The 140,310-nt window shown below is 42.7% G+C and overlaps 3 protein-coding genes and 2 long non-coding RNA genes across 9 annotated transcripts in view; 4 read left to right on the top strand and 1 right to left on the bottom strand.

Annotated features, from left to right (window-relative positions):
- The first annotated feature begins 19,216 nt into the window (after positions 1–19,216).
- LOC123483846 (titin-like) lies at positions 19,217–53,942 on the top strand. The gene is made up of 20 exons (XM_045213802.1): positions 19,217–19,265; positions 19,652–19,909; positions 29,093–29,377; positions 29,717–29,977; positions 30,207–30,491; positions 30,697–30,969; positions 31,163–31,438; positions 31,531–31,839; positions 31,935–32,213; positions 32,380–32,622; positions 32,845–32,970; positions 33,084–33,108; positions 33,197–33,294; positions 33,461–33,511; positions 33,621–33,704; positions 33,834–33,896; positions 34,025–34,099; positions 34,288–34,350; positions 50,186–50,257; positions 53,920–53,942. Exons 1-20 carry the CDS (start codon positions 19,217–19,219, stop codon positions 53,940–53,942), a joined length of 3,198 nt encoding a protein of 1,065 aa, XP_045069737.1.
- On the top strand, positions 45,015–49,856 carry LOC123483864. Its single transcript, XR_006658325.1, has 6 exons — positions 45,015–45,096; positions 47,892–48,019; positions 49,017–49,142; positions 49,369–49,466; positions 49,627–49,677; positions 49,787–49,856. It is a non-coding gene; the product is annotated as an uncharacterized LOC123483864 (long non-coding RNA).
- Positions 53,943–70,503: 16,561 nt separating the features above from the next.
- Positions 70,504–81,481, bottom strand: LOC123483854 (CD209 antigen-like protein E). Its single transcript, XM_045213812.1, has 9 exons — positions 81,387–81,481; positions 76,521–76,607; positions 76,276–76,422; positions 75,984–76,052; positions 75,634–75,696; positions 74,050–74,133; positions 73,560–73,726; positions 72,220–72,353; positions 70,504–70,885 (listed from the first exon to the last, which is right to left on the bottom strand). Exons 1-9 carry the CDS (start codon positions 81,472–81,474, stop codon positions 70,708–70,710), a joined length of 1,017 nt encoding a protein of 338 aa, XP_045069747.1. The 5' UTR covers positions 81,475–81,481; the 3' UTR covers positions 70,504–70,707.
- A 3,500-nt stretch (positions 81,482–84,981) lies between these two features.
- LOC123483870 lies at positions 84,982–98,641 on the top strand. The gene is made up of 3 exons (XR_006658333.1): positions 84,982–85,033; positions 85,123–85,222; positions 98,568–98,641. It is a non-coding gene; the product is annotated as an uncharacterized LOC123483870 (long non-coding RNA).
- A 30,413-nt stretch (positions 98,642–129,054) lies between these two features.
- LOC123483850 (basement membrane-specific heparan sulfate proteoglycan core protein-like) overlaps positions 129,055–140,310 on the top strand; it is a 97,734-nt gene continuing 86,478 nt past the window's right edge. For 3 of the 5 annotated variants that reach the window (XM_045213807.1, XM_045213805.1, XM_045213806.1), the window contains exons 1-3: positions 129,055–129,287; positions 129,673–129,933; positions 130,163–130,447. In XM_045213807.1, coding sequence (XP_045069742.1) covers positions 129,239–129,287; positions 129,673–129,933; positions 130,163–130,447 — 595 coding nt within the window. In that variant the 5' untranslated portion in view covers positions 129,055–129,238. Of the gene's footprint in view, positions 129,288–129,672; positions 129,934–130,162; positions 130,448–130,802; positions 131,088–131,294; positions 131,568–131,754; positions 132,028–132,126; positions 132,436–132,518; positions 132,798–132,963; positions 133,207–133,428; positions 133,555–133,676; positions 133,702–133,794; positions 133,893–134,057; positions 134,109–134,217; positions 134,302–134,429; positions 134,493–134,619; positions 134,679–135,620; positions 135,661–140,310 lie in introns of those variants that run through there. The other 2 variants (XM_045213809.1, XM_045213808.1) reach the window with 2 other exon arrangements.

The raw sequence follows: 140,310 nt of genomic DNA, 5'->3' as shown, positions 1-140,310 counted from the left end.
GGGGTGCGTGTCGTCAGTCCGGCTCCGGCCAGCGGGGCCAGACCGGACCAGGGGTACTTTGGGGAGTTGGAGAGGAAGTGGGGATCGGGCCCAGAGCCGGATCCGCCGCCAAGGCGGAGTGCCCACCCGGTCCCTCCCCTGTGGTATTTAGTTGGCTCGGTCGGAGTCCGCGCCTTTAGGGGGGGGTACTGTCACGCCCTGTCTCTGGGGACACTGTTATGTTGAGCCAGGGTGTGTAGATCTATGTTCCCTATTTCTATGTTGGCCTGAGTGACTCCCAATCAGAGGCAACGAGTGTCAGCTGTTTGCTGGTTGTCTCTGATTGGGAGCCATATTTAAACTGTCGGTTTTTCCTTTGTTTTTGGGGGTTCTTGTTTCAAGTTGGTTGAGTTTGACCGTGAACTGTCACGTTACCGTCTTTGTTGTTTTGATCGTGTTTTCGCTCAATAAAGAGTATGTTTGCCTGCAACGCTGCGCCTTGGTCCTCATCTATTCCCTACGACGATCGTGACACAAGCTCTAACCCCAACAATGCAGTAATCAATAACAATGTAATACTAAAAGTAAGTTAAGGTAGAACAAACACACAAGACAAATGAAAATAAGAAATGAGTCTGTGTGTGTGGCGTGTTTGTATGTGTGTGTTTGTGTGGGTGCATGCACGTACGTGAACGCGTGTGTGTGGCTGAAGTTGTCCAATTTCCTTTGTGGGCAGTTCAACAACTGAGGGTAGCTGGCTAGTCTTGCCACCTGACTATTTAGCAAAGGTTTGAGTTGAGGTCTACAAGCATCCAGTCTATCTATCTATCTATCTATCTATCTATCTATCTATCTATCTATCTATCTATCTATCTATCTATCTATCTATCTATCTATCTATCTATCTATCTATCTATCTATCTATCTATCTATCTATCTATCTATCTACTTATCTTCACTAACATGTGTTCTAATATTTGCAAGTATGGCCCCATTAGTTTCTATATTGTGATCCACTAGAATGTGGAGTAGTTACAGGCCTGTCCCTGAAGGGGGCGGTAAGAAACCCCAGATGTTTACATGGCTATACCCACTAAAGATGATGTCTGACTGCTTTTCTCCTGTAACCTTTCTCTCTCTATTTATTTTTGCACCACATGTTGCACGTGTGTCACACACTCTACACTCTACAAAAATACACCTCCATATATTTAGAGGTAAATTGTTGGAATAAATGTAAAAATGTAAAAATAACATGATTAATTCATCTACCACAACAATGTAATGATGTGAAGCAAAATGGAAACCTAGTTACAGCTTTGAAACGCCTCCCATCTCTGGTCAGTGGTAATGAACTCCCCACAGCCATGCCTCTGACGTCAATAGGAAGCTGTTGAGGGGAGGACGGCTTGTAATAACGGCCAGAATGAAGTGAATTAAATGGTAATAAACACATGGAATCCATGTGTTTGATGTATTTGATACCATTCCATTCATTCCGCTCCAGTACACACACACACACACACACACACACACACACACACACACACAAAGTACCACACACATGCACAAGTACAGTGAAATGACTTTCTTGCAAGCTCTAACCCCAACAATGCAGTAATCAATAACAATGTAATACTAAAAGTAAGATAAGGTAGAACAAACACACAAGACAAATGAAAATAAGAAATGAGTCTGTGTGTGTGGCGTGTTTGTATGTGTGTGTTTGTGTGGGTGCATGCACGTACGGGAACGCGTGTGTGTGGCTGAAGTTGTCCAATTTCCTTTGTGGGCAGTACAACAACTGAGGGTAGCTGGCTAGGCTTGCCACCTGACTATTTAGCAAATGTTTGAGTTGAGGTCTACAAGCATCCAGTCTATCTATCTATCTATCTATCGATCTATCTATCTATCTATCTATCTATCTATCTATCTATCTATCTATCTATCTATCTATCTATCTATCTATCTATCTATCTATCTATCTATCTATCTATCTATCTATCTATCTATCTATCTATCTATCTATCTATCTATCTATCTATCTATCTATCTATCTATCTATCTATCTGTGCATTGTGGGTACAAAAATGAAACAACCATCTGCACATTCTGATATCCAACTACAAGCTCTGATCTCATCTCAGATCTCTATTCTTATTCCATCCTCCTTTTATCCAATAAAGAGGAAGGAACCAGTGTGAGGCCATGTAGCTAATCATAAGAGGTTGATCAGAAAATAAACACGCAAGCAACTGTTACTCTTTTTTCTCACAGTCTTTGTACATTTCTGTAGAATATTTATCTCTCCATTTCTCTGTGTGACGGTAAAGAGGCGTGAACTAATCGGTCTGTCATCTTATAGGAAGTAGAGGGGTTTGTCAGAAGAACTGTAGTTCAGAGATCGTTGGCAGGACAGAATGGAACACACCTTGCTCTGTATGCTACTCTGTAAGTATTGAGTTAGTGTGTTTGTGTATCAACACTAATTACCTGATTTACTAAGGCTTTGATGGAACAAAGGAATAAGACAATCATGTAAATTAAGACAGTTTCAATGCTTTGGATTTTTTGTGTGTTTTATCCCTAATTGATAAAACAGTGCACGTGCTTATTAGTAAATGGCACTAAAGTGGGATTGCAGGACATGGTACGTCAGTGGCCATTTAAAGCTGCAGTCCGTAATTGAAACTACCACAAAATGGTCACCCTGCCACGTTGTGGTATACGGCTGAGGAACGGGTCTAGGGGAATTCATTCATGTATATTGTTTGTTTATACTGACATTTTAAACAAGCATTGTCATAAAATAACAGTAGATTTTGTGTTATGATGGGATATGACAGTTGTACTACCCTTAAGGAAAAATGACATGAAATTCACATGATCACGTGTTTCACAGCTAAAAGTTAAACTGTTCAAGAAGTAATGGTATTATTCATTTAAAAGCGCAAAAATCTATAAATCACAAATGCAATATTTTTTGGATGTGTCGTAGCATAAATGTGTTATTATGGTAAATGGCTGAGAGTTCCTTCGTTACAGTTATAGTAAACTGTGCTAAGAGATTGAGTGTTGTTTTGATGTTTTTGGTCTCTGTACTCTCTCTCGATTGATTCACCGGTGTGTCAATCTAAGTTACATAACAAAAAAATCCCCAGCAAAATCTGTCAATTTAAGCTAGAGATATCTGTGTCATACTTCCGTATCTGCGGTGAAAGGTGGCAGAGCTAGAGCGGTGTTTGTCAGACCATGAGACATCCTGAAAATTGGTATTCTCACATAAACATCGGTAGTGTATGACCACTATGGAAAGGGGAGACTCTCATGAACATGATGGTGTTTTCCGTTTTGGTCTTCGACCCCCACAAGTGCCTTGAGACTCGTCTGAAGTCGGTACCGTCAATGTGCCAACTTCTGTGTGGTAGCGTACGAACCGTTTGGGCTAAAAACTAATGGGACCCCACTGTGGAAAGGGGAGATTCTCTCGAACACGGTGGTGTTCTCCGTTTTGCTCTACGACCTCAACAATTGTCACGGGACTGGGCACTGGGCTTTAGTAGTAAAGGCCAAAATCAATATTTTTGGGATGTGTCGTAGTATAACGTTTTGATTATTGTAAATGGCTGAGAGTTCTTTCGCTACAGTTATAGTAAACTGTGCCAAGAGATTAATGAGTGTTGTTTTGGTGTTTTTTGTCTCTGTACTCTCTCTGTGTGCAGAACATGGGAAGTCAGTGGACATTTACTAAAGCTTCAGTCCGTAATTCAAACTATCACAAAATGGTCACCCTGCCACTTGTTGTGGTATAATGCTGAGGCATGGTGCAAGGGAAATTCATTCATCTATGATGTTTAAAATAATTGTAATAAAATAGCCTTATATTTTGGGTTCTCTTTCAATTATTTATTTCGGTATCTCTAAATGGGAATTGATAGGAACACCTACTCTCAGAAAAACCTCAAGGGTCTGTTGGAGACAGACAGGTGGAGTGGCGAGTGAGGTGAGCCACTCAACTCCATAAAAGGAGCCAATCTCCCTCCCTCTGAGTGTTCTCACTTTTCCTCACGAAGAGTATTACTCTCAAGCTCTTCTCAGTTCGACTGGATCCCTGTTTCCTGCAACCCCCTAGAGTCGATTGACTCACCGGTGTGTCAATCTAAGTTACATAACAAAAATATCCTGATCAAAATCTGTCAATTTAAGCTAGATGTATCCGGGGGTTTTTGCATTGGATGCGTCTCAGTCCATTGCATCCGCCAGTGTCACACTTCCGCATCTGCGGTGAAAGGTGGCAGAGCTAGAGCGGTGTTTGTCAGACCATGAGACATCCCAAAAATTGGTCTTCTAACATAAACATCTGTAGCGTATGATCACTATGGAAATGGGAGATTCTCACGAACATGATGGTGTTCTCCATTTTGCTCTTCGACCCCCACAAGTGCCTTGAGACTCGTCTGAAGTCGGTACCGTCAATGTGCTAACTTCTGTGTGGTAGCGTACGAACCGTTTGGGCTAAAAACGTATGGGACCCCACTGTGGAAAGGGGAGATTCTCACAAACACGGTGGTGTTCTCCATTTTGCTCTACGACCTCAACAATGGTCACGGAACTGGGCACTGGGCTTTAGTAGTAAAGGCCAAAATCAATATTTCATCCCAAAAAAAGTTGTTGACATTTAAATTAAAAATCAAATCGCTAAATGATAAGTGGTATGAGCATCTTAAAACTATTCCATATGTAATTTTAGCACTTAATCCTAATTGCTCTTGTAAGTCGCTCTGGATAAGAGTGTCTGCTAAATGACTAAAATGTTCATGTGTTAATGATATAGAAGCGTGCGTCAATCAACTCTTAAGAATTGACTAGACCGACCATCTCAGCCTCACAGCTCTTTCTTTCGCGTGGAGCACACTATCTGAAGGCTAATTCTGCCCCCACATGGTTTCCTTCAGCCAGCACTGAGCTAGCCGAGCAAGCTACCACCTTCACCACGAGGTAGCTGCTAGCTAGCTAGCTAACGCCCCAGACAAGCTAACCACACCAGCATTACTACCTGCAAGACAGTAATACTGTTAGCTTCCTTCTCTCGTCTAGTTTAACCTACACTTATTTGTGTGTATTTCTATATTGACTGGCTAGCCTCACGGCTCTGCGGTTGTGGGAGAATACCTACCGGAAATCGAACTGCCCCCATGCGGTTCCCTTCAGCTAGCACTATGCCAGCTACAGCCACCGGATGTTGGTGGCACCTTAATTGGGGGAGAATGGGCTCGTGGTAATGACTTGACCTGAATCAGTGGAATGGTATCAAATACATCAAACACATGGTTTCCAGGTGTTTCATTCCATTCCATTTATTATGAGCTGTCCTCCTCTCAGCAGCTTCCACTGGCTACAGTAATACCTAAGCTGCTTACCAGTTTACACGTTACTATGCTCACTAGCTAGCTTATGGTGGAAATCAAGCTAACCACACTAGCATTCCTACCTGCACATACAGTTGCATTAGCATGGCTAGATAAATCGGAAACGAGTTCCCTACCTGCCCAGACGGTATTATTGCTAGCTCCCTTCTCTCGTTTAGTACAACTTACATTCACTTGTTTGTGATGACTAGGCTGACCGGTTTAGCCTCACGCATTACGGTCGTATGAGATTTTGAGTCCGAATTTGAACACTGCACCCATGCTGTTCCCTTCAGCTAACACTGTGCTAGCCATAGCTTATCCTTACTCTCACGAGGTGGCTGATAGCTAGCTAACGCTTACACTAGCCTCCCGGCTATAGCGTTCATAAACACTGCTTACTTCAGCTAGCCATTAGCCACAAGGCATCTAATGAGCTAGCTCATGCCTGTCAAGGCTAATTCACAGCAATGCTGAGAAGCCAGCTACTACTGGCCATCTTGCTCCTCTCATTTAGTACACCTAATGTTTACTCGTTTTCATTGGCTAAACTGACCAGATACACCTAATAGTGCTATGGACAAAAGAGACTCTCAAGACTGAAGAAAACAATGCTATTCATATGGTTGTCTTTGGCTAACGTGGTACTATCTAGCTAGGCTATTAACCAACTAGGTGAACACTAGCAAGCTCACGGCTAAGCGTCGACTTGCACACGCAAAACCCGGCAAAGCAATGTGTTTCCCCCAGAGTTATTATTGGCCACTGTATTGTTTTGCAAGGTTTTACTGATTACCGGCCTTTACTGAGATTTAGCCAGGTTTTACTGATTGCCGGCCTGTGCTGAGATTCAGCCACACTCCAAGTCCTCACGACTAATGCCAGATAGCTAACCACAGTCTGGGTATAACTATCTTAGCTCTTGTATTTAGTTCACCTTGCATTGAGTTGCTTTGTGCCTACTAACTGAACCAGCCCCACTTTGTGGTGATTCGGTCCACGTCAGTTATATAGCTAAAAGTGTCTCTGTTTGATGGCACCTCTTTTACGCCAATACCTCTAGTGAGCACGAGTCACCAGACTTGTGGACAGCACTAACTCACAACGGAGAATAGATGTGCGTGCGCAGTTACTCACTAAATGCTGTCCACTATTATGAGGGCATACAAGCTTCAGTTCGATATGAAATACATTTTCTACTGGATTCTATTTTCAATAGCCAATGGCAACAACCAAAGTCTTGGCAATGCAGCAGAAGTGTGACATTCGCAAGAACAAAGGTGAACCCTTCAACTGCTGCCTGCCCCACAGACCCAGGCCCAATGGCAGCCTTTTTGTTCTTTGTTCCTACATCTCGCCACAGCCTCACAGCTCGGAGGTAGCAAGAAGCTGGCCTTGGGGACTGAGGTCCCGGCGATGCAGAGGTCTGCTAATACTCAGGCTGAACCAGGCCAAACCTGTAGGGAAGCTGTCCTACGCTGCAGCCGCATCAAGGACCAGCCCCTCTAACTCTCCTAAGGGCGGTAAGAAGGGTCGGCCAACCTAGGGCACAGCCCTTGCGGCTGATGAGGATAAAGTGCAGAGCCTACGGCTGTGTGGAGGGCTGCGTTAATCGACATCCATGTCATCGGTGCCCGGGGAGCATTTGTTTTGGGGGTTATCTGCCTTGCTCAAGGGTGGAACGGCAGATTTTTCCACCTTGCCGGCACAGGGATTCAAACAACCAACCTTTCAGTTACTGTCAAAACGCTCTAACCGCTAGGCTACCTGCCGCCCCTCATTTTTCTCATCAGAGGACACTGCTACTCTATACTACAAGGCAGGGGAAATCTAACCATATTGGCTTCCTTGTTCTACAGTTTAACAGGTTTCCAGCGATCACTGTGAAAACCCCTCAGCCCTTTTAAGGATTCTGGGAGATTTTTTTGGCAAAGGCGATTTGACTCTGTTACGGATAACACTCTCCAGCTAGAGATCAGTCAGTATAGTAATTCCTTACTTTACTTTCTGGGTCTTAGGGAAGAAGTGTGGTGGGGGTTTACTTCGCCCTCACTAGACATCAGAGCCCCACACAGCTATCTGTTACTCCCAAGTCCACAAAGCTTCAGCTTTTCCTAGTACATTTTTTACTGTGATTGGTTCACGGAGCCGGGCCACTGCCTGCTTTGCTTCCCCATCTTACAGGAGCGAGCGGCTGAGGAGATCTCTGCACTTGACTACCCTCCTCCATGGAGCAGGGCCAAGACCAGTTACGTAGCTGTCCTACTGCAATTGTTTCCTTCTTCCTCCGGCTATGTTGCCTGACGTCTTAAGTCATGGTACTGGCTGCTCTGTCCCCATAGAGGCCGCTTCCCGCATATATCCAGACTGACTTGCTGCAACCTGGTAGAAGTGACAACCCCATGTGGGTCCTGGGAGACCCCATCCCGAATGCGACAAAATATTTTGCTGTGCGACAAGGAGATTTATTTTGGAAGCACTGTGTGACTAGGAAAACATCTCCCAGATAATAACTTTTGTAATGATAAGGCTTCCCTAGAGTGCGCTAGAGAAACAAGCGAGTGCAGATTTGTCAGCATCATGGTTGCACCATTACTGCAATGAAAACGGCTAGCTTCTTGCCCAACCAGGTCAAAAGATCTGACCCATATTACAGGCCCGACATTTTTATCTTCCAATAGCGGATCACCGGAACCATATTTTATACTCATATATCATGTCATGAGCCGTTCTAAAACTACTCTCCCGTCATTAACGATTTGTTTACACTTTGTTCAGTCACCTGACGTTTTAAAGAGACAGTGTACAATTTTTTATGCAATGCATCTCAATAGGAAAATAGTGACTTTGTAGAAACCTAATATTCCACAAATTACTGTAATTTCAATGACAGGTATTCATATACACATTTTAGCTTTTATAATAAACTAATGTCTTTACAGTGTTACATATTAGTTTCTAGGGCACAACATATGCTTCAAAAGTAGCTAGAATTCATGTAGGCACAATATACGCTGTATCTCAATCAATATAACAAATATTATTTTCTGGTGCTCCTAAATTTTATGTGGTGCTCCTAACATTACATTTTGGAGCAACAGTGTTACCAATGACAAATGTTATTTTAGAGCCCTGCGATAGGTCCTGGCCGCTATCGTCATGCAGGGTTTATACCCTAGCGAACAAAGCAATTGTCTATCCTCACCCGGATGCTTTAGCCCTCGGGGTATAGCCAGGGAGAGAGGGAACAGAAAAGAGAACAGAAAGAAGGGAAAGAGACAGGCCCTTGGATGGAGAGAAATGTCACAGTTGTTAAGGTCCTTTAGTGAAAGACAATGCAACAGTTTATTCTTAACTGTTGTGTTGTCTCTGAGGGGGGCACGTTGCTTACACCCAGTCTTTAAGCCTTTACGTACACACACACAGTCACAGACACACGCGTTCAAGCATGTGTGTGTGTGTATGTGCGGGAGCGTGCATGTGTGTGTGTTTGTTATGTGAGGGGGTGGCTGAAGTTGTTATATGTCCTTTGTGGGCAGTGGAACAACTGAGGATAGCTGGCTAGGCTTGCTACCTGACAACTTAGCAAAGGGCCTACAAGCATCTATTCTATTCTCATTCCATCCTCCTTTCCTCCAATAAAGAGGAAGGAACCAGTTTGAGATCATGCAGTGTTGGGCCATACAGAGAAGTTGGTCAGAAAATAAACATGCCTTTAACCGCTACTATTTTTTCTCACAGTCTTTGTACATGTCTGTAGAATGCTTCTCTCTCTATTTCTCTCTGTGACGGGTAAGAGGCATGAACTAATCGGTCTGTCATCTTATAGGAAGTAGAGGGGTTTGTCAGAAGAACTGTAGTTCAGAGATCGTTGGCAGGACAGAATGGAACACACCTTGCTCTGTGTGCTACTCTGTAAGTACTGAGTTAGTGTGTTTGTGTATCAACACTAATTACCTGATTTACTAAGCCTTTGATGGAAAAAAGGAATGAGACAATCACGTAAATGAAGACAGTTTCAATTATTTAGATTTTTTGTGTGTTTTATCCCTAATTGATAAAACGGTGCACATGCTTATTAGTAAATGGCACTAAAGTATTGCAGCAAATGTGCTGCAGGTCTACAGATGTAGGATCTTAATTTGGTCACTCTTTTGTTGCTGAGAATTTTCCTGCTCCAAAGGAAATGCAGATGAGCTTCGTGATATACATAAATTAACTGAAAACCCACACTAACTTATTAAAGATGCAGTATGCAGAAATCGCTCTGCCATTTTCTGGTTGCTAAAATTCTAGTAGTTCACCTAATTTCAGTTTATGTGACAAAACAAGCAAGTATACTGTAGAGAATCATTGTACCATCTAAACCGCTGTGAAAATATATTTTCCATAAGCAACAATTTTGTGTTTTCAGCTGTTTGAAGCTGGTGTACAAAACCAAAAGTAAAATATTTTTTTAAAAAACATAGAAAAAGTGAACATAGAACTGATCTACCGCTTCTTATATTTGCTTTCAATGAGAATGACAGATCTATAACTCACATTTCTATATTAATTTTGTTGGGTCGCTCAAAAAGTTACATATTGCAGCTTTAACAGTATTGCACTTTTCTTGTAGCCTACTTTTGGCCAACTAATAGCCTAACCACCGATCAAGCAACATTATTGACTAGTTTTTCAAATCATATTGCTGTAGGATTATTTTGCTGTGACAATACAGGTCAAATTAAGATCCTACACCTGCATATGAAGTGAGAGTGAGTGACCGTGCAGACCTGGGTGGTGTGGTGGTGTGGTGTGCATTTAACCAGGTCAGCACTCAGGAACTAAAGAGGAACTGTCAATGACAGTGAATACAAAATGCTATATTTGTTGGATGTGCTATAGTATCAGGATGTGATTATTGTAAATGGTTGAGAGTTCCTTCGCTACTGTTATAGTTAACTGTGCTAAGAGATTGTATGGTTTTTGGTCTCTGTACTTTCTCTATGTCAAGAACAGCAGGTTTACTTTTATTGGGATGAATATTGTGCTGGAGGCAGAGCTGAGCTACCGGTATATTCACTAGATGGGCCAGTTGCAAGACTAACTTGTCTACATATCCCCCCCAAAAAAAGCTTTTTGGTCCGAATTTAGGGTTAGGCATGAGGTTAGAAGTGTGGTAAAAGTTAGGGTTAAGGTTAGGGTTAGGTTTAAAATCCAATTTGATGACTTTGTGGCTGTGCCAGTTTGTGACTACCCTGCAGAGCTGCCTCCAGTACATGAGACATCCTAATAAATGCCAACCTGCTGCAGAACATGTCAATGGCCATTTAAAGCTGCAGTCCGTAATTCACCCTGCCACTTGTTGTGGTATACGGCTGAAGAATGGGGCTAGAGTAATTCATTAATGTACATTGTTTGTTTACACTGACATTGTTAACAAACATTGTCATAAAATAACAGTATATTTTGTGTTATGATGAGATATTTACATTTACATTTTAGTCATTTAGCAGACGCTCTTATCCAGAGCGACTTGAGATATGACAGTTGTACTACCCTTACGGAAAAAACACATGAATTTCACGTGATCGCATGTGATCATGTGATCTTGTGAGAAGTTACTGTGATAACATAATGATTAATAATGATTGGATTTATATAGTGCTTTTCTACCAACTGAGTTACTCAAAGCGCTTTACATAGTAGGGGGAAACTCACCTCATCCACCAGCAATGCGTTCCACCCACCTGGGTGATGCACGGCGACCATTTTTGTGTCAGAACGCTCACCACACATCAGCTATTAGGTGGAGAGGTGAGGAGTGATACAGTGCCTTCAGAAAGTATCCATACCCCTTGACTAATTCCACATTTTGTTGTGTTACAGCCTGAATTCGAAATGGATTAAATTATGTATTTTTCTCAACCATCTACACACAATACCCATAATGACAAAGTGAAAACATGTTTTTAGAAATGTTTGCAAATGTATTGAAAATGAAATACAAAAATATCTCATTTACATAAGTATTCACACCCCTGAGTCATTACTTTATAGAATCACCTTTGTTAGCGATTACAGCTGTGAGTCTTTCTGGGTAAGTCTCTAACAGCTTTCCACACCTGGTCTGTGCAACATTTGCCCATTATTCTTAAAAAAATTATTCAAGCTCTGTCAAATTGTTTGTTGATCATTGCTAGACAACCATTTTCAGGACTTGACATAGATTTTCAAGTAGATTTAATTCAACCACTCAGGAACATTCACTGTCTTCTTGGTAAGCAACTCCATTGTAGATTTGGCCTTGTGTTTAAGGTTATTGTCCTACTGAAAGGTGAATTCATCTCCCAGTGTCTGATGGAAAGCAGACAACCAGATTTTCCTCTAGGATTTTGCCTGTGCTTAACTTCGTTTCTTTTTTATCCTGAAAAACTCCCCAGTCCTTAACGATTACAAGCATACCCATAAACTGATGCAAATCAAATCAAATCAATTCAAAACAAATTGTATTGGCCACATGCGCCGAATACAACAGGTTCAGACATTACAGTGAAATGCTTACTTACAGTCCTTAACAAACAGTGCATTTATTTTTAATAAAAAAAGTAAAATAAAACAACAACAAAAAGTGTTGAGAAAAAAAAGAGCAGAAGTAAAATAAAATAACAGTAGGGAGGCTATATATATAGGGGGGTACCGGTGCAGAGTCAATGTGCGGGGGCACCGGCTAGTTGAGGTAGTTGAAGTAATATGTACATGTGGGTAGAGTTAAAGTGACTGCATAAATAATTAAGAGAGTAGCAGCAGCGTAAAAAGATGAGGTGGGTGGTGGGGGTGGGGGGCAGTGCAAATAGTCCGGGTAGCCATGATTAGCTGTTCAGGAGTCTTATGGCTTGGGGGTAGAAGCTGTTGAGAAGTCTTTTGGACCTAGACTTGGCACTCCGGTACCGCTTGCTGTGCGGTAGCAGAGAGAACAGTCTATGACTAGGGTGGCTGGAGTCTTTGACAATTTTGAGGGCCTTCCTCTGACACCGCCTGGTATAGAGGTCCTGGATGGCAGGAAGCTTGGCCCCAGTGATGTACTGGGCCGTACGCACTACCCTCTGTCGGAGGCCAAGCAATTGCCATACCAGGCGGTGATGCAACCAGTCAGGATGCTCTCGATGGTGCAGCTGTAGAATTTTTTGAGGATCTGAGGACCCATGCCAAATCTTTTCAGTCTCCTGAGGGGGAATAGGCTTTGTTGTGCCCTCTTCACGACTGTCTTGGTGTGTTTGGACCATGATAGTTCGTGGGTGATGTGGACACCAAGGAATTTGAAGCTCTCAACCTGTTCCACTACAGCCCCGTCGATGAGAGTGGGGGCGTGCTCAGTCCTCTTTTTTTTCCTGTAGTCCACAATCATCTCCTTTGTCTTGGTCACGTTGAGGGAGAGGTTGTTATCCTGGCACCACACGGCCAGGTCTCTGACCTCCTCCCTATAGGCTGTCTCATCGTTGTCGGTGATCAGGCCTACCACTGTTGTGTCGTCGGCAAACTTAATGATGGTGGAGTCGTGCCTGGCCATGCAGTCATCGGTGAACAGGGAGTACAGGAGGGGACTGAGCACGCACCCCTGAGGGGCCCCTGTGTTGAGGATCAGTGTGGCAGATGTGTTGTTACCTACCCTTACCACCTGGGGGCGGCCCGTCAGGAAGTCCAGGATCCATTTGCAGAGGGAGGTGTTTAGTCCTAGGATCTTTAGCTCCTTAGCAGTCACCACTTGAAAATATGAAGAGTGGTACTCATCATTAATGTGTTGTATTGGATTTGCTCCAACCATAACACTTTGTATTCAGGACAAAAAGTGTATTGCTTTGCCACATGTTTTGCAGTATTACTTTAGTGCATTGTTGCAAACAGGATGCATGTTTTGGAATATCTGTATTCTGTACAGGCTTCCTTCTTTTCACTCTGTCAATTAGGTTAGTATTGTGGAGTAACCACAATGTTGTTGATCGATCCTCAGTGTTCTCCTATCATAGCTATTCAACTCTGTAACTGTTTTGAAGTCACCATTGGCCTCATGGTGAAATCCCCGAGTGGTTTCCTTCCTCTCCAGCGACTTAGTGAGGAAGGACACCTGTATCTTTGTAGTGACTGGGTGTATTGATACACCATCCAAAATGTAATGAATAACTTCATCATGTTCAAAGGGATATTTAATGTGTGCTCTTTTTATTTTTTACCCATCTACCAATAGGTGCCCTTCTTTGAGAGACATTGGAAAACCTCCCTGGTCTTTGTGGTTGAATCTGTGTTTGAAATTCACTTCTCGACTTAGGGACCTTACAGATAACTGTCTGTGTGCGATACAGAGATGAGGTAGTCATTCAAAAATCATGTTAAACACTTATTGCACACAGAGTGAGTCCATGCAACTTATTATGTGACCTGTTAAGCACAATTCACTCCTGAACTTATTTAGGCTTGCAAAACAAAGGGGTTGAATACTTATTTACTCAAGAAATGAATGCTTTTCATTTTGTATTAATTTGTAAACATTTCAAAAAACATAATTTCACTTTGACATTATTGGGTATTGTGTGTAGGCCAGTGACAAAAAATCTCAATTGAGTCAATTTGAAATTCAGGCTGTAACACAACAAAATGTGGAAAAAGTAAAGGGGTGTGAACACTTTCTGAAGACACTGTATTATGCCAATCAGGAATGAGGGGGATGATTAGGTGGCCATAATGGAATGACGCCTGGTTGGGAATTTTGCCATTACCCCAGGGTTAACACCCCTAGTCTTACAATAAGTGCCATGGGATTTTTTATAACCACAGAGAGTCAGGACAACCATTTAACTTCCTATCTAAAAGACAGCACCCTAAGCAGGGCAATGTCCACTTCATTGCGATCTCCTAAAACCAGAGGGAAGAGTTCCCCCTACTGGCCCTCTAACACCACTTCCAGCAGTATCTGGTCTCCCATCCAGAGACAGACCAGGCCCGACCCTGCTTCATTTCAGAGGCAAGCCAGCAGTGGGATGAAGGGTGGTATGCTGCTGGCATGTGACAACATGTAAAAGCGACATGTGATAATATTAAACTACACATGTGAAAATATTTGAGCACGTGAACAAATTAATGTGACAACATGGGGATTCAAAATTTCAACGCAATACCATGGAACTACACTTGACAACATTTTCACATCTGAAACTGCAAATTCGATTTTCACATGTGAATTTTTTTCACATGTGAAAATGCAATTCTACAGAGAGTTAGGTTTTCCCATGTATATGTTTTTCACACGTGAAAATGAAAATTATATTTTCACGTGAAAGTTTTGCAATTCATATGTTATTTTTCTCACATGTGAAAAGGTGGTGTTAACATGAATTTAATAAATGTGAACATAACATATGGTTTCATGATTGACCTCACGTGTCTCTTGTTTTCACATGTGAAATTTCAGCTCAACATTTGAAAACAGCTATTTCACATGTAAAAATGCGATTTTCACATGAAACCGCACATCTCACGTGAGTTTTTTTTTTGTAAGGGATGTAATGAAATGGTATAGGGGTTTTAAGGTAATTGATGTGCTGTACATTTGACATGATCACTTAGTGCTAACTTTAAATATGACCCCACCTGGGATTTGAAATTCACAACCTCTGGATTTGAGGTACACTGATCTTTCTGCTACGCTACAAAGTCTGTAGCATTCTCAGAAGTCCCCTACAGTTGAATTACCTATATATCTCCGCACTTTGCAAAATAATGCCATCTGCATTGCTATTTTAGTTATCAGTTAATCTGACTATTCTCTCATCATTGATTTCATTTATTGGATTCAGCAATTTGAGGGTTTTCTGTATAATTGTCTAATGTTGATGTGGCATATTACTCTTATCAATGTTACTCCTGAATCACTACGATAAATATAATAGGTTTTATTGAGTGTATTTTAAACAAAGCTGAGATTGACTTTGAAGTTCAAAGTGTAGGAATACAGGTGAAATCAGTTATTGACACAGATATGGTGGCGTGGCAGGATGATCGGAATGTCGTGAACCAAAAGGTTGGTTCAAAATCCCAGGTGAGGACATGTTGAATTTAGTCACATGCAGAGGGTCTCAGATATAATTGCAGTGTACAGCGAAATACTTAAGCTCTGAGGTCCAACAGTTCAGGTGTGAATGATACAATAATCAAATATACATATTTACAACTGTGACAATGATAAATACAAATGTCCATTGGGGTGTGGGCAGGGTAATTGTCGGTATCAGGCTGTGATGCAGTTTGACAGTATGCTCTTGATGGTGCTCCTGTAGAATACTGTGAGGGCCTCCTGAGGTTAAAGAGTCGCTGTCGTGCCTTCCTCACAACGGTTTCCGTGTGGTTTGACCATTTCAGCTCCTCTGAGATGTGTACGCTGAGTAACTTTACGTTTTTGACCATCTCCACGGCGACCCCATTGATGAGGATGGGGGCGTGCCCAGCCTGGTTCTTCCTGAAGTCCGCAATCATCTCCTTTGTTTTGCTTAAGGTGAGGGAGAAGTTGTTTACTTGGCACCGTCAGAGTGCCTACCTCCTCCCTGTAGGCCGTCTCGTCATTGTTGGTAATCAATCCTACCACTGTCGTGTCGTCAGTGAACTAGATGATGGAGTTGGAACTGTGTGAGGCCACGCAGTTGTGGGTATACAGGGAGTACAGGAAGGGACTCAGGAAGCACCGTTGTGGGGCCCCCATGTTGAGAATCCATGTTGAGGAGGTAATGTTGCCTACCTTCACCACCTGGGGGCTGCCTGTCAGGAAGTCCAGGACCCAGTTGCTTTGGGAGGAGTTCAGTCCCAGTGCTGTGAGATCGCTGGTGAGCTTAGAGGGCACTTTGGTATTGACGGCCGAGCTGTAGTCAATGAATAGCATCCCCACATATGCATTCCTCTTGTCCAGGTTGGTAAGGGCAGCATGCAGTTCAATGGCGATTGTGTCGTCCATGGATCTGTTGGGGTGGTAGGGGAATTGGAGAGGGTCGAGTGTGTCGGGGAGGGAAGAGGTGGTGTAGTCTTTGACAAGTTTCTCGAAGCACTTCATAATGACGGAAGTTAGTGCTACGGGTCAGTAGTCATTCAGTTCAGTTACTTTCCCTTTCTTGGTCAAGGGGATGATAATGGACACCTTGAATAATAATTTCAGTATAAATAAACAAACACAATGTAATAATTTATGTCAAAGTGTTCAAAATATGAAAGTTGAAAACAGTGAGACTGCGTGACATTCCGGGTATATCCTAACGACAAATTTTAGTCTGCAGTGCATCACCTGTGAAATGTAATGTGAAAAATATCCACATCAGAAATTTCATATGAAATACCATCACATGTGAAGTGTTCCAAAACCACATGGTTTTACATGATTTCACATGTGAAAGGTTATTTCATCACATGTGAAGATCCACGTGAAACTTCATGTGAAATATCATCACGTTAAGTGTTCCAAAACGTGATTTCCTACATGTGGAATCATGTGTTTTTTCCATAATGGTAAGCTAATGAGGTTATTAAAAGTTATGCTCTTTTAGAATTAATTGCTATTATTCATTTAAAAGTGCAAAATCTATGTAGAAATCACAGATTGCTCCTTTAAAATATAGGTCAGGAACTATTTGTTAATCAGTAACATGAATATGGCATGTTGTTATTTATTGCAAGCTAATATTGGTGCAATGTTACTTTCTTTGTTGTAGTGCTGAGTACACTCATCAACTCTGGACACTCTGAAGATGATGATGGTAGATATTTGTTCACTTCATCAAGCCTCCATCTCTTAATGCTTCATTCTATTTCTTTATTTGTGATTTTTAAAGCTGCTTTTGGCTGCATTTATTTTGTGTTTGTAGTGTCACAAATAACATGTGTAAGGCAATTGTTTCATTCTGGTTTGATTTTGAGCAGGAGTGGCAAAGGCTGTTCTGACCATACACCCCAACAGCTCCCAGTTACAGTAGCTACTCATGTATCCAGTTTAGGTAATATGTCTAATCTGTGATATGTTTTCACAGCTCTGCCCAAAGCTACACTGACTGTAAAGCCAAACCCTGCATACCCTGGAGAGACAGTTACTCTGACGTGTTCAGTAGGGTCTGACAGTATCTGGAGCTATCAGTGGTACAAAGACAGGAATGATAATGTAGTATCCCAGTCTGGCAGACACACTATAACAGGAGACACCTTCACCATCAGTAGAGCTGCTGAGTCTGACCAGGGTCAGTACTGGTGTCAGGGAGAGAACCGGTCCAAATCCATATCATCAATCATCAGTGATCCTTTCACCATCACTGTGAATGGTGAGTTACTTTGTTGTCTGTTTTGTTGTCATAGAGATGGACACTATTTATGTCATATTATATAGACACAGTGTACAAAACATTAGGAACACCTACCTAATATTGAGTTGCACCCCCTTTTGCCCTCAGAACAGCCTCAATTCATCAGGGCATTGACTCTACAAGGTTTCGAAAGCGTTCCACAGGGATGCTGGCCCATATTGACTCCAATGCGTCCCACAGTTGTGTCAAGTTGGCTGGATGTCCTTTGGGTGGTGCACCATTGTTGATGCACACAGGAAATTGTTGAGTGTGAAAAACCCAGCAGTGTTGCAGTTCTTGATACACTCAAACTGGTGCACCTGGAACCTACTACCATACCCCGTTGAAATGCACTTAAATCTTGTTTTGCCCATTCACCCTCTGAATGGCAAACATACAAAATCCATGTCTCAAAGTTTAAAAATCCTTCTTTAACCTGTCTCCTCCCCTTCATCTACACTGATTGAAGTGGATTTAACAAGTGACATAAATAAGGGATAATAGCATTCACCTGGTCAGTCTAATCCTGGAAAGAGCAGGTGTTCCTAATATTTTGTACACATGGTCTGTGTGCAATGTTCCTTCAATTTCTTTCAGCACTGAGCCAATTTCAAGTCTGCTGAGCGCAAACTTGAACATTGTGAAAATTCTGTGCAACCTCCGGAGCGCGTTTAATGTGAACACTGAGACTGTACCCACTTTAAGTTACAGTATTAACAGTGGCCACATAGACTACTGTGGGTATTTGATCATAATGTAGGCCTACCAGAGTGGCCTACCATCAAAAATAATGGAGAAAAAAACATCCCATAACATTTTACCATGGAAATAGCTGTTCTATTATTCAGCCTACAGTAGCAGCCAATGTGTGGGGTTCAATGTAGACCTACATTCCATTAAACTTTGAGAACAAAAAAACATACAGGGCTTGACATTAACCTGTTTATCCACTTGTCCTTCAGACCAGGAGGTGACTGAAAATGTCAAGAAAGCACTTTACAAAATAAAATGCATCATTATTCCCATGCCATTATTAGCAAATCAAACAAATTATGCTATGCTCTGCCAATTGGCAAGTTAGCTTATTCAGGCCGTCTCAAAACACAACACAGCCCCATTAAGGCATAACAAAGGCTCTTTACCTGACTCCCTTTTCAAAGATGGCTAAAAATGCACACATTTTGTGCTCTTGTAGGAAGCAACCACTCCCCCATTGTTGACTAGAAATTAGCTATAACTGGGCTAATAACTCACTAACCAGCAAATAATATGAACAAATGTGCAGACTTTGCTACATGCAGCTCTCACTTTGAGCTCAAAACAAGCTCATCTACTTGCGACTACTCATACAGTCCAGTTCAAAGTGAATTGCACAGATCCATATATGGCAATGGATATTTGCATAATAGGCCTACTACAGCTCTGATTGGTTATGGTGCACCGGTCTGTGTAGAGGGCCTAAGTCGGGAAGTCAGTGTAATGGAATCCTACGCCAGTGCGCTCTGTTTACAGGAAGATATATTGCACAGTTAGTTTTGCATACTAAGTCTTGCATAGTTTGTTTTGTTTCGGTATGTTACATTGAAAGTGGCTAATATTGCGTTGATTTGATCACAATCCACACAGTAGAGTGCAACGTTGATAGTGTTAACTAAATGGGAAAATCAATCTCGTTCTTCTCTGCTCGCGTTTGTATTTTTTGTGCCCATGGAAGTTCCCCGATCCCGCGTACGCGCAGTTTAGAGGGGACATTGCCGGTGTGTATGTAAATCCAAAAATAAAAGTTACCATATTACCTACTAAAGTAAGGTAATATTGGTACTCAATGTTGCGCTCTACTGTGTGGATTGTGATCAAATCAACGCAATATTAGCCACTCTGCATTTGTCTTCATATTTAACTGTGTTTCCACAGCTCTGCCCACGGCTTCAGTGAAGATAGTCACTCCTCAGGGTCTCCTCTACCCTGGAGATACAGTCACTCTGCAGTGTGACATATCAGACTACACAGACTGGACGTACCACTGGTTCAGAGACAACCAAGAGCTTCCCATTCAGAACAGAAACACCATCTCACTCCCTCACCAGGCTGGTCAGTACAGGTGTTTTGGGACAAGGAGCGGTCGGCCCCAGAATTCATATGGCAGCTCAGATCTCCACATCATCATCACTGGTGAGCTCACTGTTTGTCTTCAATATAGACTTTCTAAATTCAGAGCCACTGAGGGTTAATATAAATGTATACACTGTATACACACTTAATATAAATATACTGTCAAAGTCGCGTTAATTCAAATCTGGTATCAGGAACAAAAGAGGTCAACACGACTTCTAAGGTATACTAGTTATTTTAATTAATGCAAAAACCTTCAATGGTAAATATGATGTTTCGTATATACGGGCTCTCTGAGATGTCTCGCAGAACACCCCAGACAACTAACACATTGTTCCAGAAACAATACCCAAATACTCTGACAGAGGGAATTTCCCACTTCTCTGCTGGCCAATTAGAGTAAAGACTTGAGCGTGGTTTAAACTTTCTCAGCCAATCCGTTGGTTCAGGGGTTGCTCTCATCTCCTCGGCGCCATTTGTTGCACACTTCAGCCAGGCACAAGATTATCATAACAACCTATCATAGTGAGAAGAGCCAGCTCTCTTAGACATCATTCCTACGTCAAAGGAAGGCTCACAGATCACAAATAACAATTATAGTCTAGCATTTGAAGACACAATCCTTATCTTATTTTAACCCCTAAAACAGCTCTTCACATCAATCACAGCCTTGCCAGGTGTCACAGCCTACATTAGCCCAGTCAAGACTGCATTCTTTCTAAGTTAGTCATCCCATCAATTTAGGAGAATAATAAATCCCCAATAGTCCCCCTTTTCACACCTAATAAGGTGTGATTCAAAAAATAAGAAAACACAGATTGTCATTACTTATAATACAATACAAACAAAAAATCACACTTTTATTAATAGGCCATAATGATACTAAAACATTAAAACCCTCAGTCCATCTACACCCCACTTGCAAATTGTTATCAGTCACCAAGGAACTTCAAACCATCACATAAGGAAAGACAAACATTCACATGATTAACTTGATTAATAAAGCATAAAACACAGGATTAATAGAACACAAAACATAATACTATTAGAACATAAAACACAAACAGAGAAGTATATTTTGGCCCCCTTTAGACACCCTCTAGTGTCACTCCACCAAGCCTGGTAGGTCATATCCTCAATTCCTTAGGTCGGAGTCCAGGATTGGGCCATATCTCACCATCTTTTGGGAAATCACCTTCTCCATCTCCTTTCTCACCAAACCTCAGACACAGGAAATAAGACAACATCCACAAAGAACAAGTATACCCATAGAAGCTATAACTTCACCCAGAATAGTTACAACAATAGTTTTCCATTTATCAAATATGTTATCAAACCAACCTTTTATGGAGCTCTCAATACCAGAGTTCTCAGCCAGTTTGTTCGTCAGTGTAGTTACTCCCCTGAAGCTCTTTTGTCACTGACCCGTCCGGTGCTATATTGTTTGAGGATGAAAATACAGCACATAGATCCAAACAGAACACAAACTCCGCCCCTCTCAGCCAAAAGCATATCTAAAGCTATTCTAGTCTGCCTTGTCATTAAGATAGTTGCCGCTGTCTGCTTATCTAATCCCTTTATTGCATCACAAGTGTGGTTTATAAATCTTTGCTGGTTATAGTAAATATAATTTATCCAATCTACGTTTTTATTAATTGTTGACCACCAAAAAATACTTGATTCAAACTCAGCTGCGATCTGATTCCTAGCTTTGAATTGTTCTGAAACCTCTCGAGGTACTCCTATCCCATCACAGGATCCTTTCATCAAAGGATCCCGGGAGGAGGTCCTACTTTCTATTTGACAACTCACCAGTCTCTGACACGTTTGATTGTTTACATATGTAGTTGAGTTCACAATCAGTTATCACCACACAACCATCAGATGTCAGCACGGGCCTGGTTTTAGTTCCTACAATCCTCTGGCTGCAACAAAGAGGAGAGATTAGTCATGGTCTCTTTCAGTTGTGATATTCTCTGTGTAGGAGCAGAGCTAAGATGCCCTACTCTGTATCCTATTTTACTAGTCCTAGAATAACAATTAGAATCCCCTGAGACTTCAAACGTAGGCAACCAAGGTCGGAATGACTTTGTTATCGGGGGATACTGATAGTTCAAGTTACTACAAGACTCTTTCACCACATTCCCAGGTGGCTTGTATGGAGGATAAACCTGACAGAGAGTCAAAGCCTGTCAAGGGGAACGGAGTAGTTGTTAACCTTGGTTTGGCTGTCCCACAGGCATAACAGTCCTCTTTAGACATAGTTCTTGCCGTATACTAAATCCAATCCAACCACCGGTCAAGATTCCTACACCCCGTCTCCACCTGTCCTACTTTCTTCAGGTCTATAGGTTGCACTGTCTCACTACCTCCCTCAGAGAGGTTTACTCTATAGGGTGCCCCAGTTGAAGAGGATATCTCACTTGTCAGGTCTGTAACCTGTTTTTGCGTACTTCAGACTTTCAGACAGTACCTACCCTTCTATGGGTCGCACTGCCATTTCTGGTAATTCCCTACCCTCACAACACTACACCTGTCCCCAAACTGTGTATGGAGATTTACATATCCCCCACGCTCTCGACATGAGCAACTACATAGTCCCAGGATGTACACGGCGACACACATACAGTGATGTCCTCCCCTAAAGTCCCTAATCTTCCCCTTTCCCTACGTCTAGCTGTCTCCTATGCCTTCATAGACTGTGCTCAGGTATTATTTTATCAACTTGTTTTAGGTTAACTACTACTTTTGGCTGATCAGAAGGGTTTGAGTGTGTTAGGAATATGGCCCCCCACAATCAGACAGCTACCTACCGTCAGGAGACCTGTGAATCCCCACCCTTGCCCTGAGAACATGTCATACGCCAACCCATTACTTCACCTTCTACCAAACTCACACAGGGATGATCAGACAGGGTAAGGGAATCTTCGTTAAGGAGCCAACCCCGAGCCCTAATGGTGATCGGATCTTTCTCCTAACGCTGTGTTTGTTCATCAGGTGTAACTGGGTTTACCTTTTTGCAGTGTGTGACATGCACCCAGATGGATCTAATAGGACTTGATAGGGCCCTTCCCAACAGGCCTGCTTCCAGTTTTTCTTCTTTTAGGGACTGGATCCACACCCAGTCTCCTGGTGTGATAGAGTGGGTCACCTTCTCCTTTAGTTCACCTGTGGGGCACAAAACCTCTGACATACGGGTGTGGTTAATAAACTATCTTCACACATACATGTTCAGCTCTCAATTTCTATTGTTGTTTTTTAATTTTATTTAATCCTATCATTATTATTTAATCCTATCACTCCCCCTTTTTGACACATGATTTGCCCATGTGTCAATATTACCACCTTTCTAAACCATTCCTTATGTAATTTATCATCCAATTGCCATGCCTTTCATTTTGGGATTATCTTTTGCTTCTTTATTGCTCCTCCCACTTCCTTTGTATTTTATGGCAGCTAAATTCAACTTTCATCCAGTTCAGAATCAATTAGTAATCCAATCAATCAATCTCTTATCTTGTAAAAACACTTATGTTTAGTTCAAACTCTGTTCTACCCAGGCTCTCCCGGGCTTGACCTGAAGACTAATTGTTGGACATGACAAGTCTATTTTTTAGGTCACCTAAGTCTTCTGTCTAGCAACAAAGAATAAAAATCTTTATGTTCATGATTAACCCAGTTATATCTAATAGCCCACCAAAAAACCTCATCATCTTTAAATCACTACCAATGTCATATCCCTCGTAACTCTCTACCATTTGGATAACATCCCTGATGTATGTATTCCTCCTTAGAGTTCCAAATTACTTTACCATGGGCTACCATTGCCTTCCCATAGATAAGATCACTTAATTTACCCGTATGCAGTACATAATGGAGTACGCAAACTTTACAGCACTTTATCATTACCAATAAGCTCATCATTTGTTTTTTGTTTTAACGGTTTTGGCGCTTCAAATATAGCAGTTTTCCTGGATGAGTTTAACATTCGCCCCTCCTGTGTTATAGTGTCCTAGGTAAATGACCTCGCTCTACCAAAGTTGAAGTTTCTTTTTGCTCACTTTGTGTCCCTGTTCTGCCAGGAAGGTTAACAATTGGATTGTATCTCTCTTACATCCCTCCTGAGTGGTATTAGCCAATAGAATATCATCTACATAAACTAACATTTGCGTCCTTCCCTATGTTCAAACTTTCCCAAATTCTTAGTTATAGCCTGGGCTAAGATTGTAAGACTTTCCGAGTAGCCTTGAGGCATCCTAGCCTAAGTCCATTTCCTTCCCTGAAAAGTAAAGCCAAACCACCCCTGACTATCCGGATGAACTTGGATACTAAAGAAAGCATTAGCTAAATCTATCACTGTAAAATAGGAGTTCTCTGGTTTCAATTGGTTCAGCAATGTAATTATATTTCTATTAAACTAACTGTAAGTCCGTGACCATCCTCCAGTCGGCGCTAGGTGCCTCCTTTCTAACAGGAAATATTGGAGAGTTGCATTGTACCACATTTCCAGGAATTATCACCCCTCCCTTAAGTAAATGCTCAAATGTAGGTGTTATCCCTTTTATTGCTTCTGGTTTCATAGTATATTGCTTTTGGTATGGTCTATTATCGAATCGAGGAATCACTTGTACTGGAGCTACCCCCTTAATTAGTCCTACATCTGCTGTCCTTGTGACCATAATTTGAATGGAATTGCTTCTAACTCAGCCTCCTGTTCCTGAGTTAAGAAAATCTATTCCTGTCATCCGTTAAAATTTATCTCCAGATGGACACTGGGCTGGGTTTTTGCTCTCCAATTTAACTTTCTCCTATATCTCCCAGTGGAGTGGCCATACTGATCCCCATTTGGTGTATTCTGCCAGTCAGTAATGTTTTTCCCTTGTTTTATCCATTTACCTAGTGATAACCATTCCTCTGAATGTTCTTTCACTAGGGCAACATGGGGGCTCCACCTTTCTCTGTACAGCCTCTGGCTCTGTGAACCCATTTTAACCAAATTTGAAAAAACAACAATCACAAATAGCCAGGCCTCACTCAATTTGATAGCTCACTTTTATGACCTAAATACTGCCTAACTGAGATGAGCTAATCTCTTTCTCCTAGTTATAATCTAAAGATGGTAGTACACACAAAACATGATAGATATTCCCAGTCTTAACCCATCAATAATTGTTTGTATCATTCTAATTCTTCATATCTAATCCATTAAACCACTCAAAATTCCTCGAGTATACAATGATTATTTAATTGATTACCCTAACTCTGCTACATGTGATCTCATCTCAAATGATACATTTATCAATTATGTGTTCAACGCCCTAGGAAAATCTGTCTCCCCTTCTATTGTTCCTGTCCTCCCTGTAAATGTCATATTTGAGTTTTTAGCCAATACAATCACGGTTACATAAAATGTTCCCTCATTTAATGGTATTTTCTTCCTAATATAACTTCCCTAAATGAGATTAAATCCCCTGCCTTCCTCTACTATCCTTATATCATTACTGGATCAATGATAATAACTGTAATAACTATCAATAATACTTGTAATAACTATTTCACATTAAATTGTGTCTTTTTTCTGATAATGTTATAATTGTAGCCTATTCCATCACTTTAATTTAAAATATAAGTTTATGTAACAAATCCATAACCCACCACAGGCTGGCGCTATTCCCCAGCAAAACAGCCAATGCATACTTTCATCCTAACCAAAATAAATTATCGTTTTAAAATCGTCCAATTATTCTGTACTTTTCCCGCTAACCCATTTCAGTTCGCTATTCAATTTATTTAACTGTTCTCTCTGATTAGGCCCTAATTAATAAAACAAATACTTGCTATCGTTTATCAGCATACGTTTAATGATGTTCCTACCATCTGAACTATACTGTCTCTCACCCTCCCCTTGCGCCTTCGGGGAGAGCGCATGGTAACCTTATAACATATTTTCATAGACTTTTCTAGAATACTTCTATTTAAGCTATCTAATTCAATCTTTCACATTTCTCAATCCACATAGTAATCTAGGTATATAGCCCCACAGCGAAAGCTTTGTCTACTGTCCCTACCTGTGTTCGAACCAGGGACATCGCCAGTCACTCCACACCATCTGTGATGCTCTCAAAGTAACTACTCCCAGCTCATAGAGCAAGTGACGTCACCAAATGAAAATCCCAGTAGCTTTCACCTCAGCAAAAAACTCTCTCTCCTTTTGATTCCCTATTGTATGATTTAGTTTTTCAATTTAACCCATAAACACGCTACAAATAGTCCATTCAACATTACCAAACCACATACTCCATCGTACCCATTCAATCAACACATCAGCCGTGGAATTTACACTCATAAATGCAGATTGTTACTCCATGCCTTGAAATGATAAATAGATTTCCACCAATAGTACTATTAATGATTTCATCTTACCCTCTGACACAAAATGAAGTTCCCTCACTGTACTATGTTAGCTCTGCCATGATAATTAGTTCGATTTAACCCTCTATTTGTTTTGTACTATATTATACATTACGTCTAAAACAACATTACTTATGGTCAGTTTATTCCGCCATCATATTATCCAACAACGCCACAATCTTAAACTCATATGGGGCGGCTGGCAGTTTAGTGACCAATAGCGCCGCGCCAACAACCGAGAGGTCGCCGGTTCCAATCCCCGAGCCGACCAGGCGAAAAATCTGCCGATGTGCTCTCGAGCAAGGCACTCAACCCCAATTGCTCCCATAAATCGCTCTAGACAAGAGCGTCTGCCAAATTACCAAAAACGCAAATGTAAATATTCTCTACTTTCTCACCCAACGCACGTCTACGCTCGGTGAGCAAGTTTAGAACACTCTCTCGTCAGATACCCACATGCGTTCCCAGCCAACTGCCAGTCTTTTCTGGCTCCAAAAGCCACACTTTCGCTCTCTCCAGCCCCTCCCCTCGCAACTCTACCTTTTTGAGGAGCTGTGAGGAGCTGCTTCTCGTCCCAGCGCGCCTCCAATATTCCGCCGTTACTCAAAGTACTCCAGTCCATTTATTTAAATCAAATAATTCCCACCTAATTAGTTAAAGTTGGTGCACGTTTATAAACCGAATTATTTCGGTCTAATTGTTTAACCAGTATTTTGCACGGTCAAACATCAAACGTCAAATCAAATACTAAACCGAATTGCTTCGACACAACTATTCAAAAGCAGTATTATGCTATGTCAAACACCAAATGTTATATTTCAAATATATCAATTCAAACGTTCTAATTCAGTCACACTCATTCATCACTTTTCATTTCATGTTTTCGATTGTTACTGACGGGTTATATGGTTTGAGTAACCACAAATCCAACATTTATTCCCAAATTATACCGTTTGGACAGCCACAGACGTCTTATGATTCCCAATTTGTTTTCTATCAAGGTATACAGGTTTATCATTCACACTTTCATGCATACGACAACACTCGCACTGTTTAACTTTTTATAGTACCTCCTATGGGTGTCTTTTGTTAACGTTTGCACAATTTAAACCTTATTTCCTATTTGTAATTCTCATTATTTACTGTTTTAAAATATTATTTGTATTCACAGCCAAAAATGGTACACAGTTAAGCGTAGTATACAGTTATCACACAGCAAAAATAGTGCACAGTTATCGCCCTCACTCACAATACACAGTCATAATCCTATCATACAGTCAAATATGTCACACAGTCATCAATTACACCCATGTTCCACACACAATCTATTTGGGCACACAGCCTCTTCTACTATCTTTAAAAAATACTCTGCTGAACCTAGCCATATCCTTGGAGTTATGGACCTTGCCAGTCGCTAGTATTTATCTAAAATTGTCCGAACCTAGCCGTATCTCAGTTACGGACCTTGCCGGTGTAATTCTCCGAACCTTAGTCGTACTGTCGTAGTTACGAACCTTGCCGATAGCAATTACTTAAATCAATTATTCCCTATATCTAAAATTTCCCGAACCTTAGCCGTATCCTCGTAGTTAAGGACCTTGCCGGTGTAATTCTTCGAACCTAGTCGTACTGTCGTAGTTACGAACCTTGCCGATAGCAATTACTTAAACCAATTATTCCAAATATCTTCCGAACCTTAGCCGTATGTCGCAATTACGGACCTTGCCGGTAGATGTCAGCATTGTCTCCTGAACCTAGCCGTCTCTTAGCGGACCTTGCCGGTAGAATCAACACTCTCTGGTACCATGGTTTTTTAAACATCACATTTAGCAAAGGTTTGCATGTCACAATATTGTGCTTGTCTACTCATAATAGTTTCATAATTTAGTTCACTTACATCAGACAGGTGTTTCACAAAATTAATTTGGATAAAGCCAATGTGCAGATCTTTGGTTATTTAACAACAGGTATCTGCTTACCTTTTTAGAAGCCCGGGCAGTTTGTGAAACACACGGTTCGATTAAAGAGTTGACCAAATGGGCCGGACAGTATCCAGCGAAGTCCCTTCTACCAGACCGCGTCGGGGTCACCAATTGTCAAAGTCGCGTTAATTCAAATCTGGTATCAGGAACAAAAGAGGTCAACACGACTTCTAAGGTATACTAGTTATTTTAATTAATGCAAAAACCTTCAATGGTAAATATGATGTTTCGTATATACGGGCTCTCTGAGATGTCTCACAGAACACCCCAGACAACTAACACATTGTTCCAGAAACAATACCCAAATACTCTGACAGAGGGAATTTCCCACTTCTCTGCTGGCCAATTAGAGTAAAGACTTGAGCGTGGTTTAAACTTTCTCAGCCAATCCGTTGGTTCAGGGGTTGCTCTCATCTCCTCGGCGCCATTTGTTGCACACTTCAGCCAGGCACAAGATTATCATAACAACCTATCATAGTGAGAAGAGCCAGCTCTCTTAGACATCATTCCTACGTCAAAGGAAGGCTCACAGATCACAAATAACTATTATAGTCTAGCATTTGAAGACACAATCCTTATCTTATTTTAACCCCAAAAACAGCTCTTCACATCAATCACAGCCTTGCCAGGTGTCACAGCCTACATTAGCCGAGTCAAGACTGCATTCTTTCTAAGTTAGTCATCCCATCAATTTAGGAGAATAATAAATCCCCAATAATACTGTAAACACTGTCAATTCTAACTGAATGGAGTCAACATACCATATGTAAAATAGACTTTAATCACAACGTTACAGAAACAGCTGAATTACCAGCCATGTATTAAGATGTTTTGTGCTCTGTTTCCTCAGCTCTTCCCAAAGCCACACTGACTGGAAAACCCAACCCTGTGTTCCCTGGAGAGACAGTTACTCTGACGTGTTCAGTAGGGTCTGACAGTAGCTGGAGCTATCAGTGGTACAAAGACAGGAATGATAATGTAGTATCCCAGTCTGGCAGACACACTATAACAGGAGACACCCTCACCATCAGTAGTGTTGCTGAGTCTGACCAGGATCTCTACTGGTGTCAGGGAGAGATCCAGTCCAGATCCATATCATCAATCATCAGTGATCCTGTCAGAGTCACCCTGAATGGTAAAAAAAAAAAAGAAGAACAGTAGGGAGGCTATATACAGGGGGTACCGGTACAGAGTCAATGTGCAGGGTTACAGTTATATGTAACTGTTTGGCCATTCAACTGCCAATATTTGTCTATGGAGATTCTATTGCTGTGTGCTCGATTTTACACACCTGTCAGCAACGGGTTTGGCTGAAATAGCCAAATCTACTCATTTGAAGGGATGTCCACATACCTTTGTATATATTGTGTATATGTCTAAAATAATAGTTACCGTACTACTTACTGAAGTCAGATCATACTTTGAAAAGATTGGTGCTCTGACTGCATTTGTCTTCATATAACTGTTTCCACAGCTCTGCCCACGGCCTCAGTGAAGATAGTCACTCCTCAGGGTCTCCTCTACTCTGGAGAGACAGTCACTCTGCAGTGTGACATATCAGACTACACAGGCTGGACGTACAGCTGGTTCAGAGACAACCAAGAGCTTCCCATTCAGACCAGAAAAAACTCCATCTCTCTCCCTGACCAGGCTGGTCAGTACAAGTGTTTTGGGACAAGGAGAGGTCGGCCCCAGAAGTCATATCTCAGCTCAGCTCTCCCCATCATCATCACTGGTGAGTTCACTGTTTGTCTTCAATCTAGACTTTCTAAATTCAGAGCCACTGAGGGTTACCATAAATGTATACACCGTAGACACACTTAATATAAATATACTGTATACACTGTAAATTCTAACTGAATGGAGTCAACATACCATATGTAAAATAGACTTGAATCACAACGTTACAGAAACAGCTGAATTACCAGGCATGTATTAAGATGTTTTGTGCTCTGTTTCCTCAGCTCTTCCCAAAGCTACACTGACTGTAAAACCCAACCCTGTGTTCCCTGGAGAGACAGTTACTCTGACGTGTTCAACACGGTCTGACAGTAGCTGGAGCTATCAGTGGTACAAAGACAGGAATGATAATGTAGTATCCCAGTCTGTCAGACAAACTGTAACAGGAGACACCCTCATCATCAGTAGAGCTGGTGTGTCTGACCAGGGTCAGTACTGGTGTGAAGGGAACAGAGTGTCTAGACCCACATCTTCACTAACAAGTGATCCTGTCACTCTCACTGTAAAAGGTACATTACTTTGTTCTGTTCTCTCTTGTCATACAGATAGATAGACACTGTTGTTGTTGAGTCAATCATGTATACATTTTCTGTGTGCCTGTAGACTATTCTGCCTCACTGAGTTTTGAACCTTTACCCATCAAGAGGACATATCATGCAGCAGATCAGATCCATGTTTTCCAGATGCATCACACATATTTCTTGATTCCAACAGATAGTCGTCCGACGGCTACACTGAGTTTAGACCAAGCGAACGTATTCACAGGAGACAGTGTGACACTGACCTGTACAGTAGAGTCTTATGGATGGAAGTTTTACTGGTACAGACACAGACCAGACTCTACACCAGTAACCACAACCTCTAGATACTCCTACACACTCAGCAGGGTCAGTGTCTCTGATGGAGGACAGTACTGGTGCAGAGCTGGGAGAGGAGACCCAGTCTACTATACCCTGTACAGTGACCCAGTCCAGATAAATGTTCCTGGTGAGTCTAAAACAGTTTTATGATAAATGGCTGATATTCTATATGGATATAAAGTAAACTAGGGTAAAATATTTTGTCTGCTTACTGTATCATAACACTTGTAGCTAACATGAAGTTATAGTCATGAGTAGAAAATAAATAAATACATTCATAACTGTATATTCAGTTAGTTGTCTGTGTTGTGTCTGTGCAGAGAGACCTGTTGCTGTTCTGACCCTCCAACCCAACTGGACACAGATATTCATTAGAGAGACTGTCACTATGAGATGTGACATACAGGGAGGAGGAGACACTGAATGGCAGTATGAGTGGTATAAGAATGGTTATTCAGTCTACCAGTACTCTATTACAAAGTCTGAGTACAGAATCAGTCCTGTCTACGTGTCTAAAAGTGGTTCATATACCTGTAAGGGTGTAAAGGGAAACAAGTTCTCCAAGACCAGTGATGCTGTACAACTGACTGTGTCTGGTGAGTCTATCTAATCATGTAAACATCTCCATGGATAACAAGAATCATTGATAAGACTGAAAGTTTCAAACCTGTCCTCTGCCTGATCACAGATCAACCCAAGGCTGTCCTGAGTATCTCTCCTCAGTGGCTGAACCCTGGAGACTCAGTAACTCTGAGATGTGAAGTTGACAAGACGTCTACAGGCTGGAGGTTCTCCTGGTACAGGACTGTTCCAAATTTAAAAGAGCAGTCCTACTCTTTTCAGCGTCTACCAGAAGCAGGCAATGGGACTACTGAAGACTCCTACACTCTGATCCCTGCTGGTCCTACTCCCACAGGAGGATATGTGTGTAGAGCTGGGAGAGGAGACCCAGTCTATGACACACTCTACAGTGAACCTCTGTTTCTCTGGTCAGGAGGTAACTAACTGCATTGAAATTGTATTGAATCATATTTAAGTTACCCTCATGTGTGTATATAACTATAGGTTTGACTCTGTCTCTCTTTGTTTCAGATCTGCAGCCTTCAGTGTCTCTTACAGTAAATCCCAACTCAACTCAGCATTTTAGAAGGACATCTCTCTCACTGAGCTGTGAGCTGAAGGGGAACTCTACTGGATGGAGACTGAAGAGATATACAGAGACAGCATGGTCGTCAGAGTGTCCATCTACCTGGAGATCAATAACAGAATCCACCTGCACCATCAAATCATTGAACACATTGTCCAGTGGAGTGTTCTGGTGTGAGTCTGGATCAGGAGAGTACAGTAATGCTGTCAACATCACAGTAAATGGTACATCTATTGTACAACCCTCACTAACATTTCTACATATATATGATAGGATGTTCAATTCTCTAACTGAATGATTGCATCTCATAAATACAAGCTCATAAGATGTTGATGTATTGTGAGGGATGACTCCAGATTTACAGTATTATTTATATATTATGTTACACAGATGGTGATGTGATCCTGGAGAGCTCTGTCCATCCCGTGACTGAAGGAGACTCTCTGACTCTGAGCTGTAAATACCGGAAAGTCAGCTCAAACTTCAAAGCTGATTTCTACAAAGATGGAGTACTCATCAAGAATGAGACCACAGGAGAGATGACCATCCCTACAGTATCCAAGTCAGATGAAGGATTCTATAAGTGTAAATCTGGTCAAGGGGAATCACCAGAGAGCTGGGTGACAGTGAGAGGTGAGAAAACATTTATGATCACAAGTTAGTTACCTTTTTATTATCTGTGTGAAAAACATGTGATTTAAGTGTTGATGTTAATATAGTTTTGGATTTGCACTCCCCTAGAAAATATGATCTCTCAAATAAATTGTCAAAAGATGGGCCAGCCTACTTTCTTTTCATGCTCTATACTCTAAACCTATATAACCTCTATCAGAGTCTGTGTTGTTCTCTCTCAAGTCTCTCCAGTCGTAGCTCCTGGATCCTCTACATCAGTCCTAGTAGGAGTGGTTGTGGGTCTGGTTGTTGCTGGTGTTCTACTGGTCATTCTCCTGGTCCTGCTGTGGAGATATCAAAACAGCAAAGGTGAGACTTTTACTATTTCTCATTTAATGGAAAATGTATTATTACTTATCATGTATTATTCCGAAATAGGAGAAGAAAGTTCAGTACATAACACAATGTGTTTGTCATTACAGGTTCCTACTTCAACAGAATATTCTGGTGAGTACACCTGTCTCTCAACTATATTGATACGTACAGTATAACATCTTCTCTGTGCTTCCTATGCTGAGTATCTCTCTCCCTGTAGGCCCCCTCAGCCCCAGAGCACCAACCAGGACCCCCAACAGGACCAAGGATCTACCCAGGGCCAGGCTCCTGATACTGGGTATACACATCTGCAGCATGGTCAGTCTCTCAGCCCAGACCTCTACCACTCTCCTCTCTCTGTAACCTCATACACTGGCTTATCAACATCCACTTTGTTTACAACATGTTATCATACTATATGTTCATAAGCAAACTGAGGAATAACCAAACTAACTAAGATGTATCTCTCTTTTTCGACCAACAGGTGACGCTAACATCTACGATACGATCAATCCCTCAGACAACAATGATAATGGTAGTGTAATGTAATGTTTTCAGTATGAATGTGTAGTAGCCTGCTTCTCTTCATTTAATTTGACATGTAGAGTTTGACTAAGTGGAGGTGTTTGTGTATTATGTCTCAGATGCTGCTGGTGCTTCTGCTGCTGGACCAAGTCATGTGACTTACGCCCAGATTCAACTGAACAAGTTGGACAAGAAAAAGAAAGGTGACTCTCAACTTTGACATATATTGAGAAACAAATGTAGCAGTGTATCTAAGATGAGTTAAAATGTGTACATATATAAATATATATAAATATATTAATACATTCTCTGTACTTCTTCCTCCTCCTAAGTAAAGAGAGATTATCCAAAAGAAAATCCTGTCTACTCTGAGGTGAAGACAGGGAAAGCCACAGGTAAGAACCATTCTACAGGTTGGCAGTCATTAAAACCTTAATTCACAATTTCAGAGTTTGGGACTAAGAGGTAGAATAATGTATTTAGCTAATTCCTTCATTTGTTGACTGTAAATGTCCATTGTCAGCAGCAGCTGGACCTGTTGATGTGACCTATGCTGAGGTTGACCTCCAAAAGAAGGTCAAAACCAAGAAGAAGAGAGGTAAGACTAGACATCCCTCCCTCCATATTCCCCCTATCAGAACCTCACTCCTCTTTGACCCATATTAAAAGCTGTATTCTCTATGTAAGGGATCATCATAACCTCACACCTCTAACTCTGTATTGTATAACTGTATATTATACTGTATAACTGTAACATAATGCTGATGTTTTATCCTCCCCCTATAGAAACAGCAACCCCACCTGAAGCAGAACCTGTCTATTCTGTAGTGAAGCCATACACAGCCCCCGGTAAGACTATATCAACAATCTATTGAAAGGGTATGAAACTATATCTAAGTATGACCTAAGAAACTGGTGAGAAAATGTTTATGATCACGTTACCTTTTTATCATCAGTGTGATGAACTATGGATTATAGTGTTGATGTTAACATACGTTTGGATTTGCACTCCCATAGCAAATTATCTCATAAATATTGTCAAAACATTCAGGCCGGCCTATTGGAATCTCTAATTTTCACTATTTTATTTATATTCTCGCTACACCAGAATACTCCTGCAGAAAAAGGAAATGTGAATTATTGTGTGTATTATAATGCATGGAAATGTTTGTAGGGCTTCATACATTTGTAGTTAGGGAAAATACAGTCTGAAATTCTAAAGTGGAAATTAAAAACTTTAGAAGCCTCTTTTGAACCTTGAATACGCTTCACATTTGCATTTCCTGCTGGCAAGAAATGTCCTGCAACAACAGGGTTATCAAATTAAGATGCTACAACTGTATTATACTTATGGAACTAATGCACTGTTATCAAAGTATACTGTACCTGTTTAAATTATACCTCTAAGAAACGTTGTGTGGTGACCTGTTACAGGTCCTTGAAGGAGATGGAGGGATACATAACTTTGTGTGGTGATATGTTGCAGGTCCCTGAGGGAGATGGAGGGATAAATAACTATATGTGGTGATATGTTACAGGTCATTGAGGGAGATGGAGGGATATATCACTTTGTGTGGTGATATGTTACAGGTCCTTGAGGGAGATGGAGGGATAAATAACTTTGTGTGGTGATATGTTACAGGTCCTTGAGGGAGATGGAGGGATAAATAACTTTGTGTGGTGATATGTTACAGGTCCTTGAGGGAGCTGGAGGGATAAATAACTTTGTGTGGTGATATGTTACAGGTCCTTGAGGGAGATGGAGGGACACACCATCAGAGGAGGAGCAGGAGAAACTCTGAACATGGATTATGCACACACAAACACATAAAAACACACACACACACACACACGAGAACACACACACAATAACTCATTGTACATGAAGGATTTTTATCTAGTTTTTTTTATAAAAACACATTATTATTTAATTGTGTATTACTGTAACAGCTTTTTAAACAATGATATGGTGTACTGATGATGGATCTTATCTGCATCAATTGTATCTGCTTTGTATTGTGTATTGAATTGTATATTTTTTTCGTTAGTTTTTTAGTTTTGACATTTTAGTAATTTAGCAGACGCTCTAATCCAGAGTGATTTATAGGAGCAATTAGGGTTAAGTGCCTTGCTCAAAGGCACAGTCCGATTTTTCATTTAATCGGTTCAAGGATTCGAACCAGCAACCTTTTGGTTGCTCCTAAACACTTGGCTACCTGTTGTCCTAGTTTAGTTGATTTGTTTTGCATAAATGGCAGCTTAAAGCTGAATTTCTCATAGATGATCAAACAGAAAAAATATTCTGTTTTCCCCTTTCCACTCAGACCACTCCCAGACATTCCTAGCTAAATTGTTGCTTGACAAATTGCACTTTGCTTAGAACAATTTTTTTGGGGGGCAACATTTTTATTTGAAAACAATCACAGGAAGATACTTAATTGTTACCCAGAAATGATTTGATATTGAGATAAAAATGGCTGCATTGGATCCTTAAAAACAACTAAATAGGATTAAAAATACAAAAACTGTATGGGATCGATCATCCATGGCTTCCATAGCGGCACCATCATGGCAATTTTTTAAAAATTGTTTATGTTGTCAATGTCTGAAATGTATTATCTTTGATTCATTTCTGTCATTCGATGATAGATTAACATATTTCTTTATGAATTTTACAGAATATTATCAGTATTATACATGTTTTTTCTATTCAACTGTACTTTATGAATATCTATGCATTGTGCTTTTTTAATAAACTTTAGTTTTTTATCCACGAGATGGCATTAGTGCTTTCTTACAGTAAATGGATGTTGTCACTTCACTTCACTTCACTACTATCTTCGTCGTCGGGTGAGGTTGTGTCTCTCTGGCGGGAGGTAAGCTTGGCTTATATTGCTTATATACATAGTTTAAGCTTTGTCGAGTAAAGCTTAAACTATGTATTTAGATTGTAGTTAGGTATTGTAGGTAGTTATCGTGGGTTGTTGTATGTAATTATTGTAGGTAAGTATTGTAATCGGCTGAGCCCGGTGAAGCACGAAGCTAGCTAACCCACTACCTGGACTAGCTGGCGGGTAGCTACTGGTAACTATTAGCAACTGTGGATAGTTGTTTCACGCCTGAGAGTACCTGTAATTACGCCAGCTAGCTGCCTACAATAATTACATACAATAATGCCTACCATTCAGCTGTTTTTCTAACCACATTGTCTGAAGCGTTAACGTTAGGTAGTAAGTAGCTACTGTGCTCGAAATGTAGCTAGCTTGTTGCTACCTGGATAGCTACTAAACAATAGCTGGAACGACCTAGCGAACAGACGTGAACTGGCTGAGTCAATTCAGTGGCTAGCTTTGCACTTGGCTAGCTAACAGTAGCTGCTAGGGGTAAGTTATAACCTACATTTGTGTTTTGTTTTTACATACTGGTAGCTAGAGTCGTTCAAAGGAATTTGGAACATGGGTGACTAGTTAACGTTAGCTTGGCTCTCTCTGTGTGTTCGTGCCGTGGGAGGACGGGTTTCTTCGTTGGCCAACAAGGCAGAGTTCATCTCAGCCTATGATTACCACTGAATACACTGCTACTCCTACTGCTCTCTCCTCGTCTGACCATGTGTTCTCGCATACCCAAAGAGCATCTGGTCAGCGGGGTGGTGGCACAGGAATCCTCATCTCTCCCAAGTGGACATTCTCTCTTTTTCCCCTGACCCATCTGTCTATCTCCTCATTTGAATTCCATGCTGTCACAGTCACTAGCCCATTCAAGCTTAACATCCTTGTCATTTATCGCCCTCCAGGTTCCCTTGGAGAGTTCATCAATGCGCTTGACGCCTTGATAAGTTCCTTTCCTGAGGATGGCTCACCCCTCACAGTTCTGGGTGACTTCAACCTCCCTACGTCTACCTTTGACTCATTTCTCTCTGCCTCCTTCTTTCCACTCCTCTCCTCTTTTGACTTCACCCTCTCACCGTCCCCCCCTACTCACAAGGCAGGCAATACGCTTGACCTCATCTTTACTAGATGCTGTTCTTCTACTAATCTCACTGCAACTCCCCTCCATGTCTCCGACCACTACTTTGTATCCTTTTCTCTCTCGCTCTCCTCCAACACCACTCACTCTGCCCCTACACAGATGGTAATGCGACGTCGCAACCTTCGCTCTCTCTCTCCCGATACTCTCTCCTCTTCCATCCTATCATCTCTACCCTCTGCTCAATTCTTCTCCCTCCAATCTCCTGATTCTGCCTCCTCAACCCTCCTCTCCTCCCTTTCTGCATCCTTTGACTCTCTATGTCCCCTATCCTCCCGGCCGGCTCGGTCCTCCCCTCCAGCTCCGTGTTTTGACGACTCATTGCGAGCTCACAGAACAGGGCTCCGGGCAGCCGAGCGGAAATTGAGGAAAACTAGACTCCCTGCGGACCTGGCATCATTTCACTCCCACATCTCTACATTTTCTTCATCTGTTTCTGCTGCTAAAGCCACTTTCTACCACTCTAAATTCCAAGCATCTGCCTCTAACCCTAGGAAACTCTTTGCCACCTTCTCCTCCCTGCTGAATCCCCCCCCCCCCTCCCTCTCTGTGGATGACTTCGTCAACCATTTTGAAAAGAAGGTTGACGACATCCAATCCTCGTTTGTTAAGTCAAATGACACTGCTGGTCCTGCTCACACTGCCCTACCCTATGCTTTGACTTCTTTCTCCCCTCTCTCTCCAGATGAAATCTTGCGACTTGTGACGGCCGGCCGCCCAACAACCTGCCCGCTTGACCCTATCCCCTCCTCTCTTCTCGAGACCATCTCCGGTGACCTTCTCCCTTACCTCACCTCGCTCATCAACTCATCCTTGACCGCTGGCTATGTCCCTTCCGTCTTCAAGAGAGCGAGAGTTGCACCCCTTCTCAAAAAACCAACACTCGATCCCTCTGATGTCAACAACTACAGACCAGTATCCCTTCTTTCTTTTCTCTCCAAAACTCTTGAGCGTGCCGTCTTTAGCCAACTCTCTTGCTATCTCTCTCAGAATGATCTTCTTGATCCAAACCAGTCAGGTTTCAAGACTGGTCATTCAACTGAGACTGCTCTTCTCTGTGTCACGGAGGCTCTCTGCACTGCTAAAGCTAACTCTCTCTCCTCTGCTCTTGTCCTTCTAGACCTGTCTGCAGCCTTTGATACTGTGAACCATCATATCCTCCTCTCCAACCTCTCAGAGTTGGGCATCTCCGGCGCGGCTCACTCTTGGATTGCGTCCTACCTGACCAAGTGGCGTGGCGAGAATCTGTCTCCGCACCACGTGCTCTCACCACTGCTGTCCCCCAGGGCTCAGTTCTAGGCCCTCTCCTATTCTCGCTATACACCAAGTCACTTGGCTCTGTCATATCCTCACATGGCCTCTCCTATCATTGCTATGCAGACGACACACAACTAATCTTCTCCTTTCCCCCTTCTGATAACCAGGTGGCGAATCGCATCTCTGCATGTCTGGCAGACATATCAGTGTGGATGATGGATCACCACCTCAAGCTGAACCTCGGCAAGACGGAGCTGCTCTTCCTCCCGGGGAAAAACTGCCCGTTCCATGATCTCGCCATCACGGTTGACAACTCCGTTGGGTCCTCCTCCCAGAGTGCGAAGAGCCTTGGCATGACCCTGGACAACACCCTGTCGTTCTCCGCTAACATCAAGGCGGTGACCCGATCCTGTAGGTTCATGCTCTACAACATTCGGAGAGCACGACCCTGCCTTACACAGGAAGCGGCACAGGTCCTAATCCAGGCACTTGTCATCTCACGTCTGGATTACTGCAACTCGCTGTTGGCTGGGCCCCCTGCCTGTGCCATTAAACCCCTACAACTCATCCAGAATGCCGCAGCCCGTCTGGTGTTCAACCTTCCCAAGTTCTCTCACGTCACCCCGCTCCTCCGCACACTCCACTGGCTTCCAGTTGAAGCTCGCATCTGCTACAAGACCATGGTGCTTGCCTACGGGGCTGTGAGGGGAACAGCACCTCCGTACCTTCAGGCTCTGATCAGTCCCTACACCCAAACGAGGACATTGCGTTCATCCACCTCTGGCCTGCTGGCCCCCCTACCTCTGCGGAAGCACAGTTCCCGCTCAGCCCTGTCAAAACTGTTCGCTGCTCTGGCACCCCAATGGTGGAACAAGCTCCCTCACGACGCCAGGACAGCAGAGTCACTCACCACCTTCCGGAGACACTTGAAACCCCACCTCTTTAAGGAATACCTGGGATAGGATAAAGTAATCCTTCTACCCCCCCCCTTACCCCACCCCAAAGAAAGAAAGAAAAAAAAAATAGAAAAAATAACATATTGTAAAGTGGTTATTCCACTGGCTATAAGGTGAATGCACCAATTTGTAAGTCACTCTGGATAAGAGCGTCTGCTAAATGACGTAAATGTAATGTAAAATGTCATCATTGTCAACTCTTTCATACAACCTGCTTTGACCAGCCCTCCCTTCAGCCTAATAAAGTTATTGGGCTCGTCAATGTGTGAGTTAAATCTGTGATCGGTACATCCATTTTGGGACTTTAAAATTAAAGACATTCTCCGGAACTGTGGAAACTACAAAGTACACTACATGACCAAAAGTATGTGGAAACCTGCTAGTTGAACATCAAATTCCAAAATCATGGGCATTAATTGTCACGCCCTGGCTCTGGGGACTCTTAAATGTTGAGCCAGGGTGTGGACTTGTTATGTTTAGTTTTCTATGTTTGTTTTCTAGATCGTTTATATCTATGTTGGCCAGGGTGGTTCCCAATCAGAGACAGCTGTAGCTCATTGTCTCTGATTGGGGACCATACTTAGGCAGCCTGTGTGCGTGCACTAGTTTATGGTGGGATCTTGTTCCGAAAGGTTTGTGTTATTTAACCTAGGACTTCACGTATCGTTTGTTGTTTTTGTTCGTGAGTGTACTTAATAAAGTATGTACGCCTTTCACGCTGCACCTTGGTCCGCTTCATCTCATAACGATCGTGACAGAAGATCCCACCAAGAGAGGACCAAGCAGCATGCCAAATTGGAGAAGTTGGCGATGTCCCAGGTGGGGGAATGGTGGTCTTGGGAGGACATGTTCGCGGGCAGAGGGCCATGGGCAAAAGTTAATGCCCTGGCAAGAGAGGAGAAACGGCACCAACCGTGCCGACGTCGGACAGGCGAGAGGCAACCCCAATACATTTTTTGGGGGGGGCACACGGCGTGGACGACAGGGCTGCTGGAGGCAGCTACAGGGCGCACCGGCGATCTAGGAGAGGAGGCCACCAGGTTTGGGGGGCTTGAAGGGTGGTTGGCGGAGCCTAGAGGTAGAGCAGAGCCAACTCCCCGTACTCAGGCTAGGCAGCGTGAGACTGGGCAGGTTCCGAGTTATGCGGAGCTACGTACTGTGCCGCGAGTGTTCCGTGCTAAGGTGGGCATGCAGCCAGGACGGAGTGTGCCGGCTCAACGCTCGTGGCCTCCAGTACCCCTCCTCGGTCCCGGATTCCTGCGGCAGTGCCACGTGCTGTAGTGCCAGTACGAGTGCACAGCCCTGTACGTCCTGTGCTGATGCCTCACACAGAGTGTGTGGAAATAGGCATTCAGCCAGGACGGGTTGTGTCAGCTCTTCGCTCCAGACGTCCAGTCCGTCTCCACAGTCCAGCCCGGCCTGTTCCTGTCCCTCGCACCAAGCCTGTGGTGCGCCTCACCAGCCCGGTCCGGCCTGTTCCTGTCCCTCACACCAAGCCTGTGGTGCGCGTCGCCAGCCCGGTCCGGCCTGTTCCTGTCCCCCGCACCAAGCCTGTGGTGCGCGTCGCCAGCCCGGTCTGTTCCTGTCCCCCGCACCAAGCCTATGGTGCGCGTCGCCAGCCCGGTCCGGCCTGTTCCTGCTCCCTGCACCAAGCCAATGGTGCGCGTCGCCAGCCCGGTCCGGCCTGTTCCTGGCCCTCGCACCAAGCCTGTGGTGCGCGTCGCCAGCCCGGTCCGGCCTGTTCCTGGCCCTCGCACCAAGCCTGTGGTGCGCGTCGCCAGCCCAGTCCGGCCTGTTCCTGTCCCCCGCACCAAGCCTGTGGTGCGCGTCGCCAGCCCGGTCCGGCCTGTTCCTGTCCCCCGCACCAAGCCTGTGGTGCGCGTCGCCAGCCCGGTCCGGCCTGTTCCTGTTACCCGCACCAAGCCTGTGGTGCGCGTCGCCAGCACGGTCCGGCCTGTTCCTGCTCCCCGCACCAAGCCAGTGGTGCGCGTCGTCAGCCCTGTCCGGCCCGTTCCTGCTCCCCGCACCAAGCCAGTGGTGCGCGTCGTCAGCCCGGTCCGGCCTGTTCCTGCTCCCCGCACCAAGCAAGTGGTGCGCGTCGTCAGCCCGGTCCGGCCCGTTCCTGCTCCCCGCACCAAGCCAGTGGTGCGCGTCGTCAGCCCGGTCTGGCCCATTCCTGCTCCCCGCACCAAGCCAGTGGTGCACGTCGTCAGTCCGGCACGGCCCGTGCCTGTTCCACCGGTGTCCAGCCCAGCTCCGGCCAGCGGGGCCAGACCAGACCAGGGGCGCTTCGGGGGGGTAGAAAGAGAGTGGTGGTCACGCCCGGAGCCGGATCCGCCTCCGAGGCGGAATGCCCACCCGGCCCCTCCCCTGTTGTGTTTGGTTGGCGCGGTCGCAGTCCGCGCCTTTGGGGGGGGGTTTCTGTCACGCCCTGGTTCTGGGGACTCTTAAATGTTGAGCCAGGGTGTGGAGTTTTCTACGTTTGTTTTCTAGATCGTGTATATCTATGTTGGCCAGGGTGGTTCCCAATCAGAGACAGCTGTAGCTCATTGTCTCTGATTGGGGACAATACTTAGGCAGCCTGTGTGCACTAGTTTATTGTGGGATCTTGTTCCGAAAGGTTTGTGTTATTTAACCTAGGACTTCACGTATCGTTAGTTGATTTTGTTTGTGAGTGTACTTAATAAAGTATGTACGCCTATCACGCTGCGCCTTGGTCCGTTTCATCTCAGGCTGTAGGCTGTTATTGTAAATAAGAATTTGTTCTTTTCTGACTTGCCTGGTTAAATATCTATTTTTAAATTCTTCCACACCAATTTCGACAAACCATTTCTGTATAGACCTCGCTTTGTGCGGGGGGGCATTGTCATGCTGAAACAGGAAAGGGCATTCTCCAAACTTTTGCCACAAAGTTGGAAGCACAGAATCATCAAGAATGTCATTGTACGCTGTAGCGTTAAGATTTCCCTGACTTGTTGGAAAGGTGGCATCCTTGACAGTGACATGTTGAAAGTCACTCAGCTCTTCAGTATGGCCATTCTACTTTCAATGTTTGTCTGTGGAGATTGCATGGCTGTGCGCTCGATTTTATACACCTGTCAGCAATGGGTGTGGCTGAAATAGCAGAATCCACTAATTTGAAGGGATGTCCACATACTTTTGTGTATATGTACAGTAGTGTATTATGTAGTATGAGCAGAATTACTGTCTTACCTTAATTACTCAGGAAGTCCCTATTTTGACAGCGACTGTTTTTCTGGAAGCTGTGTTGCGCCATTTTCCCTACATTTCCCCCAAGTGGGCCAGCCCCCTAGCAATTTGAGTTCAACCAATGAGCTTCAGCACCTCGCCATGTGAGTGACAGCTAGCAAGAGGCACATCATGCACCCACAGCAGAGTGAGAGAGAGAGCAATCTGCACATATGTGATGTAGTATGCAATTTTCAAGGACCACTTTTGGCTTGTGAGCGATACTTTCACAACTACTGGCTAAAAAGTGTACAAAAGTACCAATTCATCTCTATAATGATATATACCCATTGAATCTTGAAGAATATAACTTATAAATGCCTCATGAGCTTAGTTCAACTGCTGTATCCCATCAGCTGAAGACCCATTGAGATTTTCATAATGACTTTTTAGGGAAGGGTGTGCTTGAAAAGGACAGTTTTCTAATGTCATATCCTCTCTGCAGCAGTTCTGAGGAGCTGGTCAGTACTGGTACTGTGTATCACTTCCTCTTTAACAAACCAGGAAAAGTGCTGGGGTGGCAACATTTCAGAGTTTTAACATCATTACTGATAACAAAACTCTATAATTGAATGTCTGGCATTTGATTGGAAAGTCCTGGTAATAAAACAGAATAGAATGTTATAGACTATTATAGAAGAGAAGAGAAGAGAAGAGAAGAGAAGAGAAGAGAAGAGAAGAGAAGAGAAGAGAAGAGAAGAGAAGAGAAGAGAAGAGAAGAGAAGAGAAGAGAAGAGAAGAGAAGAGAAGAGAAGAGAAATGTCAAAAGAGAACTCTCCAAACTAGTACTTTATGTTGATCAGTTATGGTTTAGTTGCAACATCAGGAAATACTAACAGAAATACATATCAAGAACTTGAGACACGTGACGTCCTTTCTCTGATAGTGATGTGCAACATTTTATAACCACCCCCTCATCTAAGAAAGCAAGGACCTCTCACTATACTTTAACATTAACCTACTGTAGTTCTACAACCAACACACACAAATGTCTTGTATGTTTTTAAAACTGAAAAGCGATTGCAAAGAGGTCGTTCAAGTAAGCATACATTTTCATACTTTTTCGTACTGGTCCCCGGAGGGAATCGAACCCACAACCCTATTCCATTACTGTGCTACATTCCACGTGTAACTACCTGACCAGGTCTTGCTCATATTCTCACCATCCTACAGACAAGGTCTTAATGATTAATGACATCACTGTTCCAGTTGGGGGGTTTCTGTGTCTGTGTTAATATCTATGTGGTCAGACAGACAGACAGAAAGACTGACTGACTGACTGACTGACTGACTGACTGACTGACTGACTGTCTGTCTGTCTGTCTGTCTGTCTGTCTGTCTGTCTGTCTGTCTGTCTGTCTGTCTGTCTGTCTGTCTGTCTGTCTGTCTGTCTGTCTGCCTGCCTGCCTGCCTGCCTGCCTGCCTGCCTGCCTGCCTGCCTGCCTGCCTGCCTGCCTGCCTGCCTGCCTGCCTGCCTGTCTGTCTGTCTGTCTGTCTGTCTGTCTGTCTGTCTGTCTGTCTGTCTGTCTGTCTGTCTGTCTGTCTGTCTGTGTCTGTGTCACGGAGACCACCAGACAGGAAGTGACACAAGATGTTACATGAAACGTAGAAGGGGGCCTTTGTCAGTAAGCTAGGACCCACTTCCTCACAAAAAACACACTGAACAATGAGCATGCAGGATAACTCATGCAAACCCTTCTGCAGGCATACGATGCCTACATGAAAATACACACACACACAGTTCTGATACCATCAGCCTGATCACCACAGTAACAGACCCCAAACACACACTCCTCATGGTCCTACTCTCAAGCTGAGTGAAGGGGTATTTTCAGAGAACGACTATAGATTGTGACTTCCTTTCCAACTAGTCATTTTTTAGAACAGCAGCCCTCATCAAAATAAGTCTCTTCTCTCTCTTCTCTACTCTCTCTCTTTCTCCTCTGTGTGTTTTGGTGAGTCTAGCTAGCTACCAGTCAGTCACAGAGAGATAGGGAGGACGTACAGCCAGAGGAAACAGACACACAACACCTAACAGAGATGTCTGGTGGTCCCCTCTCCTGCTTCTCCAAACAGGGAATACTCCTACTCTCTATCCTCCACTATGGTTAGTATTGTATGGATTTGAACAGTGAGAGACAGAATAACAAAAAAAAAAAAAAAAACGCATGTCAAAAATGTTATAAATTGATTTGCATTTTAATGAGGGAAATAAGTATTTGACCCCTCTGCAAAACATGACTTAGTACTTGGTGGCAAAACCCTTGTTGGCAATCACAGAGGTCAGACGTTTCTCGTAGTTGGCCACCAGGTTTGCACCCATCTCAGGAGGGATTTTGTTCCACTCCTCTTTGCAGATCTTCTCCAAGTCATTAACGTTTCGAGGCTGATGTTTGGCAACTCGAACCTTCAGCTCCCTCCACAGATTTTCTATGGGATTAAGGTCTGGAGACGGGCTAGGCCACTCCAGGACCTTAATGTGCTTCTTCTTGAGCCACTCCTTTGTTGCCTTGGCCGTGTGTTTTGGGTCATTGTCATGCTGGAATACCCATCCACGACCCATTTTCAATGCCCTGGCTGAGGGAAGGAGGTTCTCACCCAAGATTTGACGGCACATGGCCCCGTCCATCGTCCCTTTGATGCGGTGAAGATGTCCTGTCCCCTTAGCAGAAAAACACCCCCAAAGAATAATGTTTCCACCTCCATGTTTGACGGTGGGGATGGTGTTCTTGGTGTCATAGGCAGCATTCCTCCTCCTCCAAACACGGCGAGTTGAGTTGATGCCAAATAGCTCGATTTCGGTCTCATCTGACCACAACACTTTCACCCAGTTATCCTCTGAATCATTCAGATGTTCATTGGCAAACTTCAGACGGGCCTGTATATGTGCTTTCTTGAGCAGGGGGACCTTGCAGGCGCTGCAGGATTTCAGTCCTGCACGGCGTATTGTGTTACCAATAGTTTTTTTGGTGACTATGGTCCCAGCTGCCTTGAGATCATTGACAAGATCCTCCCGTGTAGTTCTGGGCTGATTCCTCACCGTTCTCATGATCATTGCAACTCCACGAGGTGAGATCTTGCATGGAGCCCCAGGCTGAGGGAGATTGACAGTTCTTTTGTGATTCTTCCATTTGCGAATAATCGCACCAACTGTTGTCACCTTCTCACCAAGCTGCTTGGCGATGGTCTTGTAGCCCAATCCAGCCTTGTGTAGGTCTACAATCTTGTCCCTGACATCCTTGGAGAGCTCTTTGGTCTTGGCCATGGTGGAGAGTTTGGAATCTGATTGATTAATTGCTTCTGTGGACAGGTGTCTTTTATCCAGGTAACAAGCTGAGATTAGGAGCACTCCCTTTAAGAGTGTGCTCCTAATCTCAGCTCGTTACCTGTATAAAATACACCTGGGAGCCGGAAATCTTTCTGATTGAGAGGGGGTCAAATACTTATTTCCCTCATTAAAATGCAAATCAATTTAAAACATTTTTGACATGCGTTTTTCTGGATTATTTTGTTGATATTCTGTCTCTCACTGTTCAAATAAACTTACCATTAAAATGATAGACTGATCATTTCTTTGTCAGTGGGCAAACGTACAAAATCAGCAGGGGATCAAATACTTTTTTCCCTCACTGTATGTATTGGCAGTAGCTTGAGTGGGGGAGCCAGGGAGAAATTTCAGTCAGGGCAGGTGCTCTTCTTCAGGCACTTTGTCGACTACGATGTTCAGCTCCTTTCTATAGGTAGGCTGGAGTTTTTTTTAAATCCCGAAAGTGTAGTACCGACCTGGTTGATGCTTTGACGCCTGTAAAAACACCAAAAAATACCAACAAACCTTGGTATAGACATTTGATGTACATACCCACGGGTCAAACAGTCAAACACTGGTTGAATCAACATTGTTTCCACGTAATTTCAACCAAAACAATCTATGTAAGGAGATTGAAGCAACGTGGAAAAGTGATTGGATTTGAAAAAAATCTGTAATGTAAAGGCGTTCCAGATTTTTTTCACCAATCTTAGACCTAAATCCAATGACGTATTGATTTTTTGGGGTTGATTTCACATTGAATTCACATTAGTTGACAACTCAACCAAACGTAAATCAAAACTGGACGTTGAGCTGTTTGATGTCTGTGCAAAGGAGGAAGTTGTTTCTAAAGTAAAGCTGCTTACTTGTTGAACCTGATTGATAACCAGGTGGCGAATCGCATCTCTGCATGTCTGGCAGACATATCAGTGTTGATGACAGATCACCACCTCAAGCTGAACCTCGGCAAGACAGAGCTGCTCTTCCTCCCGGGGAAGGACTGCCCACTCCATGATCTCGCCATCACGGTTGACAACTCCGTTGTGTCCTCCTCCCAGAGTGCAAAGAACCTTGGCGTGACCCCCAGTCAAAACTGTTCGCTGCTCTGGCACCCCAATGGTGGAACAAGCTCCCTCACGACGCCAGGACAGCGGAGTCACTCACCACCTTCCGGAGACACTTGAAACCCCACCTCTTTAAGGAATACCTGGGATAGGATAAAAGTAATCCTTCTACCCTCCCCCTACCCCACCCCCCAAAAAAGTGATATATTGTAAAGTGGTTGTTCCACTGGCTATCATAAGGTGAATGCACCAATTTGTAAGTCGCTCTGGATAAGAGCGTCTGCTAAATGACGAAAATGTAAATGTAAATGCATGTGAAGGACTCTATGACAAACATAAAACAAGGCAGTCAGTGATATCTTCTATTTTGCACCTAGCAAACAAAATATAGGTTGTAACACGTCTTCATTTCAGCTAGAACTTAAATTAAGGGAGCGTTTATTGATACACAAGACACTGTGAAATTTGATAGAAATGAAAATTTGTTGTAATTTTTAACTCCCACTCACCTCTGAAAATATATGTTAAAAGACATCCAAACAGAAATCCTAAGAGCAACATTACGATCCCAGGGACGCGGGTCTCCCCCTCCACCACCACGTCAGGCTTGGGCTGTTCATCTGAGGACATAGGAGAGAACAAAAGAGTGTGGTAACAAGGTAAGAACACAAATAATGCCTCACTTTGTTCACAAATTCAACCGCAAGCTTCACCAGCATCTACAATAATTCCTCCCTGTCTTACTGCATAGCTGGCTGGCCTAAGAATTCCCTGCCCAAAGGTTCATGAATACACCCGTTTTTCCTGGTCAGGTCATGTGTTACAGAAATAAATCCTGGCCCTAGAAATGACTGTACCTTGGCATGTCTCCCTCACAACCCTAGAGGCGTTAGTGAGCCCATTGCTGGCAATACAGATGAAGGTGACATTTCTGTTGGGGCTGTAAGACGACCAGACAACAGATATGTTGGCGTTGGGACTCCCCCTCCAGAAGGAGCCGTCAAACAAAGCCTCTGGCTCCCAAGAAAAGCTGGTGTCCTTCACTGTAGAGGAGCACTGAAGAGCCATCACACGGTGGCCATCCTTCAAAACGCTGAAGATCTTACAAACACTAGGCTCAACGAGACGCTCTGGACATTTGAACAGAAACAAAGGAAGGTCTTGTGAATAGATAACACATTTTACAAAAACAAAACGTTCAATGAAATTTGAATAATGTAGAGATAAAAATTAGCAACATTTTGAAATGATTAGAAAGAACAGTTTTGCCTATAATAAATAGGCTATCAAACTAGTGAAATGTACAAAATGTGAAATTCCCAAACTTTTACTTCTGGGTGTGGAGGGTCACTTATGTCCAATGATTGCATTTTGTCTCACTTGCGCCCCTAGAGGCAAATCTAGCATAAATCCTACAGAGTGCACATTTAAAACAGGGCACGATTGTGATTGAGACCCTTACCTGTCACAGTGAGCCGTTCCTTATTGATCAGCTGCTCTCCCTGACCGTGTGTGAGGAGAACAGAGTAAAACATTTCATCCCTCTCTTAACATCTCTGATCTCCAAGTCATCAGACTCAGATACATACAGGAATTAAACTACTTTATTTATTTTCTATCTCAGAGTCTGATTGTGTTGTGCTGTTCTCTCTCCAGTCTCTCCAGTCATAGCTCCTGGATCCTCTACATCAGTCCTAGTAGGAGTGGTTGTGGGTCTGGTTGTTGCTGGTGTTCTACTGGTCATTCTCCTGGTCCTGCTGTGGAGATATCAAAACAGCAAAGGTGATACTTTTACTATTTCTCATTTAATTCAAAACATTCAATTACATGTTTAGGAGAGAAATGTCTAAATATATAATATAAATATTTGAAGAAAGTTTAGTACATAACACAATGTTTCTAGTTCAACAAAATATTCTGGTGAGTACACCTGTCTCTCAACTATATTGATACGTACAGTATAACATATTCTCTGTGCTTCCTATGCTGAGTATCTCTCTCCCTGTAGGCCCCCTCAGCCCCAGAGCACCAGCCAGGACCCCCAACAGGACCAAGGATCTACCCAGGGCCAGGCTCCTGATACTGGGTATACACATCAGCAGCATGGTCAGTCTCTCAGCCCAGACCTCTACCACTCTCCTCTCTCTGTAACCTCATACACTGACTCATCAACATCCACTTTGTATACAACATGTTATCATACTATATGTTCATAGGCAAGCTGAGGAATAACCAAACTAAGATTTCTCTCTTTTTCGACCGACAGGTGATGCTAACATCTACGATACGATAAATCCCTCAGACAACAATGATAATGGTAGTGTAATGTAATGTTTTCAGTATGAATGTGTAGTAGCCTGCTTCTCTTCATTTAATATGACATGTAGAGTTTGACTAAGTGGAGGTGTTTGTGTATTATGTCTCAGATGCTGCTGGTGCTTCTGCTGCTGGACCAAGTCATGTGACTTACATCCAGATTCAACTGAACAAGTTGGACAAGAAAGGATACTCTCAACTGTGACATATATTGAGAAAGAAAAGTAGCAGTGGATCTAAGATGAGTTACAATGTGTACATATATATATATATAAATATATTTATAAGTTCTCTGCTCCTCTTCCTCCTCCTCAGTAAAGAGAGATTATCCAAAAGAAAATCCAGTCTACTCTGAGGTGAAGACAGGGGAAGCCACAGAAAATGCCCATTCTACAGGTTGGCAGTCATTAAAACCTTAATTCGTAAATTTCTGAGTTTGTGATGAAGAGGTAGAATATGCATTAAGCTAATTCCTTCATTTGTTGACTGGAAATGTCCATTGTCAGCAGCAGCTGGACCTGTTGATGTGACCTATGCTGAGGTTGACCTCCAAAAGAAGGTCAAAGCCAAGAAGAAGAGAGGTATGACTAGACATCCCTCCCTCCATATTCCCCCTATCAGAACCTCACTCCTCTTTGACCCAATATTGAATAGCTATATATTATTCTGGATATTATTCTGGATATAAGTATCATATTATGCTGATGTTCGTCCTCCTACAGAAACAGCAACCCCACCAGCGGCAGATTCAGTCTTTTCTCAAGTTAAGCCACACACAGCCCCAGGTAAGGCTAATAGCCATATGCTATTGACACTAATACAGGTGAAGGATCTTAATTTCACCAGTTTCTCAAAGAAAGAAAATAATCCTGCAGCAAAAGGAAATTTGAAGTATTGTATGTATTATAAATAATGGACATTTTTGTAGGGCTTGATACATTTGTAGTCAGGGAAAATCAAGTCTGAAATTCTAGTGGAAATTACAAACTTTAGAAGCCTCTTTTAGATCTTGAATACACTACGAGTTTGCATTTAAATTTCCTGCAACAGCAGAGTGATCAAATTAAGATGCTGCACCTGTATTATACTTATGAAAATAATGCTTATTTACAATGACGGCCTACACCGGCCAAACCCGGGCCAATTGTGCGCCGCCCTATGGGACTCCCAATCACGGCCGGTTGTGATACAGCCTGGAATCGAACCAGGGGTTCGATTCCAGTGACGCCTCAAGCACTGAGATGCAGTGCCTTAGACCGCTGCGCCACTCGGGAGCCCAAAGTATATCAAAGTATACTCTACCTGTTTAAATTATACCAATAAAAAACATTGTGTGGTGATATGTTACAGGTCCTTGAGGGAGATGGAGGGATAAATAACTTTGTGTGGTGATATGTTACAGGTCCTTGAGGGAGATGCAGGGATAAATAACTTTGTGTGGTGATATGTTACAGGTCCTTGAGGGAGATGGAGGGACACACCATCAGAGGAGGAGCAGGAGAAACCTGGGGACATGGATTATGCACACACACACACAGCCATGCACAAACATACACGCACACACATACATGCAAACAAAAACACACACATACATGCATGCACTTACAAACACACACACACAAAATAGCACATTGTACATGAAGGATTTTTCTCGTTTTATTAAAACAAATATATTTAATTGAATCATGGTTTAATTGTGTATTATTGTAACAGCTTTTTAAACAATTATATGGTGTAATGATGATGGATCTTATCTGCAGCTACAGCAATTGAATCTGCTTTGTATTGTGTATTGAATTGTATTGTTTGTTGGTTAGTTTTTTAGTTTTTACATTTTAGTGGGTGGATTATAACCCAGTGAACTACTCTCTCTCTCTACACAAAGGCTGTGTTTAGACAGACAGACCAATTTTGATATTTTTTTCACTAATTGGTCTTTTGACCAATCACATCAGATCTTTTCACATCACATATTTTCAGAGCTGATCTGCTTGGTCAAAATACCAATTAGTGAAACAAAAGATCAGAATTAGGCTGCCTGTGTAAACACAGCCTTTGTGTAAAAGATTCTGACTGAAAAACACAGGGGAACTTGCATAGCAATTGTTGGAAAATGGACCGTATCAACTGATAGGTACAAAGTAACAAGACAAGGTGAGTAGTTTGCTGTGTGTGTGTGTGTGTTACCTCTCAGGTATTGGTGAGAAGGAGGGGGGAGCTTCAGCATCACCAGTTGGTACCATTGTGGGCAGTGTTATTGGGGTGTTCTTCGTTGGTGTGTTAGTTGTTGTAGGATGGATCATATCTGGCAAACACCTCCATCCACTAAAGAAGAACAACTACTGCAGATATCCTCTCTTTCAATTATTTATCTATGTTTTCATAGGATAAAAAAAGTGATGATTTACATTGTGATTTCTCAACTCCTAACAGGTTGTTGTTCTAGAAGCTGAGAACATAGTGAATGTTCCAGCAGGTGAGAGGCCAGAACCACAGCCCTCTTCCATCTCTGAAGGTGACATCAATCCATGACACTGCAGGGAGACCAGGAGCAGCAGTACCAGCAGTAGCAGGATGAGAAGAAGTCCATCCAGGAGACAAAGAGTACACTTCACCAGAAGAGAGGACAGAATCACAGAGCCCTTCTGAGGCAGAGCCTACATCAGTCTTCTATAGTCTTCTACAGCACCGTACAGAAACCAGATGCAGAACAGCGTCACCCAGTGGACAAAGACTGGAATAATTTCAACAAACCAGACACAGTGTACTGGACAACAGGAGATACATTACCCCTCCATCCCTCTCCATAGCTAGGTTTCCATTAATTTGTCCATTGATCTTTTGTTAACATTTAACAAGTTTGCATAGAAAATAGATGTGACAATAGAGGAGGTCCATAAAGATGGTGGCCTCCATGCACTTACCACACATTCTTTGTTTGGCTAAGTTTGGCATATTTTACATTGCTCTCCGTTAATATTTCTTTGTATTTTCATTAGCACAATATACAAAATGATTAGCACCCTGGAGCTGGTACTTGGTTGCAGAGCTTTTGGCCAAGATAACTCCGACAAATGCTTCCTGTAGCCCTCAATGAACTTTCTGAACCTTTCTACTGGCAATTTTAGCTTCAAGACGGCAGCAATTTGAAAAAGTAGATTGTGCTTCATTGGCACATTGAACCATGTCTTGCGGCGCAATTTAAAAACTCTGTGGATAATGCTAAAACAATGATGTCATATCTGAATTCTGCCATATTTATGCACGTGCGCCATTACCTGCTACGGTGCATTTCCATTGAACTGACTTGAGAAGTCATTGATTGAATTGGACTTTCAGTTTACTTCCTGAATTGGACCCAATCAATCAATCAACCATTCCAGCAACCAACCAACCAGTCAGTCATCTGAGTTTATCATTATTTTTCTAATATATACTGTATGTCTAATTATTAATTAGATTAGGCATATAAAAAAATCTACATTTCAGTAACTTCTGTCACATCCAGCTGGTTGTATGGAGACCTACAATTAAGACAGTCAATTATAGCTAAAAGCAACATAATGTAGGAATAATGTCAACAAACCAAACAGTGTACTGCACAATAGGAGATAAACTACCCTACTAAACTACCCTTCCATCCCTGTCAGAGACCTCCTACTAAACTACCCCTCCATCCCTCTCAGAGACCCCTACTAAACTACCCTCCATCCCTCTCAGAGACCTCCTACTAAACTACCCTCCATCCCTCTCAGAGACCCCTACTAAACTACCCTCCATCCCTCTCAGAGACCCCCTACTAAACTACCCTCCATCCCTCTCAGAGACCCCCTACTAAACTACCCTCCAGCCCTCTCAGAGACCTCCTACTAAACTACCCTCCATCCCTCTCAGAGACCCCCTACTAAACTACCCTCCATCCCTCTCAGAGACCCCCTACTAAACTACCCTCCATCCCTCTCAGAGACACCCTACTAAACTACCCTCCATCCCTCTCAGAGACCCCCTACTAAACTACCCTACATCCTGTAGTGTCGAGATAACGATGCTGAGATGCTGTGATGACAAGAAATCCGCTGACTATAATAGTTTATTACATCAAAGATTTCAGCGTCAATTTACAGACTCCTGCAGACATCTGGAGAACAACTGATCCAATCTCTAATATGTTGTTCCTCCCCATCCTTTGTTTCAACCATGGTATTTATAATCTGTAACCTGATATGGGTGGTTTTCCCTACAGGCCAATCCCTGGCCTCCACATAACAGACTTCCTCTAACACACCATTTGCAAACATCAGCAAAGTCATAAACTGTTTAGACACTACATATTTCCCCCCTTCGAGACTAATTAAGTCTCGAAAACAAAAATAATAGGATTATGACAAATAACAATTGTTCTTATTGAGTAACTTTAGCAATAAACCAAAAACACATTTTTCTATGGAGTGTAAATAAATTCTATGAAATATGAACAAATCTTGTTGTGAGTGTGAGAGCGAAAAACCTGTCTGGCAGCTTTCTTTCCAAATATCCATCAATCAATCAAGACAGTACAATTCTCTCACGGCCCCTCTGCCCCAGGCAACCACCTAAGTACTCCAGATCAATTCATAAATCTTTATCAATGCATTTTAAACTAAGATGCAATTGAATACACATGAAAGCCTCAGAAAACAAAATACAATCAAAAATGTCCACATTCAGGCTGGTCGACCCATCGGACCCTCCTGTGGATTATCTCTGTCCCTGCCTAGACCCAATATCCCTAAGCATCCACTAAATAAACAAAAACATCTGAGGTCCCCACATGTACCCAACAACAGAAAATATAATTCTTCAAAAATTAACACAGAAAGAATATGACACAAATGATGTATTCCACATGCAAATATGTCTATATATCATTGCAGACACTGGAATGTAGTCCACTACACTGCATCTCCTCAGCAGTGTCGACTTTCAATGCAACGTCGATGATGGAATCTGAACATTTCCACACCTTCCTTTTTCCACTTCCTCCAGTCCATTCATATTGTCCATGTTTGAGTCTTTCAATCCCCTCTACACATTCCCCCATATGCTTCTGGAAGAAAAGAAAACACCAACCAGTATCTTTTGCAAAACAACACATGCAAATTAAAACATCAATATCAACAATAATATAAAAATGATATATAAAATAAATCACATTCCATTTCCCCCCCTTGATTCATAAGAAAATACTAAATATCACAATAATATGTAAAAACGTGAAAAATGATCGGATATTCAAAATGGATATCTATCCATCAATACTCCATCCAGTCCCACTTGTTCATCTCCATCTAGATCAGTAACAGTTAACAACGGCATCTGAGTGTTTTCTCCAGGCATCACAATCCAACCCATCTCAATATCATAGCCTTCGCAAAAGTCAATAACAAAGTACAAAAGCAAAACATCACACACAGCGCTATAAGAGCGGCCACTAAAATCTGAACTATCACTTCTGCCACTGGGCCTAACTGATCTTGCAACCAAGCCTTCGCTGACCATCCAGCTCTTTCAGATCTACCAAACGCATCCCTTATATTCTTCAATGCATCTATAACACTAGTGATATTATCGGAACTATCGGTGATCAAAGTATAACAATCATCCCCCGTCAAGTTCATAGCCAAACATAAGCCACCTTGTTTTGCTAAAATATAGTCAAGAGCCATGTCATGTTTCAACAGCGTCAGTCTGTGACTTCTTTGAGTATTTGACAGAAGGTTAAACCCTCTTATCGTTTCATTTGCAAAACCCTGCAAAGTATAGGTAATATTATCAATATGATCTGCCAAAAATGTTACACCATACCATGGAAAAAGTCGAAGTCCCCACTTCTCTCCTAGACTTATCCTCCAATGGTAGGCTTCCAGACTATGAAATTGCTCCATTTCCCTTTTCACCCTATTTCCAGACCTAGAATCAGATTTATCTGTGTCAGGTGCTTCCCCTCTTTTAATGGTAAAAACCTCATATGGAAGCTTCAACGTCGACATGTAACAACATCCTGTCCATCCATAGTGTAAGAATATATATGCTTTATCACCACAAACCCACCAAATATCTCTTAAATTCCCAATAGTCACATTGCCAGGCAAAAGCTGATCATTCACCATCAAAGTCCTGCTCTTCTTACTAAATGGAACATAAAAAGTTACTTTATATTTCTCATTACTAACCTTACGTTCATGCTTACCCAAAGTCATCATATAATCATCACAATCTGATATTCCCATAAACATACCCTGTCCATCATATGTTTTATTTGAACAAAAACAGCTTTTAGCCCTCACGGGTTTCACCTCCAATGCTTCAGGAATCGCTGTCAACTGATTTTCCTTCCGATCTAAACAAATTCACATAGGGTAATTCATTTCACCAAGAACACTTAAACCTAGGCCTAAACAAATGCTTCGACAACGACATCATTATATCTGTTAATGATTGTTGCTGATACAACAGCCATGCTAAAGCATAAGATTGACACGTACTTGATAGAGGTTGAGCCACCGTCTCTAAGATTGAACCCCATGTGCCTGGTGCTGGAATTCTCAACAGACATGGACCCTCAAGATTCCTCACTGATCTGACAGAATGAGTTAACTGCTGGAACCATAGATTCCTACCTGCCCATCCATCTTTAATTTGCAAGAAGAAGAGTCAAATCCATATGCCTTCCATTTAGTTTCTCTCTTCCCTAACGAGCGGTATTGATCAGATATATCTTCTGGTCTTCCATCAAAATTAAAGAACTCATCCTTTACCTCCAGGATAGTATTCTGCACTATTTCAGATGAATCTACATCATTCTCTACTACCATCTGCTCTCCTATTTCAACACTATCCGTACTACCATTCACAGCACTCTCCATCCTTATCATAAACTTCTGAGTCACTTTTACTACATCCTTTAGTTTCAGAAAAGTTTTTGTTGGTGTCTGTGTCACATTTCCGAAATTTTTTATTGCCGTCGTAACATTAATCTCTTTCAAAGTTACTGTTAAAATAGTTGCTTTAGTTGATATATTAACACTCTTAATTATTTCCAGTGGCAAAGTGACAGATGTCCTCTGTGTATTATTTACTGTTGGAGTGGCTACTGTAATAAACTGCTCCTGAACTCCTTTGGTGACTGTTGAAACTTCAACAGACTTTGAATCTTCCATCATATATAAGCGTCATCTTACAAGTTACATAGCCTTTTAACCAATAATTCTTAACCGAAACAAATTTTAACGCTGGCTCTAAATAAGTACACATATATTCTCCCTGATCTTCCCATGTAACATTATGCAAAATAAGTGAGCAATCACTCATAACCCTCTTCCACTTCATATCGTTGTACAAAATATACTTCCTTTGACTAGATGAAACAGCTTCTACTTCTGGTCCTGATAACAACACTTATTCTCCATAATTATCTCTCCACGTGGGAGGACTGTCACCACCCCCACTCCTTCTCTCACATCTACAAGGAAGATGAGCTGTACCACCCATCTTAACCCTAATGACAGTCTTTTCTTCTAAAATTGGTGTTGGAGTGATTTTCTGAAGAGCCATTGTAATCAAATGTGATACATTTATAGCTTTAATAACTGTCAATGTTGAAAGAGTTGAATTGCTTCTCACTGTTGTTGTATCAGGCTGAAGTGTTGATGTCATTGTTGGAAATACAAGTAAAGAGCTCCAAGCTGTAGGGAAAATAGATGAATCAAGATTTACATTTACATTTACGTCATTTAGCAGACGCTCTTATCCAGAGCGACTTACAGTTAGTGAATATATATGTATTCACTAACTGTAAGTCGCTCTGGATAAGAGCGTCTGCTAAATGACGTAAATGTAAATGTAAATGTTGATTCATCTATTTTCCCTACAGCTTGGAGCTCTTTACTTGTATTTCCATCTATCACCACTAGTCTCACTACATTAACTCTCAGTCCCAACTCTAATCCCTCACTTTCAAACTGTGGATTATAAAAAAAACATTTATAATCACCTTGATCCTCCTGCTGGGAATTGTACACATAGAGACTGCAATCACCCTCAATCTTCAGTCTTCTCTTATCATTCAGCAACGCATACATTCTCAATGCAACTGCTCCTAACAGATCTAAACTCCTGCCATATCTATCTTCCCACTTAACTCTACATTTCCCTTCACCACTGTTCTCTCTCGTGCACTGGCATTGAAGCTGAGCTGACTTTCCTAGAGTTACTTCAACCCTAGTTTTCGTAAAATGTTGGTCTGACTTTTCTCCTAATTTTTTCAAAAACCATTTCACTGATTTATCCACAAAACTCTCTCCCATAAATTTGAGGATATTTGATCGGGAAGTCCCCACCTGCTTATGACTTCTTTACACAAGAACTTGGTAACCGATCAAGCATATTTTAGCTTAGTTGGACATCTTATGCACCTCTTGGTGTAGGAATGTAACCAAGAATAACAGTCACACCCCTGCGAACATTATTTTTCAGACAGATTGTGCACCTGCCTATGACATAGTCAACATGTTCAAGCAAATATGGTGCCCAAAAACCATACTCCTTTGTGATCTTTCTCCTAACCTCCCCCCTTGCAACATGAGCTAACCCATGTGCTTCCTGAATCATCAGACCTAATAGGTCTAGAGGCGCTACTATCAACCCCTCATGGTTTCTCCAAAGACAACAAAGGATTGTTACTCTGAGGATTTTTTTTACTGTCTTCAAAACACCTGCTTTCGAAAGTCATTCAATTTGTGGTTCAATCCCTTGGATTGCTTCATCTTTCAATGGATACTGATTCTTCCAAGGAGGTCTGGCTCCTGGTCGAAGTTCAACTTTCACCTCAATTGGGCTGATTTCACAAGTCCAATATCGGTACTGTATTGAGACCACAAACATTCTTGAACTTTTTGCAACATCTCCTCTTTCATAGGGTCTTAATCCATCTTCACACTGCAAATAGATTAATGTGTCATCCGTACAGCTTATGGCTCTCCTTGTCCGTGAGACAAAATCATTATTTTGAGAAATCGCTGATCTTCACTCCTCCAAATCCCCAAATAATCTTTCATCGGTACAAAAACAGCTTTCTCTGCTTCTGTCATCATTTCTCCTATTTGCTTCTGCTCATAGCCTTCAGAAACCAACAAGGTTACATGTGGCACACTCTTCTCAATCTCAAATTTTTTCTCCAGATAATCATTTGTGTTTATCTTCACGGCTGCTCCTTGTGGTCCTAAAATTATACAACATGAGCTGAGTTGAACTTTCTTTGGTTGATGACTCAACCATTCCTCTGAGTTCGATTGGGCATCATTCTTGAAATACTTGAGCGTACAATGAAATGGATATTCCGGAAGCCTCGCATCTGGCATATTTTCCCCAATACATTTCTCCCATATCTTAGCCTGCTTCAAAAAATCTTCACTGAGATTTCCAATCCAGAAAACTGTAGAAGAATCCATCTCTTTCATCATCAACAATTGGTAAACCTTTTCCTTTGGCACTTCTACCAGACAGCCGTCTGGTGTACATTTTATTGTACAGTTCAACTTTCACAATGCATATCTTCCCAACAATGCAATAGGTGTATGTTCTGATACCAGTATGGGTATTGTAATTTTCTGATTTTCATAGCAGAGCTCAATTGGTTCCGTAAGAGGAATCAGCTGTTTCACGCCCTCAAATCCCATTGTCATAATTAGTTGATTGGACATAGGGAGATGTGTAGCATCTTCAGGCCGAACACAGATAAAAGCAGCTCCGCTACCCGCCATCACTTCCAATGGTCGGTTGTTTACTTTCACCTCAATTGTTGGATCTTTTTCCGGTCCTGATGCTACCAGCTGACACCCCCTTTTCGGATCTTCTGTCACCCCTAGAATCCTTGCTCCGGGCCCCTATAAGGGTTCACCTGTCCTCCAGGTGATCTTTACTGGCCCCTGTATCTTCCTCTGAAATTCCCTCTGGTGTTTCCTCCTGGCCCATTACACTCACGGGCAAAGTTACCAACCTGTCCACAATTATAACACACTTCTGAAGATTTCTGGAAGTATGGCTTAAATCTTCCTCCTCTTCCTCTTCCTAAGCCTTCTCGTCCTCTTCCTCTCCAATTCTGTGTCTGTCCAGAGACTGGCTGCGGATATGAAACAACTTGTACCACTAGTTGTGGCTGGTACAATTGCATTTGACTTGGTTCAGTTGAAGCTGTGGCAGTGATTGTTGATTTGGTGCACACTGATTCTGCATAACCAAAGCTTGTTTCTTCTCCTTCTTATTCTCCACCAGTTGTATTTGATTGAGTTTTCTGAGAGTTTCTTGGTCCTGTTCTTTCTGGTTGTGTTCCTTTTTCCTATATAGATTTCTTCCATACCTGGAAACCCAAGGAGATTAGCCAAAAGTCTCTTAATGTCTCCTATGGCAGACTGTGTTCCCACCGTAATTTCTTCCAATTTTGAAATCCAAGGATATGCTCCATCTTGAAGAGTAGGCAGCTTCTCAAGTATATCTGACATATCGGTATTCTACAAAGGCTTATACTCCAGGTTCTGTCCTCGAATTATCACTGGCATCATCTTCTTACTTGTGCACTCTTTTCTTGTAGGATAAAATCCTCTTGAACATGAAGCACCTTTAATCTCCAAATCTTCATCGCTTTCTCCATCTTCACTTTCATCAGAGATCGAATCTCTTGTATCCTTCTTCCAACTTCCATCACCCCTTCTTTCCTCTCTGGCCAACCTCCTTCTGATCACAGGGTCATATCCACCCATGATCTCTTCTGAATCACTCTGATCATCATCATCATCATCATCTTCAAGTTCCATCCTCCTGAACCTCACTCCACCCTTAGTTTCCAGACATCTCGTTTTCTTCTACTTTTGGAGTTTTGGATTCATCTTTATGGTCGTTTCTGCTTGTCCTCTCTCTGTTGTTCGTTCATCTTCATCTCTGATGCAATAACCACCCACCTGAATGATCAATTTAGACTATGTAGCTTATGTTTCCCTCCCCCCCCAAAAAATGTTAATTAATTAATTAATCAATTAATTAATCAATTAATTAATTTATCAATATATCTATTTATTTTTATTTTATTTTACAAAATTATAAATTAGTGGCAATCTTACCACATCTGATCAGGAAAAGTAAATGAAAGTAGTCAACTTTAGAGCAATCCAAAAAAGAAAGACCTCTAATCCAGCAACACTACAGCACTCACAAACCAATTGCTTAATAAGCACCCAATTACCTTAATTTTACAGAATAATGTCAGTGCTGGATTTCCAACACAACTCTAATCAAACCAACTCATGCACAAAAAAACTCCAATGTGCAATTCTTAATTACATCAATTGATCAGTCTGTTGCCAAGTCCCTGTCAAATTGTCACAACATGAAATATGCTAGGCACCCACAATATCCTGTATGGGAAGGTAAGTTTTGTGAACAGAACAGTACTGGCTTGATTGGACTGGATCCAGAGCAGCACAGACTGTCGCGTGACGCACTGGTCAGCACCTCCTCTCTCTCCTGTCTCCTCCTTCTCGTCTCTCATATCACAGGAGAACAAAGAACACAGACAATAATTTAGTATTTTATGCATTCACTGGGTTATTTCAACCATACAATACCCTTTTAGACATACCTATGTTCACATTCACGCTAAGAAATAAGCAAACAGCTTAACTCAGGAATATTATAAATAGCTCAATAACATTTTATTTCATTTATTTTTAATCCGTCAACATATCTCTCATTTATAAATTCCATAGATCTCAATCAAATAGTTTCATCGTTAAGCAACAGCCGATTTAACAAACAGAATACTTGATTTGTGTGTAAGTCTCCCCCTCCTTCTCTGTCTGCATGTCACAGCAGCTCAGTGCAGGCAGGGGAGTGGCATATTTGCTCTACGTAACTCTAAACTCATAAAATCCCACACATGCGCAGTTCATTCACCAATGCGATTTCAGAGTGAGAAGAGCTCCCAAGCAGCTCTCTCCAAGCTAAACAACAGAAAGTAGACAGACCAGCTGTCCCTCCGTTATTTCCCCAACACAGACAAACATTAACACTTAACACAACTCACAAACCAACACAGAACATAGAACACAAATCCTACTTCGAAGTTTCTTATCTTTATTTATCCTAATCTGCAGATTTACAGTTATTTTCTTATCCATTACAAAATATCTCTATACACTCTTAAAATCCTCCCTGTAGTCTCACAATCTTTTAACAGTTATTAAACGTTCTGTTTTTATAGAGACTCATAAGAATTTAACCTTAACTTCCATATTTCCTTACAAAAAACTAAAACCCCTGTTGTCATAGCCTTAGTCGACACACAGCAGAGACGTCCCCTTTTTCACACACACGCACAGGCTCTCTCTCTCACACACACACACAAAATTCAAGAGGGATGTATCCGTTCCTACGGTCATCTAAAGCATGCTACCGTCGTTCCTTATTTCTCATTGTTCCTAAATTTCTGCTACCTCGAGTTTGCAGATATTCAATGAGAGGTTACATCGAGAACATATACCTCGTCAACTATAAGTCGAGGGGTAACTTATAACCGAATGTATCTACCACAATCTCCAATTCCCAGAACTGATCTTAAAAATCAACCTAGTGAGTTTTCAGGATTTTCGGCCCATCCTAATGATCGCCTCGTTTGAGGGCATCCGTAGATCAATGACGTCCTAATTAGTATACATTTTCCTTAGTTCCTGGCCTTATTCCTTCATTCTATTCCTTTTTCCTTTAATTTTATTCAAGCCAAATATCCCTGTGCCCAGTGTTATCAATTCGTATAGACACTCCCCCCTGTTTGCGTTGTTTTCAACGCAAACAAATTTAGAAATTTTTAACGGATTCTCATCACACAGCAAATAACAGCAAAGCGCACACGCAAGTTCTTAACGGTGCATTCATTCAACGCACACACACGAACTGACCAGTGCACAAAGTGGTGAGAAAACTCACCCTTATCTGCCGGACTCTGGAGCGAGAGTCAGCTCGGCGCCCATGAAGCAACGTTGAAACAGATGCAACACGTCCAAAATTCCTCATCGCCATTAATGTAGTGTCGAGATAACGATGCTGAGATGCTGTGATGACAAGAAATCCGCTGACACTGTCCTTGATTATAATAGTTTATTACATCAAAGATTTCAGCGTCAATTTACAGACTCCTGCAGACATCTGGAGAACAACTGAACCAATCTCTAATATGTTGTTCCTCCCCGTCCTTTGTTTCAACCATGGTATTTATAATCTGTAACCTGATATGGGTGGTTTTCCCTACCGGCCAATCCCTGGCCTCCACATAACAGACTTCCTCTAACACACCATTTGCAAACGTCAGCAAAGTCATAAACTGTTTAGACACTACAATCCCTCTCAGAGACCTCCTACTAAACTACCCTCCATCCCTCTCAGAGACACCCTACTAAACTACCCTCCATCCCTCTCAGAGACCCCCTACTAAACTACCCTCCATCCCTCTCAGAGACCCACTACTAAACTATCCTCCATCCCTCTCAGAGACCTCCTACTAAACTACCCTCCATCCCTCTCAGAGACCTCCTACTAAACTACCCTCCATCCCTCTCAGAGACCCCCTACTAAACTACCCTCCATCCCTATCAGAGACCCCGTTGTTACAAGACTTGACATAGACTCAGATACCGAACCGCAAATACGGAAAATTGTGAACATGAAACATTTAGATCATGAAATGTTTATTTATTGATTAATTCATGTCTAATTCCATCTATTAGACCTGCACATACAAATCTATAAAAACAGCTGAATCAATGAATCCTATTTTTACAATAAATCCATAAAAACTGCTGAATTAATGAATCCCATTGTTAGAACCCATCTCCAACAAACGAGTTACATTTTCCTGGAAAGAAGGTTGAGATAACAGGCTAAACCATACAGGCTAAACCATACAGGCTAAACCATGCAGGCTAAACCGTGCAGGCTAAACCGTGCATCCTAAACCGTGCATCCTAAACCAGTATTTAACATCTTTACAATAATAATTTCTCTAATACTACTGTATATCTAATTATTTACTAAAATACACTAACTGTAAGTCACTCTGGATAAGAGCGTCTGTTAAATGACTAAAATGTCAAATTTAAAATGTTACATGAGAAAGCATATTTACAAATAAGAATAGAAAAGTTCAATTAAATTTAGTAGGATCTGTCACATCCAGCTGGCTATGTGGAGGAAGTAATCAAAAGGTAACAATGGTGCTCTCCCAGAAGCTTGGCTGGTGTGTAAAACCCACAAATTCAGACAAACAAAAAGCTCTGAAGCTAGTACTCTGCATTAACCCAAATGATACATTATGGGTCGGTTTCCTGGACCCAGATTAAACCTAGTCCTGGACTAAAAACACTAAATGGGGAATCTCCATTGAATATGCTTCATAGTCCAGGACTAGGTTTAATCTGTGTCTAGGCAACTGGTCCTATATACTACCCAACAATGAGGTGTCTTGTGCTGGTTACTCATTCAATACACTACATCTAGCAATACTATGGAGAGGCTGCCTGACTTTCACAGACTGAACGACTCTCACAGATTCTCTTAGATGGTTCGGCACATGGAAAGTCAAACCAACAATTGTTATCTCTGTGACAGTTTTGACCAATTCGGACACAGTTTTCTATTTCACCTTTAGGCCCACCATTATTTGGTTAGCTGGAGTCCCAGTACCTAGAAAAGTGAGAAGGGAAACCATTACTCTATACAGTATGTCACAGCAGAAGGAAAAAATACATATTTAGAAAATAAAGACAAAATGGCATGGACAAAATGAGCTGGTACTTGGTTGCAGACCTTTTGGCCAAGATAACTCCCGACAAATGCTTCCTGTAGCCCTCAATGAACTTTCTGAACCTTTCTACTGGCAATTTGGCCCAATTTTCAGCAGCAAACTGCTCTAATTCTTCAATGTTTGAGGGGTGCCTTCCACCAACTGCTGTTTTCAGCTCTCACCATAGATTATGGATGTGATTCAGATCTAGACTCTTCACTGGCCACAAACAAAACAAAACAATATTTGATCTCTTTGGAAATACAGATCAGCACTGCGTTGACCGATGACCAAATCAAGCATTCAATTAAAAGAACACCATCCCTACAATCAAACATGGGGAGGTTTGATAATGCTGTGGGGTTGCTTTGCTGCCTCTAGTACTGGGGGTCTTGAACGTGTGCAAGACATCATGAAATCAGCAGATTGGAGTCCAGTGTTAAACCCAGTGTCTAAAATCTGTCTCCATTGAGGTTGTGGGTCCTCCAGCAGGACAACAAACCCAAACACACTTTTATTTTATTTGACCTTTATTTAACCAGGTAAGTGAGTTGAGAACAAGTTCTTACAACTGCGACCTGGCCAAGATAAAGCAAAGCAGTGCAATAAAAACAACAGAGTTACATATGGGGTAAAACAAAACACAAAGTCAAAAATACAACATAAAATACATATATACAGTGTGTGCAAATGTAGCAAGTTATGGAGGTAAGGCAATAAATAGGCTATAGTGCAAAATAATTACAATTAGTATTAACGCTGGAATGATAGATGTGCAAGAGATGATGTGCAAATAGAAATACTGGGGTGCAAATGAGCAAAATAAATAACAATATGGGGATGAGGTAGTTGGGTGGGCTAATTTCAGATGGGCTGTGTACAGGTGCAGTGATCGGTAAGGTGCTCTGACAACTGATGCTTAAAGTTAGTGAGGGAGATAAGAGTCTCCAGCTTCAGAGATTTTTGCAATTCGTTCCAGTCATTGGCAGTAGAGAACTGGAAGGAATGGCGGCCAAAGGAGGTGTTGGCTTTGGGGATGACCAGTGAGATATACCTGCTGGAGGTCATACTACGGGTGGGTGTTGCTATGGTGACCAATGAGCTAAGATAAGGCAGGGATTTGCCTAGCAGTGATTTATAGATGGCCTGGAGCCAGTGGGTTTGGCGACGAATATGTAGTGAGGACCAGCCAGCAAGAGCGTACAGGTCACAGTGGTGGGTAGTATATGGGGCTTTGGTGACAAAACGGATGGCACTGTGATAGACTACATCCAATTTGCTGAGTAGAGTGTTGGAGGCTATTTTGTAAATGACATCGCCGAAGTCAAGGATCGGTAGGATAGTCAGTTTTACGAGGGCTTGTTTGGCAGCATGAGTGAAGGAGGCTTTGTTGCGAAATAGGAAGCCGATTCTAGATTTAACTTTGGATTGGAGATTCTTAATGTGAGTCTGGAAGGAGAGTTTACAGTCTAACCTGACACCTAGGTATTTGTAGTTGTCCACATACTCTAGGTCAGACCCGTCAAGAGTAGTGATTCTAGTCGGGTGGGCTGGGGCCAGCAGCATTCGATTGAAGAGCATGCATTTAGTTTTACTAGTGTTTAAGAGCAGTTGGAAGCTACTGAAGGAATGTTGTATGGCATTGAAGCTCGTTTTGAGGTTTGTTAACACAGTGTCCAATGAAGGGCCAGATGTATACAAAATGGTGTCGTCTGTGTAGAGGTGGATCTGAGAGTCACCAGCAGCGAGAGCGACATCATTGATATACATGGAGAAAAGAGTCGGCCCAAGAAATAAACCCTGTGGCACCCCCATAGAGACTGCCATATGTCCAGACAACAGGCCCTCCAATTTGACACATTGAACTCTATCTGAGAAGTAGTTGGTGAACCAGGCGAGGCAGTCATTTGAGAAACCAAGGCTATTTAGTCTGCCAATAAGAATGCGGTGGTTGACAGAGTCAAAAGCCTTGGCCAGGTCGATGAAGACGGCTGCACAGTACTGTCTATTATCGATCTCGGTTATAATATCGTTTAGGACCTTGAGCGTGGCTGAGGTGCACCCATGACCAGCTCGGATACCGGATTTCATAGCGGAGAAGGTACAGTGGGATTTGAAATGGTCGGTGATCTGTTTGTTAACTTGGCTTTCAAAAACTTTCGAAAGGCAGGGCAGGATGGATATAGGTCTGTAACAGTTTGGATCTAGAGTGTCACCCCCTTTGAAGAGGCGGATGACCGCGGCAGCTTTCCAATCTCTGGGGATCTCAGACGTTACGAAAGAGAGGTTGAACAGGCAAGTAATAGGGGTTGCGACAATTTTGGCGGCTAGTTTTAGAAAGAAAGGGTCCAGATTGTCTAGCCCAGACGATTTGTAGGGTTCCAGATTTTGCAGCTCTTTCAGAACAATGATGGTGTTGGAGTCGTGCCTGGCCATGCAGTCATGAGTGAACAGGGAGTACAGGAGGGGACTGAGCACGCACCCCTAAGGGGCCCCCGTGTTGAGGATCAGCATGGCGGATGTGTTGTTACCTACCCTTACCACCTGGGGGCGGCCCGTCAGGATGTCCAGGATCCAGTTGCAGAGGGAGGTGTTTAGTCCCAGGGTCCTTAGCTTAGTGAGAAGCTTTGAGGGAACTATGATGTTGAACGCTGAGCTGTAGTCAATGAATAGCATTCTCACATAGGTGTTCCTTTTGTCCAAGGTGTGAAAGGAAAGTGTGGAGCGCAATAGAGATTGCATCATCTGTGGATCTGTTGGGGTGGTATGCAAATTGGAGTGGGTCTAGGGTTTCTGGGATAATGGTGTTGATGTGAGCCATGACCAGCCTTTCAAAACACTTCATGGCTACCGACGTGAGTGCTACGGGTCGGTAGTCATTTAGGCAGGTTACCTTAGTGTTATTGCGCACAGGGACTATGGTGGTCTGCTTGAAACATGTTGGTATTACAGAATCAGACAGGGAGAGGTTGAAAATGTCAGTGAAGACACTTACCAGTTGGTCAGCGCATGCTCGGAGTACACGTCCTGGTAATCCGTCTGGCCCTGCGGCCTTGTGAATGTTGACCTCTTTAAAGGTCTTAATCACATCGGCTACGGAGAGCGTGATCACACAGTCGTCCGGAACAGCTGATGCTCTCATGCATGTTTCAGTGTTACTTGCCTCGAAGCGAGCATAGAAGTAATTTAGCTCGTCTGGTAGGCTCGTGTCACTGGGCAGCTCGCGGCTGTGCTTCCCTTTGTAGTCTGCAATAGTTTGCAAGCCCTGCCACATCCGACGAGCGTCAGAGCCGGTGTAGTACGATTCGATCTTAGTCCGGTATTGTCTCTGTCACACACCAGAGTCAACATCATCATATTGGTGGTATCCAGAAGATAGCCCTATTTGGTAAAAGACCAAGTCCATATTATGGCAAGAACAGCTCAAATAAGCAAAGAGAAACAATAGTCCATCATTACTTTAAGACATGAAAGTCAGTCAATACAAGAACTTTGAAAGTTTATTCAAGTGCAGCCGCAAAAACCATCAAGCGCTATGATGAAACTGGCTCTCATGAGGACCGCCACAGGAATGGAAGATCCAGAGTTACCTCTGCTGCAGAGGATAAGTTCATTAGAGTTACCAGCCTCAGAAATTGCAGCCCAAATAAATGCATCACCGAGTTGAAGTAACAGACACATCTCAACATCAACTGTTCAGAGGAGACTGTGTGAATCAGGCCTTCATGGTCGAATTGCTGCAAAGAAACCACTACTAAAGGACACCAATAATAACAAGAGACTTGCTTGGGAGATTTTTGGTTCCAACCGCCGTGTCTTTGTGAGACGCGGTGTGGGTGAACGGATGATCTCTGCATGTGTATTTCCCACTGTAAATCATGGAGGAGGAGGTGTTATGGTGTGAGGGTGCTTTGCTGGTGACACTGTCTGTGATTTATTTAGAATTCAAGGCACACTTAACCAGCATGGCTACCACAGCATTCTTCAGCGATATGCCATCCCATCTGGTTTGGGCTTAGTGGGACTATCATTTGTTTTTCAACAGGACAATGATCCAACACACTTCCAGGCTGTGTAAGGGCTATTTGACCAATAAGGAGAGTGATGGAGTGCTGCATCAGATGACCTGGCCTCCACAATCCCCCAATCTCAACCAAATTGAGATTGTTTGATATGAGTTGGACCGCAGAGTGAAGGAAAAGCATCCAACAAGTGCTCAGCATATGTGGGAACTCCTTCAAGACTGTTGGAAAAGCATTCCAGGTGAAGCTGGTTGAGAGAATGCCAAGAGTGTGCAAAGCTGTCATCAAGGCAAAGGGTGGCTATTTGAAGAATCTCAAATATAAATATATTTTGATTTGTTTAACACTTTGTTGGTTACAACATGATTCCATATGTGTTATTTCATCATTTTGATGTCTTCACTATTATTCAACAATGAAGAAAAACACTTGAATGAGTAGTTGTGTCCAAACTTTTGACTGGTACTGTTTGTAAGTCTAATTTACTAGCTTCCACCTTCTGTACATACCTCTATCATAAAAAAAAAATACTTTTGACAAAGTTTTAACATCATTGCAGTTATATTGTTCTCCAGGAATATTTTGAAAAACAATGTGTGTGTGTGTGTGTGTGTGTGTGTGTGTGCAACACCTCCCAGGTATACAGTAGGTATATACAGAAGGATGGGAAAACTTCAGCATCACCAGTTGGCACCATTGTGGGCAGTGTTATTGGTGTGTTCTTCTTCGTTGGTGTGTTCCTTGTTGTAGGATGGATCATATCTGCCAAAACACGGCCATCCCCTAAAGAATAAGAGCTACTGCAGGTACCATCTCTGTCAATCATTTATTTTGCTTAAACAAATGTTATGATCATTTACATGAATTAACATTTACATGTTGTTATGATTTCTCATCTCCTAACAGTCCGTTGTTCCAAAAGTTGACATCCCAATGAGCACTATACCAGGTAGACCAGAACCACAAAACACCCCTGGTTCTGAGTTGACATCTATCTACGTCACTGCAGGGAGACGCGCACCAGCAGAAGCAGCAGTAGAAGAGCACCACCCATTGGACAAAGTGAGCACTTCACCAGAATAGAGGACGGAATCACAGTCGTCGTCCCCCCACACAGGCAGAAGGGCTTTACCGCGCACTGCATCAGCCAGCGGTACAAGATCGCCACCCAATGGGAAAAGTGTGCGCTCCACCAGAAGAGACGCATGTGCATTGCTCTCGGTCACAATTTGTTTGTATGTTCATTAGCACAGTATACATGATCCCAATTTTAGCTTCAAGAATCTATAAAAACAGCTGAATTAAAAACTGTAATCCCATTGTTAGAACAACAAACAAGTTACATTTTCCTGGAAAGAAGGTTGAGATGACAGGATAAGCCATGCAGGCTAAACCATGCAGGCTAAACCATACAGGCTAAACCACGCAGGCTAAACCATACAGGCTAAACCACACAGGCTAAACCACACAGGCTAAACCATATAGGCTAAACCAGTTGATAGCATTTTTACAATCATATTTTTTACAATACTACTGTATTGTTCTTTATATCTAATTATGTGTAAGTCGCTCTGGATAAGAGCATCTGTTAAATGATTAAAACGTCAAATGTAAATGTTACATGAGAAAACATATTTACAAATATCAATAGAAAAGTTATATCCATTTTAGTAGGATCTGTCTCAATCCAGCTGGCTATGTGAAGGAACTACACAGGTATGACAGTCAATTATAGCTAAAAGTGTGGACACAAGCTCAAATGAAGCTAGTACTCTGCATTAATCCAAATTACATTGAATATGCTTAGTCCAGCAATACACTCTTAGAAAAAAAAGGGGCTATCTAGAACCTAAATGGGTTCTTTGGCTGTCCCCATAGGAGAACCCTTTGAAGAAGCCTTTTTGGTTCCAGGTAGAACCCTTTTGGGTTAAATGTAAAACCCTTTCAACAGAGAGATCTACATCTACATGGAGCCAAAAAGGGCTCTACCTGGAACCAAAAAGGGTTCTCCTATGGGGACAGCCGAAGAACCCTTTTGGAACCCTTTTTCTATGAGTGTAGGTTTAATCTGCGTTTGGAAAACTGGTCCTATATACTACCCAACAATGTGGTGCCTTGTGTTGGTTCAATACACTACATTTTTTTATACTATGGCCTGACTTTCACAGACTGAACGACTCTCACAGATTCTCTTAGATGATTCGGCACATGGAAAGTCAAACCAACAATTGTTATCTCTGTGACAGTGTTGACCAATTCTGACACAGTTTTCTATTTCACCTTTAGGCCCACGGTTATTTGGTTCGTTGGAGTCCCAGTACCTAGAAAAGCGAGAAGGGAAACCATTACTCCATACAGTATGTCACAGCAGAAATACATTTTTCAGACCAAATATATTGGCACCATGGCAATTTTCTTAAATAATTCCCTATTTCTTCTAAAGTATGTTGAAATTGAAAAAAACATTTGGTCTCCACACCTTATTGGATGTTCTTGTTATTTGATTTTGTAAACTTAAGTTTACAATTTTAATTTAGGAAATAAAGACAAATGGCATGGACTAAATGATTAGCCCCCTGGAGCTAGTACTTGGTAGCAGAGCTTTTGGCCAAGATAACTCCTGACAAATGCTTCCTGTAGCCCTCAATGATCTGCTGCACCTTTCTACTGGCAATTTGGCCCACTTTTCAGCAGCAAACTGCTCTAATTATTCAATTTGAGGGGTGCCTTCCACCAACTGCTGTTTTCAGCTCTCGCCATAGATTATGGATGTGATTCAGATCTGGACTCTTCACTGGCCACAAACAAAACAAAATTGTATCTCTTTGGAAATACAGATCAGCACTGTGTTTACCGATGACCAAATGAAGCATTCAATTAAAAGAACACCATCCCTACAATCAAACATGGGGAGGTTTGATAATGCTGTGGGGTTGCTTTGCTGCCTCTAGTACTGGGGGTCTTGAACGTGTGCAAGACATCATGAAATCAGCAGATTGGAGTCGAGTGTTAAACCCAGTGTCCAAAAACTGTGTCTCCATTGAAGGTTGTGGGTCCTCCAGCAGGACAACAACCCCAAACACACATCAAAAAGCACCCAGGAATGGTTCAAGAAGAAACGCTGGACTGTTCTGGAGTGCAGTCCAGATCTGAATCACAGCCATAATTAATTGGCGATATTCCCCCCAAAAAATTGTTGGAAGAATTGGAGCGGTTTGCTGCTAAATACTGGGCCAAATCTCCAGTAGAAAGGTGCAGCAAGCTCAATGGTGGCTACTAAAGTATTTGTCTTCAGTTATCTGTAATGGCTGTACAACCAAGTACTAGCTCCGGGGTGCCAATACATTTTCGATGCCATTTGTCTTTATTTTCTAAATTATCATTGTAAACTTACGTTCTGCAATGTTGAAAATCCAATAACAAGTTGTGGAGATGAAAGGTATTTGTTCTATTTCAACGTATTTGAGAAGAAATAGGGAATTATTTAAGAAAAGTGCAAAGGTGCCAACATATTTGTCCGCAACTGTACAAGTCTTACAAAACGATGTATACAATGTTTTGCTTTTGAGTGTACAGCTGAGTTGTGTGTGTGTGTGTGTGTGCGCGTGCCTGTGTGTGTAGATGTGTGTGAATGTATGCCTTAAAACATCCTTACTTGATGTTCTCATTAAGAGTTGTATTGTCCATCCAGACCCACACATTCTCTTGCTTCTCATCTGTCAGTCCTATCCAGGGGCTGTGTTCATAAGGATCAATTCCCAGTGTTACCACTCTCTGTTTTATAAACTCCTATGGAGGAAACCACACGTTAATCAACCAATGGACCAATGGTTCTCATCATGATTAAAGCCTTGATGGCTGAACGTTTATTGAAGTCTGCACTTTATGTGAGAGTGATGTAGCAATTAATTACAATACATGATCAAATGTATGTGGACACCTGATCGTCAAACATCTCATTCCAAAATAATGGGAATTAATGTGGAGTTGGTCCCCCATTTGCTTCTATTACAGCCGCCACTCTTCTGGGAAGGCTTTCCACTAGATGTTGGAACATTGCTGCGGGGACTTGCTTCCATTCAGCCACAAGAGCATTAGTGAGGTCGGGCACTGATGTTTGGAGATTAGGCCTGGCTCGCAGTCGGCGTTCCAATTCATCCCAAAGATGTTCGATGGGGTTGAGGTCAGGGCTCTGTGCAGGCCAGTCAAGTTCTTACACACCGATCTTAACAAACCATTTCTGTATGGACCTCGCTTTGCGCATGGGGGCATTGTCATGCTGAAAGAGGAAATGGCCTTCCCCAAACCGTTGTCACAAAGTTGGAAGCACAGATTCATCTAGGATGTCATTGTACTCTGTAGCTTTAAGGATGTCATTGTACTCTGTAGCTTTAAAGATTTATCTTCACTGGAACTGAGGGGCCTAGCCCAAACCATGAAAAATAGCCCCAGACCATTATTCCTCCTCCACCAAACTTTACAGTTGGCGCAATGCTTTGGGGCAGGTAGCGCTCTGCTGGCATCTGCCAAACGCAGATTCGTCCGCACTGCTACAGGCTTTAGCACTCGGCGGTCCCGTTCTGTGAGCTTGTGTGACCTACCACTTCGCGGCTGAGCCGCTGTTGCTCCTAGACATTTCCACTTCACAATAACAGCACTTACAGTTGACCGAGGCAGCCCTAGCAGGGCAAACATTTGACGAACTGACTTGTTGGAAAGGTGGCATCCTATGCCACGTTGAAAGTCACTGAGCTCTTCAGTACTGACCATTCTACTGCCAATGTTTGTCTATGGAGATTGCATGGCTGTGTAATCGATTTTACACACCTGTCAGCAATGGGTGTGGCTGAAATAGACGAATCGACTAATTTGAAAGGCTGTCATTTACATCAATGTAGAAAATGTAGAAAATAGTAACAAATAAAGAAAACCCCTTGAAAAAGTAGGTGTTCTAAAAGTTTTGACCGGTGTAGTGTACTACACCTCCAACCTTACCTGCTCCTGCTGACTCTCTATGATGACCAGGTGTCCTCCATCGCGGATGCAGGCGTACTGACTCTGTTCCCAGGTCAGTTTGTCTTTAGAGAAGTAGTAACATGATCCATTGTAGAACTCCCAGCCAGGAGAACACGGCTGACTGGTATTACATCTATTCTGACTCCCTGTAAGAGAGAGAGGCGAGACAAGAACACACCAGAAGACAAGGAGACAAGAGACAATGAGATGCAATTTGTATTTGATGACTTACAGTAGTACAGTATATCCTATATTTATATGTGTAGCCAGTATATACAGTATAATAATATAAGTGTACAGTATAATATTCAGTACTATATTATATCCTATATGTATATGTGTATCCTGTATATCCCGTATAATAATATAAGTATACAGTATAATATTCAGTATTACAATATATGGTATATTATAACTGTACATAAGGCATCCACTTTTGTACTCACATGCGTGGGAGGATAGAACTAACCTTGGATGGTTGCCAGGAGATCTTTGACCCTAGTCAGGTTGGCCTTACAGTCTTGAAGCTCTGAGAATAACAGCTCTCTCTGGACTAAGAACAGAAGAGATTGATATCTTATTAGAAGACAGTGTAGTTCTCTTGAATTCGAGCCATAATGTAGGGCATTTGGCAAATGAAAGAGTGACCTACAAAATAACTGTTTATTTATTGTATAAATTGTTTTAGGGAGAAAATCAGCTTTAATGTTGTAGATAGAGTGTGGATTATATCAATGTAATTGTCTGCATCATTTCCAATCCCTCATATTTTTTGTAAATATATATTATTTTGTAAATATATTTTTCTTTATTATAAAATAACTGTTGAATTTAGGCCATAATACAAAGGTATGCATTTGGCGCATAAAACATTTGAAGTACAAAATGACGTTCCAACGCACTTCACCACACTCATATGACTAAGTTTCCATTAGGGCAGGACTTTTCCCTGGTCAAGAAAAACCCCTCTCCTTCCTCATATACAGTGCAATGATAGCATATACAATATTCAAACATGTTTTGGGGAAGCAATACTACTGCAGTGTAAATTTAATCCTAATCTTGATAACATGGAACTTTGTATTGAAATGAGAAGTTTTAGTTAAATTGGGTTCAACTTCCCCTTTACATTAGTATGTCAAATCAAACAAGTATTATTTGTCACGCCGAATACAACTGGTGTAGACTTTACCGTGAAATTCTTGCTTATGAGCCCTTCCCTAAAATGCAGAGTTTAAAATAAAAACAAAATAATAACACAAGAGGAATAAAATAAAATACAAAAGAATGGAGCTATATACAGGGAGTACGAGTATCAGATTAATATGCTGAGGTATTTGAGGTAGATATGTACATGAAGGCAGGGTAAAGTGACTAGGCATCAGGATGGATCATAATAAGAGTAAAATAAAGAACAGAGTAGCAGCAGCAGCAAATTATGAGTATAAAAGTGTGTGTGTGTAATGTGTATGTATGTGTGTTTTTGTTGTGTCGGTCTGCGTGTGTGTGTTATGTTTGTGTGTGTGTGTATGTAGTGTATGTGAATGTGGGTCAGTCGTGGGTGAACAGGGAGTACAGGAGGGGACTAAGCACACACCCCTGAGGGGCCCCCGTGTTGAGGGTCAGCGTGGTGGAGGTGTTGTTGCCTACCCTCACCACCTGGGGCCGGCCTGTCAGGAAGTCCAGGATCCAGTTGCAGAGGGAGGTGTTCAGTCCCAGGGTCCTTAGCTTGGTAATGATATTGGAGGGGACTATGGTGTTGAACGCTGAGCTGTAGTCTATGTACAGCATTCTCACATAGTTATTTCACCTCTTGTCCAGGTGGGAGAGGGCAGTGTGAAGTGCAATTGAGATTGCTTCATCTGTGGATCTGTAGTGCATGTGAATTGGTGTGGGTCTAGGCTGTCTGGGATGATGGTGTTAATGTGTGTCATGACCAGCCTTTAAAAGCACTTCAATAATTACATATATGTAATGACAATATTCTGATATGAATAGGAGAACAGCAGCTAGTCAGTCCCATGTCAGTAGAGTCCTGCTCTAGACTACCTACCTGTTATGTTGTGGCTCTCATTCTGCAGTCTCTTATAGTTGTCTTGCAGTTCATGCAGTTTCCCTGTTATGAAAGAGCAAATAATATGGATGAATAACATTCATTTATTTACATATCTAACAATAAAGTAAGAAAGTAAACCTTGTCCAAGCTAGAATTACCTATTATCTAACCATAGTCCTATTAAAATGAAACAATATGTTATTCATATATTACAGTGAAACGGCAGTATTTGAATCTGAGCCAGTCCCCATTGACAAACTGCACCTTAATGATTTATATGGATTTTCTCAAACATTTATAGAAGGGGTTGATAATGGTAAAGACCTCTGGATCATTGATATTCTCACCTGTTAGATTCTCTTTCATCTGGGCAAAGCGAGCCTCCTCAGCTTGAAGACTAGTCATGTTGGAAGAATCTGGAACAGAGACAAGGAGACAAGATGGAGGGTAATTGTTCTTCTCTTGTGTATCACACTATCGTACCAACCTGAAATGTACTGGTCTGGGGTGGCTTGGATATTTTCTCTGCACATTGTCCTTTTCAGCAGAGTTCCAGGCCAACAACTACAGTGGATGCATAACCAGTTCGGTTCAGTAGTGTAAAAGGGTCAGGGTTCAGTAAAATGGTTCTATACTCACAGAGGACTCCCAGAGTGATAGCCAGACCCAGCAGTAGAACACAGAGACACGCCAGGGTCACCACGGGAACACTCCCAGACCCTCCCTCCGGGATTGCAGCCTTTGACCCCACTGGGGGAGAGGGGTCACTAGTGTCAGGGTCACTTCCTGGAAAAGGAGTGGATGTCAGAGGTTATAAGGTCATAAGGTTAAATAAGGGGTACTTAATGTAACCCTTTGCTAACTGTAACACACACACACCTCACCTTTCCCAGGATCCTCCTGCTCTCTAGCTCTACCTCCTGGTTTTCTGACCTCAGAGTATGTGACATCCTCTTCACGTTCGGCTACTCCTATGGTTACAGAGATATGAAGAAAGAAATTGTTCTTTTTTTCATTTATTTTATATATATTGCACCCCATGCGTGATTATATTATTTCCCTAAAACCAACCTCATGGTGATTACCCCCTATTAGAATTGTACCATTCTAGTTTCTCTCTCACATTCCACTATCGCAACATTCTATTAGTATTGTACCATTCTAATTTCTCTCACACATTCCACTATCTCAACATTCTATTAGAAATGTACCATTCTAGTACCTCTCTAAGAATCCACTATATCAATATTATATTAGCAATGTATCGGTCTACACTGAAAATATATATAAACGCAACATCTAAGGTGTTGGTCCCATGTTTCATGAGCTGAAATAAAAGATCCCAGAAATGTTCCATTTGCACAAAAAGCTTATTGCTCTCAAATTATGTATAAAAATATGTTCACTTCCCTGTTAGTGAGAATTTCTCCTTTGCCAAGATAATCCATCCACCTGACAGGTGTGGGATATCAAGAAGCTGATTAAACAGCATGATCATTACACAGGTGCACCTTGTGCTGGGGACAATAAAGGCCACTCTAAAATGTGCAGTTTTGTCACACAACACAATGCCACAGATACATTTCTCTACCATAAGCCACCTCAAACGTTGTTTTAGAGAATTTGGCAGTCCGTTCAACTGGCCTCACAACCGCAGACCTTGTGTATGGTGTCGTGTGGGTGAGCAGTTTGCTGATGTCAACGTTGTGAACAGAGTGCCCCATGGTGGTGGTGGGGTTATGGTATGGGCAGTCATAAACTACGGACAACGTACACGATTGTATTTTATCGATTTGCAATTTGAATGCACAAAAATTCCGTAACGAGATCTTGAGGTCATTGTAAGGCCCATTTTTTTGTAGGTATCTATGACCAACAGATGCATATCTGTATTCCCAGTCATGTGACATCCGTAGATTAGAGCCTAATTAATTAATTTCAATTGACTGATTTCCTTATATGAACTGTAACTCAGTAAAATCTTTTAAATTGTTGCTTGTGGCATTCATATTTTTGTTCAGTATAGTTTCTCTCTCACAATCAACTGTATCAACATTCTATTAGAAATGTACCATTTTAGTTCCTCTCTCTCACAATCCACTATCTCAACATTCTATTAGAAATGTACCATTCTATTTCCTCTCTCACGATCCACTATCTCAACATTCTATAAGAAATGTCCCATTCTAGTTCCTCTCTTACAATCCACTATCTCAATATTCTTTCCTTTGAGCTCTACTAGGTTAGAGTCCCCTGACTGGAAGGTCCAACATGCAAACCATTTTATTAACTGTTAGGGTAACTAACCAATCTAATATTCTAATTCAGCACATCTGAAGAAAAGCTAACTTATTGTCAAGAGAAATGAGGAAACACTTTTGGCCATGAACCAAATGTTACAGGTTGATGCTGTCTGTCTGTCTGTATGTCTGTCTGGAAGTTGGTTCACAGTATGAAATCCAACAGACATGTCCAGAGTGTGACGAATAACATCTACTTTACATGAAACTGTCATCTTCTCATGCCCTTTACATTGCACTAATACTGTACATATCCTTCAAAACAGGATTCTATATGGAATATATTCAAAAGGAAATGGACAAAAACTTTGCACTTGACATAATAATGCTATAGTACATTCTAAAAGAGATGCCCACTGACTCATACAATACCACGTTAAACATTTAGTACTAATTCATATTTATCCTCAAGTACAGTTACAAACACACTTCAGAAAAGCTCATATTGATCCCAACCAAAATATGTCTTATTTTCCCTCTAGTCCCTGGGTTTACACAGTTTTGGTCTGACCCGTCCTTAAACGAACGTGACAGAAGATCCCACCAAACACGGACCAAGCAGCGTGCCCAGGAGCAAACACCCTGGACACAGGTGGGGAAGATTTGGTCTTGGGAGGAGATATTTGCGGGGAAAGGACCCTGGGCGAAGAAGGAAGCCCAGGCAGGAGAGGAGCAACGGCAACACAGAAGGCGCCGGCCGAGGAGGAAGCCCGAGAGGCAGCCCCAATTCATTTTTTTGGGGGGGCTAAAGGAGTGGTCGGGGAGCGAGAGATAAGAGCCCCGACCACTGCACCTGGTGGGTTTCCAGGTTGAGTCCCTACGACCATGGGGAAGAAGAGTGGGAACAGTTTTATACTGAGGAGTCGGAGAATGACGACGACGACGATGAGTTTCTGTTCCCTAACTCGTGGGGGCTCCCGGAGGAGTCCTCACTGGAGGAGGAGTGCCGAGAGAGAGAGAAGGATCAGATCTGCAGGGTAAGAGAGGAGGCCACCACATTACGGGGGCTGATAGCGAGAATAGAGCGGGAGAGCTCCATTCAAGAGGAGGCACTGCAGGAGGCTCGTAGGGAGAAGGAGGAAGTAGATTCACGGAGAGAGGAGCTGGTTAGGCAACATAAGGAGCGCGGGTTAATAGAGGAACCCAAGTATGCAGAGATACGCACTGTATCGCCAGTGCGCATGCACAGCCCAGTGCGTTCTGTGCCAGCGCCCTGCACGTATCGTGTGAAAGTGGGCAGCCAGCCAGGACGGGTAGTGCCGGCTCAACGCTCCTGGTCTCCAGTGCACCTCACCAGTCCTGTTCGGCCCGTATCTGCTTCTCGCACCAAACCAGTGGTGCGTGTCTCCAGAGTGGCCCGGCCCATTCCTGCTCCCCGCACCAGACCTGTGGTGTGTCTCCCCAGTCCGGCCTGGCCCGTTCCTGTTCCTCGCACCAGGCCAGTGGTGCGTGTTCCCAGTCCGGTACGACCCGTGCCTGCTCCCCCGCACCAAGCCAGTGGTGCGTGTTCCCAGTCCGGCCCGTTCCTGTTCCTCGCACCCAAGCCAGTGGTGCGTGTTCCCAGTCCGGTAAGGCCTGTCCCTGCTCCTCGCACCAAGCCAGTGGTGCGTGTTCCTAGTCCGGTCCGGCCCGTGCCTGCTCCCCGCACCAAGCCAATGGTGCGTGTCCCCAGTCCAGCCCGGCCCGTTCCTGCTCCTCGCACCAGACCTGTGGTGTGTGTCTCCAGTCCAGCCCGGCCCGTTCCTGCTCCTCCCACCAGACCAGTGGTGCGTGTTCCCAGTCCGGCCCGGCCCGTGCCTGCTCCCCGCACCAAGCCAGTGGTGCGTGTCGCCAGTCCGGCCCGGCCCGTGCCTGCTCCTCGCACCAAGCCAGTGGTGCGTGTGTCCAGTCCGGCACGGCCCGTGCCCGTTCCACCGGTGCCGGCACCGGTCAGCTGCTCCACTCCGGAGCCAGAGCAGTCCGCTCCACCAGGATCCAGTCCAGCTCCGGTCAGCAGCTCCACTCCGGAGCCAGAGCAGTGCGCTCCACCGGTGCCCAGTCCAGCTCCGGTCAGCGGCTCCAGTCCGGAGCCAGAGCAGTTCGCTCCACCGGTGCCCAGTCCAACTCCGGTCAGCGGCTCCAGTCCAGACCCAGATGTCAGTCCCTCTCCAGGTTCGGGGTCTCCCACACCAGGGTCCAGACAGGGCTTGGTGCATCGTGGGAGGAAGGAGAGGGGAAGCAGCGTGCCGAGGTCCAGACCAGACCAGGGGCGTAACGGGGAGGCTGAGAGAATGTGGTCGTTACGCCCGGAGCCGGATCCGCCTCCGAGGTGGAATGCCCACCCGGACCCTACCCTGTTATGTAAGGTTTGTGCGGTCGGAGTCTGCACCTTTGGGGGTACTGTCACACCCTGACGTATGGGACTCTAGGATGTTGAGTCAGGGTGTGTAGTTCTATGTTGTATTTTCTATGTTCTCAGTCTAGGTGTTGTATTTCTATGTTTGGCCGGGTGTGATTCCCAATCAGAGACAGCTGTCGCTCGTTGTCTCTGATTGGGGATCATACTTAGGCAGCCTGTTTGCATTCAGTTGTTGTGGGATCTTGTTCCGTGTAGAGGCTTGTGTTGTGTTTAGCCTGTGGACTTCACGTTACGTTGTTTTGTTTGTGTGTTTATCTTTAAAATAAACATGTATGCATTTCACGCTGCGCCTTGGTCTGACCCGTCCTTAAACGAACGTGACAATTAAATAAAAATATTCCTTATGATTTGTTCTTTGACTGTCTTTTTTTTTGCCATTTTGAATGTGTTTTTCAATGTGTTTCTATGGGCTATATTAGTAAAGGCCAAATTCAATATTTTATCAAATTATTATAATACAATTTTTATACATACAGAGGCCTTTCAAGGTGTCGAAAGCATTGCACAGGGATGCTGGCCGATGTTGACTCCAATGCTTCCCACAGTTGTGTCAAGTTGGCTGGATGTCCTTTTGGTGGTGGATCATTATTGTTGATGCACACGAGGAACTGTTGAGTGTAAAAACCCCAGCAGTGTTGCAGTTCTTGACACAAACCGGTGCGCCTGGCAACTACTACCATACCCCGTTCAAATCTTTTGTCTTGCCCATTCACCCTCTGAATGGCACACGTACAAAATCCATGTCTCGATTGTCTCAAGGGGTAAAAATCCTTCTTTAACCCGTCTCCTACAGTGATTTAACATTTGATATCAATAATTGATCACAGCGTTCACCTGGTTTCACTTGGTCAGTGTATGTAATGGAAAGAGCAGGTGTTCTTCATGTTTTACACACTCAGTATATACAGCCTTCTTCTGTTACTAACTCCTTGTTGAATTATGACATTTCAACCCTCGCCCCCCAAGGTGATGAAATGTTGTATTGTAAACGTATGTTTGAAAACTAATATAACGATATAAATGAGAGAGAATAAAGAGGAGGAGAGATTCACCTTTAGAAACTTCACTTTCTGCTCCAGCATCTTGGCTCTGATGCCGAGTGAATGTAACATCGGAGTAGACGATTTCACCAGACATCATCACTACTCTAAGTCCTCTCTCAGAGTGGAGACCAGAAGAGGAAGAAGTCCCTTAACATCACACATGCTCACTCATGAAAATCCCACAAACACTCACACACTCAAGCACACACACACTAGTAGTACACAAACACAACTGTTTCGGAATACACAGAATGTTATGCAAAGAACATGCACACACACACACACGCTTACAGGCACGGACACACGTCCCAGGAGAATGCTGAGTGGGGTGGTGAGTTAAAATACAGAACTCATATTCAGTTCCTATTTTTCGCTGGTCTTTATTTGAATATGTGGTAAACTAGAACTTAATTTAAATATGTTGTAAACTGGCAACCTAGTCAACGTACTGTAGACATACTGATGCCATCTCTAAAGGCAGAGCCAAGACAGTTGACTTGTCATGCTCATTCAAACATGGCCTGTAGAATTTACAGTAGGTAGGATTCTAGCTAGCTGTAATTATATAGAGATATAACATATTATCTGTCAGTTAAGTATCATTCATGATAGATGGTTTGTCACGATCGTTGATGAACGATAAGGACCAAGGCGCAGCGTGATATGCCAACATGTTTATTTAACGAATAAACACAACGACAAAACAATAAACTAACAAGATCCCACCACTAACTAGTGCCAAAAGGCTGCCTAAGTATGGTCCCCAATCAGAGACAACGAGCGACAGCTGCCTCTGATTGGGAACCACACCGGCCAACATAGAAATAGACATACTAGAACATCAACATAGAAATATACAACATAGAACATACACACACTGACTCAACATATACGAGTCCCTTGAGTCAGGGCGTGACATGGTTAAAGAGAGACAGCAGATAATACATTATTTCCATAATCCTAATATAATATATCACATCATATATCATCAAATAATGTTTTATAATAATCATTTCATAATGACAGCTCCTGTCAATTCGACTATTTGTGTGGGCTCTCTTGAAGCACGATACTGACAGCTGTGGAAGCAACTGTTGTTTTCTGTGAATATATTTGTATAACCACTGACACTATGAAAGTGGTACTATTCTCATATTAACATACTGTCTCTGCTGACTGTTGTCCAAGACAGGTAAATTATGTGGTGAGGTGTGTTCAGATTAGGAATTAGTAATTTGGTCCTCTTTCATGGTTTTAAAATGACCAAATATGAACCAATATGAAATACTCAACAACAACAACAACAACAACAACTACTACTACTACTACTACTACTACTACTACTACTACTACTACTGTATCACTATGTCCTACATTACATTTTACAAACATTACTATATCACTGTGTTATTCTAGCAGGACTCAACAAAAAGAGAGATGTGTATCAGTGCACCAATGTCATGGTATTGTTGTCAGATGAAAGAACTCTATAATGTGTTGCATGGAGAAGACATGTTGAGATCCAGAACCATCTTACTGAATGTATAACATTCTCAGTTGTCCACATTACATTCATATGATACTGTGTATACTGTAGTGTACATCCAATACATTCCACTAGGTGTCTCATCAGTCCCATTATTTACAATATTTACATCAACAACAGTGGTAGTAGCAGAGACGTAAGAGCAAGCGAGACATTTCACTTGCTCCTTTTTTGTGCTTCATATACTGTCAGTCAATGAATTAAGCAGATCAGATCCAGCTGCTATCACATTGGTGTCTATGGGAGAGCCACCATAGATTTATTTTTTAATGGTATGCTTTTTGACCATTCAAAACAAAGGCTGGACCACTTAAGTCAGTTGTTTGTGTGTATGCCTCTCAAGACACAAAATACTGTGCACAAAGGCTGAGAAACTTTACACTGGTTGTCATAGTTACCACAAACCAACAACCCTCCTCAACCAGAGATGAGTTGAGTGGTTATGGTTTGATCTCTTCCTCTTTAGCAGTGAGGGTTTGTCTGTGAAGTGGTATTTTTCCATTGTGGGCAGAGAGAGACAAATAGAGAAATGGTTGTTGCTGATGATTAGGCCTATGCATGGGACAAGTGTGTGGGGCTTTTTTGCCAATGTTATTTTAGAATACAGTATACTGTATTTCACTTGTCATATTCATTTCTCAAGCTCATCTACACACAGTTGACCTCCAAATAGCTACAGTGGGGTCCGAAATTATTGACACCCTTGATGAAGATGAGCAATAATGACTGTATAAAATAAATAATTCAAATACTGAGCTATATTGTAAGCAAAAAAAGGGTGAAATTATATAATTTACCACTAATACAATTGCTCAGAGAAATACATTTGTTTAACAAGTAGTCTTTTCTCTCTAAAAGGTAGGGATCAAAATTATGGACACCGCTAAAGATTCTTCTAAATAAAGTAGTCAAAAGTTTAGTGGGGTCCTATATTCCTAGCACGCAATGACTATATCAAGCTTGCGACTCTACAAACTTGTTGGATGCATTAGCAGTTAGTTTGGTTGTGTTTCAGATTATTTTGTGCCAACAGCAATGAATGGTAAATAATATGTTGTGTCATTTTGAAGTCAGTTTGATTATAAATAAGAATATAATATGTTTCTAAACACTTCTATATTAATGTGGCTGCTAACATGATTAAGGATAATCCTGATTGAATTGTGAATAATGATGAGTGAGAAAGTTACAGAGTGTCAAAGATCATACCCCCGAGACATGCTAACCTCTCACAATTACCAAAAACAGGGGAGGTTCTTAATTACAGTAAAAGTGACTCCAAAAATACATTATTTACCATTCATTTCTATTGGGCACAAAATAATCTCAAACACAACCAAAATTAACTGCAAATGCATCCAACAAGTTTGTAGATTCACAAGCTTGATGTAGTTATTGAGTGCTAGGAAAATGGGACCAAATAATACACTTTTGACTGCTTTATTCATAAGAATCTTAGGGGTTTCAATCATTTTGACCCCTACCTTTTTGAGAATTTCTTGTATTACCTGTTAAACAAAATCTCTTTCTCTGAGCAATTGTATAAGTATAAAATAATTTCATTTCCCCATTTTTTGGGGTGCATACATTATAGCTCAGTATTTGAATTATTTATTTGATAAAGTCATTATTGCTCATCTTTATCAAGTGTGTCAATAATTTCAGACCCCACTTTACATCCTGAACAAAATGATAAATGTCACATGTGCCATGAAGTCAAACCTTTGACCCCTCTCCACCTCTCCTAGTGACACTACAGATTCTACTGAAAATGTAAACATGACCGGGTATGGTCAATGCAATATTGACTTTTGCACAAATCTGTTTTTATCCAGTAAAGTCCTTCCTCAGATCTTTCCTTTTTATTATGTATTTTTTTACTGAATATTTAAAACATACAATCTACTTTCAGTGAAGCCGCTCAACATCTACATCACATTAGTCATCTAACAGACTCCCACAGAAGCAACCAGGGTCAACGCCCTGCTCAAGGGCACGTCGACAGATCTCCCATAAGGTCAAAAGTTTTGTTAGTTCTCTCTTCCACCCACATAAAGACCACAATGTTGCTGTGTCCACTCCTTTTACAGAAAGAGGAAGTTGAGTCAAGGTGAACATGACATCAGATGCTCATTTACTCTGTTTTTCTTTAAGGATCTCTAACTTTCTAATTCTGACAAAGCCCAATTTGTGTCACAGCCACAGGAACTGTAGGGGTCCAGTCCGGAGGAAACGCTGGTGTCTTCAGTCCCTTACCAGAGGCTCAGAATGGAGCACACTTCACTTTATATGCTGCTCTGTGAGTATTACATAATGATGAATGTATTTATCTGTATTAATTGATGTTGTTAGCTAACTATTTGTTTCATTTATAGAATATGAAGTATGTCATACATGCACAATAAATGTGGCACCAGATGAAGACGTTGTTTGGTTACACTATGTTTACTGTCAACAGAGGAATGGAGTTGCTGGCCATCGCAGCTTGTAATCAATCAGGTTATAGCATGAGCCCAAGAAACACTAGGAATTTATATAGTGTAATTTTATACCAAAAATATATTTTGATTCAATAACATTTTATAGTTTACCCTTTGCAAGTGATGTCATCCTACGTCATTCTTCCAGTTCCTGTCCCATAATCTTTTGAATGGCTTGATGATTATATCATAAAATTCGTGAAAACAAGATCATATATATCTTTATATATATATATATACATATATATATATATATATATATAAAATCATATTTGTGTTTGTGGATGAATTTACTTCTGCCAGATGCCTTTTACTAAGTTTTGGGCCATTGAATACCATTCACAAAGCTTTCAAACGTTTTAAAACTACAAGGCTACTTCCTGGAAAATTCACCATAACTTTCATAGAGTTTTGCTCTTCTAGCTCAATTACAGTGGGGGAAACAAGTATTTAGTCAGCCACCAATTGTTCAAGTTCTCCCACTTAAAAAGATGAGAGAGGCCTGTAATTTTCATCATAGGTACACGTCAACTATGACAAACAAATTGAGCAAAAAAAATCCCGAAAATCACATTGTAGGATTTTTACTGAATTTATTTGCATATTATGGTGGAAAATAAGTATTTGGTCACCTACAAACAAGCAAGATTTCTGGCTCTCACAGACCTGTAACTTCTTCTTTAAGAGGCTCCTCTGTCCTCCACTCGTTACCTGTATTAATGGCACCTGTTTGAACTTGTTATCAGTATAAAAGACACCTGTCCACAACCTCAAACAGTCACACTCCAAACTCCACTATGGCCAAGACCAAAGAGCTGTCAAAGGACACAAGAAACAAAATTGTAGACCTGCACCAGGCTGGGAAGACTGAATCTGCAATAGGTAAGCAGCTTGGTTTGAAGAAATCAACGGTGGGAGCAATTATTAGGAAATGAAAGACATACAAGACCACTGATAATCTCCCTCGATCTGGGGCTCCACGCAAGATCTCACCCCGTGGGGTCAAAATGATCACAAGAACGGTGAGCAAAAATCCCAGAACCACACGGGGGGACCTAGTGAATGACCTGCAGAGAGCTGGGACCAAAGTTACAAATCCTACCATCAGTAACACACTACGCCGCCAGGGACTCAAATCCTGCAGTGCCAGACGTGTCCCCCTGCTTAAGCCAGTACATGTCCAGGCCCGTCTGAAGTTTGCTAGAGTGCATTTGGATGATCCAGAAGAGGATTGGGAGAATGTCATATGGTCAGATGAAAGCAAAATAGAACTTTTTGGTAAAAACTCAACTCGTCGTGTTTGGAGGACAAAGAATGCTGAGTTGCATCCAAAGAACATCATACCTACTGTGAAGCATGGGGGTGGAAACATCATGCTTTGGGGCTGTTTTTCTGCAAAGGGACCAGGACGACTGATCCGTGTAAAGGAAAGAATGAATGGGGCCATGTAGCGTGAGATTTTGAGTGAAAACCTCCTTCCATCAGCAAGGGCATTGAAGATGAAACGTGGCTGGGTCTTTCAGCATGACAATGATCCCAAACACACCGCCCGGGCAACAAAGGAGTGGCTTCGTAAGAAGCATTTCAAGGTCCTGGAGTGGCCTAGCCAGTCTCCAGATCTCAACCCAATAGAAGATCTTTGGAGGGAGTTGAAAGTCCGTGTTGCCCAGCAACAGCCCCAAAACATCACTGCTCTAGAGGAGATCTGCATGGAGGAATGGGCCAAAATACCAGCAACAGTGTGTGAAAACCTTGTGAAGACTTAAAGAAAACGTTTGACCTGTGTCATTGCCAACAAAGGATATATAACAAAATATTGAGAAACTTTTGTTATTGACCAAATAGTTATTTTCCACCATAATTTGCAAATAAATTCATAAAAAATCCTACAATGTGATTTTCTGGATTTTTTTTCTCATTTTGTCTGTCATAGTTGACGTGTACCTATGATGAAAATTACAGGCCTCTCTCATCTTTTTAAGTGGGAGAACTTGCACAATTGGTGGCTGACTAAATACTTTTTCCCCACTGTATATCCTTTTCAAACTAAGACGTTTTTCAGCCAAATGTACCTTACCGCCATCTTTATTTCTGCCTTTTCCTTATATGTAAAAGGTATTGCCGGTATCAAAGCAGAACGTCTTATTTCCACCTAACGACCTTTTAATAATTTCGGTAAACTTCTGTCTACGGTATAGTATGAAACGTAACCGTAATGCTGAGGCTGCATTGGCACGCTCTATGCTTGCCAATTACTGTGCCTTCAGAAAGTATTCACACTACCTGACTTTTTCCACATTTTGTTGTGTTACAGCCTGAATTTAAAATGGATTAAATTGAGATTGGTTTGTCACTGGCCTACACACAATACCCCATAATGTCAAAGTGGAATTATGTTTTTAGAAAATGAAAAGCTGAACTGTCTTGAGTCAATAAGTATTCATTTACATTTACGTTTACATTTACATAATTTAGCAGACGCTCTTATCCAGAGCGACTTACAAATTGGTGCATTCACCTTATAGCCAATGGCATAACCACTTTACAATTGTTTTCTTTTTTTTTTTTGTGGGGGGATCGTAGAAGGATTACTTTATCCTATCCCAGGTATTCCTTAAAGAGGTGGGGTTTCAAATGTCTCCGGAAGGTGGTGAGTGACTCCGCTGTCCTGGCGTCGTGAGGGAGCTTGTTCCACCATTGGGGTGCCAGAGCAGCGAACAGTTTTGACTGGGCTGAGCGGGAACTATGCTTCCGCAGAGGAAGGGGAGCCAGCAGGCCAGAGGTGGATGAACGCAATGCCCTCGTTTGGGTGTAGGGACTGATCAGAGCCTGAAGGTACGGAGGTGCCGTTCCCCTCACAGCTCCATAGGCAAGCACCATGGTCTTGTAACAGATGCGAGCTTCAACTGGAAGCCAGTGGAGTGTGCGGAGGAGCGGGGTGACGTGAGAGAACTTGGGAAGGTTGAACACCAGACGGGCTGTGGCATTCTGGATGAGTTCTAGGGGTTTAATGGCACAGGCAGGGAGCCCAGCCAACAGCGAGTTGCAGTAATCCAGACGGGAGATGACAAGTGCCTGGATTAGGACCTGTGCCGCTTCCTGTGTAAGGCAGGGTCGTACTCTCCGAATGTTGTAGAGCATGAACCTACAGGATCGGGTCACCATCTTGATGTTAGCGGAGAACGACAGGGTGTTGTCCAGGGTCACGCCAAGGCTCTTCGCACTCTGGGAGGAGGACACAACAGAGTTGTCAACCGTGATGGCGAGATCATGGAACGGGCAGTCCTTCCCCGGGAGGAAGAGCAGCTCCGTCCTGCCAAGGTTCAGCTTGAGGTGGTGATCCGTCATCCATACTGATATGTCTGCCAGACCTGCAGAGATGCGATTCGCCACCTGGTTATCAGAAGGGGGAAAGGAGAAGATTAGTTGTGTATCGTCAGCGTAGCAATGATAGGAGAGGCCATGTGAGGATATGACAGAGCCAAGTGACTTGGTTTATAGCGAGAATAGGACAGGGCCTAGAACTGAGCCCTGGGGGACACCAGTGGTGAGAGCACGTGGTGCGGAGACAGCTTCTCGCCACGCCACTTGGTAGGAGCGACCGGTCAGGTAGGACGCAATCCAAGAGTGAGCCGCGCCGGAGATGCCCAGCTCGGAGAGGGTGGAGAGGAGGATCTGATGGTTCACAGTATCAAAGGCAGCAGACAGGTCTAGAAGGACAAGAGCAGAGGAGAGAGAGTTAGCTTTAGCATTGTGGAGAGCCTCCGTGACACAGAGAAGAGCAGTCTCAGTTGAATGACCAGTCTTGAAACCTGACTGGTTTGGATCAAGAAGGTCATTCTGAGAGAGATAGCAAGAGAGTTGGCTAAAGACGGCACGCTCAATAGTTTTGGAAAGAAAAGAAAGAAGGGATACTGGTCTGTAGTTGTTGACATCAGAGGGATCGAGTGTTGGTTTTTTGAGAAGGGGTGCAACTCTCGCTCTCTTGAAGACGGAAGGGACATAGCCAGTGGTCAAGGATGAGTTGTTCAGCGAGGTGAGGTAGGGGAAAAGGTCACCGGAGATGGTCTGGAGAAGAGAGGAGGGGATAGGGTCAAGCGGGCAGGTTGTTGGGCGGCCTGCAGTCACAAGTCGCAAGATTTTATCTGGAGAGAGAGGGGAGAAAGAAGTCAAAGCATAGGGTAGGGCAGTGTGAGCAGGACCAGCAGTGTTATTTGTCTTAACAAACGAGGATCGGATGTCGTCAACCTTCTTTTCAAAGTGGTTGACGAAGTCATCCACAGAGAGGGAGGAGGGGGGGATTCAGCAGGGAGGAGAATGTGGCAAAGAGCTTCCTAGGTTTAGAGGCAGATGCTTGGAATTTATAGTGGTAGAAAGTGGCCTTAGCAGCAGAAACAGATGAAGAAAATGTAGAGAGGAGGGAGTGAAAAGATGCCAGGTCCGCAGGGAGTCTAGTTTTCTTCCACTTTCGCTCAGCTGCCCGGAGCTCTGTTCTGTGAGCTCGCAATGAGTCATCAAGCCACGGAGCTGGAGGGGAGGACCGAGCCGGCCGGGAGGATAGGGGACATAGAGAGTCAAAGGATGCAGAAAGGGAGGAGAGGAGGGTTGAGGAGGCAGAATCAGGAGATTGGAGGGAGAAGGATTGAGCAGAGGGAAGAGATGATTGGATGGAAGAGGAGAGAGTAGCGGGAGAGAGAGAGCGAAGGTTGCGGCGGCGCATTACCATCTGTGTAGGGGCAGAGTGAGTAGTGTTGGAGGAGATCGAGAGAGAAAAGGATACAAAGTAGTGGTCGGAGACATGGAGGGGAGTTGCAGTGAGATTAGTAGAAGAACAGCATCTAGTAAAGATGAGGTCAAGCGTATTGCCTGCCTTGTGAGTAGGGGGACGGTGAGAGGGGGTGAGGTCAAAAGAGGAGAGGAGTGGAAAGAAGGAGGCAGAGAGAAATGAGTCAAATGTAGACGTAGGGAGGTTGAAATCCCCCAGAACTGTGAGGGGTGAGCCATCCTCAGGAAAGGAACTTATCAAGGCGTCAAGCTCATTGATGAACTCTCCAAGGGAACCTGGAGGGCGATAGATGACAAGGATATTAAGCTTAAATGGGCTAGTGACTGTGACAGCATGGAATTCAAATGAGGAGATAGACAGAAGGGTTAGGGTAAAATTGAGAATGTCCACTTGGGAGAGATGAGGATTCCTGTGCCACCACCCCGCTGACCAGATGCTCTCGGGGTATGCGAGAACACATGGTCAGACGAGGAGAGAGCAGTAGGAGTAGCAGTGTTTTCAGTGGTAATCCATGTTTCCGTAAGCGCCAAGAAGTCGAGGGACTGGAGGGTAGCATAGGCTGGGATGAAGTCTGCCTTGTTGGCAGCAGAACGGCAGTTCCAGAGGCTGCCTGAGACCTGGAACTCCAGGTGGGTGGTGCGTGCAGGGACCACCAGGTTAGAGAGGCAGCAGCCACACAGTGTGAGGCGTTTGTGTAGCCTGTGCGGAGAGGAGAGAACAGGGATAGGCAGAGGCATAGTTGACAGGCTGCAGCAAATGGCTACAATAATGCAGAGGAGATCGGAATGAAATGAACTAAACATCTGGGAAAGGAGAGAGCGGGGCCTCCCTCACCACAACTCCCAAATATAACTCTCCCAACTTCTACCTCAGAAACTATAATTGTTTCACTGAAACACCCGAATATAACTCTCCCAACTTCCACTTTAGAAATTATAATTGTTGTAAACTACAGCGGTTCAATGTTTCTAGGAATAGACTCTAACTTACTTTATTCAGCTAGCTAACTTGGTACAGTATTCTTCCATGAAAAACCGCCCAGGGCACCGTATCCTATGACGCCATAGCTAACTAGCATGCTAGCATCCAATAACACACGGTTTAGCACCAATACTTGGTTACAACAAACTACCAATAGTGTGTTAACACACTAAACAGATAATTTGTGTCCGTGTCTAGTTCCTTTCATAACGCAGCAATAATTAAACATTGGCTAGCTAGCACAAAGTCAGTCATGCTAGCTACACAAGTGGACTACACATCTTGAATGTTCAGAAAGGGAAGCTTTATGTTGCAAAATTCTCATTGACTAAAATTATATTGTATTTAGCTGCTACAGTACTGCTAGCTGGTAGTGTTGGCTAGCTAGCAATGGCTGTGGTGTTGACTTTGTTTGAAAAACAGCGTCGCTGCGAACAAATGTAGCTGGCTAAAATGATTTTGTATTTAGTTGCTACAGTACTGCTAGCTAGCAATGGCTGCTGTGTTGACTTTGTTTGAAAAACGGCGTCGCTGCGAACGAATGTAGCTGGCTAAAATTATATTGTATTTAGTTGCTACAGTACTGCTAGCTGGTAGCGTTGATAGCTAGCAATGGCTGCGGTGTTGACTTTGTTTGAAAACGCAGCGTCGCTGCGAAACGAATGTAGCTGGCTAAAAAGGATATTGTATTTAGTTGCTACAGTACTGCTAGCTGGTAGTGTTGGCTAGCTAGCAATGGCTGCGGTGTTGACTTTGTTTGAAAAACGACGTCGCTGTGAACGAATGTAGCTGGCTAGCTAACCTCGATAGTTTCTCTATACTACACCTTTATCTTTGATACAAATACGACTATGTAGCTAGCTAACATTACACTAATCAAATCGTTCCATTGTAATGTAATGTGTCATATTACCTGCGGAGCGAAGTACAGCATGACTACTCACCTCGCCTCACCTGGTCACAGGTTGTTGATTATCAGCACCCTTCCTCTATATGACACTTGGGACAGAAGCCATGGTTATGTGATGATCCGAAAAACCCACCGGGAGAATGGTAGCGCCCAACAGCCTATTGCTCTGATTCCTGGACAGTACAATCGATCAAGCCGGGCTGCAACCCCTTTGTTATGGCAAGCCTAAATAGGAATCAGGAATAAACATTTGCTTAACAAGTCACATATTGGGCGCTCATAAGAGATCTGAGCGCCCAATCGTTACATGAACGATCAGTTCCTGAAGGAAATTTCTGAACAGCACAAAGTTCTGTACCCAATCTTCAAGGAGAATAGATTAAAAGTGAAACGTGTTGCTCTCGTAGTCGATAAACTGTATATTGATAACCAAATGTTCAGAGACACAAAGACTACTCCATGGTTATTCTAAATATGACAAAGTTCCCATAGAGGAGTCAAATAATGGAACACCCAATACTAGCCATGGTAGGGATTGTAATAAAAAATATATATAGAAAAGCAATAAAATACAACAATTGTTAAATAAATAAATTACAACTAAACTATACCATTGTAGATAGGGAATGTTTGAAAATAATTAGTATTAGACTTTCCATTTATAGTATTTCACAAATTGATAAGACAGCATTAGAAGAAAGGATAATTAGTGAAATAATACATCTTCAAATATAAGGAATTGGAACACAATCAACATAGTGGAGATAAAACACAGCAAACAGAGGACATAGAAGGCACAGTACTAAGTCATGTTTTGCAGAGGGGTTAAAATACTTATTTCCCTCATTAAAATGCAAATAGTATTTGATTTTGTAAGTTTGCCTACTGACAAAGACATGATCAGTCTATAATTTTAATGGTAGGTTTATTTGAAGAGTGAGAGACAGAATAACAACAAAAAAATTCAGAAAAATGCATGTCAAAAATGTTATAAATTGATTTGCATTTTAATGAGGGAAATAAGTATTTGACCCCCTCTCAATCAGAAAGATTTCTGGCTCCCAGGTGTCTTTTATACAGGTAACGAGCTGAGATTAGGAGCACACTCTTAAAGGGAGTGCTCCTAATCTCAGCTTGTTACCTGTATAAAAGACACCTGTCCATAGAAGCAATCAATCAATCAGATTCCAAAAAAAATCCAGAAAATCACATTGTAGGATTTTTAATGAATTTATTTGCAAATTATGGTGGAACATAAGTATTTGGTCACCTACAAACAAGCAAGATGTCTGGCTCTTACAGACCTGTAACTTCTTCTTTAAGAGGCTCCTCTGTCCTCCACTCGTTACCTGTATTAATGGCACCTGTTTGAACTTGTTATCAGTATAAAAGACACCTGTCCACAACCTCAAACAGTCACACTCCAAACTCCACTATGGCCAAGACCAAAGAGCAGTAACACACTACGCCTCAAATCCTGCAGTGCCAGACGTGTCCCCCTGCTTAAGCCAGTACATGTCCATGCCCGTCTGAAGTTTGCTAGAGTGCATATGGATGATCCAGAAGAGGATTGGGAGAATGTCATATGGTCAGATGAAACCAAAATAGAACTTTTTGGTAAAAACTCAACTCGTCGTGTTTGGAGGACAAAGAATGCTGAGTTGCATCCAAAGAACACCATACCTACTGTGAAGCATGGGGGTGGAAACATCATGCTTTGGGGCAGTTTTTCTGCAAAGGGACCAGGACGACTGATCCGTGTAAAGGAAAGAATGAATGGGGCCATGTATCGTGAGATTTTGAGTGAAAACCTCCTTCCATCAGCAAGGGCATTGAAGATGAAACGTGGCTGGGTCTTTCAGCATGACAATGAGTGGCCTAGCCAGTCTCCAGATCTCAACCCCATAGAAAATCTTTGGAGGGAGTTGAAAGTCTGTGTTGCCCAGCGACAGCCCCAAAACATCACTGCTCTAGAGGAGATCTGCATGGAGGAATGGGCCAAAATACCAGCAACAGTGTGTGAAAACCTTGTGAAGACTTACAGAAAACGTTTGACCTGTGTCATTGCCAACAAAGGGTATATAACAAAGTATTGAGAAAAACTTTTGTTATTGACCAAATACTTATTTTCCACCATAATTTGCAAATAAATTCATTAAAAATCCTACAATGTGATAGTTGACGTGTACCTATGATGAAAATTACAGGCCTCTCTCATCTTTTTAAGTGGGAGAACTTGCATAATTGGTGGCTGACTAAATACTTTTTTTCCCCACTGTATAAGCTGGAAGTAGAAGCCAAAGTGTTGTTGATCATTAGTTTACTCCAATTAGGGGAGGTGTGGTAGGGTTAGCGGAAAATAATGAAGGAAAATATATATTTTTTAAATATGTGTGTGTATATATACAGTACCAGTCAAAAGTTTGGACACTGCTACTCATTCAAGGGTTTTTCTTTATTTTTACTATTTTCTACATTGTAGAATAATAGTGAAGACATCAAAACTATATGTAACACATATGGAATCATGTAGTAACCAAAAATGTGTTAAACAAATCAAAATATTTTTTTTATTTGAGATTCTTCAAAGTAGCCACCCTCTGCCTTGATGACAGCTTTGCACACTCATGGCATTCTCACAACCAGCTTCACCTGGAATGCTTTTCCAACAATCTTGAAGGAGTTCCCAAATATGCTGAGCACTTGTTGGCTACTTTTCCTTCACTCTGCAGTCCAACTCATCCCAAACCATCTCAATTGGGCTGAGGTCGGGTGATTGTGGAGACCAGGTCATCTGATGCAGCACTGTTGGGTCATTGTCCTGTTGAAAAACAAATTATAGTCCCACTAAGCACAAACCAGATGGGATGACATATCACTGCAGAATGCTGTGGTAGCCATGCTGGTTAAGTGTGCTTTGAATTCTAAATAAATCACAGACAGTGTCACAAGCAAAGCACCCCGACAGCATCACACCTCCTCCTCCATACTTCATGGTGGGAACCACACATGTGGAGATCATCCATTCACCTACTCTGCGTCTCACGGCGGTTGGAACCAAAAATCTCAAATTTGGACTCATCAGACCAAAGGACAGATATCCACCGGTCTAAAGTCCATTGCTTGTGTTTCTTGGCCCAAGCAAGTCTATTTTTCTTATTGGTGTCCTTTAGTAGTGGTTTATTTGCAGCAATTCGACCATGAAGGCCTGATTCATGCAGTCTGCTCTGAACAGTTGATGTTGAGATGTGTCTGTTACTTGAACTCTATGAAGCATTTATTTGGCCTGCAATTTCTGAAGCTGGTAACTCTAATGAAGTTATCCTCTGCAGCAGAGGTAACTCTGGGACTTCCATTCCTGTGGCGGTCCTCATGAGAGCCAGTTTCATCATAGCGCTTGATGGTTTTTGCGACTGCACTTGAAGAAACTTTCAAAGTTCTTGTATTGACTGACTTTCATGTCTTAAAGTAATGATGGCCTGTCGTTTCTCTTTGCATATTTGAGCTGTTCTTGCCATAATATGGTCTTGGTCTTTTACCAAATAGGGCTATCTTCTGTATACCACCCCTACCTTGTCACAACACAACTGATTGGCTCAAACGCATTAAGAAGGAAAGAAATTCAACAAATTAACTTTTAACAAGGCACACCTGTTGATTGAAATGCATTCCAGGTGACTACCTCATGAAACTGGTTGAGAGAATGCCAAGAGTGTGCAAAGCTGTCATCAAGGCAAAGGGTGGCTTCTTTGAAGAATCTCAAAAATAAAACGTTTTTTTGGTTACTACATGATTCCATGTGTTATTTCATAGTTTTGATATCTTCACTATTATTCTACAATGTAGAAAATAGTAAAAAAAATGAAGAAAAACCCTTGAATGAGTAGGTGTTCTAATACTTTGGACCAGTAGTGTATATTAACAAAAAAATATTTATGGGATTGGAAATGACACAGACAATTACATTGATGGAAGCTACAATCTATCTGCAATATTAAAGCTAATCTACCCCCCTAGAAATGCATGGACATGTAGTTAACATGATTTCTGAATGACTACTTCATCTCTGTAACCCACACATACAATTATCTGGAAGGCCCCTCAGTTGAGCAGTGAATTTCAAACACAGATTCAACCACAAAGACCAGGGAGGTTAATCAATGCCTCGCATTGAAGGGCACCTATTTGTAGATGGGTACAAAAATAAAAAAAAGCTGATATTGAATATCCCTTTGGGCATGGTGAAGTTATTAATAACACTTTGGATGGTGTATCAATACACCTAGTCACAACAGAGATACAGGCGTCCTTCCTATCTCAGTTGCCGGACAGGAAAGAAACCGCTCAGGGATTTCACCATGAGGCCAATGGTGACTTTAAAACAGTTACAGAGTTTAATGGCTTTGAAAGGAGAAAACTGAGGATGGATGAACAACATTGTAGTTACTCCACAATACTAACCTAATTGACAGAGTGAAAAGAAGGACGCCTGTACGGAATACAAATATTCCAAAACATACATCCTCTTTGCTGGAAGGCACTAAAGTAATACTGCAAAACATGTGGCAAAGCAATTTACTTTTTGTCCTGAATACCAAGTGTTATGTTTTGGGCAAATCCAATACAACACATTACTGAGTACCACTCTCCATATTTTCAAGCATAGTGGTTAAGGACTGGGGAGTTTTTCAGGATAAAAAAGAAACGGAATGGAGCTAAGCAAAGGCAGAATCCTAGAGAAAAACCTGGTTGAGTCTACTTTTCACCAGACACTGGGAGATTAATTCACCTTTCAGCAGGACAATAACCTAAAATGTTGCACAATCCAGGTGTGGAAACTCTTAGAGACTTACCTAGAAAGACTCACAGCTGTAATCGCTGCCAACGGTGCTTCTACAAAGTATTTACTCAGGAGTGTGCATACATGTCAATGAGATATTTCTGTATTTCATTTTCAATAACGTTTCAAACATTTCTAAAAACATAAGTTCACTTTGACATTATAGAGCACTGTGTGTAGATGTGTGAGGAAAAAAAAGTCATCCATTTTGAATGTAACACATCAAAATGTGGAATAAGTCAAGGGGTAGGACTACTTTCTGAAGGCACTGTACACCTTTGATGGCTGCTAGACAGCTCCAGGTAACCATCCTCCTGCCAGCTCTAAACTATGCGAGACATGTCACGTCTCCCATCTCTTCACATAGCCTGCCACTAAGCATGCACTGTTTTCTTAACCACAACTGGATGGATCTATAAAGAATTACTGTGAGAATACATAGGAAAACATTGGACTAAAGTAGGCTGATGCAATAGAAGGCATGTATCCAACTGTTGCTTACTGAAACTTCCAAAGTCATCCAATCATTGTAATACATGTGAAGCAATAGCCTACCCGTGTGTGGTCAATTAGATTGGATTGGTTTCTGGCTGGGCAATTAGTGTGGTCATTTCAACACCGTTTTGATTGGGACAGCACCATCGCACTGCTAAATCTATCAATGTCAGATTTTTGTTTTCACTGAATCTCCATTTGGATATTGGTTAGGCTACAATTAAGTTGAGGTGAGAGCTGCCCATGATCATCTTGTCTAGTTGGCTCATTTATTAGAACATTTTGCCAGCATGTTATGTAGCTTAACAAGTGTACCCTACTCCTACTCCCGACCAAAAGCCTGTGACTTCACTGACTTGTCTCAATCAACGTGATTTTGTTTCACTGAATCTCCGTCTGTATGGCTATTTGGTTAATTGGTTTCTGGCTGGACAAATAAGGGAAGGTGGTATAGCTCATCTGTTTGTTTGCTCATCTATCACTGATCAGAAACATTAAGCATGCATGCAAAATATCACTTTTTTATATGACAGCGGTTCCAAATGTTCCTGTGACACAAGTTAAATTTCATTATAATCATACTACAAAATATATGGGTGTTGACTGATCAGGGTAGGTGTGTCTTGTATGCTTAGTGAACAAAATAATGGACCTAACATAATTCAATTCTAAATATGCCATTCTATTGGTTTTAAAATACATTTATTACACCTGTCTAAATGAATTAAGAATACATTTATTATTGATGGTGTATATTCAATGGCTTTATTAAAATAGAAACCCACCCACATCTGCACACCACTACTACCACTCCTCACAGGCATGCCGACATGCGAACGGGGGGTATATAAGGTGTATGAAGTCAAGAATGTGGTAAAAATGGGCCTGTTTTTAAAGGGGCAGATTTATTGTACTGGCAAAATAGATCCTGTGTTAAAGCAGTCTCTCTCTCTCTCTCTCTCTCTCTCTCTCTCTCTCTCTCTCTCTCTCTCTCTCTCTCTCTCTCTCTCTCTCTCTCTCTCTCTCTCTCTCTCTCTCTGTCTCCCCCCCTCTCTCTCTCTCTCTCTCTCTCTATCTCTGTGTTTCTCTCTCTGTTTCTCTCTCTCTCTCTCTCTCTCTCTCTCTCTCTCTCTCTCTCTCTCTCTCTCTCAGTGCTGAGTGCATTATTCATCTGTGGACACACTAAAGGTGAGTAAGTAATCAATACATATTTGTCTGCATTTCATCACTCTAACCCGATACAAACACACTTGGTTCAAATAAACAGTAAGTAAAGCCTGATGTCTTTCCAGGATTCCTCCATTTTGTCATTCTCACTTAATGTAATAATTTAAGAATGATTGAGTATTTGTCTTCATTTAACTGTGTTTCTACAGCTCTGCCCAGAGCCTCAGTGAGTATCTCTCCACAGGGTCTCCTCTACCCTGGAGAGACAGTCACTCTGCAGTGTGTCATACAAGACTACGCATACTGGACGTACCACTGGTTCAAAAACAACAAACAGCTTCCCAATGTGATGAGTAAAGCAATCAAAATAACCATCCCCATCACTCTGACTGGTCTGGCTGGTCCGTATAGATGTGAGGGAAGGTGGGCACGTCGACCCAAGAGGTCACAACCTAGTGACTTCCTCTTCATCACTGTCACTGGTGAGTTCACTATTGATGCTCCATCACTAACTGGATGTTCCATAATTCTTTTTGAATTTTTTAAAATTGATAACCATGTATCCAGTTTAGGTAATATGTCTAATCCGTATTTTCTCATTTCTGCCCAAAGCTACACTGACTGTGAAGCCAAACCCTGCATACACTGGAGAGACAGTTACTCTGACGTGTTCAGTAGGGTCTGACAGTAGCTGGAGCTATCAGTGGTACAAAGACAGGAATGATAATGTAGTATCCCAGTCTGTCAGACACACTATAACAGGAGACACCCTCACCATCAGTAGAGTTGTTGAGTCTGACCAGGGTCTCTACTGGTGTCAGGGAGAGATCCGGTCCAGATCCATATCATCAATCATCAGTGATCCTGTCACCATCACCCTGAATGGTGAGTTACTTTGTCTGTTTTGTTGTCTTAGAGATGGACACTATTTATATCATATTATATAGACACTGAGTGTACAAAACATTAGGAACGCATTCCTAATATTGAGTTGCACCCCCTTTTACCCTCAGAACAGCCTCAATTCATCAGGGCATGGACTCTACAAGGTTTCCAAAGCATTCCACAGGGATTCTGATCCATGTTGACTCCAAAGCTTCCCACAGATGTGTCAAGTTGGATGGATGTCCTTTGGGTGGTGCACCATTGTTGATGCACACAGGAAATTGTTGAGTGTGAAAAACCCAGCAGTGTTGCAGTTCTTGATACACTCAAACTGGTGCACCTGGAACCTACTACCATACCCCGTTGAAATGCACTTAAATCTTGTCTTGCCCATTCACCATCTGAATGGCAAACATACACAATCCATGTCTCAAAGTTTAAAAATCCTTCTTTAACCTGTCTCCTCCCCTTCATCTACACTGATTGAAGTGGATTTAACAAGTGACATAAATAAGGGATAATAGCATTCACCTGGTCAGTCTAATCCTGGAAAGAGCAGGTGTTCCTAATGTTTTGTACACTCAGTGTATGTAGACATGGTCTGTGTGCAATGTTCCTTCAATTTCTTTCAGCACTGAGCCAATTTCAAGTCTGCATAAATAACAACCAGCAGTGTTGCAGTTCTTGACACACTCAAACCGCTGTGCCTGCAACCTACTACCAGACCCCGTTCAAAGGCGCTTAAATATTTGTTCTTGTCCATTCACCCTCTGAATGGCAAACATACACAATCCATGTCTCAAAGTTTAAAAATCCTTCTTTAACCTGTCTCCTCCCCTTCATCTACACTGATTGAAGTGGATTTAACAAGTGACATAAATAAGGGATAATAGCATTCACCTGGTCAGTCTAATCCTGGAAAGAGCAGGTGTTCCTAATGTTTTGTACACTCAGTGTATGTAGACATGGTCTGTGTGCAATGTTCCTTCAATTTCTTTCAGCACTGAGCCAATTTCAAGTCTGCATAAATAACAACCAGCAGTGTTGCAGTTCTTGACACACTCAAACCGCTGTGCCTGCAACCTACTACCAGACCCCGTTCAAAGGCGCTTAAATATTTGTTCTTGTCCTTTCACCCTCTGAATGGCAAACATACACAATACATGTCTCAATTGTCTCAAGGTTTAAAAATCATTCTTTAACCTGTCTCCTCCCCTTAATCTACACGGATTGAAGTGGATTTAACAAGTGACATCAATAAGGGATCATAGCTTTCACCTGGTCAGTCTATGTCATGGAAAGAGCAGGTATTCCTAATGTTTTGTACACTCAGTGTATGTAGACATGGTCTGTGTGCAATGTTCCCTAAAATGTTTTGGGGCACTGAGCAAATTTCATATTTGCTGAGCGCAAACTTGAACATTGTGGAAATTCTGTGCAACTTCCTGGCGCGCGTTACTGTGAACACTGAGACTGTACCCACTTTAAGTTACAGTATTAACAGTGGCCAAGTAGGCTACTGTGGCTAATAATGGAGAAAAATGCATCCCATAACATGTTAATATGGACATATCTGTTCTAGATAGTTTGTGTGTATGTATTGATATGTAGGCTACGTGTGCCTTTAACATTCTTTTGATGTAGTTCTGTCCTTGAGCTGTTCGTGTATATTAATGGTCTGTATTGTGTAATGTTTCATGTTTTGTGTGGACCCCAGGAAGAGATGCTGCTGCTTTTGCAACAGCTAATGGGGATCCTAATAAAATACCAAAAACCTATAATTCAGCCTACAGTAGCAGCCAATATGTGGTGTTCAATGTGAGCCTACATCCCAGTAAATGTTGAGGAAAAAAACATGCAGGGCTTGACATTAACCTGTTTATCCACTTGTCCTTCAGACAAGGAGGTGACTGAAAATGTTGTGTTGTTTAATTCAAGAAACCACTTTACCAAAAAAATGCATTATTATTCCCATACCATTATTAACCAACAAGTTATGGTACGCTCTGCTTATTGGCTACTAAGCTTATTCAAGACTGTCTCAAAATACAACACTGCCCCTTTAAGACCTAAAAAAAAGCTCTTTATCTGACTCCCTTTTCAAAGATGGCTAGAAATGTACACATGTTGTGCTGTTGTAGGAAGCAACCCCTCCCCCATTGTTGACTCGAAATTAGCTGTAACTGGGCTAATAACTCACTAACTAGCAAAGAATATGAACAAATGTGTAGACTTTGCTACATACAGCTCTCTCTTTGAGCTCAAATCAAGCTCATCTACTTGCGACCGCTCATACAGTGCAGTTCAAAGTCTTCTACTACTTCGATGGGGTTCAACAGCTAGAGGTCAGAAGAGCAGTGTGTGTTCAAAAAGTGTAAAGTGGTTTTCCCACTGGCTATAGGGTGAATGCACCAATTTGTAAGTCGCTCTGGATAAGAGCGTCTGCTAAATGACGTAAATGTGCCCTTGAGCAAGGCACTTAACCCTAATTGCTCCTGTAAGTCGCTCTGGATAAGAGCGTCTGCTAAATGACTAAAATGTAAATGTAAATGTAAATGTTCAAGTGTCTTGATGGTAAAACACGTGTTTTGCTAGTCCCTCCAGGTTCCGTTGTCTCCATCTCTCTGCCCAGGCTGCTGTGTGGTCTACTGGTGGTGTCTCCCTTTCTACTGGTGTCCATAGTGATGACGGTGAAATGCTGCAGGGCTCGAGGTGAGAACTTTCTTTCAGTGTATTTACAATCAGTTTATCCAGCTTGATAATCACCTTCTTTATGTAATGCTCTCTGATGGAGTACATGTTATAGATGTGTACAGTTGAAAGAGCAGATGGATCAGTTTAACTCTAATGCTACTTTCCATCCGTTATATTCCTGTAGGTTTGTGTTCAACAGTCAAATCTCCTCAAGACCAGATACGATGTGATGATGTCATCGAACAGAACAAATCATCAGTGTGAACATTACTGTCACGGTTAACTAAGCCAGAACCCAGAAGCAGACCAGGACAAGGTACGTTGAGGCAAAGGTGAGTGTTTATTAATAGATTCCGAGTGAGGCTGAATAATCCAGGGAACAGAGCGGGTGGCGTGGATGGGTTGTTGCGGGTGCAGTGGTTGGTCCGGTACTGGCTCGGCAGCCGCCGACCATCAGGCAGAGGTTGGGTGAAGGTTCCGGGTGAGAGACTGCAGACAGAACAAAAACGGAGGTCAGTACACAGCTAGTCAAAAAGGTGCAAAACAACAAAACTAACACTAATGGCTCAGAGACTGATACGCAGACAAACATACTGTTCATGGCTAACGATCCGGCAGGAACTGGATGTTGGGCCAGAGCCTAAGAAGGGTGATGATCAGGACCAGGTGTGCAGATTGCTGATGGGATGCAGGTGCGGAAAACAAGAGCGCTCCCCGGAGCGTTCCCGAACCCCTCGGGAAACTGGAGATTACGAACAGGAACACTAGTCACCAGACAGGACCCGACTCAGACAGCCGGGATCGTTACAGTACCCCCCCTCCGACGAACGCCACCGGGCGGACTCCCCGGAGCGCCAGGATGGAGGCGGTAGAAGTCACTGATGAGGTCCGCATCTAGGACCTGTCGCCGCGGAATCCAACTCCTCTCTTCAGGACCATACCCCTCCCAGTCCACGAGATACTGGAAACCCCGGCCCCGCCGTCTGGAATCCATGATGCGACGCACCGTGTAGGCAGGACCACCTCCGATCATCCGAGGAGGAGGAGGAGGAGGCGGAGGAGGCAACAGAGGACTGAGGAAGACAGGCTTGAGGCAGGAGACATGAAAGGTGGGATGGACTCTGAGCGTCCTCGGTAGTTTGAGTCGAACTGCCACTGGATTGATCACCTTCTCCACCACAAACGGACCAATGAACTTCGGTAACAACTTCCTAGACTCAGTCCGTAACGGGAAGATCCCGTGTGGCCAACCAAACCCTATCTCCGATGGTATAGGTGGGAGCGGGGATCCGGCGACGATTCGCCTGGAGCTGATACCGGTCCGAAACTCTAAGGAGTGCCTTTCTGGCCCGATGCCAGGTCCGGTGGCAACGACGAATATGGGCCTGAACAGAAGGCACTGAGAGCTCCTTCTCCTGAGAAGGAAACAGGGGAGGTTGGTAGCCATACAGGCACTGGAAGGGAGACATCCCAGTGGCAGATGTAGGAAGAGTATTGTGGGCATACTCAACCCAAGGCAACTGAGAGACCCAGGAGGTGGGGGTTGGAAGAGACCAGACAGCGTAGCGTGGATTCCATCTTCTGGTTGGCTCTCTCCGCCTGACCATTGGATTGGGGGTGAAAACCAGATGTGAGACTGACTGTAGCTCCAATGGCCAAACAGAAGGACTTCCAGACAGCAGAGGTAAACTGAGGGCCACGGTCGGAAACGATATCACTGGGCAAACCGTGGACCCTGAAAACCTCCCTAACCAGGATCTCGGACGTCTCCGAGGCAGAGGGAAGCTTGGCAATAGGCACAAAATGGGCGAACTTGCTGAATCTGTCCACGATAGTCAGAACGACCGTGTTCCCCTCAGAAGCGGGCAACCCAGTGACGAAGTCCAGGGCCAGATGCGACCATGGTCGCCGGGGAATAGGAAGGGGGTGAAGTAGTCCAGAGCTGGGCCGATTGGTACTCTTATTCTGCGCACACACTGGACAGGCAGCAACAAAACCCCCGAGTATCCTCGGCCATGGCAGGCCACCAAAAACGTCTGCGAAGAAACGCCATTGTCCGAGCCACGCCAGGGTGACAAGCCATCTTGCTGGCGTGGGACCATTTGAGGACAGCAGGACGAACCGACTCAGGCACAAACAACCGACCGGGTGGACCGTTACCGGGACCGGGCTGAGTCCGAAGGGCCGCCAGCACCTCCTCCTCAATCTTCCACATAACTGCTCCCACGACGCAGTTCCGGGGGGAGGATTGTCTCGGTCTTGGACCCACTCTCCTCCGTCTTGGAGAACATCCGGGACAAGGCGTCCGCCTTGCCGTTCTTAGATCCAGGTCGGAACGTCAGGGCAAACTTGAATCGTCCGAAAAACAACGCCCACCTGGCCTGACGGGAGTTGAGACGTTTAGCCGATTGCACGTAAGCAAGATTCTTGTGGTCAGTCCAGACAATAAACGGTTGCTCCGCCCCCTCCAACCAGTGGCGCCACTCCTCCAAGGCAAGTTTCACCGCGAGAAGCTCCCGGTTACCCACATCGTAATTCCTCTCCGCAGGCGAAAGGCGACGAGAGTAGTAGGCGCAGGGATGGAGTTTACTGTCCGTGGAGCATCGCTGCGACAGGATGGCGCCAACTCCCACATCAGACGCTGCCCACTTCAACGACGAACTGACGGGCCGTGTCCGGTTGAGAGAGAATCGGTGCGTTGGTGAATCGCCTCTTCAAATCCAGAAACGCTCGATCCGCCTCCGGATTCCACTTGAAGGTCCTGATACTGGAAGTCAAGGCAGTTAACGGAGCGGCCACACGGCTGTAATCCCGGATGAATCTGCGGTAGAAATTCGCAAACCCCAAAAATCTCTGGAGCTGCAATCTCGTACCGGGCTGGGCCCATTCCAGAACCGCTCTAACCTTCTCCTGGTCCATCCTAATCTCTCCCCTGGAGATGATGTACCCGAGAAAGGATGTAGTGTGGGCGTGAAACTCGCACTTCTCGGCCTTCACGAACAGGCGATTCTCCAACAATCGCTGCAGAACCTGCCGGACATGCTGGACGTGGTCGGAAGGTTCCTTCGAGAAGATCAGAATGTCATCCAGGTAAACAAACACAAAGAGACCGATCATATCTCTCAGGACGTCGTTCACCATACTCTGGAATACCGCTGGAGCATTGGTCAGTCCAAACGGCATCACCTGATACTCGAAGTGACCCATCGGTGTATTGAAACCCGTCAACCACTCGTCCCCCTCTCTGATCCGGACCAGGTGATACGCATTGCGTAGGTCTAGCTTGGTGAACACCGTAGCACCCTGTAAGGAGTCGAAGGCAGAACTCATCAAGGGCAGGGGATACTTGTTCTTGACCGTGATGTCATTCAACCCCCGATAATCAATACACGGTCGAAGAGAGCCATCCTTCTTACCCACAAAGAAGAATCCTGCCCCCAGGGGTGATGACGAGGGACGAACGAGACCAGCAGCTAGGGACTCCTTGATGTAGGTCTCCAACGCCTCACGTTCAGGTCGGGAGATACTGTATAACCTTCCCTTGGGGTAGACAGCTCCAGGAACCAGGTTGATGGCACAATCATATGGTCGGTGGGGAGGGAGTGACAGAGCCTTCTGCTTACTGAAAACTTCCCCCAAATCGTGATATGTCTCGGGAACCAGGGACAAATCTGGGGGTTTAGCCTCAATCACCTGACTGGGAACCGAATGGGGGCAGGCAGTCTTGAGACAGTTAGCATGACAATCAAGGCTCCAACTCGTTACCTTGCCCGTCACCCAATCGAACGTGGGATTGTGTTCCTTCAGCCAGGGGTATCCAAGGACCAGAGGAACATGGGAAGACGGCAGAATGAAGAATGAAATCATCTCAGAATGATTCCCCGACAACCGCATCTTAACCGGTTCAGTCCTCATCGTGATACGTGCCAGACTACTGCCGTTCAGAGTGGTCGCTTCAATGGCTTCCGGCAATTGCTCCTTGGAAAGCCCCAGCTGTTCCACCAACTCGGCATCAAGAAAGCTTCCATCGGCACCTGAATCGATAAAAGCGTTAAGCGCTAAGCTCTGATTCCTGTTCACAAGGGTAGCCGGGAAACGGGGTCTGACAGAGGTACTGAGAGGTTGAAACTGGCTCGCTAAAAGTCCTCCCAACTTTAGCGAGCCGGGCAGTTTGACGACCGCCGGGAACAAGTGGAGATGTAATGTCCCGAGCTACCACAGTAGAGGCAGCAGTTGGTCTTACGTCTATGTTGACGCTCCTCCTTGGTTAACCCGTGCCGCCCCCACTTGCATGGGTTCAGAATCGGGAGAGAGGACCTCTCCACTAATCCATTGTGGTGGAGAATGATCGACGTGTTCTGGTCCACCACCCGACCCGACTGGGAACTGAGAAGCTGATCGATTGGACGGACCCCATTGCTTCTCCCTCCCTTCGCTCTCGGACTCGATTATCCACCCGAATAGACAAGGCTACCAAGCTGTCCAGGTCACTAGGCTCCGGATAGGAGATCAACTCATCCTTGAGCTGCTCCGACAGACCCTGGTAAAAGGCCGCTTGCAGAGACTCCTCGTTCCACCCACTCTCCACAGCCAACGTCTTGAACTCGATCACGAAGTCGGCCACGCTGCGAGTTCCTTGGCGAAGCGAAAACAGGCGCCTAGCTGCGTCCCTCCCTCGGACGGAATGGTCGAAGAGCTTCCTCATCTCGGCCGTGAACCCCTGGTATGAAGCCATGCAGGGATCCTGTCGTTCCCAAACGGCTGAAGCCCACTCCAGCGCCGACCACGCAGCAACTCAATCACAAAGGCTATCCTAGCCTTGTCTGTGGCATAAGAGTAGGGCTGTAGATCGAACACTAATCCACACTGCATAAGGAAGGAACGGCATCTTCCCAGCTCCCCCTCATATTTATCCGGCGTCGGAACCTTGGGCTCACGGATGGACACAGCTTCAGAAGCGGCAGGCGAGATGGGTGAAACCGGTAGTGGATCCTCCACCGGACACTTACGTTGGTTCTGGACCTCCGTCAGACCGGTAGAAAGGTTCCGAACTGACAACGCGATCTCCTGTAGTACCGTGCTATGATGGCCCAACATCTTCTCCTGCTGGGTAATAGCATGGCGAACGGAGTCCAGGTCCGCTGGGTTCATTACTGGCCGGATCGTTCTGTCACGGTTAACTAAGCCAGAACCCAGAAGCAGACCAGGACAAGGTACGTTGAGGCAAAGGTGAGTGTTTATTAATAGATTCCGAGTGAGGCTGAATAATCCAGGGAACAGAGCGGGTGGCGTGGATGGGTTGTTGCGGGTGCAGTGGTTGGTCCGGTACTGGCTCGGCAGCCGCCGACCATCAGGCAGAGGTTGGGTGAAGGTTCCGGGTGAGAGACTGCAGACAGAACAAAAACGGAGGTCAGTACACAGCTAGTCAAAAAGGTGCAAAACAACAAAACTAACACTAATGGCTCAGAGACTGATACGCAGACAAACATACTGTTCATGGCTAACGATCCGGCAGGAACTGGATGTTGGGCCAGAGCCTAAGAAGGGTGATGATCAGGACCAGGTGTGCAGATTGCTGATGGGATGCAGGTGCGGAAAACAAGAGCGCTCCCCGGAGCGTTCCCGAACCCTCGGGAAACTGGAGATTACGAACAGGAACACTAGTCACCAGACAGGACCCGACTCAGACAGCCGGGATCGTTACAATTACAGTATGAACTGTAAGCTGAATAACCATTTTTATGATTGTAAAGTTTTTACCATTTATATATGATAGTGTTTACTCAGTTTAATATCATTGAATAGAATTTTCAACTGATTTTGTAAGTTGACGTTTTCAGCTTTTGCTGGCTTGTATGTTTTCCTTTGTTATTGTTGATTGATGTTGATTTTTCTTGAAATATTACACTTACCTGTCTTTATTTCAGTTTGTTAAACAATAATGTAGTGCCTGTTTTGGTGGATATATACAGTATGTGAATCTTTTCCATTTTTAATTCTAATTTAAAATACTAAAGATGTGTTTATACTTTGTTGGCAGACCTACTATAACAGTTAAGATGGAACACATAGCTATAGTTTGTTTAAAAAAATGTATATATACATAATGCAGCTTTAATGCTTATTTTTATATTAAAGGTAGACTCAGAGAAATGACGTTGCCACGAGTAGCACCACAGATATTGAGATGAGTGAGATGTAATACTTCACTCTCACACAGTCCCACACAGTATCTGTGCATATGTACGGGTTCACTTCACTCTGTTCACAGTGTGGTAGCCACAAGACCAAAACAGAGGAGAAGTTGAGCCTCATGCTTCAACACTCTTAGATGTTGTGGAAATTGAACCACTGTGCAGTTTACTTTCTACATCTACGTCATATCGCTGAGTCTACGTTTAAACTCCTTACTTTTTAGTTATATTCATTTTTTCTATACTGTTTAAATTTGACAGCAGATATATATTTTCAACATGTAAGTCTCTTGTAAAATGGTTTCAGTTGTTGTTAAAGGAGCCAGATGAGTGTTCCACCATGAAACTTAAAATGGAGAAGGTGTGTTGTATTTTGTATTAATTCTCATATCAAATAAAAAGTGTTTATTCACCACATAATTGTATTGCTTTGAAATATAACTTGATTTAAGGACATATTCATTTTACTCTCTGTATTTCTGAGTTGAAACAATGCATTTACATCTTGAATGTTTCTATACATTTCTTATTATGTAAAGCAACACTTTCTAACAAAATCTCTATGCACCATAGTGCTGTCAGTCTTCTGTAAATCACATTCAGATTTGACTTCTACTGATATGAACCCATACAGAAGTGTTCCATGTCTGTATTATTATGATGAGATAGAGAGAGGAAGGAATAAGAGGGCAGACCCAGTAGACTGAGGGCTTATGGTGTTGCTATGTGACCAATGACCATATTAGTTTCTATGTTGTGATCCACTAGAATGTGGAGTAGTTACAGGCCTGTCCCTGAAGGGGGCGATAAGAAACCCCAAATGTTTACCAGACTATACCCACAAAAGGTGAAGTCTGACTGCTTTTCCCCTCTAACCTTTCTCTCTCTATTTATGTTTGCTCCTTCACATGTTACACGTGTGTCACAAACTCTACACTGTACAAAAATACACTTTCATATATTTAAAGGTAAATTGTTGGGAAAAAATGGAAAATGCTTAAATATTTAGGTTCATTCACCCAGGTACATTTACATTTTAGTCATTTAGAAGACGCTCTTATCCAGAGCAACTTACAGTTAGTGAATGCATACATGTTTTTGTTTTTTCCATACTGGCCCCCTGTGGGAAACGAACCCTCCCCTACCTTGGCCTTGAAACCTGTCCCATCTCTGGTCTGTGGTAATGCATGTGTATGCCTCTGACGTACACACACACACACACACACACACACACACACACACAACCACACAACACAACACACACACGCACGCACACACACACACACACACACACACACACACACACACACACACACACACAACCACACAACACAACACACACACGCACGCACACACACACATGCAAAATTAATGAACAATTACCGTGACACACAATGTTGAGCCAGGGTGTGTAGTGTCTATGTTGTATTTTCTATGTTGTTGATCTAGATCGTGTAGATCTATGTTGGCCAGGGTGGTTCCCAATCAGAGCCAGCTGTTTCTCGTTGTCTCTGATTGGGGACCATACTTAGGCAGCATGTTTGGCACTAGTCATTGTGGGATCTTGTTCCGTATGGTTTGTTTTGGTGTTAACCTAGGACTTCAGGTATCGTTTGGTTTGTTGTTTTTGTTTGTGTGTGTTAAGTACGTTAATTAAATAAAATGTACGCTTACCACGCTGCGCCTTGGTCCGTCACTTCCTTGAACGATCGTGACAGATGCCATGCAGACCAGAGGGGCATTCTACAAAGCAAGATCAACTAGTTAGCCAGTTTACTTGACTAAATATTCTGAAGTAACATACCATTTTTCCAGAAAGATTCGCTTGAAATGGGAATGGTCTAATTGACTTAAAAGGCAAAAGCACATATCTAAGTTTAGCTTTCTTAATGAACTAAAATCAATAGTTATTTCTGGTTGTTAAGCAAAGTTATCTGGCTAACTCATTGATCCTACTTTGTAGTATACCCCTCTGGTTAGTGTGGTGGTGTGCATTTAACTAGGTCACCACTCAGGAACTAAAGAGTAGCGTTGAATGAGAAATGCAATATTTTTTGGATGTGTCGTAGTATAAAGTTGTAAATATTGTAAATGGCTGAGAGTTCCTTTGCTACAGTTATTGTAAACTGTGCCAAGAGATTGAGTGTTGTTTTGGTGTTTTTGGTCTCTGTACTCTGAGTGCAGAAAATGGGAAGTCGGTGCACATTTACTAAAGCTTCAGTCCGTAATTCAAACTATCACAAAACCGTCACCCTGCCACTTGTTGTGGTATACGGCTGAGGCATGGGGCTAGGGAAATTCATTCATCTACGATGTTTACAATAATTGTAATAAAATAACCATATATTTTGGGTTCTCTTTCAATTATTTGTTTCGGTATCTGTAAATGGGAATTGATAGGAAAACCTACTCTCAGAAGAACCTATCAAGGGTCTATTGGAGACAGAAGGATGGAGTGGCGAGTGAGGTGAGTCACTCACCTCCATAAAAGGAGCCAATGATTACTCTCACTTTTCCTCACGAAGAGTATTACTCTCAAGCTCTCCTCAGATTGACTGGTCCCTGTTTCCTGCAATCCCCTAGAGTCGATTGACTCACCGGTGCGTCAATCTAAGTTACATAACAAAAATATCCAGAACAAAATCTGTCAATTTAAGCTAGATAAATCTGGGGTTTGTTTGCATTGGATGCGTCTCAATCCATTGCATCCGCCAGTGTCACACTTCCGCATCTGCGGTGAAAGGCGGCAGAGCTAGAGACCGAACATTGGTCTTCTCACATAAACATCTGTAGCGTATGACCACTATGGAAAGGGGAGACTCTCATGAAAATGGTGGTGTTCTCCGTTTTGCTCTACGACCCCAACAATTGTCACGGGACTCGGCACTGAGCTTTAGTAATAAAGGCCAAAATCAATATTTTATCCCCCCAAAAAGTTGTTGACATATGATACCTAAAGGGGTCCTAAAATTCAAAATCAAATCACTAAATGATAAATGGTATGAGCATCTTAAAACTATTCAATATGTCATTTTAGCACGTAACACTAATTGCTCTTGTAAGTCGCTCTGGATAAGAGTGTCTGATAAATGACTAAAATGTTCATGTGTTACAGTTTTTCTCAGTCGCTTTGGTGCATTTCTTAGATCAAAAGTGCAATTCTTGATACTACTTGTACAAATTCCAAATCATCTAGTCACTTGTGCACATCATTAAAGCAATTTCTTATTCATTTGTACATATTGCAATTGTTTTTGTACATATTGCAATTGATAATGTACAAGTGTCAGCTTTTTTCCACATTTTCAATTGCTCATGTCATGTTGATCAAAATATAGTAGATGGTTCTCTGTTGAATAGTCTTACCCCTCAAAACATCTAGGCATTAGTTCCTTGCATAAGCCATTACATGCAAAATTGTTGAACTATTTGTCATAAACTGTCAAGCATAGTTTTACACATTTCTATTAGACCTTTTGTACAAAAACGTAAATTGCTGAATCGTGCAGGTGAAATTAACCCTCACTCATGAAGGAATGTAAAGTGTTAGTTCAACCAACAATCAACCAGTTGTCTAAATTGCTCAAAGGTGCATCTCATGAAGAATCAATTGGCAAGCATATATAGACAGACCACAACACAGAGTTGCAATTTTCCAATAATGGATGGACCAGGAAACGAACAGGGTCAACAGCCAAGAGGAGGAAGAAGAGGAGCAAGGATGCGTGGTGGAAGGCAAAACAGAGGAAGAGGCAGAAGAGGACATAGGCGCATATCTGATGACATAAGGGCCACTATTGTAGACCATGTTGTCAATCATGGCCTTACAATGGCTGAGGCGGGTCGAAGGGTGCAGCCGAATATTGGGAGATCAACCGTGTCCTCAATAGTACAAACGTTTCGAAGAGAGAACAGGTATGTCCACCAATGTACAGTGCACTGTTACTGTATATAAGCAGTATACTGTATACTTCCTACAATGCTTCATATTACAGTAGTCCACTTGTATTTCACAGCATACAGAAATATACTCTATACAGATACATACTGCACCTTACATGCACCCACCTGTATGTTTTACAGTAAAATGTGTGTTCGCATAGTGTTTGTCTATGTGAAAGTGTGCGATGCATCACTGCATTTTTCCACACATAGGACTGCAAGATTACCTCAAACCGGTGGCAGAGGACGCCTTTTCACACCTCAACAGGAGGAGGCTATTTGCACCATGGTCCGAGCAAACAATGCCATGAGACTCAGGGAAATACAAAGGACCATTATAGAAGACAACGATGTCTTTGAAAACATCCATACGGTTAGCATCTCAACCATCGACAGGGTGCTGCATAGAAACCAGATGAGTATGAAACAGCTGTACCGTGTACCATTCCAAAGGAATGAGGACAGAGTTAAGGAGCTACGGTACCAGTATGTACAGGTAAAACATATATCTATGTAACTATTTTACAGCAACATTTTATAGTGTTACATAGTACAGTAAGCATAAACTGCACACATTTCCATTGCTGTGGAAGGAACATGCAATATATGTACATTTTATGTCACTCTTCCTTACCAAAACAAATTCAACTGTGTGTTCTGGGATATAGCGTATACTGGAGTTGGAATCAAGTGAACCCTCTCACAACTTTGTGTACGTGGATGAGGCTGGCTTCAACCTGACCAAATGCAGAAGGCGGGGTCGGAATATCATCGGTCACAGAGCTACTGTGGATTTGCCAGGCCAACGGGGAGGAAATATCACCATGTGTGCTGCTATTTCGGAGCATGGTGTCCTAACCCATATCCCCCTTTTAGGGCCATACAACACCCAGCATCTACTCAACTTTTTAGAGACTCTCTACAGGGCTCTCATCCCTGATGATGAGAGGGGTCTGTTTAGAGAGGATTTGCCAAAGTATGTGGTCATTTGTGATAATGTGAGTTTCCATCGATCAAACATCATAAGGCAATGGTTTGTGACCCACCCGAGGATGCTCATAGAATTCCTCCCACCTTATTCACCATTCCTTAACCCAATTGAGGAGTTCTTTTCAGCATGGAGGTGGAAGGTGTACGATCGTCAGCCACACACACAGATGACCCTGCTGGCTGCAATGGATGCAGCATGTGAGGACACCACAGTAGACGCCTGCAGAGGATGGATAAGGCATTCCAAAAGATTCTTTCCACGTTGCATTGGAAGGGAAAATATCCGGTGTGATGTGGATGAGAATATGTGGGCTGACAGACAGGAACGTCTGGATGTGTAGAGACAGCACTAGAACAGTGCTGTGGGCAAAGTTGTGCCTTAGGGGTGGTTTCCTGTGTTTCTTTCTAATTTAGTTTTTTTTCCTTTGTGCCCCTTGGGTTGTCCAGTCTCTTTCAATCAATAACCCACATACAGTAATATGTAAATAGTACTGTTGAAATTGATATATGCCATAGAAGTGCAGCCTTGTGCATTTTCAATACAGTAACTGTCATCCAAACTGTAGCCTAAGTTTACATCAGGTAATACTGTCAAAGTACACAGTTCCATTGACAACATGCCTAAACATTTTGACAACCTTGTTCGTGAACAATGACTCAATGACTTATCATTCTGATGACACTGACATGATCATTGGCATGAATATTTACTTTTGAGAGATGTACTAAGGATTTTTAGTGACTGACTAGCTTTAGAAACATATCTATTGTATATTGCAGTTTGTACAAATTGTTCTGAGAAATGCACTTATTATTTTGCACATGTTAGGGATGATGTGAAAAATGCACCAAAGCGACTGAGAAAAACTGTAATGATATAGAAGCGTGCATCAATCAACTCTTAAGAATCCCGGGAGCACACTATCTAAAGGCTAACTCTGCCCCCACACGGTTTTCTTCAGCCAGCACTGAGCTAGCCGAGAAAGCTAACGCCCCAGACATACTAACCACACCAGCATTACTACCTGCAAGACAGTAATATTGTTAGCTTCCTTCTCTCGTCTAGTTAACCTACTCTTATTTGTGTTTATTGTTATATTGACTGGCTAGCCTCACGGCCTACCCGAAATTGAACTGCCCCCATGCGGTTCCCTTCAGCTAGCACCATGCTAGCTACAGCCACCGCAGGTTGGTGGCACATTCATTGGAGGAGAACGGGCTCGTGGTAATGACTGGAGCGGAATCAGTGGAATGGTATCAAATACATCAAACACATTGCTTCCAGTTGTTTCATGTAATTCCATTTATTATGAGCTGTTCTCTCCTCAGAAGCTTCAGCATACCTAAGCTGCTTACCAGCTTACATGTTACTATACAGTTGCATTAGCATGGCTAGATACATCGGAAACGAAGTTCCCTATCTGCCCAGACAGTAGTATTGCTAGCTCCCTTCTCTCGTTTAGTACAACTTACATTCACTTGTTTGTGATGACTAGGCTGACCGGTTTACCCTCATGACATTACAGTCGTCTGAGATTTTGAGTACGAATTTGAACACTGCACCCACGCTGTTCCCTTCGGCTAGCACTCTGCTAGCTATAGCTTATCCTTACCCTCACGAGGTGGCTGATAGCTAGCTAACGCTTACACTAGCCTCACGGCTGTCCTCCTGAGTGGCGCAGTGGTCTAAGGCAGTGCTAGCTGAGTCACTAGAGATCCTGGTTCGAATCCAGGCTCTGTCGTAGCCGGCCGCGACCGGGAGACCCATGGGGCGGCGCACAATTGGCCCAGCGTTTTCCAGGGTAGGTGAGGGAATGGCCGGCAGGGATGTAGAGCATGGCATTTGCAACGCCAGGGTTGTGGGTTCGATTCCCACGGGGGGCCAGTATGAAAATAAATACATAATAATAATCATGTATGCACTCACTAACTGTAAGTCACTCTGGATAAGAGCGTCTGCTAAATGAATAAAATGTAAATGGCTATAGCATTCATAAACACTGCTTACTTCAGCTAGCCATTAGCCACAAGGCATCTAATGAGCTAGCTCATGCCTGTCAAGGCTAATTCACAGCAATGCTGAGAAGCCAGCTACTACTGGCCATCTTGCTCCTCTCATTTAGTACACCTAATGTTTACTCGTTTTCATTGGCTAAACTGACCAGCTATACCTAATAGTGCTATGGACAAAAGAGACCCCCAGAGTTATTATGGGCCACTGTATGGTTTTGAAAGGTTTTACTGATTACCGGCCAGTGCTGAGATTAAGCCACACTCCTAGTCCTCACGACTAATGACAGATAGCTAACCACCGTCTGGGTATAACTATCTTAGCTCTTGTATATAGTTCACCTTGCATTGAGTTGCTACTAAGTGAACCAGCCCCACTTTATGGTGATTCAGTCCATGTCAGTTATATAGTTAAACGTGTCTCTGTTTGATGCCACCTCTTTGACACAACTACCTCAAGTGAGCACCAGTCACCAGACTTGTGGACAGCACATTCTCACAGCGGAAAATAGATGCTCGTGCGCAGTTACTCACTAAATGCTGTCCACTATTACAAGGGCATAAAAGCTTCAGTTCGATATGAAATACATTTTCTACTGGGTTCTATTTTCAATAGCCAACAGCAACAACAAAATTCTCGGCCATGCAGCAGAAGTGTGACATTCGCAAGAAAGAAGGTGAAGCCTTCAACTTCTGCCTGCCCCACAGACCCATGGCAGCCTTTTTGTTCTTTGTTCATGCATCTCGCCCCAGCCTCACAGCTCGGAGGTAGCAAGAAGCTGGCCTTGGGGACTGAGGTCCCGGCGATGCAGAAGTCTGCCAATACTCAGGCTGAACCAGTTCAAACCTGTAGGGAAGCTGTCCTACGCTTCAGCTGCAGCAAGGACCAGCCCCTCTACCTCTCCTAAGGGAGTAAGAAGGGTCGGCCAACCTAGGGCACAGCTCTGGCGTCTGAAGAGAATGGAGTGCAGAGCATACGGCTCCCTGCCCTACACTTTCTCTTTTTAATGTTTGCCACTCCTTCCCCTCTCTGAGTTTCACAGCAGTGGGAAGGCAGGGCTATGTTTAGACAATACCCTATTCTCTGTGCTGTGCTCACATAAGAGAATTTAGGAAACACACTTTTTGTTCCCCCGAGTGTCCCCCGAGTGTCCCCCTCCCTCAGGCTTTCCCCCTGGAACTTTCTCATGTTTTCAGCCAGGGGTGGAAGTCAGCATGTCAGCCCTCCCTCCTGACTCTCTGACACACGGAACAGGACGGCAGTATGTCTTTCGCCATCCACAGTGGCCCGTTTTGCCTCTAACTGTTGGCGGAAGCAATCACAATCAATGGGCTGCCTAGTCAGTTGCAGAACTGAATGCATTAAACTGAAATGTGGCTTCCGCATTTATCCCAAATCCTCTTAATCAGAGCAGTGTGGAGGGCTGCGTTAATCGACATCCATGTCATCGGCGCCCGGGGAGCAGTTGTTTTGGGGTTAACTGCCTTACTCAAGGGCAGAATGGCAGATTTTTCCAACCTTGCCGGCACAGGGATTCAAACAACCAACCTTTCAGTTACTGTCACAACGCTCTAACCGCTAGGCTACCTGCCACCCCTCATTTTTCTCATCAGAGGATGCTGCTACTCTATACTACAAGGCAGGGGAAATCTAACCATATTGGCTCCCCTGTTCTACAGTTTAACAGGTTTCCAGCGATCACAGTGAAAACCCCTCAGCCCTTTTAAAGATTCTGAGAGATTTTTTGGGCAAAGGCGACTTGACTCTGTTAAGGATAACACTCTCCAGCTAGAGATCAGTCAGTATAGTAATTCCTTACTTTACTTTCTGGGTCTTAGGGAAGAAGTGTGGTGGGGGTTTACTTCGCCCTCACCAGGCATCAGAGCCCCACACAGCTATCTGTTACTCCCAAGTCCACAAAGCTTCAGCTTTTCCTAGTCAATTTTTTACTGTGATTGGTTCACCCAGCCGGGCCACTGCCTGCTTTGCTTCCCCATCTCACAGGAGCGAGCGGCTGAGGAGATCTCTCTGCACTTGACTACCCTCTTCCATGGAGCAGGGCCAAGACCAGTTACGTAGCTGTCCTACTGCAATCGTTTCCTTCTTCCTTCTTCTATGTTGCCTGACGTCTTAAGTCATGGTACTGGCTGCTCTGTCCCCATAGAGGCCGCTTCCCGCATCTATCCAGACTGACTTGCTGCAACCTGGTAGAAGCGACAACCCCATGTGGGTCCTGGGAGACCCCATCCCGAATGCGACAAAATATTTTGCTCTGCGACAAGGAGTTTTATTTTGGAAGCACTGTGTGACTAGGAAAAAATCTCCCAGATAATAACTTTTGTAATGATAAGGCTTCCCTAGAGTGCGCTAGAGAAACAAGCGAGTGCAGATTTGTCAGCATCATGGTTGCACCATTACTGCAGCGAAAACATTTAGCTTCTAGCCCAACCAGGTCAAAAGATCTGAACCATATTACCGGCCTGACATTTGTATCTTCCAATAGTGGATCGCCGGAACCACATTTTATATTCATATATCATGTCATGAGCCGTTCTAAAACTACTCTCCCGTCATTAACCATTTGTTTACACTTTGTTCAGTCACCTGACATTTTAAAGAGACAGTGTACAATTTTCAATGTAATGCATCTCAATAGGAAAATAGTGACTTTACACAATGTAGAAACCTAATATTCCACAAATTACTGTAATTTCAATGACAGGCATTCGTATACACATTTTAGCTTTTATAATAAACTAATGTCTTTACAGTGTTACATATTAGTTTCTAGGGCACAAAATATGCTTCAAAAGTAGCTAGAATTAATGTAGGCCCAATATACACTGTATCTCAATCAATATAACAAATATTATAACTAAATTTCATGTGGTGCTCCTAATTTTAAATTTTGGAGCACCAGTGTTACCAATGACAAATGTTATTTTAGAGCCCTGCGATAGGTCCTGGCCGCTATCGTCATGCAGGGTTTATATCCTAGCGAACAAATCAATTGTCTATCCTCACCCGGATGCTTTAGCCCTCGGGGCATAGCCAGGGAGAGAGGGAACAGAAAAGAGAACAGAAAGAAGGGAAAGATACAGGCCCTTGGAAAAGAGTGCCAGCCCCTTCTGCACGCTCTCTGTTTTACAGTTGTTGACTTTCTCTTGGAGAAGTGGTATGACTAAACAGCTTGTTCCTTCCTACTCTCTGTTTTCCGTGGTCCTATGCTCCTTGCAGGATCTTTTGGACGGAGAGAAAGTTCACCGTTGTTAAGGTCCTTTAGTGAAAGCCAGTGCAACAGTTTATCCATAGCTGTTGTGTTGTCTCTAAGGGGGGCACGTTGCTTACACCCAGTCTTTAAGCCTTTACGTACACACACACACACACATAGACACACACAGACACGGACACATGCGTGCAAGCATGTGTGTGTGTATGTGCGGGTGCGTGCATGTGTGTGTGTTTGTTAAGTGAGGGGTTGGCTGAAGTTGTTATATTTCCTTTGTGGGCAGTGGAACAACTGAGGTTAGCTGGCTAGGCTAGCTACCTGACAACTTAGCAAAGGGCCTACAAGCATCTATTATATTCTCATTCCATCCTCCTTTCCTCCAATAAAGAGGAAGGAACCAGTGTGAAATCATGCAGTGTGGGGCCATACAGAGAAGTTGGTCAGAAAATAAACACGCCATTAACCGCTACTATTTTTTCTCACAGTCTTTGTACATTTCTTAGAATGCTTTTCTCTGTATTTCTCTGTGTGACGGTAAAGAGACGTGAACTAATTGGTCTGTCATCTTATTGGAAGTAGAGGGGTTTGTCAGAAGAGCTGTAGTTCAGAGATCGTTGGCAGGACAGAATGGAACACACCTTTCTCTGTGTGCTACTCTGTAAGTACTGAGTTAGTGTGTTTGTGTATCAACACTAATTACCTGATTTACTAAGCCTTTGATGGAAAAAAGGAATGAGACAATGTAAATTAAGACAGTTTCAATTATTTAGATTTTTTGTGTGTTTTATCCCTAATTGATAAAACAGTGCACATGCTTATTAGTAAATGGCACTAAAGTGGGATTGCAGCAAATGCGCTGTAGGTCTACAGATTTTCCTGCTCCAAAGGAAATGCAGATGAGCTTCGTAATATACATAAATTAACTGAAAACCCACACTAACTTATTAAAGATGCAGTATGCAGAAATCGCTCTGCCATTTTCTGGTTGCTAAAATTCTAGTAGTTCACCTAATTTCAGTTTATGTGACAAAACAAGCAAGTATACTGTAGAGAATCATTGTACCATCTAAACCGCTGTGAAAATATATTTTGCATAAGCAACAATTTTGTGTTTTCAGCTGTTTGAAGCTGGTGTACAAAACCAAAAGTAAAAGATTTTTTAAAAAAACATAGAAAAAGTGAACATAGAACTGATCTACCGCTTCTTATATTTGCTTTCAATGAGAATGACAGATCTATAACTCACATTTCTATATGAATTTTGTCGGGTCGCTCAAAAAGTTACATATTGCAGCTTTAACAGTATTGCACTTTTCTTGTAGCCTACTTTTGGCCAACTAATAGCCTAACCACCGATCAAGCAACATTATTGACTAGTTTTTCAAATCATATTGCTGCAGGATTATTTTGCTGTGACAATACAGGTCAAATTAAGATCCTACACCTGCATATGAAGTGAGAGTGAGTGACCGTGCAGACCTGGGTGGTGTGGTGGTGTGGTGTGCATTTAACCAGGTCAGCACTCAGGAACTAAAGAGGAACTGTCAATGACAGTGAATACAAAATGCTATATTTGTTGCTTGTGTTCTAGTATCAGGATGTGATTATTGTAAATGGTTGAGAGTTCCTTCGCTACTGTTATAGTTAACTGTACTAAGAGATTGTGTGGTTTTTGGTCTCTGTACTTTCTCTATGTCCAGAACAGCAGGTTTACTTTTATTAGATGAATATTGTGCTGGAGGCAGAGCTGAGCTATATTCACTAGATGGGCCAGCTGCAGTCTAACTTGTCTACATATTGGGGATAAAAAAATAAATAATAATACGCTTTTTGGTCCGAATTTAGGGTTAGGCATGAGGTTAGAAGTGTGGTAAAAGTTAGGGTTAAGGTTAGGGTTAGGTTTCAAATCCGATTTGATGACTTTGTGGCTGTGCCAGCTTGTGACTACCCTGCAGAGCTGCCTCCAGTACATGAGTCATCCTAATAAATGCCAACCTGCTGCAGAACATGTCAATGGCCATTTAAAGCTGCAGTCCGTAATTCACCCTGCCACTTGTTGTGGTATACGGCTGAAGAATGGGGCTAGAGTAATTAATTAATGTACATTGTTTGTTTACACAGACATTGTTAACAAACATTGTCATAAAATAACAGTATATTTTGTGTTATGATGAGATACTTACATTTACATTTTAGTCATTTAGCAGACGCTCTTATCCAGAGCGACTTGAGATATGACAGTTGTACTACCCTTACGGAAAAAACACATGAATTTCACGTGATCACATGTGATCATGTGATCTTATGAGAAGTTACTGTGATAACATAATTAATAATGATTGGATTTATATAGTGCTTTTCTACCAACTGAGTTACTCAAAGTGCTTTACATAGTAGGGGGAAACTCACCTCATCCACCAGCAATGCGTTGCCCCCACCTGGGTGATGCACGGCCACCATTTTTGTGTCAGAACGCTCACCACACATCAGCTATTAGGTGGAGAGGTGAGGAGTGATACAGTGCCTTCAGAAAGTATCCATACCCCTTGACTAATTCCACATTTTGTTGTGTTACAGCCTGAATTCGAAATGGATTAAATTATGTATTTTTCTCAACCATCTACACACAATACCCATAATGACAAAGTGAAAACATGTTTTTAGAAATGTTTGCAAATGTATTGAAAATTAAATACAAAAATATCTCATTTACATAAGTATTCACACCCCTGAGTCATTACTTTATAGAATCACCTTTGGTAGCGATTACAGCTGTGAGTCTTTCTGGGTAAGTCTCTAACAGCTTTCCACACCTGGTCTGTGCAACATTTGCCCATTATTCTTAAAAAAATTATTCAAGCTCTGTCAAATTGTTTGTTGATCATTGCTAGACAACCATTTTTAGGTCTTGACATAGATTTTCAAGTAGATTTAATTCAACCACTCAGGAACATTCACTGTCTTCTTGGTAAGCAACTCCATTGTAGATTTGGCCTTGTGTTTAAGGTTATTGTCCTGCTGAAAGGTGAATTCATCTCCCAGTGTCTGATGGAAAGCAGACAACCAGATTTTCCTCTAGGATTTTGCCTGTGCTTAACTTCGTTTCTTTTTTATCCTGAAAAACTCCCCAGTCCTTAACGATTACAAGCATACCCATAAACTGATGCAAATCAAATCAAATCAATTCAAAACAAATTGTATTGGCCACATGCGCCGAATACAACAGGTTCAGACATTACAGTGAAATGCTTACTTACAGCCCTTAACAAACAGTGCATTTATTTTTAATAAAAAAAAGTAAAATAAAACAACAACAAAAAGTGTTGAGAAAAAAAAGAGCAGAATTAAAATAAAATAATAATAATAATAATAATAATAATAATATGCCATTTAGCAGACGCTTTTATCCAAAGCGACTTACAGTCATGCGTGCATACATTTTTTTGTGTATGGGTGGTCCCGGGGATCGAACCCACTACCTTGGCGTTACAAGCGCCGTGCTCTACCAGCTGAGCTACAGAGGACCACAATAACAGTAGGGAGGCTATATATATAGGGGGGTACCGGTGCAGAGTCAATGTGCGGGGGCACCGGCTAGTTGAGGTAGTTGAAGTAATATGTACATGTGGGTAGAGTTAAAGTGACTGCATAAATAATTAACAGAGTAGCAGCAGCGTAAAAAGATGAGGTGGGTGGTGGGGGTGGGGGGCAGTGCAAATAGTCCGGGTAGCCATGATTAGCTGTTCAGGAGTCTTATGGCTTGGGGGTAGAAGCTGTTGAGAAGTCTTTTGGACCTAGACTTGGCACTCCGGTACCGCTTGCTGTGCGGTAGCAGAGAGAACAGTCTATGACTAGGGTGGCTGGAGTCTTTGACAATTTTGAGGGCCTTCCTCTGACACCGCCTGGTATAGAGGTCCTGGATGGCAGGAAGCTTGGCCCCAGTGATGTACTGGGCCGTACGCACTACCCTCTGTCGGAGGCCAAGCAATTGCCATACCAGGCGGTGATGCAACCAGTCAGGATGCTCTCGATGGTGCAGCTGTAGAATTTTTTGAGGATCTGAGGACCCATGCCAAATCTTTTCAGTCTCCTGAGGGGGAATAGGCTTTGTTGTGCCCTCTTCACGACTGTCTTGGTGTGTTTGGACCATGATAGTTCGTGGGTGATGTTGACACCAAGGAATTTGAAGCTCTCAACCTGTTCCACTACAGCCCCGTCGATGAGAATGGGGGCGTGCTCAGTCCTCTTTTTTTTTCCTGTAGTCCACAATCATCTCCTTTGTCTTGGTCACGTTGAGGGAGAGGTTGTTATCCTGGCACCACACGGCCAGGTCTCTGACCTCCTCCCTATAGGCTGTCTCATCGTTGTCGGTGATCAGGCCTACCACTGTTGTGTCGTCGGCAAACTTAATGATGGTGGAGTCATGCCTGGCCATGCAGTCATCGGTGAACAGGGAGTACAGGAGGGGACTGAGCACGCACCCCTGAGGGGCCCCTGTGTTGAGGATCAGTGTGGCAGATGTGTTGTTACCTACCCTTACCACCTGGGGGCGGCCCGTCAGGAAGTCCAGGATCCATTTGCAGAGGGAGGTGTTTAGTCCTAGGATCTTTAGCTCCTTAGCAGTCACCACTTGAAAATATGAAGAGTGGTACTCATCATTAATGTGTTGTATTGGATTTGCTCCAACCATAACACTTTGTATTCAGGACAAAAAGTATATTGCTTTGCCACATGTTTTGCAGTATTGCTTTAGTGCCTTGTTGCAAACAGGATGCATGTTTTGGAATATCTGTATTCTGTACAGGCTTCCTTCTTTTCACTCTGTCAATTAGGTTAGTATTGTGGAGTAACCACAATGGTGTTGATCGATCCTCAGTGTTCTCCTATCATAGCTATTCAACTCTGTAACTGTTTTGAAGTCACCATTGGCCTCGTGGTGAAATCCCCGAGTGGTTTCCTTCCTCTCCAGCGACTTAGTGAGGAAGGACAACTGTATCTTTGTAGTGACTGGGTGTATTGATACACCATCCAAAATGTAATGAATAACTTCATCATGTTCAAAGGGATATTTAATGTGTGCTCTTTTTATTTTTACCCATCTACCAATAGGTGCCCTTCTTTGAGAGGCATTGGAAAACCTCCCTGGTCTTTGTGGTTGAATCTGTGTTTGAAATTCACTTCTCGACTTAGGGACCTTACAGATAACTGTCTGTGTGCGGTACAGAGATGAGGTAGTCATTCAAAAATCATGTTAAACACTATTATTGCACACAGAGTGAGTCCATGCAACTTATTATGTGACCTGTTAAGCACAATTTACATCTGAACTTATTTAGGCTTGCAAAACAAAGGGGTTGAATACTTATTTACTCAAGAAATGAATGCTTTTCATCTTGTATTAATTTGTAAACATTTAAAAAAACATAATTTCACTTTGACATTATTGGGTATTGTGTGTAGGCCAGTGACAAAAAATCTCAATTGAATCAATTTGAAATTCAGGCTGTAACACAACAAAATGTGGAAAAAGTCAAGGGGTGTGAACACTTTCTGAAGACACTGTATTATACCAATCAGGAATGAGGGGGATGATTAGGTGGCCATAATGGAATGACGCCTGGTTGGGAATTTTGCCATTACCCCAGGGTTAACACCCCTAGTCTTACAATAAGTGCCATGGGATTTTTTATAACCACAGAGAGTCAGGACAACCATTTAACTTCCTATCTAAAAGACAGCACCCTAAGCAGGGTAATGTCCACTTCATTGCGATCTCCTAAAACCAGAGGGAAGAGTTCCCCCTACTGGCCCTCCAACACCACTTCCAGTATCTGGTCTCCCATCCAGAGACAGACCAGGCCCGACCCTGCTTCATTTCAGAGGCAAGCCAGCAGTGGGATGAAGGGTGGTATGCTGCTGGCATGTGACAACATGTAAAAGCGACATGTGATAATATTAAACTACACATGTGAAAATATTTGAGCACGTGAACAAATTAATGTGACAACATGGGGATTCAAAATTTCAACGCAATACCATGGAACTACACTTGACAACATTTTCACATCTAAAACTGCAAATTCGATTTTCACATGTGAATTTTGTTCACATGTGAAAATGCAATTCTACAGAGAGTTAGGTTTTCCCTATGAAAATTCTATTTTCACGTGAAAGTTTTGCAATTCATATGTTATTTTTTTCACATGTGAAAAGGTGGAGTTAACATGAATTTAATAAATGTGAACATAACATATGGTTTCATGATTGACCTCACGTGTCTCTTGTTTTCACATGTGAAATTTCAGCTCAACATTTGAAAACAGCTATTTCACATGTAAAAATGTGATTTTCACATGAAACCGCACATTTCACGTGAGTTTTTTTTTTGCAAGGGATGTAATGAAATGGTATAGGGGTTTTAAGGTAATTGATGTGCTGTACATTTGACATGATCACTTAGTGCTGACTTTCAATATGACCCCACCTGGGATTTGAAACTCACAACCTCTGGATTTGAGGTACACTGATCTTTCTGCTACGCTACAAAGTCTGTAGCATTCTCAGAAGTCCCCTACAGTTGAATTACCTATATATCTCCGCACTTTGCAAAATAATGCCATCTGCATTGCTATTTTAGTTATCAGTTAATCTGACTATTCTCTCATCATTGATTTCATTTATTGGATTCAGCAATTTGAGGGTTTTCTGTATAATTGTCTAATGTTGATGTGGCATATTACTCTTATCAATGTTACTCCTGAATCACTATGATAAATATAATAGGTTTTATTGAGTGTATTTTAAACAAAGCTGAGATTGACTTTGAAGTTCAAAGTGTAGGAATACAGGTGAAATCAGTTATTGACACAGATATGGTGGCGTGGCAGGATGATCGGAATGTCGTGAACCAAAAGGTTGGTTCAAAATCCCAGGTGAGGACATGTTGAATTTAGTCACATGCAGAGGGTCTCAGATATAATTGCAGTGTACAGCGAAAGACTTAAGCTCTGAGGTCCAACAGTTCAGGTGTGAATGATACAATAATCAAATATACATATTTACAACTGTGACAATGATAAATACAAATGTCCATTGGGGTGTGGGCAGGGTAATTGTCGGTACCAGGCTGTGATGCAGTTTGACAGTATGCCCTTGATGGTGCTCCTGTAGAATACTGTGAGGGCCTCCTGAGGTTAAAGAGTCGCTGTCGTGCCTTCCTCACAACGGTTTCCGTGTGGTTTGACCATTTCAGCTCCTCGGAGATGTGTACGCTGAGTAACTTTACGTTTTTGACCATCTCCACGGTGACCCCATTGATGAGGATGGGGGCGTGCCCAGCCTGGTTCTTCCTGAAGTCCGCAATCATCTCCTTTGTTTTGCTTAAGGTGAGGGAGAAGTTGTTTACTTGGCACCACACCGTCAGAGTGCCTACCTCCTCCCTGTAGGCCGTCTCGTCGTTGTTGGTAATCAATCCTACCACTGTCGTGTCGTCAGTGAACTAGATGATGGAGTTGGAACTGTGTGAGGCCACGCAGTTGTGGGTATACAGGGAGTACAGGAAGGGACTCAGGAAGCACCGTTGTGGGGCCCCCATGTTGAGAATCCATGTGGAGGAGGAAATGTTGCCTACCTTCACCACCTGGGGGCTGCCTGTCAGGAAGTCCAGGACCCAGTTGCATTGGGAGGAGTTCAGTCCCAGTGCTGTGAGATTGCTGGTGAGCTTAGAGGGCACTTTGGTATTGACGGCCGAGCTGTAGTCAATGAACAGCATCCCCACATATGCATTCCTCTTGTCCAGGTTGGTAAGGGCAGCATGCAGTTCAATGGCGATTGTGTCGTCCATGGATCTGTTGGGGTGGTAGGGGAATTGGAGAGGGTCGAGTGTGTCGGGGAGGGAAGAGGTGGTGTAGTCTTTGACAAGTTTCTCGAAGCACTTCATAATGACGGAAGTTAGTGCTACGGGTCGGTAGTCATTCAGTTCAGTTACTTTCCCTTTCTTGGTCAAGGGGATGATAATGGACACCTTGAATAATAATTTCAGTATAAATAAACAAACACAATGCAATAATTTATGTCAAAGTGTTCCAAATATGAAAGTTGAAAACAGTGAGACTGCGTGACATTCCGGGGATATCCTAACGACAAATTTTAGTCTGCAGTGCATCACCTGTGAAATGTAATGTGAAAAATATCCACATCTGAAATTTCATATGAAATACCATCACATGTGAAGTGTTCCAAAACCACATGGTTTTACATGATTTCACATGTGAAAGGTTATTTCATCACATGTGAAGATCCACATGTGAAACTTCATGTGAAATATCATCACGTTAAGTGTTCCAAAACGTGATTTCCTACATGTGGAATCATGTGTTTTTTCCATAATGGTAAGCTAATGAGGTTATTAAAAGTTATGCTCTTTTAGAATTAATGGCTATTATTCATTTAAAAGTGCAAAATCTATGTAGAAATCACAGATTGCTCCATTAAAATATAGGTCAGGAACTATTTGTTAATCAGTAACATGAATATGGCATGTTGTTATTTATTGCAAGCTAATATTCGTGCAATGTTACTTTCTTTGTTGTAGTGCTGAGTACACTCATCAACTCTGGACACTCTGAAGATGATGATGGTAGATATTTGTTCACTTCATCAAGCCTCCATCTCTTAATGCTTCATTCTATTTCTTTATTTGTGAATTTTAAAGCTGCTTTTGGCTGCATATATTTTGTGTTTGTAGTGTCACAAATAACATGTGTAAGGCAATTGTTTCATTCTGGTTTGATTTTGAGCAGGAGTGGCAAAGGCTGTTCTGAACATACACCTCAACAGCTCCCAGTTACAGTAGCTACTCATCTATCCAGTTTAGGTCATATGTCTAATCTGTGATATGTTTTCACAGCTCTGCCCAAAGCTACACTGACTGTGAAGCCAAACCTTGCATACCCTGCAGAGACAGTTACTCTGACGTGTTCAGTAGGGTCTGACAGTATCTGGAGCTATCAGTGGTACAAAGACAGGAATGATAATGTAGTATCCCAGTCTGTCAGACACACTATAACAGGAGACACCCTCATCATCAGTAGTGTTGCTGAGTCTGACCAGGGTCTCTACTGGTGTCAGGGAGAGAACCGGTCCAAATCCATATCATCAATCATCAGTGATCCTTTCACCATCACTGTGAATGGTGAGTTACTTTGTTGTCTGTTTTGTTGTCATAGAGATGGACACTATTTATGTCATATTATATAGACACAGTGTACAAAACATTAGGAACACCTACCTAATATTGAGTTGCACCCCCTTTTGCCCTCAGAACAGCCTCAATTCATCATGGCATTGACTCTACAAGGTTTCGAAAGCGTTCCACAGGGATGCTGGCCCATATTGACTCCAATGCGTCCCACAGTTGGGTCAAGTTGGCTGGATGTCCTTTGGGTGGTGCACCATTGTTGATGCACACAGGAAATTGTTGAGTGTGAAAAACCCAGCAGTGTTGCAGTTCTTGATACACTCAAACTGGTGCACCTGGAACCTACTACCATACCCCGTTGAAATGCACTTAAATATTGCCTTGCCCATTCACCCTCTGAATGGCAAACATACACAATCCATGTCTCAAAGTTTAAAAATCCTTCTTTAACCTGTCTCCTCCCCTTCATCTACACTGATTGAAGTGGATTTAACAAGTGACATAAATAAGGGATAATAGCATTCACCTGGTCAGTCTAATCCTGGAAAGAGCAGGTGTTCCTAATGTTTTGTACACTCAGTGTATGTAGACATGGTCTGTGTGCAATGTTCCTTCAATTTCTTTCAGCACTGAGCCAATTTCAAGTCTGCTGAGCGCAAACTTGAACATTGTGAAAATTCTGTGCAACTTCCGGAGCGCGTTTACGGTGAACACTGAGACTGTACCCACTTTAAGTTACAGTATTAACAGTGGCCACATAGACTACTGTGGGTATTTGATCATAATGTAGGCCTACCAGAGTGGCCTACCATCAAAAATAATGGAGAAAAAAACATCCCATAACATTTTACCATGGAAATAGCTGTTCTATTATTCAGCCTACAGTAGCAGCCAATGTGTGGGGTTCAATGTAGACCTACATTCCATTAAACTTTGAGAACAAAAAAACATACAGGGCTTGACATTAACCTGTTTATCCACATGTCCTTCAGACAAGGAGGTGACTGAAAAAGTCAAGAAAGCACTTTACAAAATAAAATGCATCATTATTCCCATGCCATTATTAGCAAATCAAACAAATTATGCTAAATTACTCTGCCAATTGGCAAGTTAGCTTATTCAGACCGTCTCAAAACACAACACTGCCCCATTAAGGCATAACACAGGCTCTTTACCTGACTCCCTTTTCAAAGATGGCTAAAAATGCACACATTTTGTGCTCTTGTAGGAAGCAACCACTCCCCCATTGTTGACTAGAAATTAGCTATAACTGGGCTAATAACTCACTAACTAGCAAATAATATGAACAAATGTGCAGACTTTGCTACATGCAGCTCTCACTTTGAGCTCAAAACAAGCTCATCTACTTGCGACTGCTCATACAGTCCAGTTCAAAGTGAATTGCACAGATCCATATATGGCAATGGATATTTGCATAATAGGCCTACTACAGCTCTGATTGGTTATGGTGCACCGGTCTGTGTAGAGGGCCTGAGTCGGGAAGTCAGTGTAATGGAATCCTACGCCAGTGCGCTCTGTTTACAGGAAGATATATTGCACAGTTAGTTTTGCATACTAAGTCTTGCATAGTTTGTTTTGTTTCGGTATGTTACATTGAAAGTGGCTAATATTGCGTTGATTTTATCACAATCCACACAGTAGAGTGCAACGTTGATAGTGTTAACTAAATGGGAAAATCAATCTCGTTCTTCTCTGCTCGCGTTTGTATTTTTTGTGCCCACGGAAGTTCCCCGGTCCCGCGTACGCGCAGTTTAGAGGGGACATTGCCGGTGTGTATGTAAATCCAAAATAAAAGTTACCATATTACCTACTAAAGTAAGGTAATATTGGTACTCAACGTTGCGCTCTACTGTGTGGATTGTGATCAAATCAACGCAATATTAGCCACTCTGACTACATGTGTCTTCATATAACTGTTTCCACAGCTCTGCCCACGGCCTCAGTGAAGATAGTCACTCCACAGGGTCTCCTCTACCCTGGAGATACAGTCACTCTGCAGTGTGACATATCAGACTACACAGACTGGACGTACCGCTGGTTCAGAGACAACCGAGAGCTTCCCATTCAGACCAGAAAAAACACCATCTCTCTCCCTGACCAGGCTGGTCAGTACAAGTGTGTTGGGAGGAGGAGCGGTCGGCCCCAGAATTCATATGGCAGATTTTCTCTCCCCATCATCATCACGGGTGAATTCACTGTTTGTCTTCAATCTAGACTTTCTAAATTCAGAGCCACTGAGGGTTAATATAAATGTATACACTGTATACACACTTAATATAAATATACTGTAAACACTGTCAATTCTAACTGAATGGAGTCAACATACCATATGTAAAATAGACTTTAATCACAACGTTACAGAAACAGCTGAATTACCAGCCATGTATTAAGATGTTTTGTGCTCTGTTTCCTCAGCTCTTCCCAAAGCTACACTGACTGTAAAACCCAACCCTGTGTTCCCTGGAGAGACAGTTACTCTGACGTGTTCAGTAGGGTCTGACAGTATCTGGAGCTATCAGTGGTACAAAGACAGGAATGATAATGTAGTATCCCAGTCTGTCAGACACACTATAACAGGAGACACCCTCACCATCAGTAGTGTTGCTGAGTCTGACCAGGGTCTCTACTGGTGTCAGGGAGAGATCCAGTCCAGATCCATATCATCAATCATCAGTGATCCTGTCAGAGTCACCCTGAATGGTAAAAAATAAAAAATAAACAGTAGGGAGCCTATATACAGGGGGTACCGGTACAGAGTCAATGTGCAGGGGCACAGTTACAGTGAGGGAAAAAAGTATTTGATCCCCTGCTGATTTTGTACGTTTGCCCACTGACAAAGACATGATCAGTCTATAATTTTATTGGTAGGTTTATTTGAACAGTGAGAGACAGAATAACAACAAATAAATCCAGAAATATAAATATACTGTATACACTGTAAATTCTAACTGAATGGAGTCAACATTCCATATGTAAAATATACTTTTATCACAACGTTACAGCAACAGCTGAATTACCAGGCATGTATCCAGATGTGTTCGGCTTTATTTCACAGCTCTGCCCAAAGCTACACTGACTGTAAAGCCAAACCCTGCATACCCTGGAGAGACAGTTACTCTGACGTGTTCAGTAGGGTCTGACAGTATCTGGAGCTATCAGTGGTACAAAGACAGGAATGATAATGTAGTATCCCAGTCTGTCAGACACACTGTAACAGGAGACACCCTCATCATCAGTAGTGTTGCTGAGTCTGACCAGGGTCAGTACTGGTGTGAAGGGAACAGAGTGTCTAGACCCACATCTTCACTACCAAGTGATCCTGTCACTCTCACTGTTAAAGGTACATTACTTTGTTCTGTTCTCTCTCTTGTCATACAGATAGATAGACACTGTTGTTGTTGAGTCAATCATGTAGACACTTTCTGTGTGCCTGTAGACTATTCTGCCTCACTGAGTTTTGAACCTTTACCCATCAAGAGGACATATCATGCAGCAGATCAGATCCATGTTTTCCAGATGCATCACACACATTTCTTGATTCCAACAGATAGTCGTCCGACGGCTACACTGAGTTTAGACCAAGTGAACGTATTCACAGGAGACAGTGTGACACTGACCTGTACAGTAGAGTCTTATGGATGGAAGTTTTACTGGTACAGACACAGACCAGACTCTACACCAGTAACCACAACCTCTGGATACTCCTACACACTCAGCAGGGTCAGTGTCTCTGATGGAGGACAGTACTGGTGCAGAGCTGGGAGAGGAGACCCAGTCTACTATACCCTGTACAGTGACCCAGTCCAGATAAATATTACTGGTGAGTCTAAAACAGTTTTATGATAAACGGCTGCTATTGTATATGGATATAAAGTAATCTAAGGTGTAATATTTGGTCTGCTCATTGTAACAATTGTAGCTAACATTAGTAGACCTTTTGATAAATAAAGACATTTACATTTGTGCAACTGTTTATTCAGTTAGTTGACTGTGTTGTGTCTGTGCAGAGAGACCTGTAGCTGTTCTGACCCTCCAACCCAACTGGACCCAGATATTCAGAGGAGAGACTGTTACTATGACATGTGACATACAGGGGGGAGAAGATACTGACTGGGACTACAGATGGTATAAGAATAGTCAGTTAGTGATCCCCTTTAACACAAAGTCTGAGTACAGAATCAGTCCTGTCTACGTGTCTATCAGTGGTTCATATACCTGTGAGGGTGTAAAGGGAAACAAGTTCTCCAAGACCAGTGATGCTGTACAACTGACTGTGTCTGGTGAGTCTATCTAATCATGTAAACATCTCCATGGATAACAAGAATCATTGCTAAGACTGAAAGTTAGAAAACTGAAACATGTCCTCTGTCTGATCACAGATCAACCCAAGGCTGTCCTGAGTATCTCTCCTCAGTGGCTGAAACCTGGAGACTCAGTGTCTCTGAGCTGTGAAGTTGACAAGACGTCTACAGGCTGGAGGTTCTCCTGGTACAGGACAGTTCCCACTTTAACAGAGCAGTCCTACTCTTTTCAGCGTCTACCAGAAGCAGGCAATGGGGCTACTGAAGACTCCTACACTCTGATCCCTGCTGGTCCTACTCCCACAGGAGGATATGTGTGTAGAGCTGGGAGAGGAGACCCAGTCTATGACACACTCTACAGTGAACCTCAGTTTCTCTGGTCAGGAGGTAACTAACTGCATTGAAACCGTTATTAATCATATTTAAGTCACCCTCGTGTGTATATATAACTATATCTCTCTTTGTTTCAGATCTGCAGCCTTCAGTGTCTCTCAGAATAAGTCCCAACACAACACAACACTTTACATCAAAGTCTCTCTCACTGAGCTGTGAGGAGAAGGGGAACTCTACTGGATGGAGACTGATGAGATACACAGAGAGAGGAGTGAGGTCATGGTGTGTCTCTAACTGGGGATCAATAACAGGGTCCACATGTACCATCAGCTACACATTCACAGGGCACAGTGGAGTGTTCTGGTGTGAGTCTGGATCAGGAGAGTACAGTAATGCTGTCAACATCACAGTAAATGGTACATCTATTGTACAACACTCACTAACATTTTTACATATATATGAAAGGATGTTCAATTCTGTATCTGAATGATTGCATCTCATAAATACAAGCTCATAAGACATTGATGTATTGTGAGGGATGACTCCAGATTTACAGTATTATTTCTATATTATGTTACACAGCTGGTGATGTGATCCTGGAGAGCCCTGTCCATCCCGTAACTGAAGGAGACTCTATGACTCTGAGCTGTAAATACCGGACAATCAGCTCAAACTTCAAAGCTGATTTCTACAAAGATGGAGTACTCATCAAGAATGAGACCAAAGGAGAGATGACTATCCCTACAGTATCCAAGTCAGATGAAGGATTCTATAAGTGTAAATCAGGTCAAGGAGAATCACCAGAGAGCTGGGTGACAGTGAGAGGTGAGAAAACATTTATGATCACAAGTTAGTTACCTTTTTATTATCTGTGTGAAAAACATATGATTTAAGTGTTGATGTTAATATAGTTTTAGATTTGCACTCCCCTAGAAAATATGATTTCTCAACTAAATTGTCAAAAGATGGGCCATCCTACTTTCTTTTCATGCTCTATACTCTAAACCTATATAACCTCTATCAGAGTCTGTGCTGTTCTCTCTCCAGTCTCTCCAGTCGTAGCTCCTGGATCCTCTACATCAGTCCTAGTAGGAGTGGTTGTGGGTCTGGTTGTTGCTGGTGTTCTACTGGTCATTATCCTGGTCCTGCTGTGGAGAAATCAAAACAGCAAAGGTGAGACTTTGGCTGTTTCTCATTTAATACAAAACATTATATTACATGTTAAGGAGAGACATTTCTAAATATACGTTTTTGAAGAAAGTTCAGTACATAACACAATGTGTTTGTCATTACAGGTTCCTGTTTCAACAGAATATTCTGGTGAGTACACCTGTCTCTCAACTATATAAATTTGATATGTACAGTATAACATCTTCTCTGTGCTTCCTATGCTGAGTATCTCTCTCCCTGTAGGCCCCCTCAGCCCCAGAGCACCAACCAGGACCCCCAACAGGACCAAGGATCTACCCAGGGCCAGGCTCCTGATACTGGGTATACACATCAGCAGCATGGTCAGTCTCTCAGCCCAGACCTCTACCACTCTCCTCTCTCTGTAACCTCATACACTGGCTCATCAACATCCATTTGTATACAACATGTTATCATACTATATGTTCATAGGCAAGCTGAGGAATAACCAAACTAACTAAGATTTCTCTCTCTTTTTCGACCAACAGGTGATGCTAACATCTACGATACGATCAATCCCTCAGACAACAATGATAATGGTAGTGTAATGTAATGTTTTCAGTATGAATGTGTAGTAGCCTGCTTGTCTTCATTTAATATGACATGTAGAGTTTGACTAAGTGGAGGTGTTTGTGTATTATGTCTCAGATGCTGCTGGTGCTTCTGCTGCTGGACCAAGTCATGTGACTTACGCCCAGATTCAACTGAACAAGTTGGACAAGAAAAAGAAAGGTGACTCTCAACTGTCACATATAATGTGAAAACAAATGTAGCAGTGGATATAAGATGAGTTACAATGTGTACATATATATATATATACATATATTTACAAATTCTCTGCTCCTCTTCCTCCTCCTCAGTAAAGAGAGATTATCCCCAAAAAAATCCGGTCTACTCTGAGGTGAAGACAGGGGAAGCCACAGGTAAGACTCATTCTACAGGTTGGCAGTCATTAAAACCTTAATTCGTAATTTCTGAGTTTGTGATGAAGAGGTTGAACATGCAATAAGCTAATTCCTGCATTTGTTGACTGGAAATGTCCATTGTCAGCAGCAGCTGGTCCTGCTGATGTGACCTATGCTGAGGTTGAAGTATGACCTATGAAACTGGTGAGAAAATGTTTATGATCACATGTTACCTTTTAATCATCAGTGTGATGAACTATGGATTATAGTGTTGATGTTAACATACGTTTGGATTTGCACTCCCATAGCAAATGATCTCGTAAATATTGTCAAAACATTCAGGCCGGCCTATTCTCTCTACACCAGAATACTCCTGCAGAAAAAGGACATGTGAATTATTGTGTGAATTGTTATGCATTTTTGTAGGGCTTCATATATTTGTAATTAGGGAAAATCCAGTCTGAAATTCTAAAGTGGAAATTAAAAACTTTAGAAGCCTCTTTTGAACCTTGAATACACTACACGTTTGCATTTCCTGTTGTGCAGGAAATTTCCTGCAACAGCAGGGTGATCAAATTAAGATGCTTCACCTGTATTTTACTAATGCTCTGTTATCAAAGTATACTGTACCTGTTTAAAGTATACCTCTAAGAAAAGCTGTGTGGTGACCTGTTGCAGGTCCTTGAGGGAGATGGAGGGATAAATACCTTTGTGTGGTGATATGTTACAGGTCCTTGAGGGAGATGGAGGGATACATCACTTTGTGTGGTGATATGTTACAGGTCCTTGAGGGAGGTGGAGGGATACATCACTTTGTGTGGTGATATGTTACAGGTCCTTGAGGGAGATGGATGGATATATAACTTTGTGTGGTGATATGTTACAGGTCCTTGAGGGAGCTGGAGGGATAAATCACTTTGTGTGGTGATATGTTACAGGTCCTTGAGGGAGGTGGAGGGATACATCACTTTGTGTGGTGATATGTTACAGGTCCTTGAGGGAGATGGATGGATATATAACTTTGTGTGGTGATCTGTTACAGGTCCTTGAAGGAAATGGAGGGATACATCACTTTGTGTTGTGATCTGTTACAGGTCCTTGAGGGAGCTGGAGGGATAAATCACTTTGTGTGGTGATCTGTTACAGGTCCTTGAGGGAGCTGGAGGGACACACCATCAGAGGAGGAGCAGGAGAAACCTGGGAACATGGATTATGCACACAAACACACACAAACACACACACACACAATAACACATTGTAAACTCAGCAAAAAAAGAAACGTCATCTCACTGTCAACTGTGTTTATTTTCACCAAACTTAACATGTGTAAATATTTGTATGAACATAACAAGATTCAACAACTGAGACATAAACAGAAATTGAATAATGTGTCCCTGAACAAAAGGGGGGTCAAATTCAAAAGTAACAGTCAGTATCTGGTGTGGCCACCAGCTGCAGTAAGCACTGCAGTGCATCTCCTCCTCATGGACTGCACCAGAGTTGCCAGTTCTTGCTGTGAGACGTTATCCCACTCTTCCACCAAGGCACCTGCAAGTTCCCGGACATTTCTGGGGGGAATGGCCCTAGCCCTCACCCTCCGATCCAACAGGTCCCAGACGTGCTCAATAGGATTGAGATCCGGGCTCTTCGCTGGCCAAGGCAGAACACTGACATTCCTATCTTGCAGGAAATCACGCACAGAACGAGCAGTATGGCTGGTGGGATTGTCATGCTGGAGGGTCATGTCAGGATGAGCCTGCAGGAAGTGTACCATTTGATTTGATTTGATAAGGAAGGAGGATGACTTCCCTGTAACGCACAGCGTTGATATTGCCTGCAATGACAACAAGCTCAGTCCGATGATGCTGTGACACACCGCCCCAGACAATGACGGACTCTCCACCTCCAAATCGATCCCGCTCCAGAGTACAGGCCTCAGTGTAACGCTCATTCCTTCGACGATAAACGCGAATCCGACCATCAACCCTGATGAGACAAAAACGCGACTCGTCATTGAAGAGCACTTTTTGCCAGTCCTGTCTGGTCCAGCAACGGTGGGTTTGTGCCCATAGGCGACGTTGTTGCCGGTGATGTCTGGTGAGGACCTGCCTTACAACAGGCCTACAAGGCCTCAGAACAGCCTCTCTCAGCCTATTGTGGACAGTCTGAGCACTGATGGAGGGATTGTGCGTTCCTGGTGTAACTCGGGCAGTTGTTGTTGCCATCCTGTACCTGTCCCGCAGGTGTGATGTTCGGATGTACCGATCCTGTGCAGGTGTTGTTACACGTGTCTCCCTGTAGCGCTGTCTTAGGCGTCTCACAGTCGGACATTGCAATTTATTGCCCTGGCCACATCTGCTGTCCTCATGCCTCCTTGCAGCATGCCTAAGGCCCCTGGGCATCTTTCTTTTGGTGTTTTTCAGAGTCAGTAGAAAGGCCTCTTTAGTGTCCTAAGTTTTCATAACTGTGACCTTAATTGCCTACCGTCTGTAAGCTGTTAGTGTCTTAACGACCGTGGTGCATGTTCATTAATTGTTTATGGTTCATTGAACAAGCATGTGTTTAAACCCTTTACAATGAAGATCTGTGAAGTTATTTGGATTTTTACGAATTATCTTTGAAAGACACTGTCCTCAAAAAGGGACGTTTAATTTTTTGCTGAGTTTACATGAAGGATTTGTATTTAAAAAAACAACATTGTTTTTAATTAATCATGGTTTAATTGTGTATTACTGTAACAGTTTTTTAAACAGTTATATGGTGTAATGATGATTGATCTTATCTGCAGCTACAGCAATAGAATATGCTTTGTATTGAATTGTATTGTTTGTTGGTTAGTTATTTTGTTTTTACATTTTAGTCATTTAGCAGACGCTCTAATCCAGAGTGATTTATAGGAGCAATTAGGGTTAAGTTCCTTGCTCAAAGGCGCAGAGCGATTTTTCCCTTAGTCGGTCCGGGTATTCGAACCAGCAACCTTTTGCTTGCTCCTAACCACTAGGCTACCTGTTGCCCTAGTTCAGTAGACTTATGTTGCATAAATGGCAGTTAAAAGCTGAGTTGCTTATAGAAGAACAAACTAAAAACATAAACAAATGTATTAATTGTGAGAGTAATGGAACTGGAAGAGATGACGGATGATCAGGGAAGCAGATCTGATGGCATTGAGATCTGAGGAAGCATTGATGGTCTGATGATCCTATGAGTGGAGGAGGGAGCCGGTCAGAGTAGAGAGACAGTCAGCAGCTGCCCCCCCCATGTCCTCCGTGCTCTGGGTTGGTGATAGTTAGCTTAGCTGGCTAGCCACTCCTCTCCACTAACTCCATGTAGCACCCACTTGGGTGATGCTATTATGCTGCCTCAAAGGCACTAGAAGCATAACATTATCAGTCAGAGTATCTTATCCACTAGTCCCAGCCATCTCCTCATGCAGTCCTCTCACTTCTTCTGCTTCTCTCCAAGCCGGTGTTGTGGCATTCTAACCCATTCACATCCAAACAGTCTCCAAGCTAGCTTGGTAGGTAGCTAGTGAGCCAAACTGGCAAATTCAAACTTAAAACTCATTCAGGATGACCAATTAATTACAGATTCTGAATTACCAATTAAAAAACAAAAAGCTGATAGAAAAATGGCAAAAGAAAATGACTTAAAGTCCCAGCCCTGTCAAAAACGTGATTTTCCTGTGTTTTATATACACTGAGTATACCAAACATAAAGAACACCTACCTAATATTCAGTTTTCCCCTTTCCACTCAGACCACGCCCAGACATTCCTAGCTAAATTCTTGATTGTCAAATTGCGCTTTGCTTAGATTTTTTTTTTTTTTTATCATTTTAATTGAAAACAATCACATGAAGATACTTAATTGTTACCCAGAAATTATTTGATATTGAGATAAAAATGTCTGCATTGGACCATTAAAAACAAGGATTAAATGTACAAAAAAATGTATGGGATCGATGATCCATGGCTTCCATAGCGGCACCATCATGGCAATTTTGTATTTATTGTTTATGTTATCAATGTCTGAAATGTATTATCATTGATTCATTATTTCTGTCATTCGATGATAGATTAACATATTTCTTTATGAAATTTACAGAATATTATCAGTATTATACATGTTTTTTTTCTATTCAACTGTACTTTTTGAATATCTATGCATTGTGCTTTTTAATAAACTTTAGTTTTTCATCCAAGAGATGACATTAGTGCTTTCTTACAGTAAATGGATGTTGTCATCATTGTCAACTCTTTCATACAACCTGCTTTGGCCAGCCCTCCTTCAGCCTAATAAAGTTATTGGGTTTGTCAATGTAAGAGTTAAATCTGTGATCGGTACATACATTTTGGGACTTTTAAATTAAAGACTCCGGAACTGTGGAAACTACAAAGTACCCTACATGACAAAAAGTATGTGGAAACCTGCTAGTTGAACATCTAATTCCAAAATCATGGGCATTATTATGGAGTTGGTCCCCCCTTTGCTGCTATAACAGCCTCCACTCTTCTGGCAATGCTTTCCACTAGATGTTGGAGCATTGATGCAGAAACTTGTTTCCATGTAGCCACAAGAGCATTAGTGAGGTCGGACACTGATGTTTGTCGATTAGGTCTGACTCGCAGTCGGCGTTCCAATTAATCCCAAAGGTGTTCAATGGGGTTGAGGTCAGGGCTCTGTGCAGGCCAGCGGCGCAGCGGTCTGAGGCACTGCATCTCAGTGCTAGAGGCGTCACTACAGACCCTGGTTCAATTCCAGGCTGTATCACAATCCAGCCGTGATTGGGAGTCCCATAGGGCGGCGCACAATTGGCTCAGTGTTGGCCGGGGTAGGCTGTCATTGTAAATAAGAATTTGTTCTTATCTGACTTGCCTGGTTAAATATCTATTTTTATGTTCTTCCACACCAATTTCGACAAACCATTTCTGTATGGACCTCGCTTTGTGCCATAGGGCATTGTCATGCTGAAACAGGAAAGGGCATTCTCCAAACTTTTGCCACAAAGTTGGAAGCACAGAATCATCAAGAATGTCATTGTACGCTGTAGCGTTAAGATTTCCCTGACTTGTTGGAAAGGTGGCATCGTTGACAGTGACATGTTGAAAGTCACTCAGCTCTTCAGTAAGGCCATTCTACTTTAAATGTTTGTCTGTGGAGATTGCATGGCTGTGCGCTCGATTTTATACACCTGTCAGCAACGGGTGTGGCTGAAATAGCTGAATCCACAAATTTTAAGGGGTGTCCACATACTTTTGTGTATATGTACAGTAGTGTATTGTGTAGTATGAGCAGAATTACTGTCTTACCTTAATTACCCAGGAAGTCCCTAGTTTGACAGCGACTGTTTTTCTGGAAGCTGTGTTGCGCCATTTTCCCTACATTTCCCCCAAGTGGGCCAGCCCCCTAGCAATTTGAGTTCAACCAATGAGCTTCAGCCCCTCGTCATATGAGTGACAGCTAGCAAGAGGCACATCATGCACCCACAGCAGAGTGAGAGAGAGAGCAATCTGCACATATGTGAAGTAGTATGCAATTTTCAAGGACCACTTTTGGCTTGTGAGCGATACTTTCACAACTACTGGCTAAAAAGTGTACAAAAGTACCGGTTCATCTCTTTAATGATATATACCCATTGAATCTTGAATAACATAACTTATAAATGCCTCATGAGCTTAGTTCAACTGCTGTATCCCATCAGCTGAAGACCCATTGAGATTTTCATAATGACTTTTTAGGGTGTGCTAGAAAAGGGCAGTTTTCTAATGTCCTCTCTGCAGCAGTTCTGAGGAGCTGGTCAGTACTGGTACTGTGTATCACTTCCTCTTTAACAAACC

The sequence above is a fragment of the Coregonus clupeaformis genome, unplaced genomic scaffold, assembly GCF_020615455.1.
Source record: "Coregonus clupeaformis isolate EN_2021a unplaced genomic scaffold, ASM2061545v1 scaf0156, whole genome shotgun sequence".
Taxonomy (NCBI): domain Eukaryota; kingdom Metazoa; phylum Chordata; class Actinopteri; order Salmoniformes; family Salmonidae; genus Coregonus; species Coregonus clupeaformis.
This window is presented reverse-complemented; position numbering and strand designations above follow the sequence as displayed.

Excerpts from the sequence above, each read along its gene's own strand:
- LOC123483854 (XM_045213812.1), bottom strand. The coding sequence starts at position 81,474 with ATGATGTCTGGTGAAATCGTCTACTCCGATGTTACATTCACTCGGCAT. Across the intron at positions 76,053-76,275 it reads TATCACTCTGGGAGTCCTCT|ATTCTTCCAACATGACTAGT; the intron begins GTGAGTATAGAA and ends TCTCTGTTCCAG. Across the intron at positions 70,886-72,219 it reads ACTCTTAATGAGAACATCAA|GTACTGGGACTCCAACGAAC; the intron begins GTAAGGATGTTT and ends TCGCTTTTCTAG.
- LOC123483846 (XM_045213802.1), top strand. The coding sequence starts at position 19,217 with ATGGAATCCTACGCCAGTGCGCTCTGTTTACAGGAAGATATATTGCAC. Across the intron at positions 33,109-33,196 it reads TACTTCAACAGAATATTCTG|GCCCCCTCAGCCCCAGAGCA; the intron begins GTGAGTACACCT and ends CTCTCCCTGTAG. Across the intron at positions 33,295-33,460 it reads GTATACACATCTGCAGCATG|GTGACGCTAACATCTACGAT; the intron begins GTCAGTCTCTCA and ends TTCGACCAACAG.